This window comes from Schistocerca serialis, chromosome 1, assembly GCF_023864345.2.
Source record: "Schistocerca serialis cubense isolate TAMUIC-IGC-003099 chromosome 1, iqSchSeri2.2, whole genome shotgun sequence".
Lineage (NCBI taxonomy): Eukaryota > Metazoa > Arthropoda > Insecta > Orthoptera > Acrididae > Schistocerca > Schistocerca serialis.
The window spans coordinates 173747841-173849606 of NC_064638.1; the positions used below are offsets into that span (position 1 = coordinate 173747841).

Genomic DNA, 101766 nt, shown 5'->3' on the forward strand with positions numbered 1-101766 from the left:
GAAAAAATGCATCAATTTCTTTGTAATTTTTTAATAACACTAATCAGGTTCAAAAATATTCAAAAAACTTCTAATTAGTTTAGAAAGTATGCTGCATTACCTGATATCAACAAAAAATCTTTAAATCATATAGATTATGAACAGTGCCTAAAAGAAATAGGTGTTGATTTTGACATAATATTGAGCAAGAAAAGCACCCTGTATCCTTAAGGAGCCTGAACACATTCAGTATTGACAATTCTAGTTTGTCAGACCTGCAGTATATTTAAGGGACCTTAAACTATCAATGGCATTTACGAAAACAGTCAACTGATAACGCCATTTTACAAGGTTAAGATGTCAAACACTCAAAATAAAGCGTGTGCAGCAGTTACATTAGCTATAACTTACAAGGAACAGAAAACGACAAAACGTGTCTGAGAACAGTTAGAAAAAAAGATCGGCAGGTCGCGTGTTAATTTACTGACTGAAGTCAGAACCAAGGACCCGAAAGATTTCATAAATTATTTTATGACGAGTCCTGCATCATACGTCAAGTTATTATTTTTTATATGAGATAGAGGCAGTCGCAGGTGACAAGAGATTTCTGGCGACAGGCAGTTCAGTAATATCAGCTAGCACATTAGCAAAAGTCTGTGGGAACCTGTGAAGTAGTTATATCTGCCTGGCAAATACCTGTTCAGCCAATTAACGTAAAACAATTTTTTATGCTTTGTGATAATTTGGTGAAACTGACATGCATTTCGCAGATCTCATGCTAGTCATTGCTGATATATGACATAGTTTTCAAAATGGGAGCGTTTTTCCGAACTGCTGTGTAATACTCCAATCTGTACTATATTTTCAAATTGATCAGGTAGGCAGTGTTATAGAGAACCCTACGCTAACCATCCTAAAGCATTATATACAATGATTATCCTTGCATACGTCTATTAAAATTCCTTAGGGTGAAACTGAATCTGAGGGATGACATACACAACGACATATTCAAAAATTAACAGTGCACACAAAAGTCACTTGGCTGCTTCCTGAAACTCTGTCAGCATCTATACTCGATGTCACACATTCACACAATACTGAGAATATCTTGAGTTCCATCAATACTGATCGTCAGCAATTCTAGTATTGACAATACGTTAATATGCGCTCTCAGACGATGAGTATGTTGGTAGTTTGGTAATATTATTGACTGTGTGAGGGGCCCTTTAATCTTTATTTTCTTCTGTTTATTTTGTTTCACCCTTTTTGGAATAATGAACCAATCGTTTCTTTGCATGTTATTCCTTCTTTGTGTCCAATATTTCTTCATTTTATCTGACCTTCTTCTTATCTCATCTACCGAGATGAGAGCTTTCGTTTTTATTTTAATATTGTCTTGAACATAATTTCTTCGTCTTCAGTTCTAATCTGAGCAGTTCTATAGAGTAATGATTTTTCTGTAATTTTTACTTCATGTAGGTCTTTTTAAGTTTCCATGAACCAGTTAGTTTTCGTTATGCTGTTACAGGAAAAAAATCTTTTAGTTAGTTTATTGGAGCTCATTCTGAGATGCCCATAATTTTTTTTCTTTTTGCATGGGTATCTAGAGCCTTTTAGTTTTTTGAAGAAGGTATCATTCTTGATGTGTACTATTTCATTACCCTGAAATGTTGTTCCTATGATTTTTCTTATTTTTTCTTTCTTTTGGCTCTAATTGTTCTATCTGGACTATGATTATTTTTTTAATATTTATTTAACCATTCATGCATTGACAAATTTCTTTTTTATGGACATTGTCATTACATGTAGACATACCAGTATGCGTTATTTATAATAGAGGTACACAAGACAATGGAAAAAACAGGATATACATAAGAAATTATATATATCTTTCGACTACATAAGGCAGAAAGAACCTGCTTCAACCAAGACAAATGAATTGTAAGACTCCTTCCATAATACACCTTAGCTTTAAATTGTGAGGAGTAAATTACGTACTACAATTTATTGTGTCACTTACAAGCATAGTCCATTCTTTTTGTATGCTTCGTTACTGGTCAACCTGGTTATTTATTTGTAATAATTTTATGCTACATGAATGTTTAAACTGAGTAAAACCCATTTTCAGTAGTTACTCTTTAAGACATGTTTTAAATTTATAGAGTTCCTATATGTTTTTATATATCTTTTTGGCAGTTAATTATATATCTTGACTCATTGGTAAAACATACTGACTTGGGTCTTCGATTTATTCATTCTATCTTTGTATAAGCAATTGCTGTATCTGGTTTGATGATCAAGTATGGAGCCATATGCTGCATATTGCTCAATGTTTTTCTGTGTAAAGCCTCCAGTTTGAAATATATATACAGTCGGAACTCTCAGAATACTAAATTTTTCGACTACTTCAATGTAGTGGGCCCTTTTGTAACTCTTTTTCATTATTCCAATGGCTCATTTTTACAGTTTGAACACACACCCCACAATCTAAGCATTTGGACCCCAGAATATTATGCCACATGTGATGATAGAACATATGTGTGCAGAGTATGTTGTTCTTAGACTTGAGCTATTACACACCATGCTTAATAATCGTAAGGTATGCTGTGCTAATTCCTTTTCCAAGTAGCCTGATATGTTCGTCCTATTTTAATTGTTGATCAACATACATAATTGAAAATTTGGTGCTAGCTCTGGTCACCTTATAAATTTTAAGTTTCGTTATATTACGTTTCTTTATTTGTGTAGCACCCTATTTATTAGTCTTGTTTACATTAAGAGTTACTTTCTTGCTATTTGACCATTTGTGGACCGCCATAAGTGCCTTTTCAGCTTTTGCTTCTAATATTTTTAGCATCCTATCTGTAATTATTATATTACTGTCATCTGTAAATAACATTATTTCTTCTTGAGTGACCCACAGTGGGAAGTCATTAATGTAAGTGAGAAATAGTATTGGGCCTAACACACTCCCTTGAGGTACTACAGTGTTCAAATTTGTTTCACCATATAATTTAAGCCACATGAAATTTTGGGAAGCCTCTACTCACTGCACTCTGTCTACTAGGTAAGACATTTATTTACAACCCTCTTATTCCTAGTGCTTCAAGTTTTCCTAGAAATATTTCATGATCAGCTGTGTCGAATGCTTTACTGAGGTCTTGGAAAATGCCTGTTACTTGGTCTCCTTTATGTAGGACTTATAAAATTATTTTTGTAAATTTAGTAATAGCAGCTCCTATTCCCTTTCCAGACCAGAAACAAAACTGTTCTTACACAGAAGTTAATACTTATTTAAATAATCCACAAGTCTGTTTTTTATAATAGTTTCTATTGTTGTTGTTGTTGTGGTCTTCAGTCCTGAGACTGGTTTGATGCAGCTCTCCATGCTACTCTATCCTGTGCAAGCTTTTTCATCTCCCAGTACCTACTGCAACCTACATCCTTCTGAATCTGCTTAGTGTATTCATCTCTTGGTCTCCCTCTACGATTTTTACCCTCCACGCTGCCCTCCAATACTAAATTGGTGATCCCTTGATGCCTCAGAACATGTCCTACCAACCGATCCCTTCTTCTGGTCAAGTTGTGCCACAAACTTCTCTTCTCCCCAATCCTATTCAATACTTCCTCATTAGTTATGTGATCTACCCATCTAATCTTTAGCATTCTTCTGTAGCACCACATTTCGAAAGCTTCTATTCTCTTCTTATCCAAACTATTTATCGTCCATGTTTCACTTCCATACATGGCTACACTCCATACGAATACTTTCAGAAATGACTTCCTGACACTTAAATCAATACTGGATGTTAACAAATTTCTCTTCTTCAGAAATGCTTTCCTTGCCATTGCCAGCCTACATTTTATATCCTCTCTACTTCGACCATCATCAGTTATTTTGCTCCCCAAATAGCAAAACTCCTTTACTACTTTAAGTGCCTCATTTCCTAATCTAATTCCCTCAGCATCACCCGACTTAATTAGACTACATTCCATTATCCTTGTTTTGCTTTTGTTGATGTTCATCTTATATCCTCCTTTCAAGACACTATTCAAGTTTCTATTATTATTGAAAAATAATACAGTAATGAAACTGGTCGGTAATTCTCTATAGACATGCAATTTATGGGTAAGTTTTCTGCCACATACAATGCTTCTGGGTTGATCACTGTTGTGTAAAGTTTAGTTTTGGACCCCCATGAAAGGGAGATTTATTGTTCTGTGCCTCTTTTGTCGATTGGAAGGCTAGTTCCAATTTGTTTCTTCTGGAACCCATTGCTTCACATTCTGTTATTTTACTGTTTCTATTTTCTGTTCTGGGACTTTTATGTATTTATTAATGTGTTTGTTGATTATCATGATTTTAGTTTTTTCAAAAGAAATGCTAAGACTTATTTTAGCTTTTGTTTCTCTAGTTAAAGGGTTCTTGCTTTCCTTCCTCCACTGTTTCATCAAGGAGGGGCAGATCATGTGCAAAGACAAAGCAGTAGATTTTGAGATTTTTCTTTTTGCAACCAAGTCTTATTCCACTCTTTATATTTTTGTCTCATTCTCTGATTACTTTCTCAAGTGCACAATTAAACAGTTTTGGGGAAATACCATCCACTCGTCTTACTACCGTTTTTATTTCAAATGGTTACAATACCTCACTCATGAATTTAACTTTTGAAAACTGTTCATAATAGTATCTTTTATTATTTAGGTTGTTTGCTTATCCAAAATTAGTTCTTCTGTTATTGAACATATGCTTTCTTTAAATCAATGAAGGAAATTACTTATGACTTTGCCCATGAATTGTCAGGATTTTGAACAACACCTATGCACAATATTTCAGAATATACCGAAATTGCTGCTACTTTTTTTATGACTTCACTGTCCACCACACAGCATGGGAGTACCATATGAACGATAAGGCAGGGGACTACATCATTTCTTGTATTGATGACTGCAGTATGATCATATACAATGGCAGATGTGAAACATTAAACGGAGGACCATGGATGAAGTCAGCTGCAACAGACATAACATTAGCTTCTTTCTGTAAAACCAAATTACAGCATGGTCTGTTCTGCGAGACACCATGGGATCAAATCATCCCCTTATAACTAGTAATGTACATTGCAGGAAAAATAAACAAGCCCATATTTCTTGCAAATCGATCTTGAACATGGAGAAAGTGGATTGGTATAAATATCGCCAAATCTTTGAATTAGCGATAAAATCAATGGAAAAAACGACTCCCACACAGAGCTTATACACAGCTGTGGAACAGCACATACCGTGCAGCAAATGAATCAATCCCAAAAAGACCTTTAACAGCAAAAGCAAGAAAATTGGACAGTCAATGGTGGAATGAAGACTGCACCAAAGCAATAATGAAGACTGCTCCAAAACAATGCGAGACAGAAAGAAAGAATTAGGTGAATATGTTCAGATATTTAACAAGAACGTCTTTTTGAACTACAAATAAGCAACAGATTGAACCAAGAAATGCAGTCAAGATGAGAAGCTGGATTAAAATATAGCAACAGTCTAACCAAGAATACTAACCCATCAGAGATATAGCACAAGGTCAACAGCATTAAAAACATTGCCTCTACATACAGTCATGGATAGAAAAATTCTGTGACCTTATTACTCCACCAAGTGCTCGCAACAAGCAACCATGGAGGTAAAGGGAAACACTAACAGATCAACTTGTACTTACTGGATCGTTCAGTATTGACAAGCTGACACCAATCATCACAGAGAGCCACAACACATCCCTTGGACTGGATCACATCACATATCCCATGATACTAAATATGTCTGGTGATGCCCTAGAACTACTCCAAATATGTAAATAGAATCTGAATGGATCAAGAATTAATCAAAGAATGTAAGACACGGATCGGACCTTATACACAAAAAAATGGCAAGGTCCAAGGTTAGCTACTTCTTACAGACCAATTGCACTATCCTCATGTATTGTTAAACAATAGAAAAACCAATAATATGCGATTGGAATGGTAGTCAGAATCTTCATCGTTAGTAGCTGGCTCTCAATTTGGACTTCATAGAGGAAGAGCTTCTATGGACAACATTTCTATATTAGTCTCTCCAGTGTTATCTGGCTTTGGTGAGAGCAGCTATGCAGCAGCCCTGTTTTAGAATTATGTAAAAGCCTTCAATATAGTTCAGATAAACATCCTGTTAGATAAGTTACTATAATTTCGAGCACAATCTCAGTTTGCAGCAGGAATGTCGACATTAATCAGTGAACGAACTGTATATATCAGAAAGAATAATGGGCTGAAGGGCCCACATACAGTGAGCAGTGGCATACCACAAGGATCGGCACTCAGCCACTATTATGTGCAATGTATACTTATGACATAGAGAGAGTGTTAACCCAATCACTTAGTATTATTTGGTTTGCAAATGACATATGTGGCCGGCCGCGGTGGTCTAGCGGTTCTAGGCGCGCAGTCCAGAACCGCGCGACTGCTACGGTCGCAGGTTCGAATCCTGCCTCGGGCATGGATGTGTGTGATGTCCTTAGGTTAGTTAGGTTTAAGTAGTTCTAAGTTCTAGGGGACTGATGACCTTCAGATGTTAAGTCCCATAGTGCTCAGAGCCATTTGAACCATTTTGACATATGTGTGTTTACTTCCTGTGCAACACTTTAGGAGGCGATAAAAAAATCTTATCTCATAAATAAAGAACTGGAGCCAGTGGTTCTATGGAAATGTTCTGAAGATGGTGCTGCAGAAATCTCTAGTAGTCATGTTCAGTAGGAAGGGAGACATACCAAGACATTGTTTAACACATGTGAATCTACACAATACAGGTGAAGCCACATGAAATTAAATTACATACAGTGACTGTGAGTCCCCCTAATTTGAAGCAAATTTAATAACCGTCATAAACTTTATCTGTGATTAAGGGCGTCGTCTGCTATGTCGACCCCCACATCACCCCCTTCTCTTAACATTGACTTTGACAAACTGCAAATAGCTCATGCTAGCTTTACTTGTTCCCCAAAGATTGTAAACAGCGGTGGATTCTGTGCTACCTGGCAACAACAAAAGTTTTAGTCAAAGTATAGTAAACTTTTTTATTTAGATAAAACTGCAAGACGACTCAAAATATTTTCGTCCAGCCTCAACAGCTTCTTGTTGCCCGCAAACTGAACGTAAATCAGTGAAAAAGAGCAAGTACCTTCTAAGGATTATGGAGCAAACTCAAAAATGCATCTTACTTAGCTAGCAGAAATGGTATTTTTGTTTGTATGAAAATCTGTGAAAGCAGTATGATTATTAAATTACAGACTTCCTGTGCTACTCATTTGTCATTAAGAGTATTAATGACCGAATTGTCGAAGTTCGTTTTTCTGGTCCTGGTTGTACCATTTCATATTTTTCTTTTTTTTGTAAATGTTGCGGAAAATTAAAGAGAGTTAGGATAGCCTTGGCCAAAGGCACCTCCTATCATTTATATCATATGTACATTTCTCTTCGGAGTGATCTGAGCTCATTGTAATTCGAAACAATTTGTCTCATTTGATATTTGCTGGCGGTAGTATAACAGAGCCATTTCTGGTGCATTGTGTGTAATCGATAACGTCTTTGGTGACATGGATTTTCCCCATCCTCTTCCCTCTGGAAAAGACCAATTGTCCTATGTATAAAATGTTGAAAACTCAAATTGTGGTGGGAAATTAAAAGAAATGGCCCAATTTCACTAGTGTATTTCTTATGGAAGTAGACTGTTATCCTAAGTAAGATTCGGCAGGAACTTCAAAGTGGTGAACTATCATGCTCGCTGACTTGGGATATGAGCACCAGCATAATTATGACATCAGAACCCAAGATGGCCGACCTGAAACACAAGATGACAACTGGAACATTCTGGTGCAGCTTTAATATGTTACAATCCAACTCAAACATCTCAGGCTACTTATAACAATGTGGTAACCTGGCATGCTGGCCCAGACCTTAGATAATGGGATAGGATCTGTAATGTCAGAATTCACCTTCCACAACAGTGGCACTACCACATCTGAGACAAAGGATGTTTGTGCATGTCCAGCCCTATGAAAAATTTTCCGAAGCTGCTTTTCACTCAGGGGTGAATGGTCACTGCTTCTTCGAAATCTATGTTTGGTTCTTTCTACTTCATATCTTTATAGAACAGAGGGAGCGGAAAGCCTATAACTCAGAGGTAAATGGCTACTTATAGTGTTCCTGCTTACTGCTTCTCCTAAGTGCAATTTCTCTCCCTTGCACTGGTGACAGTTGTGTGCACACAAGCCTCACGTGCATACTGTTGATTCAGCTACCTCACCTGAAAAAGGAGGATAGCGCTGCACCCACACCCTTTGTCCAGAAATTTTTGATTCTGCATATGGCATGCTGAAAACGACTCTAGGGGGTAGGATAGAAACAATTCATCTTCGTTTAAGCAAACGAATATCCACTTGGGAAGAAGTCCCCTTTCTGCAATCACAAAGCTTATGATCAAAAGGTCTGCCCACGGTGACTAAAAGCCATATCACAGTGTACCACTGTGGATGCCAGAAGATAGGGCTGCAGGAATCGCTGCACTGAGTAACACATGAGGGTCTCAAGATAAAATGATGGGAAAGATGAAAATATTTGCACTTTAACTCAGGTGACAGGAAAAGGACAACAGCAGTGTAAATAAGGGGAATTTTTGTGTTAAGAAGCACAAGAGATACTTGCCCCAACCAAGTCTACTCAATTGGGAATGTGCCAGGTTGGTCACTACTGAGAACATCGAGACAGTTGCTCCAGGAAAGTCTACACAACAGGGAACAGGAGAGAAATGCTGGGATTGAGAACCACAAGGGAGTTGTTCCAGCCAAGCCTACTCAATAGGGAATGAGAGAGTAATGCTGGGACTCAGAAGCACCAGAGAGATCCTCCAGCCATGTCTGTTCAGTAGAGAATGAGAGATGAATGTCTGGACAGCGAATGAGTAACACCAATAATCTGTAACCCACACACACATACATACATACATAATGGATGGAAATTAAGAAGGCATGAAGTAGCAACATTTGAGAATGAAACACACTTATCCTTTTTGACAAAGTGAATCATACCCATCAAACCATGACAAATACGTATGACAGAAAAGTATGATATTTTCTATGAGGGCAATGGTCTGCACCATACTTGTACATCACATTTCAAGACGAAAAAATGAAATGCCGCCACCAACAGAGAGCTGCAGCAACTAATGGTAAATGACTGTAGAACACCCTAGCGACACACCACAGCTTGCTAGTTTCATCTGAAGGAGGGACTATGACTAAAACAACTGGGAAGCGCTGTCAGAAACCTAACAGGGAATGCGCAGTGAAAGTGGCAGCATTCTGTAAATGTACGAGGGCCATTCAGAAAGTAACCTCCGGTTGATTTAAAAAAATACACCAAGTTAAATAAAAATATTTTAATATATACATCTTACAACTACATCTTTGCACTATTTTTCTACATAGTCTCCATAGCGACTGAGGCACTTATCATATCTCTTCACAAGCTTTGAAATTCCTTCTGCATAAAAATCACCCGCTTGTGCCTGGAGCCAGCCTGTGACTGCATCTTTGAGCTCTTTGTCGTCATCAAACCGCTGTGACCCGAGCCATTTCTTCAAATGCATGAAGAGGTGATAATCACTTGGCGCCAGGTCTGGGCTGTAAGGTGGATGGTTGATAACGTCCCACTTGAAGGACTCAAGAAGGGCCGTTGTTCTGCGAGCAGAGTGAGGACGGGCGTTATCGTGCAAAAAACGATACCGGAAGTCAGCATACCACGGCGTTTGTTCTGTATAGCCCGTCGTAACTTTTTTATTGTTTCACAGTACACGTCTTGATTAATGGTCGTACCACGTTCCAGGAATTCAACCAACAACACCCCTTTGGCATCCCAAAACACCGTTGCCATCAGTTTTCTGGCAGAAAAATCTTGCGAGGCTTTTCTTGGTTTGGTAGGCGAATTTGAATGTGCCCACATCTTTGATTGTTCTTTTGCCTCAGGGTTCACGTACTTAATCCAGGTTTCGTCACCGGTCACGATTCTGTTTAACAATGGTTCTCCTTCGTCCTCATAACGTGACAGAAAGTCTAATGCAGAGGCTATTCTTTGAGTTTTGTGGTAGTCGGTAAGAATTTTGGGCACCCATCGTGCACAGAACTTACGGTAACCCAATCTTGCTGTCACTATCTCGTACAAGAGAATCTTAGAAATCTGTGGAAAACCAGTAGACAACTCCGACATTGAGAAACGTCGATTTTCACGAACTTTTGCATCAACTGTCTGAACGAGTTCGTCAGTCACCAATGATGGTCTACCAGTCCTCTCTTCATCATGAACGTTTTCTCGTCCACTTTTAAATAAACGTACCCATTCACGGACAACTCCTTCACTCATAACTCTTGGTCCGTACACGGCACAAAGCTCACAATGAATAGCTGCTGCAGAATATCCTTTGGCTGTAAAAAACCTTATGACAGCACGCACTTCACATTTGGCGGGGTTTTCTATTGCAGCACACATTTCAAACTGCCACAAAAACTAAACTAGCGCAGGTACGACGTTCACTCGACCACGGCTTGATGCCGACTGACCTGTTGAGTGCGTGAACGCACAGATGGCGTCGCTACTCCCCCCACAACCCGCACTGTGACCAATCGGAGGTTACTTTCTGAACCGCCCTCGTATTATGACTAATGCACTTTGGCGTGCTGGCGAGCAAGACCCACAATCAACAATGGTGAGTGGTTGGCGACACTCCGATACCGATGTCTATCACATACTGGTAACTGACAACAGCTAAACGAATTGTGCATATCGGTACACAGTACAACGTCGGTTCTGCGCTACATAAGAAGAGAATGTTCCTGATGGCACACACTCACATTTCGAATTTGTCCCGCCAAATGTAGAATCCATCCTCGAATGCGTGTTATTTTACAATAAGAACTGTAATTCATGAAATCAAAGAACATTTCAACTGCAACTGCAAAAGATTTCCACGATGACAATCGTATGACAGGAAGTGGGACTAGATGTTTCCGTTGATTTCTAAGTCAGACGTCGAAATATCGCAAGCAAAGCGGTACCGTTTCTACAGATGTTAGAAAACATAAGAGATTTACTGCGATTTCTTGAAAAATGGGAATGGCTTTAGAATAGCATATAGGTATACATTACAGCGTCGATTCGGTGTTACACAATGGTGAAATCAACAACTCTTGATAGGTCGAAAGGGATGGAATACATGTTGATGTTATACTGTCTGCAGAAAAGGCACAGGACGTATTCCAATACTGGGCAGCCGACTAGCAGTATAGACCTTTGGTTGTGTACACCAACTCGATGATACCTCAGAGAATACATTTTTCATTTACACTATAACTCCAAACCTGCAGAATGGGTGTATTTCTGACATATGGCAGTACCGACCAGTGATTTATAACGTTGAGGTATTCACATTTCTACCATAGACCCAGGATTTTAAATGTTTCCGTGAATGTAGTCGTTTGACGGAAGGTGGAACTTCTGTTTGACGACAGGCTATATTTTTGAAAGGCTTATATGGCAGACGCATATGTAAAAAATTTCAGGGTCGTTCGAAAACCAGACAAGATCCTAATTTCTTTGTTCGGAATGACTCTGGGAGAATGTAATATTTCGATTCCACTGATTACAAAGCAATTCACAGGTGTGTCTACGTTTATTTCGCGGAGCAACGAAACATTATTGCTAAACTTTCCAGAACCTACGGTTGAGACACCTGAGCATTCAACATCTAATGTAAACACCTCGCTTAAGTACCGTTACTCTGTGTTGAGGGTGACGATGTGATTACAGAGCTCCAAAGACAATGGTCGCAAACTGTAAGACAACGAAGCTACTACATTGTACATCAAATACAGCATCGTTTCAGTCTGACAGAAACCATTTATAAGTTTCCATAGGTGTATGAGGTCAACTATTTAAGAAATTCACATCCGATTACGTTCGGAAGCTATGGTATGTTCACATCATCACCTATAAAGTGATCGTCAGTGATGTTAAACGTATGTGACAAAACAGCCCAATCTTACGAGAGTAATAGTCTGTTCCTTCTTTATCCATGACATTTCGACACGAAAAACAGCCACTCATGTCAGACACCAGATCACAGTGATCCCTGTATTTAACCCTGACCAGAAGCCAGGAACTTTTCGTTCCAACACATAGTTGACAGCATAATCGAATAGCAGTAAATATATACCCGCCATAGATTGAGCCTCTCCATGTTGTAGTTGTAGTCTTCAGTCCAGAGACTGGTTTAATGCAGCTCTTCATGCTACTCTATCCTGTACAAGTTTCTTCATCTCCCAGTACCTACCGCAACCTAAATCCTTCTGAATCTGCTTAGTGTATTCATCTCTTGGTCTCCCTCTACGATTTTTACCCTCCACAGTGCCCTCCGATACTAAATTGGTGATCCCTTTATGCCTCAACACATGTGATCCCTTGATGCCTCAGGACATGTCCTACCAACCGATCCCTTCTTCTAGTCAAGTTGTGCCACAAACTTCTCTTCTCCCCAATCCAATACTTCCTCATTAGTTATGTGATCTACCCACCTAATCTTCAGCATTCTTCTGTAGCACAACATTTCGAAAGCTTCTATTCACTTCTAATCCAAACTATTTATCGTCCATGTTTCACTCCCGTACATGGCCACACTCCATACAAATATTTTCAGAAAAGAGTTCCTGACATTTAAATCTATACTTGATGTTAACAAATTTCTCTTCTTCAGAAACGCTTTCCTTGTCAGAGCTAGTCTACATTTTATATGCTCTCTACTTCGGCCGTCATCATTTATTTTTCTCCCCAGATAACAAAACCCATCCACTACCTCACCTGTTTTAATTCGACTGCATTCCATTATCCTCGTTTTGGTTTTGTTGATGTTCTTCTTATATCCTCCTTTCAACACACTTTCCATTTCATCTAATTTCTTTTCCAGGTCCTTTGCTGTCTCTGAAAGAACTACAATGTCATCAGCAAGCCTTAAAAGTTTTTATTTCTTCTCCATGGATTTTAATTCCTACTCAAATTTTTTCTTTTGTTTCCTTTACTGCTTGCTCCATAAACAGATTGAATATCATTGGGGATACGCTACAACCCTGTCTTTCTCACTTTTCAATCACTGCTTCCCTTTCATGCCCCTGACTCCTATAACTGCCATCTGGTTTCTGCACAAATTGTAAATAGCCTTTCACTCCCTGTATTTTACCTGACACTTTCAGAATTTGAAAGAGAGTAATACAGTCAACGTTGTCAAAAGCTTTCTCCAAGTCTACAAATGCTAGAAATGTAGGTTTGCCTTTTCTTAACATATCTTCTAAGATAAGTCGTAGTGTCAGTATTGCCTCACGTGTTCCAATCTTTCTGTGGAATCCAAACTGATCTTCCCTGAGGTTAGCTTCTACCAGTTTTTCAATTCGTCTGTAAAATATTCGTGTTACTATTTTGCAACCATGACTTATTAAACTGATAGTTTGGCAACTTTCACACTTGTCGATACCTGCATTCTTTGGGATTGTAATTATTATATTCTTCTGAAATCTGAGGATAGTTCACTTGTCCCATACGTCTTGCTCAACAGATAATAGAGTTTTGTCATGGTTGGCTCTCCCAAGGCTATCAGTAGTTCTATTGGAATGTTATCTACTCCCAGGGCTTTTTTTTGACTTAGATCTTTCAGCATTCTGTCGAATCCTTCCCGCAGTATCGTATCTCCCATTTCATCTTCATCTACATCCTTTTCCATATCCATAATATTGTATTCAAGTACATCACCCTTGTATAGACCCTCTATATACTCCTTCCACCTTTCTGCTTTCCCTTCTTTGCTTAGAACTGGGTTTCCATCTGAGCTCTTTATATTCATACAAGTGGTTCTCTTTTCTCCAAAGGTCTCTTTAATTTTCCTGTAGACAGTATCTGTGAGATAAGCCTCTACATCCTTACATTTGTCCTCTAGCCATCCCTGCTTAGGCATTTTGCACTTCCTGTCAATCTCATTCTTGAGACGTTGTATTCCTTTTCACCTGTTTCATTTACTGAATTTTTAAATTTTTTTCTTTCATCAAATATATTCAATATCTCTTACGTTACCTATGGGTTCCCATTAGCTTTCATCTTTTTGCCTACTTGATCATCTGCTGCCTTCACTATTTCATCTCTCAAACCTACCCATTCTTCTTCTACTGCATCTCTTTCCCCTGTTCTTGTCAACCGTTCCCTAATGCTCTCTCTGAAACTCTCTACAGCCTCTGGCTCTTTCAGTTTATCCAGGTCCCATCTCCTTAAATTCCCACCTTTTTGCAGTGTCTTCAGGTTTAGTCTACAATTCATAACCAATAAATTGTGGTCGGAGTCCACATTTGCCCCTGAAAATGTCTTACAATTAAAAACCTGGTTCCTAAATCACTGTCTTGCCATTAAATAATCCACCTGAAATTTTCCAGTGTCTCCAGGCCTCTTTCATGATTCTTAAACAAAGTGTTAGTTACGATTAAGTTAGCCTCTGCACAAAATTCTACCAGGCGGTTCCCTCTTTCATTTCTTAGTCCCAATCCATATTCACCTACTACGTTTCCTTCTCTCCCTTTTCCTACTACCGAATTCCAGTCACCCATGACTATTAAATTTTCGTCTCCCTTCACTATCTGAATAATTTCTTTTATTTCCCCATACATTTCTTCAATCTCTTCATCATCTGCAGAGCTAGTTGGCATATAAACTTGTACTACTGTGGTAGACGCGAGTTTCATGTCTATCTTGGCTACAATAATGCATTCACTATGCTGTTCTCCGTAGTGATCTATATTGTAGAGTACAGTTCACACAGGTTCACCACAATTGGATGCTTCAAGTTGCTTGACAGAGACACATATTCGCTCCCCTATTGCTTCATATGCATATGGAATAGCAGAAGGAGCCAAACCTCTTCTCTCTCTCTGTCTCTCTCTCTCTCTCTCTCTCTCTCTCTCTCTCAATGTAAATGTCGAGAATATCAGGAGGTGCACATTCATCCTCCTGGTGGTGGGCCATGCCCTTCTTATAAATAAACTTCAACACAAAAATAGTCAGCAGTGCCAGATGCTAGACCACAGCACTCCCCGTATTTATGTATTTAACACCAATCTGAAGTAAGCAATGCTAACTTTGCGTTCCAACAAGTCCTTGACAGCACAATTGAAGAGCAGTAAAGATATGTCTGCTGTAGGCAGTCCCTTCATAGCGGTTCATATTGTAGAGTGCACATCACACAGGTTCACCACACACTTAAAGTTACATGACAGAGGACATGTTCATTCCCGAATTTCCCCACATACAGATGGAATAGCAAAGGGGTCAGTAGCACTGATATAAGAAATTATCCACAGTGTATTGTATGCAGGTTTCCACAGTATGCATAGTCGCCTTTCTAACGTTTAAAGTTTAGCAGAAGCAGCATCATGTCTGTAACACCTCAAAAACATACATCTCCCATTTCTGATGAACTCTAAGGGTGTTTGTCAAGGAAAATGTGCTACAATAGCTCGTACAGATCTGTGGGTCGCTGTGGCTCAGCTGGTATAGTACCATACTATCATTTGTAGTAGTAGATGCAATTCAAACACATTTCATCTGTAGCATAGCGACCCACACACTAATTTGAAGGGCGGCAATATAATTTTTTTAATCTAAAACCGATTTTCGCTGTAGACATGTGTTGGTATGATGGGACTTTGATACCGATACAGACGAAATGTTAATATCCTACAATACTCCCTATAAATAGAATATGATCTACTCTCAAGGCTACTACCGCACTTTAGATGATTCCTTACGTAAATTACCAGTGTTTTATATTGTTCATAGGTCATCTAAGATTTCCAGCAGATTTCTACCCACTTATCACCTGTAGCATCCTAGATATGCAATATTCCAACACAGTAAACAACTGAGCAGGGTGACAGTATTTCAGTGATGTCACCCTGCAGGTACCAAATTGCATAGTTCTAAGTTTAGAATTGTTGACAAATCATCACATCATTCACAAGATGTACACGATGGTGGGGCGAATTGTCGTCCATGAAGACGAATGCCTCACTGATATGGTTGCACTATTGGTCAGAGGATGGCATTCGCGTATCATACAGCAGATACGGCGCCTTCCATGACCACCAGTGGGGTACGTCGGCCCCACATAATGCCACCCCAAAACAGCAGGAAACCTCCACCTTGCTTCACTCGCTGGACAGTGTGTCTAAGGCGTTCAGACTGACCAGGTTGCCTCCAAACATGTCTCCGACGTTTGTCTGGTTGAAGGCATATGCGACATTCATTAGTGAAGGGAACGTGATGCCAATCCTGAGCGGTCCATTCGACACATTGCTGGGCCCATCTGTACCGCGCTGGTGTCGTGGTTGCAAAGATGGACCTCGCCATGGATGTTGGGAGTGAAGTTGCACATTATGCAGCCTATTGTGCACAGTTTGAGTTGTAACGCGACGCCCTGTGGCTGCACAAAAAGCATTATTCAACCTGGTGGCGTTGCTGTCAGGGTTCCTCTGAGTCATAATCCGTAGGTAGCGCTCATCCAGTGCAGTAGTAGCCCTTAGGTGGCCTGAGTGAGGCATGTCATCGACAGTTCTTGTCTCTCTGTATCTCATTCATATCCGAACAACATCGCTTTGGTTCACTCCGAGACACCTGGACACTTCCCTTCTTTAGAGCCCTTCCTGGCACAAGCCAACAATGCGGATGCTATCGAACCGTGGTATTGACCGTCTAGGCAAGGTTAACTACAGGCAGCACGAGCCGTGTACCTCTTCCCTGGTGGAATTACTGTAACTGATCGGCTGCCGTACCCCCTCCTCCTAATAGGCGCTGTTCATGCGCGATTGTTTACATATTTCGGCGGGTTTAGTGACACCTCTGAACAGTCAAAGGGACTGTGTCTGTGATACAATATCCACAGTCAACGTCTATGTTCAGGTGTTCTGGGAACCAGGGTGATGTAAAACATTTTTTGATGTGTTTAGTATAGTTTGTCAGTCTAGCACAATGCCGACAGGCCTTATCGTGGAGTAGCATCACTTCACGCAGCCTTCTTGGTCGTTGTTCTTGGATTTTGTCTGTGAGATGTCTCAGTTGTTGACAATAAATGTCAGCAGAGATGGTTACACCTTGGTGGAGCAATTTATAGTACATTACATCACTGCTGTTCCATCAGATGCTTAACATGATCCTTTGTGGATGCACACACATCTTTGTACAAGGAATTGGTGCTTTGTTTGGATTCCTTTCTTTTTGTTATATTAGCACAAAGACACCATTTCTCGTCACCAGTAGCGATACAGGATATGAATGATTGGTGTAGTTCACGAATCAACCGAGCAGATGTAGAAATCCTTGGTTGGTTTCGTTACATTGATGATGTTTCTCTTAGTATATAAAGGCCCCAATGAGTTTTACGGTTTTCTGATGGACCACCTTGACCTCTTAATCACATCAAGTAAGAGTACTTTTGTTTTTTGTATTTACCAGAAACAACCAACCACTGACACTATGCTCCATCGTTCTTCCAGTAAACCCATGAAATATCAAAAGGCTGCCTTTCGTTCGCTTCTCTACCACCTCCATCAGGTTCCTCTAAACCCCCAGACTTTTGACCAGGAGTACCAGGTTAAACAAAGTATTGCACTTGCTAATGGTTACGATATGAATTTTGTTCACAATATTAGGAAGGAAGTATCGAACAAGACAAGTTCTTCCGATAATCACTCCACATTTTCTGTCACTTTATCACTTGTTAGGCAGGATAACAAGAACTACCACCACATTCCCTCTTATGGATTTAAGGGTTCAAGCTTTATTGGCCAATTTTGACTATTTGAATTTTTTTAAGTTTGGAGTCTCAACATCTAACTAGTTGATTACATTATTACAGCTTTTTTAGTGTTAATATTCATGTTTACTCCAACTGCCAGTCCACTTGGAGGCAAACCAATTCGATTAAAGTATACACTGTTTTACTCGTTCAGAAATTAGTAGTTCATCTTAGTAACGTTATTATATTACTACTATCCAGGTTTAATTTTTGCAACAGAGAGGCGAGTCTAATAGTTGGCGTGGTGACCGCAGTTCCGCAGCAGAGCACTAGCGTTGCACTTTTCTTACCTTCTGTGTTCCTCGCCTTAGTTCAGTTTCCATCACTGTCTCAGTAAACAGACAGCAGCCACGGCATACGCTTCGACAACACATGGGACGCTCGTAATTATGTTGTTTGCTGCAGTGCTGGTGACAAATACACATGAGCATGTTTGCTTTTGATGATGCTTCTTTTAATTAGTTGATGTTGGATTTTTTGTCAGTTGAGGAGGTCTGAGAACTTTGTTCAGCCACTGTTTAGCCACGCTAAATGTTACTCTGGTCATTCTGTAACTACTTCCTGTACCATGTGACTTACCATTTATAAGCACCAGAAGATGCGAATTAAAAGCTGCAAAACCGTTTGTGTGGGTCAATAATCGACTTAAATACATACAGCTAGAGCAGACTATTGGAGATTTCATTCAGTTTTATTTTTAATAGTTTTAAGACCTGTATTTAAACACTGTTTACTGGTGAACTGCTAGATTTGGCTTATGGCATACCCCATTTTTCAACCTTCCCCATTTCTTGCAAATGTTGCTCTATTGTGGAATGATCGCAGTTCATCACATTTGCCAATTCTCGAGTTCATTGACGTGGATCACTGTGGATTATGCGTTTAAACGTACTTCACCAAACCTGGAATATCTTCCTGAACGTGCAGAGTCGCTAAAGTCAAAACGATCCTCCTTAAAGCGCGAAAAACATTTTCTCGCCATGCTCTGTCCATTGACATTATCCCCATGCAAGGCATTAGTGCTTCTGGACGCCTCCACTGCTGTCACCCCTCTACTGAACTCAAACATGAGAACATTTCGGTAATGCTCCCATTTCTCCACTTCGCATTCCATATTCTAGCGTTCAAAGCTCCCCTCACTATCTCCGAATGACAAAATGACAGTATATAAACTTCAGTGGCAACAATGAACTACAAATAAAAAATGACATCGATAAACATAAGCATAGAAACCAGAATACCAACATGCATAACAAAAACGCTATGAACTTAAACACCAATCTAATAAATCAACAATATATGGAAGCTGCATCATAAATAAGTACAATAATACATAACATTTTTGATTTATGAGTTATAATATGTTTTATTCCATCATTCACATATATCTTGAGACTCAACAGTTCAGATGTTGGGAAGAGAGCTTTAGTAGTTAATACATTTGCAATGTCAGAGAGACCTTATAGTTCAGCTGCTGCTATATCAGAGAGTTTTAGCACATCTATAGCCTTCAGAATCATATACTGTTCAGATGACAATACACGTGATGCTTTAGGGACAGCAGCCATTACAGATTCCTAAAGTTTAATATTAACTTTATCCCTTACTATAATAAATACATGTTTGTTCTGACATATAGTATCTATGAAACATCTCTCTCATGAAATATGACATTCATCCAGTAAAGATGACAAAATTTTTTACAAGTCTTTGATACATCTATGAATATGAGCTTTCTGTTCCAATGGAACAATATGTGCAGCACAATATGAAAAATCCCAAGAAATTAATATGTAAACTGTCTCATATTCTCTTTCTTCTTCAATCTGCACTTTTTGCTTCTTCTTATTAGACAAAGCAAAATGTGTATTCATAGTTTAAGGCTTCTTACATATACTTCAAAATCCAAGATGACAGCATCTCATTTGGTAGACGACTGATCCTATGTATACCCATCTGATGTATGCCCTGTACCATGTGATAAGACAATTCACAAGCATGTATAGCTGGAACTATATGTATTGAAGAAGTGAAAAACACACAAGATGTTTGTGACAGGGAGATGTCACCCCACCTTAGACCGCACACACCCACAACTGCGTTCGGGTACTCAAGTGTGGTGAATCTGTGCAACTTGCAGTCTGTTATGGATCACTACCAGTGGTAGACATATCTTTACTGCTCTTTAACTGAGTTGTCAAGCATTTGTTAAAACACAAAGATAGCGTTCATGACCTCAGGTTGGTGTTAAATACAGGAAGCGTTGTGGTCTAGTGTCTGGCACTGCTGACTGTTTTTCGTGTTGAATCTTGTTTATAAGAAGGGACTAGCTCGCAATCAGGAGGATGAATGTGCATCTCTTGATATACTTGACATTTACAATGAGGGTGACAGAGAAGAGGTTTGACCCCTTCTGCTATTCCACCTGCATATGGAAAAATGGGGGAGCGAATATGTGTCTCTGTCAAGCAACTTGAAGCATTCAGTTGTGGTGAACCTGTGTGAGCTGTACTCTGCAATACGGATCGCTATGGAAAGGCTCTATCTATGGTGGAGATATCTTAACCGCTCTTCGATTATGCTGTCTCGTATGTGTTGGAACATAAAGTGACTGACTTCTGGGCCGGGGTAAATACAGGGAACTCTGTGGTCTGGTGTCTGACTGGAGTGACTGTTTTCCGTGTAGAAATGTCATGGATAAGAAGGAAACAGACTATTACTCTCGTAAGATGGTGCTGTTTCGTCACACACATGTAACATCGCCGACGATGTTTTATATAGGGGATGTTGTGAACATACCATAATTTCCGAACGTAATCGGATGTGAATTTCTTAAATAGTTGACCTTAGACACCTATGAAAACTTATAAATGGTTTATGTCAGACTGAATCGAAGTTGTAGTCGATGTACAATGTAGTAGCTTCGTTGTCTTACAGTTTGCGACCATTGTGTTTGGATCTCTGTAATCACATCGCCACCCCCAACACAGACTAACGATACTTTAGCGAGGTGTTTATATTAGATGTTGATAGCTCAGGTGTCTCAACTGTAGGTTCTGGAAAGTTTAGCGCTAATGTTTCGCTGTTCCGCGAATTAAACGTACACACGCCTTTGAATTCCTTTGTAATGAGTGGAATCGAAACATTGCATTCTCCCAGAGTCGTTCTGAACAGAGAGATGATATTAGGATCTTGTCTGGTTTTCGAACGACACCGAAATTTTTTACAAATGCATCTGCCATATAAGCCTTTCAAAAATTTACCCTGTCGTCAAACAAGTTCCACCTTTCATCAAACGACTACATTCACGGGAACCTTTATAAATCCTGGGTCTATGGTAGAAATGTGAATCCCTCAATGTGTTAATTCACTGGATGGTCTGCCATATGTCGGAAATACACCCGTTCTGCAGATTCGAAATTATAGTAGAAATGAAAAATGTATTGTGTGAGGTATCACCAAGTCGGTGCACACAACCAAAGGTCTATATCGCTACTTGGCTGGTCAGTTTTTTAATACGTCCTGTGCCTTTTCTGGAAAGAATAACAATAACATATATTCCATTCCTTTCGACCTATATAGAGTCGTTGATTTCATCATTGTGTAACACAGAATTGACGCTGTGATGTATACTGATATTCCCATTTCTCAAGAAATTACAGTAATTATCATGTTTTCTGACTTCTGTAGAAACGATACCGCTTTACTTGCGATATTTCGACGTCTGACCTAGAAATCAACGGAAGCATCTAGTCCCACTTCCTGTCACACGATTGTGATCATCAAAACCTTTTGCAGCTGCAGTTGCAAAGTTCTTTGATTTCGTGAAGTGCAGCTCTTATTGTAAAATAATACGCATTCGAGGATGGATTCTACGTTTGGCATGATTAATTCAAAATGTGTGTGTGCCATCAGGAACATTCTCTTCTTATGTAGCGCAGAACCGACCCTGTAATGTTTACGGATATGTACAATTCGGTTGGCTGTGATCAGCTACCAGTATGTGGTAGACTTGTGTGTCGGAGTGACGCTACCACTCAATGTTGCTCTTTGTGGGTCTTGCTCGCCAGAGTGACAAAGCGCGTGAGTCATAACATATCTACAGAGTGCTGCCACTTTCACTGCGTAGTCCCTATTAGGTATCCGACAGCACTTCCGAGCTGTTGTAGTCACACTCCCTCCTTCAAATGAAACTAACAACCTGTGGTGTGTCGCTAAGCGATTCTACAGTCATCTACCACCAGACAGGGCTGGACGTTGTTGTTGGTGGCAGTTCATGTTTTCATCATGAAATGTGATACATGAGAATTGTGGTTCTTTCCTTTTCTTTTCTCTTCTCTTCTTTTTTTTTTTTACAAACTTGCGCAAAAGTTTGCACCACCAAGAGACCAATGTGCGTCTGTTCATTTTTAATTTACATCCAGTTTGTATGAATGTGTTACAGATTATTGATACTTCACGCTAGCTGTCCCATCATTTGTCTCTTAGTCACTGTTGAGTAGACTTGACTAGTGCTTCTCAGTCCCAGCATTCCTCTCTAATTCCTTACGAAGTAGACTTGGCGATGGCAACTCTCTGGTACTTCTAAATGCTAGCCATCGCAGCACATTCGCTATTGAGTAGACTTGGCTGGAACAACATTGTGGTGCTTCGCAATCCCAGCATTCTTGTTTACCCATTACTGTTACACCCTCACTTATCACTTTAGTGAAAGTATAAGTGTTTTCATCTTCCCCATGATTTTAACTCAGGATGCTTATGCCTTACACAGTGCAATTAATGCTGCAGCCCTGTCTTCCAATGTCAGCAGTGATGCACAGTGACAAGGCTCTTAGTGACCACAGGCAGACTTCTCGATCATAAACTTCACAATCACAGAATGGTCTCTTCTCCTGATCTGGTGTGTATTTGCTTAAACAAAGATTATTCATTACTATTCTGTTCCCTGCAGTTGTTTTAAAGGTGCACACGTTGAGTTAAACTTAGGAGAAGTGATGAGGTGCATCACTATCCTCCACTTTGCGTGAATTACTTAAATCAACAATATGCATATTACATCTCTGAGCATGGAACTGTCATAGGTGCGACTCCAGTATGAGCTAGAGAAATTGTAGTTAGGAGAAGCAGTATGCAGGAATTCTGTAAGTAACCATACACCTATGAGTGAGAGCCTTTCGCTCCCAGTGCGGTGTTAAAGATATAAACTGGAAAGAACCAAACATAGAATTAGGAGAAGCAGTGACAATTCACCTCTGAGTGAATAGTAGCTGTGGAAAACATGTCACTGGACTGGACCTGCACAAACATCCTTTGTCTAAGACATCATAGTGCGGTGAATTCTGTCATCATAGAACCTATCCCAGTAACTCAAGTCTGGGCCAGTATGCCAGAAATCCACAGTGTTATAAATAGGCCGACAGGTCGAGTTGGATTGTGACATCATAGAGCAGCATCAGAATGCCTCAGTCACCATCTTGCATTCCAGGACGACCATCTTGGAGTGAGAGATCATAGTTAGGCTGGTGTTCATAATTCAAGTCAGCCAGCATGACAATGCACCATTTTGAATTTTCAGCCCTAATCCCATAGGAAACATACTACTGCAACTAGACTATTTTTTTAATTTCCCACCAAAATTTTGAATATCCCAGCTAAATTTGAATTCCCACAACTGGGTACATAGGGAAATTGGCCTTTCTCAGAGGAGGAGCGATGAGGAAAACCCATGATGTCACTGATGACGCATTCTGCATCAGAAATGCTGTCCACTTCTATGTTAGATATCGCTGAAGAAATTCCAACGCAAAATTAAACGATTTATGAAACAAAGCAGTTCACTTTCCACACAGACAAACAATACACTGGTTTCTCTCAATGTTTTGGCCACCTTTAATATAGTGGCCAAGTTAATGTTGGTCACCACAAATAGCACTTTAAGTCGTGTGCTAGGCACTCTATGAAATTAAATTTGTTGATGAAGGTGTAGTTTCAGTTTTTAGAAATGACACTGGATAGTAAGCTTACTTAGGTGGTGCACATTAATACCTCAATTGAAAATAGTAATTGAATGCTTAATATTATTAGATCCCTTACTGCAGTATGATAGAGGGCAAATCCTTCAGTGCTATTATTAATGTACCACTCTCTTATTCGAACGAGACTGGTTACGGGTGTATGTTTTATGAATACACAAACAGCAATCTGTTAGAGTATTTAGATAGATTTCAGTACCTGCTTAGGTATGATGAAATCCACACTAACATATGCGCTACTAGTGGAAGCACTAGAAGTGCCCTTTCATATAATAAGGAAGATGCTCATGGTACAATTTGTAGTAGAGAAGCTATCACATTCCGAACATCCAATACACCAAATTATACGATTGTTCCATGCATCCCAGGAAATCAGGGCAAAAAGCCATATGATTTCATTGTGATATATAATGGTTTGACAGGTATGTGCGAGCTATAGCTTCAAACGTAACATGGGCTGCTACCAATATGACCATTTCATCCTCAGAGATCATATTTTATTCCATATGACAGAGGGAGTCTGATTTTGTACAGACAACGACAGTACTGCAAAAACAAATGACGGGAACAGGAAACTGCGTAACATACATATACACAGACGGTTCAAAGACAGCAGAAGAAAACAGCATAAGATGCGCTATATTCAGTGCACAATTGCAGTTAACGCAAAAATGTAAGTTACAAAGAAATCTATATTGCTGAGACCACTGCAGAAATATAGGTGATACATATCATATGTATTGGAAGTACTCATCTTTTGCAATACTTTATAAAAGTCTCAAAAATGATCAGTGAATATCTACTCCAAATTCGGTTTTTGTATTATGAGTGGCTATGAATGCAGAAACAAATCACATTTATGTGAGTGGAAGCCCACTGGGGAATTCCAGGCAATAAAAAAGCATATGAGTCAGCAAAGCTGGCTGCAAGCAACAGGACATCACTAGTCATAAAGCTTCTGTGCACAGAATATAGGTAACTCATTCACAAAAGAGTATTCAACTCCAAGCATGATGTGTAGACACAGAGTTTATGACACAAAGGACATGCTATGTCCAAACACAACCATGAATTCTGAAAAGACCTTGGTTTGAGATCGTTGATGGATCTCAACTAGTGATGTCTGCATTAAGCAGAACAAGACTAAACCATGGGACATTCCCAGAGCACATATACTGACTGCATATAAACCAAACCCCTGCTGTAACTGAGATGATATCACACAGGAAGATACAAAACACATCTTATTACAGTACTCAAAACGTCAGGAAGTATGGAAGAGATTTTTAATACCTCTCATCAACCATAGTACCAGAACCAATGTCAGTTAAGTCTCTGCTTTATACAACCAATATAAAAACCTAAAACATCAAAGGCCAATTCGCATTGGTGTCACAGCACCGTCACATCATGGAACAGTCACATCAGGGTGTATTCACAATGTCCATCATGTCTCATCACATCAGGTCAAGTCAATTCAAGTCACATAATCTCAGCTCACATATCTGTTCTTAACAGTTTTTAATCTACATCAAATAATAAAGAACGAATAACAGAGACATAGAATAACAGCAGATATCAACAACGAAAACCATAATATAGTGAAAGTTCAATGGAATGAAGTGTGGAGGACGAGACCATAGCTGTTTATTGGGCGGAAATGAGCTTGGGGTCATGTGATCAACAGTGGACGATGACATCAGCCATCAAAGCGTTGTTCCCAATAAACCATCATGATGCAGGCATGCAACATGACATGATGTGGTGGCCAATGTGAATGCCACTGTACGCCTCACTAAATTCTAAAATTTGGCTTGTCTCACATTCTGCACTAGTAGACGATTGTCCCCTCACAGTCGCATCTAGAAACGCTCCATAGCACCAGCGCCATGTGGACACCCACTGACTGGAATGTTCCTCCCCCTCCCCCCACTACCACAATCGTAATCTGTATACCGATTCTTCTGCCCAGAACTCCTATCTCCGTGCAAAGCAAGCGTCCTTTGGCATGGTCAGATGATGAATGGTCAATGACACATCCACACAAATGCTCCTCCTTTTGTTGCGAACCAGTGCTATTGTTTATGAACCAGTGCTTCCGTTTGTGAAACAGTGCTTTCTCTTGGACCAGTGCTTTCTACGAGGACCCGTGGACTGCCACAAAATGACTACTCATGGAAAAATTGGGTGAATCGACCTTGTGCATTGCTATGGGCACATAACTTGTGAGTGCCATAGCTTCCCTAACATGACCTATACATCGACTTAAGGCTTTCGCGCCGTTTTCCCTTTACTTTTCCCAAGACGCTTTGGAGAGCCGCTTTCTGATGTACGCCCATAGAGCTTCAGGTGGATTTTGTGCTCATCGATTTCTCTTGCCTCGAGCCAGGGAGTGTGCTCACCGTGGCGGTCACGTGATTTTGATATGTATGTAAGGGGAGCAATGGCGGCAGATGGAACGTGGTGGCTTGGACTACGTCGGTGACCACATGAATGAGCTCAGTGCTGATGGTGTAGAGACAGTCAGTAGTGACGAGGACAGGCAGTAAAGCAGAAGTGAGATGCGTTGCCTGCTGTTTGTTTTTGTACCAGGGTTTGTCGGCTTGCTGGGGAACTTGAGAGAGGTGTTGTGGATTGGCAAGACAGCCAACCCACTATGAGAGGAAGCCGAAAGGCACGCGTTTTAGCTCACGCAGGCTGGCGTGAGGTCTGGAACAGGTCAAGGAAATGAGACTAACAAAAAATGTACGTAGCTGCTGGAATACTTAACTTTAATCCATAATTGGTGAACATCACTCTTGACGGTACATGTTTTACAGCATCAATAGTAACTGGTAATGGCGCCTTGCTAGGTCGTAGCAAATGACGTAGCTGAAGGCTATGCTAACTATCGTCTCGGCAAATGAGAGCGTATTTTGTCAGTGAACCATCGTTAGCAAAGTCGGCTGTACAACTGGGGCGAGTGCTAGGAAGTCTCTCTAGACCTGCCGTGTGGCGGCGTTTGGTCTGCAATCACTGATAGTGGCGACACGCGGGTCCGACGTATACTAACGGACCGCGGCCGATTTAAAGTCTACCACCTAGCAAGTGTGGTGTCTGGCGATGACACCACATTCCTCCCCCGCAAATCGGCGGACGGTTGTGGCATAAGGCTTCCGCCTGCCAGGGGAAGGACCCCATGTTGACGTATGCGACGAGGGGGGGAGCCTAACAACAGGTGAGGCTGTGCCACCCGCACCCTGCCATTCGGAACGAGGGGAGCTAGGAAACGCCTGAAAACCTGCTCCAGGGCGCACGGCAACATGCGGTGTATGCGCCCGTAGAGAGACAGAAGGGGCCGAAGGGTCGTCCTCCATCAGGCCAGGGCACCCAACGGGCGAAGACGACATATGGTCCGGAGCGGGCAAAAGTTCCATGTCGGAGGACAACTGGTCGCTGGAAGCGATCGGCGGCGCGTGACCCAGGGAGGCTCCAGGCGGTTGCAGCGACGCGTCCACTGCGGGTGTCGCTGGCGGGAGATCAGGCGACGGCGGCGGCGGAGCGTCGCCATGGGGCAAAATGGAAGGCAGCGTCGGTAACACCTGGGGCTGAGGCGAGCCAGTAGATGGGTCCCCAGGGCGTTGACTGGACGGCACCGTCGCTGAAAGCAGATGGGGAGCGGCAGATCCCGTGCGACGACAGAGGCGCAGCTGATTGAGATGCCGACGCACCTCACCAGAGGCCCCCAAAACCAGATACATAGCGCGGCCGAGGTAGCGAAGAATGCGCCCTTCGAGCCAACGCCATGAACCTCGATAGTTGCAGTAGTAGACAACGTCGCCTGGGGCAAAAGCTGGTGTCTGCCGCTGCACAGGAACCTGATGCGACGGATGTAGCAAAGACATCAAGGGTCGATGAGGGCGACCGTGAAGCAACTCAGCCGGCGAGCGACCATCGCAGGGCTGAGAACGATACGAGGACAAAAAGAGCAATAACGCGTCCTCCCGAGAATGCGACTCTTTCAACTTCAACATCTGTGACTTGAAAATCCTGACCAAACGTTCAGCGGCACCGTTTGACTGTGGCGAAAACGGCGCGGATGTCAGATGTTGAATACCACTGGTCTTGCAGAATGACTGAAATTCTGCGGACATGAATTGTGGGCCATTGTCGGAAACAATAGTCTGTGGAAGACCTTCAATGCAAAAGATAGCGGATAACGCTTGGATGGTGGCAGATGACGTCGTGGAAGACATCCGGACAACAAATGGAAAATTACTGAATGAATCTACCACAACCAACCATCGAGCATTCCAGAATGGACCAGCAAAATCGACGTGTAAGCGTTGTCAAGGGGAAGTGGCTTTTGGCCATGCAAAGAATTTCCGCGGTGGTGCAGATTGTTGTTTGGCACACGCCATGCAAGAAGAGCACATATGCGTAATCGCGGCATCGATTCCGAACCAAGTACAGTGCTGACGAGCAAGTTGTTTCGTTCTCACTATACCCCAATGTCCTTGGTGAAGAAGCCGTAAGACAGAGGACTGTAACGAACGTGGGACCACGATCCTGGACTCATCATTATCAGAACGCAACAGCAAAACACCACGTCGTACAAAAAGTCTCTCCTTGTGAGCAAGAAATCGGCGAACCAACGGATCCCCGATCCGTGACTTTGACCAGGGCCATTGCGTAGCAACAAAACGCAGAACGGTAGCAAGCACAGGGTCGGCAACTGTGGCTGTAGCTACACGACGAAAATCAGTCGGAAACGATTCGACCATGTCATCGGTTTCCCAATCAATGAACATGCAAGCAAGTTCGGAGGAATCGAATGCTCTATCCTCAGCAACAGGCAAACGGGACAACACATCGGCGTTTCCGTGCTTAGCAGTGGACCGATACAAGATATCGTAGCGGTACTGCGAGAGGAAAATAGACCAGCGAATGAATTTCTGCGCTGTTCGTGGAGGTACTGGCTTGGTCGGATGAAAAAGCGATGTCAAAGGTTTGTGGTCTGTGATGATGGTAAAGTGACGACCATACAAGAAATCACGAAACTTTGTAACACCAAATACGAGAGCCAATGCTTCTTTCTCGATCTGTGAATAATTTCTTTGTGCAAACGAGAGCAATTTGGACGCAAAGGCAATAGGGCGATCGTGCGAACCAACTTTGTGCGCCAGCACAGCACCGATCCCGAAATCCGATGCATCGACCATCAACAAAAGGGGCTTCTGGGGATCGAATGGCGTAAGGCAAGTATTGGAAAGCAACGCCGAATTCAACTGGCGAAAGGCGCGTTCGCATTCCGTCGTCCAGACGAACGGAACACCCTTACGGCGTAAGCGATGAAGCGGAGCTGAAATGGAAGAGGCATGTGTGCACATATCTGTTATAGTAATTTATTTTTCCCAGCACACTCTGTAGCTGCTTAAAATTCTGCGGCGAAGGCAAGTCTTGTATGGCACGGAGGTGCTCTGGACTGGGATGTATGCCTTGGGCATTGAGTACATGTCCCAGATATGGTAAGTCACGAGCAAAAATCACACATTTGTCCTTCCGCAAGCGAAGACCATTTTGTCGCAAGACCTGAAATAATGTTCTGAGATTGGCTAAATGTTCTTCTTCTGTCTTTCCGGAGATCACAATATCGTCCATATAGTTTGCTGCAGTAGGGACCGAAGCACAAACAGTTTGTAGATATTGCTGAAACAATGCAGGGGCGGATGCACACCTGAATGGCAGTCGTTTGAAGTGATACAAACCAAGATGCGTGTTAACCACCAAAACGCGCTGGGATTCTTTGTCCACCGGTATTTGCAAGTACGCATCTGCTAGGTCCAACTTCGAAAAATATTTACCCGGGCACAGTTTGTCAAAATGATCTTCCGGGCGGGGTAAAAGGAAAAGTTGCAGTCACTAGTTGTGGATTCACTGTTGCCTTGAAGTCCACGCAAAGTCTCAATTGTCCGGAAGGTTTTTGCAAAATTACTAAGGGTGATGCCCGGAGAAGCCTGCACACGTTCAATTACACCTTGTGATTCCAAATCGTGTAATGTTTTTGCGACCTCATCACGCAATGTGTGGGGAACATTGCGCGCTCTGAAAAATTTCGTTTGCGCGTTTACTTGCAGTTCCAAATGTGCTTTATAGTTCTTAGCGCAACCGAGGCCCGGTGCAAAAATGTCTGCAAATTCTTCACATAGACGAGAAACACTGTCTGAAGGCACAGTCTGGTTCACTGATAGGACCTGATTTACTATAGACAAGTTAAACAACTGAAATAAATCGAAACCAAACAAGTTCACTGCAGCAGAAGAACAAAGGACGTAAAATGACACAAGTTTTGTTTGTCCCTTGTATGTTGCAAGAAGTCTGCACCGTCCTAACACAGGGATCGCTTGTCCAGAATAACTACTTAACTTAACATTTGCGGCATGCAACGGAGGTGTGCCCAGCAGTTTGTAAGTGTCGTGATTGATTAGTGAAACTGCAGCCCCGGTGTCGAGCTGGAATGGTATCACTTTGCTGTTAATGTCCAAATCCACAAAAAGTTTATTGTCCTGTTGACGACAAGAGTGACTGTCTCGTGCAATGTGAACTGACACTGGTACAGAATTACTTGTGACATGACGGGATTTCCGTCGATGTCGACGCACACTATTTGTGGGACGAACACAGTCACTGTTAGAGAGAGTGGCACTGGGCGGAGTGGAGTGAACTACATGAATTTCCATGGGCGAAGTTTCACGAGCTGGAGTATCCTTGGTTCGATTCCGATTCCAGCGCGACGCAAAGGGCCTGGAATGGTTATGAGTGTCCAATCTGAGCTTTTTCTGGCAAACACTCTGAACATGTCCTGTTTTATTACAGAAAAAGCAAATAGCCTGGCTTGACGGGCAATTCTCACACGAATGTCTAGTAGCACACCGCGGGCATGATTTTAGCACTGCATTTGCTTGCCTGCGCGGAACACGTGGCTGAGAGCCTGGTGGCAGCTGCGCGGACGGGCGCGAGGGCTGTTTACTGATCCGTGCAGCGCGTCCGGCAGGCCGGTTAATGTGACACACAGCTGGTGAAGTTTCAAATAATTCCTGAGCAAAGTCAAGTGTGTCCTGTCGATCCAGTACGTCCATCACTTGTTGAAGGGACGGATTGACTAGTTTCAAAATCTGTTCCTTTATACAAACATCAGAAACGTTCTGTGCAATTGCATCACGTACCATAGTATCTGAATAAGGGAGTCCACATTGACACTCAAAAGCACAATCCCTAGTAAGGCCTTGCAAGGTTGCAACCCACTCCCGATTAGTCTGACCTGCCATACATTTTGTACGAAATAAGGTATACCTTTTCGCAACTACACTCCTGGAAATTGAAATAAGAACACCGTGAATTCATTGTCCCAGGAAGGGGAAACTTTATTGACACATTCCTGGGGTCAGATACATCACATGATCACACTGACAGAACCACAGGCACATAGACACAGGCAACAGAGCATGCACAATGTCGGCACTAGTACAGTGTATATCCACCTTTCGCAGCAATGCAGGCTGCTATTCTCCCATGGAGACGATCGTAGAGATGCTGGATGTAGTCCTGTGGAACGGCTTGCCATGCCATTTCCACCTGGTGCCTCAGTTGGACCAGCGTTCGTGCTGGACGTGCAGACCGCGTGAGACGACGCTTCATCCAGTCCCAAACATGCTCAATGGGGGACGGATTCGGAGATCTTGCTGGCCAGGGTAGTTGACTTACACCTTCTAGAGCACGTTGGGTGGCACAGGATACATGCGGACGTGCATTGTCCTGTTGGAACAGCAAGTTCCCTTGCCGGTCTAGGAATGGTAGAACGATGGGTTCGATGACGGTTTGGATGTACCGTGCACTATTCAGTGTCCCCTCGACGATCACCAGTGGTGTACGGCCAGTGTAGGAGATCGCTCCCCACACCATGATGCCAGGTGTTGGCCCTGTGTGCCTGGGTCGTATGCAGTCCTGATTGTGGCGCTCACCTGCACGGCGCCAAACACGCATACGACCATCATTGGCACCAAGGCAGAAGCGACTCTCATCGCTGAAGACGACACGTCTCCATTCGTCCCTCCATTCACGCCTGTCGCGACACCACTGGAGGCGGGCTGCACGATGTTGGGGCGTGAGCGGAAGACGGCCTAACGGTGTGCGGGACCGTAGCCCAGCTTCATGGAGACGGTTGCGAACGGTCCTTGCCGTTACCCCAGGAGCAACAGTGTCCCTAATTTGCTGGGAAGTGGCGGTGCGGTCCCCTACGGCACTGCGTAGGATTCTACGGTCTTGGCGTGCATCCGTGCGTCGCTGCGGTCCGGTCCCAGGTCGACGGGCACGTGCACCTTCCGCCGACCACTGGCGACAACAGCGATGTACTGTGGAGACCTCACGCCCCACGTGTTGAGCAATTCGGCGGTACGTCCACCCGGCCTCCTGCATGCCCACTATATGCCCTCGCTCAAAGTCCGTCAACTGCACATACGGTTCACGTCCACGCTGTCGCGGCATGCTACCAGTGTTAAAGACTGCGATGGAGCTCCGTATGCCACGGCAAACTGGCTGACACTGACGGCGGCGGTGCACAAATGCTGCGCAGCTAGCGCCATTCGACGGCCAACACCGCGGTACCTGGTGTGTCCGCTGTGCCGTGCGTGTGATCATTGCTTGTACAGCCCTCTCGCAGTGTCCGGAGCAAGTATGGTGGGTCTGACGCACCGGTGTCAATGTGTTCTTTTTTCCATTTCCAGGAGTGTACATTGACTGATTCTTCTAAATATGCATCTAATGCAGACAAAATTTCTTCGTTGGACAGAGTTGCTACGTTGCGTCGGGGAAATAATTTGACTATCACTCGGTACGTGGTCACTCCGACGGAAGATATAAGAAAGGCTGCTGGTCGTTACCTTGAATTCTGTAGGCGGCGAGATGGAATCCAAATTGGCGTGACCACTCCGTCCAGCTTTCCAGTGCAGCATCAAAAGGACGAAAAGTTGGTGCAACTGCGTGTTGTGGCTGCGTGAGCGGTGGAGTGGCGGCTGCCGCATCGTTTTGCATTGCACGTTGACCCTGGACGAGCTGTCCAACGGCATCCAGTAAGGCCTGCGTCTGCTGGTTCTGTAAGCGATAAAATTCGGACAGTACATCTGGAGATTGTGGCGAAGCCATTACACAAGTAAATCAGGGCAATATCGATACGAACGCGGAGTGGCCTCGTCGCCAAATGTTGTGGACTGGCAAGACAGCCAACCCACTATGAGAGGAAGCCGAAAGGCATGCGTTTTAGCTCACGCAGGCTGGCGTGAGGTCTGGAACAGGTCAAGGAAATGAGACTAACAAAAAACGTGCGTAGCTGCTGGAATACTTAACTTTAATCCATAATTGGTGAACATCGCTCTTGACGGTACATGTTTTACAGCATCAATAGTAACTGGTAATGGCGCCTTGCTAGGTCGTAGCAAATGACGTAGCTGAAGGCTATGCTAACTATCGTCTCGGCAAATGAGAGCGTATTTTGTCAGTGAACCATCGCTAGCAAAGTCGGCTGTACAACTGGGGCGAGTGCTAGGAAGTCTCTCTAGACCTGCCGTGTGGCGGCGCTCGGTCTGCAATCACTGATAGTGGCGACACGCGTGTCCGACGTATACTAACGGACCGCGGCCGATTTAAAGTCTACCACCTAGCAAGTGTGGTGTCTGGCGATGACACCACAAGAGGATTCACAGCTTTGCTTTACTTCCAAGTACCTTTAAACAGAAAAATATGTTGAGATGTTCTGTCTATTTATTCTTCACTATATTAATGTTTAAATCTTGAGATAACCTTGTTATCTAAAATTGTCACTATTCAATATGTCACTTTGGAGAGAATAAGGCACTTTGTGGAGCAATTATTTCTAGGCCTGTATTTGTTATTGATCCTTGTGATGAGAAGTTTTGTAGTGTGTTTAACGGCAAAATGTACAGGTTAAGAATTTTTTTTGGCAAGTCACCTAATCATATATTCTTGGTATGTTGTAGACAAGGACTAAATTGCTTCCTGGCGAAGTGGTGTGTGTTGTGGCGAGTGCCATTCCTAATTGTGGACTAGACAGACAAGTCTGCTAGTACTGTAAGAAAGACGGCACTCGGCTTCTGTATTGAGTTTAATGGTTGGTGTGCTTTAGAATTCTGCTTAATCTTACATGTTGCCGATCACGCACACTCTCTTACAGGGTGTTTCAAAAATGACCGGTATATTTGAAACGGCAATAAAAACTAAACGAGCAGCGATAGAAATACATCGTTTGTTGCAATATGCTTGGGACAACAGTACATTTTCAGGCAGACAAACTTTCGAAATTACAGTAGTTACAATTTTCAGCAACAGATGGCGCTGCGGTCTGGGAAACTCTATGGTACGATATTTTCCACATATCCACCATGCGTAGCAATAATATGGCGTAGTCTCTGAATGAAATTACCCGAAACCTTTGACAACGTGTCTGGCGGAATGGCTTCACATGCAGATGAGATGTACTGCTTCAGCTGTTCAATTGTTTCTGGATTCTGGCGGTACACCTGGTCTTTCAAGTGTGCCCACAGAAAGAAGTCACAGGGGTTCATGTCTGGCGAATAGGGAGGCCAATCCACGCCGCCTCCTGTATGTTTCGCATAGCCCAAAGCAATCACACGATCATCGAAATATTCATTCAGGAAATTAAAGACGTCGGCCGTGCGATGTGGCCGGGCACCATCTTGCATAAACCACGAGGTGTTCGCAGTGTCGTCTAAGGCAGTTTGTACCGCCACAAATTCACGAAGAATGTCTAGATAGCGTGATGCAGTAATCGTTTCGGATCTGAAAAATGGGCCAATGATTCCTTTGGAAGAAATGGCGGCCCATACCAGTACTTTTAGAGGATGCAGGGACGATGGGACTGCAACATGGGGCTTTTTGGTTCCCCATATGCGCCAGTTCTGTTTATTGACGAAGCTGTCCAGGTAAAAATAAGCTTCGTCAGTAAACCAAATGCTGCCCACATGCATATCGCCGTCATCAATCCTGTGCACTATATCGTTAGCGAATGTCTCTCATGCAGCAATGGTAGCGGCGCTGAGGGGTTGCCGCGTTTGAATTTTGTATGGATAGAGGTGTAAACTCTGGCGCATGAGACGATACGTGGACGTTGGCGTCATTTGGATCGCAGCTACAACACGGCGAACGGAAACCCGAGGCCGCTGTTGGATCACCTGCTGCACTAGCTGCGCGTTGCCCTCTGTGGTTGCCGTACGCGGTCGCCCTACCTTTCCAGCACATTCATCCGTCACATTCCCAGTCCGTTGAAATTTTTCAAACAGATCCTTTATTGTATCGCTTTTCAGTCCTTTGGTTACATTAAACCTCCGTTGAAAACTTCGTCTTGTTGCAACAACACTGTGTTCCAGGCGGTGGAATTCCAACACCAGAAAAATCCTCTGTTCTAAGGAATAAACCATGTTGTCTAAAGCACACTTGCACGTTGTGAACAGCACACGCTTACAGCAGAAAGACGACGCACAGAATGGCGCACCCACAGACTGCGTTGTCTTCTATATCTTTCACATCACTTGCAGCGCCATCTGTTGTTGAAAATTGTAACTACTGTAATTTCGAAAGTTTGTCCGCCTGAAAATGTACTGTTGTCCCAAGCATATTGCAACAAACGGTGTATTTCTATCGCTGCTCGTTTAGTTTTTATTTCCGTTTCAAATCTACCGGTCATTTTTGAAACACCCTGTACATTGTTATTAAGTAGCTAAGCTAGTGTTCTTGTAACCCCCTTATTTCAATAGTTTGTCTAGGGTGGGCTGCTTAACAGCTCGGAAAATAACGAATGTTTGAGGTGATTAGGTTGCTAATATGAAGTGTCTGTTGAAAATTTTGGTATATTAAACTGTTCCTTAAATTATAGTCTTTGGCTAAGGCTGTGCTGGTTTCAAACGTAAATCCAGTAGTTATTGTTTAGCAACAAACTGGGTGAGCTCGGCCACAGTTGTCAGAGGTTGAAAATTAAGCTTTAATATTTATATTTTGGTGTGCTTGCTCTGTTCAGTATTAAATTTTAAATTTTATTAATCGTTGTTGAGAACCAAATTTAATACTGCAAGAGGCTTAATTCTTACAATTGCATTTTGGTGCACCTCGATCCGTATGCTTGCTGTGTTCAGTATTAAGTTTGTCATACACTTCAGGCACAGGTACAATTGCTGCCTCATCAGTCAAACAGAGACCTGCTCAACTCCTCATATTTGACACCCATGTCACACACCTATTGTTTTCCTGCACTGAGGTGATATTTGCCGGATCTGAAATTACGAGTGACACAACAAAGTTCACTCTTACTATTGCTAATCTCAAAACCGCTGTCATGGCAGAAACTTGCAGCACCAGCCCTACGCAGACAGCTACCATAAATGAAAAGAGTGTCTAATCATGCGACTGGCTCTTTCGAAATGAAGCGCTCTCAGGCACTATTTTCTTTGGAGGAGTCTTCTGACATGACGGTCACCCAGCTCCTGTAGCACTTACATGCCTTAAACAAACCCCGTGCTGGAAAGGCTTTTATACCACATCTGGAATTCTCACTTGCCTGCTGCAATCCATGTGGCTCTTGTTTCCTAAGACCATACAAATATCGACGCCACCCCTGTCATTGCAGACATGGTGTTCAAATCCCTCTACTCCTCGTTGACTGCTGCTGCCCCACCCTTGCTCCAGGCCCTCCCACCAGCTTCCCCGAAGTGCAAACAGCAGTGGTTTCTGGACATTCAATCGTTCATGAAGCACAGCCAGATCTAGTGCGAATCATGGCAAGTTTGAGCAGTGATACGGCAAACCTAATCAACACCCTCGCTGCCTTGCACCCTTCCACTTCCATGCCCGTGCCCCACCTCAGACCTATAGATGTCGCTACGCACATGGCTCACGTGAATATGCCTCAACCCTTCACAACGGCTGCTAGTGTGCATGCTCATGCAGGAGCATTACCCCCTACCAGTCCAATGAGCTGGAAGACTCGTATAGCACCAAGTTCATGTGTTGGGATCGTGAGCGATTTGGCAGTGCACCACCAACTGCAGAGTGCCATGCAGATGGCACCCAAACACAGTGAGCAAATGCTAGTAGATGTGCCTGGTTGCTCAGCAACTTTCTAGGGCTCGTCCGCACCTGAGTGCCATAAACCCATCTTGCCAATCAGCTACCTCATTGACACTAGCTTGGAACTGTCCATCTTCCCATGCAAACTCCTGCCTTGGTCCAGCTCCTCCTCACAGATGTAAACAGCACTGTCCTCACTTCCTACAGCCCCCAATCCTGCTGTGTTAATCTTGGTCTTGGTGAGGAGTTTCTTTGGACTTTCACCATGGCTAATGTTACCAAACCAATCATTGACACAGATTTTATCTCCCATTTCAGTCTTCTCCCTCACATCACACTGCATCAACTGGTTGAGGGTTTGGGTCGTATGTCCTCTTGCACTTCCCATCTCGCCATTACCATTAAACAACTTTCTTACACAGGTCCTTCTGCTGATCTCCTGTCCCAATTGTCACGCCTCACCCACCCCCCTGGCACACCCTGTGAAGTGCACCTCGACATGGTGTACTATATTGCGCCCACTCTGGGCTCACCAATTCACTACCTGCCCGTGCTCTCCCAGTGGACAAGTGCAGGGTCACATGGGCAGAATTCTACACTTCCTTTGCTGCTAGAATCCTGCACCGATCCAAAAGCCCTTGGTCCTCCACATTTCATTTAGCACCCAAGAAGGATGGTATTTGGCACCCTTGCAGTGATTGTCAGCAGCTCAATACAAGAACCTTCCTGACCATTGTCTTGTCCTGCTCTTATGCAGCTATAGTGAAGACATTTTCAGCTCCACCATCTTTAGTAACATAGGCTGCACAGAAGCTTTCACACAGATCCTGTTTGCACCGTAGGACATCAGTAAGACAGCCCTCTTTGAAAGCACCTTCATGACCTTCAGCCTCCATAACGCTGCACAAACCTGGCAACGTTTCCTGTGGTGCACTGGCCTTTTTAGCCTACTCTTATCTACTCCCAGGACATGGCCAAACAATGTGAGCACCTCAACAAGATTTTTGCCCGTTTTTATACAGCAGGGATCATTCTAAACCTACAGTAGCTGAGACTGAATTCTTAGGGAAAATGACTTCCACTTTTGGCTCACGACTCCAGCCCGAGAAATTCTGCATGGTCATCCAATTTCCACATGCAAGAACGTATAAAGAGCTTAGCAGAATCCTAAGCATAGCAAATTTGTTTAGTTGCCTTGTCAATGCAGCCCTCAGGCACATCCCCACCCATCCACCCTCCTTCCTATCGTCAATGACGTGAGTCAGTCTGAGATCGGCGTAGTCCTTCAACAGTGCATTGGGAGCAATAGGCAACCACTGCCCTTCTTTTCAGATAGGTCATCCGAACGCCAGCGTAAGTGGGCTTCATCCAATCAGAAACTGCTCATCGTCTATGAGGCAGTGAAGTATTTCGACCTTTCGGTTAAGGGACACCATTTCACCATCTTCACTGACCACTGCCTTCTTACAACAGTTTTTTCCCAAAGATGCTGCCCAAATTTCAGTAGATGGCTCTACCAATTTGTGCCACAAAGCCAGTAATGGTAACATCATCTCTGACTGCCTGAGCCATTTTGCGCCATCAACTCTCTATTAGATTACAAGGCCTTTGCAGAACTCAGTCCATCAACCACACAGTAGCTCAGTTACGTCAGAACCAGAATTCTGACTTCATCCTCCAGCACCGCCAGGTCCCTTCCAAACACCAGCACATTTGATAAAATATCCTTTCTCATCCTGCACACACTGATGGCTCCAAGGCCTCTGTCTGCACTACCTACCCCACATCCTTCCACAAATTAGCTTTCAATTGCCTGTACAACCCAGCACCCCCAGCATCCACACATCCACTGTCCTACTCCAGGAACGTGTCTTCTAGTCCAGGATGCAATGAAGCTGTTGCAGTTGGACCTGCGCCTGCATCCTGTGCCAGAGAACTGAACTGGACCATCATACTCACGTGCCTGTTGCCGCGTTTTCCACTGTCTAGAACTAGTTCTACCACAGTCATACAGACATCTTTGGCCTCCTACCATCCTTAGATGGCTGCTGCTAGCTTCTCACGATGATAAACTGATTCAAACACTGGGCAGGAGTCGTCCCCCTCCATGATATTTAGTGAAAACAGTTGCCGCAACATTCAACTCCTGGATTTCGCGTATTGTCTGCCCCAGCCCCAAACATCAGACTGCAGGCACCAGTTCACTTTCTGTTTATTCAGAATCCTGTCTGAGACTTGTAGAACCCTCTTTCATTGTACCACCACCTACCAACCTGCAGCAAACAACATGGCTTCCATCATACTTTAAAATATGCCCTTATATGGTAAGACACAAATAGTCTTTTGTGTTTGCAGGTGGCCCACAAAGCCGACTTGGAAGCGTCCACTACCAACCTGGTGTATGGGCAGCACCTAACCCTACCAGGCGACTCTACTGAGCCACAGTCCCCCTCACTTCTACCTGTCTCCTAGCTTACATTCAGCAGCTTCAAGACTGTATGGCCCAGCTCTGACTGACGCCACCACAACGCCATGATGAGTGCAAGACTTTTGTGCACTATAACCTCATGTTGTGTGCTCACTTAATGCTGCCCATCGACACCTGCCAGTCCTCTCTCCACCCACAATACTCGGGTGTTCATCTCATTTTACAACGAAAAGACAAGACATTTACTGCGTGTTTCCATGGCACCCCTTCAGTTGTGTTCATTAACAGGTTAAAGACTGCTTACATACTCTACCTCATCAATACCTGTATGCTGCTGACGGTTGAGGTCTCCCTGCCTACCACCAATGCCACTGATGCCATTGCTGACACTGCTGCTGGGGCCATCAGTAATGGCACTGAAGATTTCACTGCTAACCCCACCCCTGCCAGTGGTGTTGAACCACTGACCAGCACCTGGAACCTAGACACAACCACCACACTCCCTTTTGGTTCTCCTCCTGCTCCTGCTTTTCAACATGTGGAGTCTGACACTGAGCACATGCACCTGATGTCAAACTTGCCCCCTTGCTGCCACCACCAGACAGAGTCTGGTCATATCCTGCCGCCACACTAGCATTTCACTACGGTGTCTGGCAGACAGCATTTAGAGTGGCAGCAACACTCGCCAGTGCATGCACAGTCTGTTGCACACTATGACACATGTGCCAGCCACACAGTGAGGAGGGTACATGCTCCACCTGACCAAGTTCACACCCCCACAATGTGTTTAGTGAGATAGCGCCACATCACAGCTCCTTATGCTGCCCGATGCCTTCTCCATGCCCATCACTCTACCACACAGTGCCTGTTTCTGAGTTGCAGACACAGCCACATCGCACCTCACCAGGTTTGTCTTCAGCCATGTGGTGCAGTGCACCTTCCTGCCAGTTGTCTGTCACACATTATGGACCATCACCCATCACCATGTACAGCACACTGCTTCCTTACTCTACCATTGCTGCTGCACCATCTCAACTGCTGGCAGTGGCCAGCTCCCTTCCCCCCCCCCCCCCCCCCCCACACCGCCACACTATGTGCCAATGTGTCCTAGCAGCTGTCAACACATTGGCTGCCAGGTGCTGTGGATCTCACCCATCACCTGCCCAGGCCACTACTGCTCACCAGCACAGGACCAACACTAATGTTTGACACCCTGGAGATGCATTCAATGTAATTACTCTGATGTCCACCACTCACACAGGGGAAACTTTGTGGCGACTCCCTAAATTCTAAAATTTTGCGAGTCCCACAGTCTACACTAGCACAAGACTCTTCCCTCGCAGTAGCACCTAGATACTCTCCAAAATACATAAGCTGTAGTGGACACCTACTGACTGGAATGTCTTCCCCCCAGCTACCACAATGTGCTTACTGGCGCTTCCTCCAAGAAATCCCATTCACATGCTAGGCAAACATTATTCGGTGTGCATGAGTGATGAATAGCTGATCAGCATCCAAGCAAACGTTCCTCCTTTCATTGTAAACCAGTGCTTCCGTTTGTGAACCAATGTTTTCGTTTTGGATCAGTGCTTTCAAGAAGGAACTGAAGACTGCTGCATGATGACTATTCGAGAACAAATCAGATGAGTTGGCCCTGTGAATTGCTTCAGGTAGATATCTTGCAAGTGCCACAGCTTCCTGAACAGGACCACTCACAATCCATGGTTTATGGCTCGTGTGTTGTTTTTTTTTTCTCTTTAGTTTTCCCAGAACGATTTAGAGAGCGGTGTTCTGATTTTTGGGGGCTGTAAATTCCAAGTGCAGTGACACAGTAAATGCCCTGTACGTTTTATTGCTTTGTACCAGCGCCAAGCGCCCATGTGGACAATCCCGTTTAATTATCATGCACTGTTGTAGTTCGTGACAATGGCGCCTCGCCAGAGTGTTCCCTTTACTTTAATTTGTCATTCCTGAGATCTCTGTCAGAGACAAAACTTTAGTGTCCTGCACCTATGTATATTTCTTCGTATGTGACGATGCCACACAACAGTGTCCCATTTACCGCGGCCTTTGGTAGTGACGAACTTTTAGTATTTACGTTGAGTTTCCTATATTTGCGCAAAACTTAGTGTAGGCTCCCGCCTATGAGCTTTATTTCCTTCGCCTTGATAGCTTTGATGCACGTTGTGCAGTTACATGTTTTCGGCGCTGCCATCGTTACCACACCGCCATTTTAACTGCTTTGTGAAATGTTTTCATTGTCCATGATGTGACGTGTGAATTGGTCTCCATAGTCTAATTCTTCTGTGACGCATACATCAACATTTAAGGACCAATAATAAACTATAATGAGCATCAAAACGTTAATCTATGCCAAAAGAAGTGATTTCTACGTGTACAAAGTATTTATCATTACGCAGCAATGACTGAATCGTGCGTAACCAAAGTCACATGAACAAAATTAATAATTTTTGAAACAAAATAGTGATCTTTGGTTAGCAATGAAATAAACAACGCTGTTTTTCCGATCGCTCTCAAGAATATTGAGAAAGGGTGATTAATTATTAACAGTTAGACTTTAAACAGTGTTGGCTGCAGTGAAAAACTTTTCGACGGGCGGGTAACGACAAATTGTTGCTTGCAGTTACGGCAGCCGCGCTGAGCAGTCGTTTGTGCTTTGTGCGGCGGCCGGCACCGATTCCATCAGGTGTTTTATGGAACTGTTATCAAGGTTTTTTTAGTGTTATCTACTGGATATTTTAACTACAAGTAGTTAGTAACAAGTGTCAAAGCATCGTCGCTGGGAGATTTTTCTCAGTGGCTATTTTTCAAATGGAAACTAATGACGAAATCCCAGTGGATATCGGCGAAGTGTCGGCTATCGCTTTGCATACGAGTCACAACAACGAGACTGTCATGATGCACCCTCCTTCAACAGTGTTAATTAAAAATAAGCATCAACTGGGTACCATCGAAATGGTGCTCTCAAGATCACTGTCCTCAGAATGACTAGATGGAGATGGATCAGCGTTCATAAAGTTCATCAGTCTTGTCGCGGTGTCAGACAAACAACACCCAGTGACTAAAGGCAAGACACCGATAACCGTCAGCCCAACAGGCAGCAGCTCCTGACGCAAATGTTACGAAGAAGGCAAAGGTAAGTGAAAAGTAGTAATGTTGAAGGGGACGTAGATATGGTAGATATTGATAATGTTGCACACACTGTGGAAGTTCCAGGAGCAGACAGTAATTTTAGTGTAAATATAGGAGACAAGAGTTGCAATGAGCAGCCTGCTTCCCAAAAGCCTGTTAGTCGTAAAAACTTGGACATTTTGTGACCACAACGGTACTTCCTACAGGAAATAACACGTTTCCTAGTAACAACAAACATGCTAGTAAAGATAATACATATAAATCAACAGACATGGGTCCCTACATTGTCTTTGTAGAGGGAGAAAGTGGTAATGTAGGAAAGTTACATCTGATGGCTCTTGGAAGAATGTTGTTTACAGAAAGTAATAATTTAAGACATGAAATAGTTAATATTTCAGCTATTTGTAGAAACAGGTATAAAATTGAAACCAAAACAAGGCAGTCTGCAAACAGGCTGCAGTTGATTGATGTTTTTCGGCTGAAGAATATGGAGGCTTATATTCAAAATTTCCTAACAAAGAGAAGGGGAGTTATCTGTGATGTTGAGATTGCATTATCCCACCAAGACGTCCTTGCAGAAATAAAGTCGGAATTTTTAGTAACCAGCGTCCGAAGGTTCCCAAAGAAAGTAATAGAAAATGGAGGTTGAAAGTAATTCCCACACTGAAATGTGTTGTAACATTTTAATCTCAATAACTTCCCCAGTATATATATTTGTACGGTATGCGATGCCCTGTTGAACCATATGTCCAGTCAGTTTTGCAATGTCATAATTGCCTTAGATATTTCCGTTTAACAAACTACTTATTGGCTTCTGTCTCGGGTTCTTTGGCCGACGTTCATCTAATGATTTTTCTGACGTTTCGCCAGCACGAGTGGCTGGCATTGTCAAAGCTTGACCCTCCATTGCCGGTGGTGAACTGGAGCCCAGCTCGCGGCCGCAGACTATATGTACCTGGCGCGCCAACGTCCGAGGGCTTCTCCGCGGTCATTTCCGGTGCGGTTCTCCTCTTGCTACCTGCGACGGTCGTTCGCTGCAGTACGGGAAGCCAGGATGAGTTTACCTTAAGACTTTCCTCTTTCTTGTTCAAACTGTTCGCGTGTTTTTGTATTTCTACAGCTTCTCTGAACATTGCGCGTGTGATAGTGCTTCTCTACAGCCAGAACTTCCGTATCAGCGAATTTTATTATGTGGTCGGTCTCATTCAGTGCCTGCTCTGCCACTGCCGATTTCTCCACCTGCCCCAACCTGCAATGTCGCTTATGCTCTTTGATCCTGGTGTTAATGGATCGTCCAGTCATTCCGACATAAACTTTTCCGCATGTGCACGGTATACGGTATATTCCCGACATTGCAAGTGGGTCTCTTTTCTCCTTCGTCGATCTAAGACACTCTTTGATCTTCCTTGTCGGTTTGAAAATCGTCTTTACGCCATGTTTGCGCAATATACGGCCGATTCTGTACGTCACTCTGGGAATGTATGGCAGAAAGGCCGTACTCGACATTTCTTTTTCTGGTTCCTTACTTCGCCGAGTGTTTGGCTCTGTTACACTTCTAATATAATTTGTGGAGTACCCATTGCTCCTCAGGACAGTTTCCAGGTGTTGTATTTCTCGTTTGAGGTGTTGCGGCTCACATATTCGTCCTGCCCTCGTTACGAGCGTACTGATCATGCCTCTTTTCTGGCTCGGGTGGTGGTTTGACAGTTTGTGCAGGTATCGGTCCGTGTGTGTCGGTTTTCGATACACGCTGTGTCCCAGGTTTTCTCCGTCCCTTGTGACCAGCACATCTAGGGACGGCGAAAACCTGATGTTTCTACAACACGAGAGCTCTCTCCTAGTGACTGGCCTAAAATATGTGAGAAACCAAAAGGTTCGAACATGACGGACAAAAGGTTACAACAGGGACCTAAGCATGCAGTTATGTCGGTTGCAGCTCCCAGGTCTTACAAAAATAAACCATTTACTTGCAGTCCATACAAGCAGGGTTATTCTGATATGTTATACGAGTTTCAGGGTCCACAGAACTCAATACAAAACAATCCATATCCTCCCACTCCTCTGGCTACATCTTATACTGGTCGAGAAACTACTATTAATAGCCTTTGTGCTTTAATAATGCAGATCTTTCTTTCTCTTAAAAATGAAACTGACATACTAATGACGCAGGCTCTTATACATAATGCTGTTGAAGACTTCTACAAATCTGACAATGGCTTTTAAAATACTCCAGTGGAATCTCGGACAGAGAAAGTCTTTATTGGGAGCTTAGCAGCAACCACATACCAGTAGCTTGTATTTGCAAAACTTGGTTTCAGCAACCCAACGAATACAGTTCAAAGGATACACTGTTCTCAGAAACGACAAAGACGATGGTAAAGGAGGAGGAGTAGCCATGTTGATTAGAGAGACGATTAAGTTTGTAAAATTGGACATCACTACTAGGACAATAGAATGCCAGGTAGTTGCTGCTGTAATTTACACTCCTAACGGCGCATTCACCATCGTCACCATTTATAAACCACCTAAGTGTAAAATACAAGATCTTTCACTGGATCAGATTGTAGCCCAGCTTCAAACGCCATTTCTCCTTTGTGCAGACTTCAACGCACACCACTCACTATGGGGTTGTGTAATAGATGACGCAGATGGCAGAGAGTTAGTTACACTTTTTGAAAAGTTAAATTTGATTCTCCTAATGATGATTCTCCTACTACGATACATAACCCAAACAGATGACCGTCGGCTGTCGATTTGACATTGTGCTCTGTTGACTTCAACTGTGTAATGAAGTGGATGGTCAAATGAGACCCTCTTGGCTCAGATGATTTCCCTCTGGAAATCACAATAGAATTATCTACAAATACAGTAGATATTATCTACCCAATCAACAGGTGGAAAATAAAGGATACTGACTGGTCGAAGTATATTGCAACAGTTCAGGCGAAGTTTCAATCTTTTAACAATTTGTTAGCTGCAATAGAGGCCTACCAACAGCTAATTTCAATTACTGAAGACGCTGCAACAATTGCCATTCCAAGAAAAAAGGAAGTCATCGTTTTGAAGCAATGGCCTCCAGCCTGGTGGACACCAGGGTGCTCTAGAGCCATAACACAGCGCAAACTTGCGTACAGTAACTACTGTAAAGAACAAAATATAGAAAACTTCACTGCATATTGGAAAATAGCAGCGAAAGTTCGAAGGCGGTTAACAGACTGTAAAAAGGATAGCTGGCAAAAATTCTGTGAATCTTTAAATAACAATGTTAATATTTGGAAGAAATTTAAAATTTTTCAAAAACAAAAACTCCACTATGCGTCAGCCATTAAGTGATGCTTGGCTTGAAGACTTCGTGAATTTAATCTCACCAGCTTCCACAGATGAGCAGCCATATTGCTCCCCTCCCCCCCCCCCCCCCCCGAGCAATGAGATTACAATCATCCGCTCGTGGCACCGTTTTCGTATGAACAGCTGATGAATGTCATTAAAAAGAGCTTAACTTCCACTCCCAGTAAGGACAATATACACTATCAGATGACAGAAAATCTCCCAGACATAGCACTCTGAAAACTGTTACAAACATTTAACCAAATACGGATGAATGACACGCTAATAGAAGATTGGAGAACTCAAGTAGTGGTAACCATACTGAAACCACATAAGGATGAAGAGCAGGCCAAATCATATAAACCTATTTCTCTTTCTGCCTGTATCGGTAAAACTTTAGAACGTCTGGTAAAAAATCGCTTGGAATGGTGGTTGGAATCAAATCAGACCCTATCATCGAATCAGTATGGATTTAGAAAAGGCAAGGGAACAATAAATAATTTAAATATGTTAACCTCAGAGATCTATGACACAACAACAAGAAAAGAGAATGTAACAGCAATATTCCTGGATATAGTTGGAGCGTATGATAATGTCCTGATACCTGTGTTGCTACGGAAGTTGGAAACTATTGGAATCCCGCCACAACTGATTTATGGAATCAGCACTTTCCTCACTGAAAGACACATATGGGTTTGGTTCCAAAATAAATTTATTGGACCACGTCATCTTACAACAGGTCTTCCGCAAGGAGCTATCCGCAGACCCCTGCTCTTTGCACTATATACTAACGAGCTGGCGACTATTATCCCTTTTCCAGCTAAAATCCTCCAGTATGCAGATGATATTTGTTTGTTTGTGTCGACCAAAGGAATGGATCAGGCTGTGTGTGGGCTATCAAAGTCGATGGGCACATTGGATCAAACATTATGTAGCTGTGGGTTACAGATTTCGGCATAAAAATCGGTACTTGTTCCTTTCACGAACCAAATTATGCCAGGCTACTTGCATAGTATAAGACTTTCTGGTCTAAAATACCAATAAAATCCCAGGCAAGGTTTCTGGGTGTTCTCTTCGATTCCAGAATGAGTTGGATACCTCAAGTTCAAACCGTCGTCAGTAAGTGTGAAAAAGCATTGAACCTTATCAGATCAGTGACAAGAGTATCGTGGGGGGCTCACCCCAACACTCTGCTCACCCTCCACCACAAGTTGATGCGTTCCCATATAGATTACAGATGTACGGTCTATTACACTGCTGCTAACAAGTACCTAACACTACTGGATAAACTGCAGTACAGAAGCTTACGCATCTGCCTTGGAGCTATGCATTCTTCTCCCACCAACGCCCTTCTCCTGGAAGCATTAGAAATGCCTCTACATATTCGCAGAACAATGATGTGAGACCGTTATACACTCCTGGAAATGGAAAAAAGAACACATTGACACCGGTGTGTCAGACCCACCATACTTGCTCCGGACACTGCGAGAGGGCTGTACAAGCAATGATCACACGCACGGCACAGCGGACACACCAGGAACCGCGGTGTTGGCCGTCGAATGGCGCTAGCTGCGCAGCATTTGTGCACCGCCGCCGTCAGTGTCAGCCAGTTTGCCGCGGCATATGGAGCTCCATCGCAGTCTTTAACACTGGTAGCATGCCGCGACAGCGTGGACGTGAACCGTATGTGCAGTTGACGGACTTTGAGCGAGGGCGTATAGTGGGCATGCGGGAGGCCGGGTGGGCGTACCCCCGAATTGCTCAACACGTGGGGCGTGAGGTCTCCACAGTACATCGATGTTGTCGCCAGTGGTCGGCGGAAGGTGCACGTGCCCGTTGACCTGGGACCGGACCGCAGCGACGCACGGATGCACGCCAAGACTGTAGGATCCTACGCAGTGCCATAGGGGACCGCACCGCCACTTCCCAGCAAATTAGGGACACTGTTGCTCCTGGGGTATCGGCGAGGACCATTCGCAACCGTCTCCATGAAGCTGGGCTACGGTCCCGCACACCGTTAGGCCGTCTTCCGCTCACGCCCCAACATCGTGCAGCCCGCCTCCAGTGGTGTCGCGACAGGCGTGAATGGAGGGACGAATGGAGACGTGTCGTCTTCAGCGATGAGAGTCGCTTCTGCCTTGGTGCCAATGATGGTCGTATGCGTGTTTGGCGCCGTGCAAGTGAGCGCCACAATCAGGACTGCATACGACCGAGGCACACAGGGCCAACACCCGGCATCATGGTGTGGGGAGCGATCTCCTACACTGGCCGTACACCACTGGTGATCGTCGAGGGGACACTGAATAGTGCACGGTACATCCAGACCGTCATCGAACCCATCGTTCTACCATTCCTAGACCGGCAAGGGAACTTGCTGTTCCAACAGGACAATGCACGTCCGCATGTATCCCGTGCCACCCAACGTGCTCTAGAAGGTGTAAGTCAACTACCCTGGCCAGCAAGATCTCCGGATCTGTCCCCCATTGAGCATGTTTGGGACTGGATGAAGCGTTGTGTCACGCGGTCTGCACGTCCAGCACGAACGCTGGTCCAACTGAGGCGCCAGGTGGAAATGGCATGGCAAGCCGTTCCACAGGACTACATCCAGCATCTCTACGATCGTCTCCATGGGAGAATAGCAGCCTGCATTGCTGCGAAAGGTGGATATACACTGTACTAGTGCCGACATTGTGCATGCTCTGTTGCCTGTGTCTATGTGCCTGTGGTTCTGTCAGAGTGATCATGTGATGTATCTGACCCCAGGAATGTGTCAATAAAGTTTCCCCTTCCTGGGACAATGAATTCACGGTGTTCTTATTTCAATTTCCAGGAGTGTATCTTACAGCTGTTGGCAGATACTAAACATCCACTGATAAAAAAGTACGAAACGCTCTCTCAAATCGGGAATAACAGAAATGTCAGGAAACAGCAGTTTTATATCTACAAGTGCTTTTATATCTACAAGTGGTACAAGACTGGAAATATCTTCAAAAGAATGTATATCGAAGTGAGGTTCTTCCAATGTTCCTATATGATTATCACAGCTCTTATCACGATATTTATGTAACACACGTCGACTATTCAAGGAAAGGAAAAGGATATGTGCAGTTTTCACCTACATCGCATCTGGCATTAAAGTGGGCAGGATATCTTAAACTATGTACAGATGGCTCAAAAATGGGGACGGAAAATCATACCGGATGTGCTTTCTCCTGTCCAGAATCTGCAGAAGAAAGGAAGTTTCAACTATCAGGTGATGCTTCCATATTTCTTGCTGAAACTTTCGCTATTATAGAGGCAATCAAATATGCAAGATCTCTCAAAATCCCCAAGGCAGTAATAATCACTGACTCTCAAAGCGTTCTGAAATCCATTAGTTACAGGAATTGGCACAAAAGAACTAGTAAATACGCCCTCGACATACTGGATCAACACCACAAAGCTAAGAAGACTGACCAAATTATAGAATTTGTATGGGTCAAATCACATTCCGGAATTATATACTATGACACAGCAGATCAACTAGCGAGAGATGCGATTAACAGTGGAAGACCTATGGATATTAAACTACCATACACAGAATACCTCCTAAAAGTAAAACAACAAGCGATTCTCTCATGGCAGGAAGAATGGAATGAAAGCCAACAAACAAGAGGTAAAAGCTATGAACGTATACAGACATTCATACCAACACAGACATGGTTTGCGAACTTCAAACATTCAAGGAAAATTATGACGTCCACTGTGAGAATGCGTCTCAATCATGGATCTTTCCCTGCCCATTGACATAGAATCGGCGTATCGGAGACTCCCTACTGTCAATGTGAAGAGGAAACAATTGGCGATGTAAATCACATCTTATTTCAGTGTAGACGCTATGAGAAAGGCTGAGTCGACTTTTTAAAGGAGCTCGTAAGACTTGGCCACTGCCAGCCGCTTTGCACGATCCCAATTCTCGGAGACACAACCAGAAGTACATTGCCATATCCCGGTTTCTAGCGAAAGAAGATATGAAACTATAAAATGAATTGAACTTACCTAAAGAACTTAACTAACAAATAAATTTTTAGCAGTCAACTATGTTTTGTAATCTGGTTACAATAATATTGATCTAAAAACATATGAATGTATGCCCTAAACAGTATGTATGACGAAGAAAAAAATGTTACCTTGTTATATGTGTCAGTACATTTATTTGTGATGGCTAAAAAGTTTGTATGCTAGAAGCTAATAAAATAAAATAACAATAAAAAAGAAACAAAATAGTGATCACTGAGTGAAGCCTGGCAAAGATTTTATATAGCTTAACGACTTTACCCATGTTTGGTGCAAGTGCCGGCTGTTTGTAAATATTGACATTGCGTGAGAAGTGGAAAGTCATAATGAGCGAGTCAGAAGGGAAGAAAGAAGAGGCAGAAACAAAGAAAATTATCCATACGTATCCATTAGTAAGGGTGAGTTCATCGTCAACGAGTAATTCATAAACTATTGTAGGCGACATTCCAACTAATATTGTGCTTGAATGCTGTTCTGTAGCACTGCGATATGATTGACGAGATGAGAGGGGAAGCAATGGAACTTTGTGTAACAGCATGTGAGAAGCATGCTGCGAACAACGAAGTATGTAAGATATGTTTGTAAATTATCAACACTGAGTGAGATTTGCATGAACCCTTAGCCTTTGTGACACATCATATCTGTGCTTTGCATTTAATTTATTTTTGTTCGCGAGACATGTTTCACTTTAGTCAGTGGCACGTTTTATATTAGCTGTGTGACGTTCAGACTTTTTCACCAAATGGATCAGCCTAGTCCAGAGGAAACATTTTGTAAGATGGTAGTTTCAGTAACGGTCACTGAATATTAAATTCGATCTGACACGTTTTATTTACATGGGAGCGTTCCTTTTTGTTTGCTGTGACCCGATGAATGGCAAAACGAACTGATGAATAGCAATATACATGTGCAATTTGTCTTGTTGGTTACCTGATTTGTCACTGTACCATTTGTGCAGCCAGTTAACATTTACCTGCATCGGTCGAGCCATCCTGATTTAGGTTCTCCTACATCATTCCAGGCACAAATGAGGGAGATTCCTTCAACAAGGCCACATCTGATTGCCTGTCCTCATAAATACATACTTATATATCCTAAGTATATGCATATTTTGACCTTTTTACTTCCATTATGATGACAATTCCTATATCATTGTGAGATGATCGCTGTGTGAATGAATGGGGTCGACAGAAGCGTCCGATCCCACGCGTCGGCTTTGACCCGTGACATAAGGGTGTTGTCGTGTGTGACGTCATGACGGCGCGGAGTTTGGTTTGAGTGTGGCTGTCTCCAGTTCTATTTTATCTTATTTTATTTACTTTTGTCATCTGTTCGTTCTATCTCGTGAGATTTTTTTTTTTTAATTTAAAAACACTTATTACTTATTTTAATTATGTTTCCTCGAATTTCTGTTTTAGTTTATTATATTTATCTTTCTGATCTGTTCGTTCTATCCCGTGAGATTTTTTTTTTTAAAAAGACAAAAAACACTAATCAGCTACTGAAGCATCTTTATCTTCTATGGGTTGCAGGGGTTACGACCCCTGGGGAGATGGGTGGGTATTCATGCATGGCTGTCTTCACTTACATGTTGTAGCTACGCAAGGCGTCTAAATTTGTTTATATTTAGTTTGCCCCCCACCCAAAACACCCCATTTCCCGCGCTTGTCCCGTTAGTGTCATTAGGCTTCTTGTGGAAAGTGTGTGTGTTTGTTTTTGTTTCCGCCATATTTGCGACGTCATGGGTCAAAGCAGACGGGTGGGATCGGACGCTTCCGTATTTCCAATGAATGAAATCAAATTGATGTCTCCTACGTGTCAGTGTCAGTTGGACTGTCAGCAAGAGCAGCACCGCTAGTTGCTGCTACTAATAAGGCGAGTACACCATTTGCTTGTTACATATTTTTACAAGCTTAAAACAGGAGCGACTGCAGTAATGGAGAGGAACTGTGATTGTTTCGTACAGATGCGAGATGAGTTGGCGACCCTTCACTCACAGCTCCAGGCTGCTTTGGCTTCCGTCACACAGCTTGAGGCTGCTGCCAAGGGGCGTCACTGTGGGGGATCGAACGCCAGGGACGTTGAGCACGCCCCACGTGTCCTCCGATTTGTCCACTGCTGTGGCCACCCCGGGTACTGCCTGCACTGAGATTGACCTCTCACCTGTGGTCGAGTGGGAGATCATTCCAAAGTCTGGCAGGCAGCGAAAAACTTTCCAAGAGGTCGATTGTAGGGCCTCCCCAGTTTGTTTGACAAATAGGTTTCGAGCGTTATCTGTAGCTGACGATGTCTGAGCTGGATGCAGTCATCCACCCTGTTCCAGAGGAAGCTTCTTGGCCTGCAAGGTCTGGGCATTCACAGAGGGTGGGTTTGCTGGTAGTTGAGAGCTCCAATGTTAGGCGAGTAATGGGGTTCCGTAGGAACATGGCTGGCAAGGAGGGGAAGGAAGCCAGTGTACACTCCATGTGCATTCCAGGGGGAGTCATTCCAGATGTGGAAAGGGTGCGTCTGGATGCCATGAAGAGTACAAGGTGCAGTCAGCTGCAGGTTGTGGCTCATATCGGTATCAATGACGTGTGTCGCATTGGATCGGAGCAGATTCTGTCTGGTTTCGGGTGCCTAGCGGAAATGGTAAAGACTGCCAGTCTTGCTTCTGAGATTAAGGTGGAGCTCACCATCTGCAGCATCGTCGATAGAACCGACTGTGGTCCTTTGGTGCAGAGCCGAGTGGAGGGTCTGAATCAGAAGCTCAGGTGGTTCTGTGACCATGTAGGCTGCAGATTCCTTGACTTGTGCCATCGGGTGGTGGGTTTCTGGGTTCCGCTTAATAGGTCAGGAGTCCACTACACACAGGAGATGGCTACATGGGTAGTAGGGGCTGCGTGGAAGGGACTGGGTGGTTTTTTAGGTTAGAGGGTCTCAGGGAACCACAGAAGGGACGTTCGTCTAAAAGTGGGCAGATAAAACACTGTAAGGTAGTTGTAGAAACGATTGGTATTGTAGTTGTAAATTGTCGTAGCCGTGTTGGAAAAGAACCAGAGCTCCAAGCCCTAATAGAAAGCACTGAAGCTCAAATAGTTGTAGGTACAGAGAGCTGGCTAAAGCTGGAAATAAGTTCAGCCGAAATTTTTTCAAACGATCTAACAGTGTTCAGAAAGGATAGATTACAATTGGTGGTGGAGTATTTATTGCTGTCAGAGGTAGTTTGCCTTGTAGCAAAATTGAAGTAGATAGTTTGTGTGAAATAGTATGGGTAGAGGTTATACCTGACAATCGGACTAAACTATTAATTGGATCGTTTCACCAACGAATACAGTGATTAGCGACCACAAGGCAGTTGCTGCTAGGCTGAATATCGTAACACCTACAACCATAAAAAAGAAACACAAAGTATATCTATTTAAAAAATCTGATAAAATGCTCTTAACGCCTTTTTAAGAGACAGTCTTCACTCCTTACAATCTGATCATGTAAGTGTAGAAAAGTTGTGGAATGTTTTCAAAGAGATAGTATGGGCAGCAGTTGAGAGACATATACCACAGAAATTAATAAGTGATGGTATTGATCCCCCATAGTACACAAAATGGGTCAGATCGTTGTTGCCAAATTTAAAAGAACACAAAATCCCCAAGATTGGCAAAATTTTACAGAAGTTTGAAATATATCGCGTACTTCAATGCGAGATACTTTCAATAATTTCCACAACGAAATTCTGTCTCAAAATCTGGCAGAAAACCCAAAGAGATTCTGGTCATACATAAAGCACACCAGTGGCAAGACACAATCAATATCTTCATTGTGTGATAACAACGGTGAAGTCACTTAGGACAGTGCCACTAAAGCATAGTTATTAAACACAGTTTTCCGAAACTCCTTCACCAAAGACGAAGAAGTAAATATTCCTGAATTCCAATCAAGAACAACTGCCAAGATGAGAAACATAGAAGTAGATATCCTCGGAGTAACGAAGCAGCTTAAATCACTTAATAAAGGCAAGGCCTCCGGTCCAGATTGTATACTAGTCAGGCATCCTTTCAGAGTATGCTGATAAAATAGCTCCATATTTAGCAATTATATACAACCACTCACTCACAGAAAGCTCCATGACTAAAGACTGGAAAATTGCTCAAGTCACACCAATACCCAAAAAGGAAAGTAGGAGCAATCTACTGAATTACAGGCCTGCATCACTAACATCAATTTGCAGTAGGGTTTTCTAATGTATACTGTATTCGAACATTATGAAGTAGCTCGAAGAAAACGATTTATTGACACATAGTCAACACGGTTGCAGAAAATATCGTTCTTGTGAAACACAACTAGCTCTTTATACTCATGAAGTAATAAGTGCTGTCGACAGGGAATGTCAAATTGAGTCCATAGTTTTAGATTTCCAGAAGGCTTTTGACACCATTCCTCACAAGCGTATTCTAACCAAGCTGTGTGCCTATGGAGTATCGCCTCAGTTGTGCTACTGGATTTGTGATTTCCTGTCAGAAAGGTCACAGTTCGTAGTAATAGATGGAAAGTCATTGAGTAAAACAGAAGAAATATCCGGCATTCCCCAAGAAAGTGTTACAGGCCCTCTATTATTCCTGATCTATATTAACGACTTAGGAGACAATCTGAGTAGCCGTCTTAGATTGTTTGCAGATGATGCTGTCATTTACCACCTTGTAAAGTCATCAGATCAAAACAACTTGCAAAATGATAAGATATCTGTATGGTGCGAAAATTGGCAATTGACCCTGAATAAGGAAACGTGTGAAGTTATTCACATGAGTACTAAAAGAAATCAGCTAAATTTCGATTGTGCGATAAGTCACACAAATCTGAAGGCTGTAAATTCAACTAAATACTTAGGGATTACAATTACAAATAACCTAAATTGGAATGATCACATAGATAATATTGTGGGTGGAGCAAACCAAAGAGTGCAATTCATTGGCAGAACACTTAGAAGGTGCAACAGGTCTATTAAAGAGACTGCTTAAACCACACTTGTCTACCCTATCAGGTGGGACATGACATCGAAAAAGTACAAAGAAGGGCAGCTGATTTTGTGTTATTGCAAAATAGGGGAGATAGTGTCACAGACATGATACATGAATTGGAGTGGCAATCATAAAAACAAAGGCGTTTTTCGTTGCGACGGGATCTTCTCATGAAACTTCAGTCACCACTTTTCTCCTCTGATTGTGAATACATTTTGTTGGGACCCACCTAAATAGGGAGAAATGATCATCACGATAAAATAAGAGAAATCAGGGCTCGCACAGAAAAATTTAAGTGCTAGTTTTTCCTGCATGCCGTTTGAGGGTGGAACGGTAGAGAGACAGCTTGAAGTTGGTTCATTGAACCTTCTGCCAGGCACTAATTGTGAATAGCAGAGTAATCACGTAGATGTAGATGTATTTAACATTCAGGGCATGTGAACTGACAACAGTCACAATTGTAGTTGTGGATTACAGAAATGGTTGGAAATGGATTGGATTATTTTATTATAAGTCTATTTTTTAAGACCATGTTGGTCTAGCACGCATGGTGGGAGTGTTAGCATGAATGAATTACAGCATGATTCTCTGATATGACAATCCTATAAAGATAAGCATGTACTGGGAATAGTTGAAAAATGTAGGGCAGATATTTTGTTCAGTGTTTTTTAAATGCTGACCTTCGGCAAGACAATGGCAAGCCATATTATCCAGAATGTTTGAACATCTTTCACAATGTGTAAAGCAAAGCAATGTTTTCCTGTGCCCTCCCAGTTCACCAGCAAGACATGTGATAGGTATGTTTACATAATATATAGTCTGTCAGTGATATCCACGATTTGATACATGTTACGGCAATATCAAAAATTCCGATTTCATCCATCTGCTTGGACCCCTGATGCCATCAAGAAGGTGATTACCCCTTTTTCCAGCAAATGCAATGTGGTCAACATAACATCACTAAATACACCCATGAACAAAGATGTAAACAATGCAAAATATTTCACTCCCAAAATAAAATGAAATAAAAGGGACAACTACAGGAAATAGGGCGTTTACAGCTGAAAAAAGCCAAATATACAACAATATGAATAATTTAATCATTCCAAAACAAACGGAACCAATAAATAACACATCTGAAATCCTTGAGAATAAACTGAACACACACACACACACACACACACACACACACACACACACACAAAAAACTGTATCACAAATTTCACTTAACCTGTATTGCTCAAACAAAGGCAGTGACACAAAGACCACACAACTAGCAGAGCTGTTACCAAAACACACTCCACGATATCTATCAGTATAAAACAATACATATGAACTTCAGTTACCAATGCAAACCACAAAATCATAAAAAAGGAACAACTCTAACAGAAATTTTGATACCCATACATCAAAGAAAATTATGAACTTAAAGAAAAACACTACACTTCCTACAACAAGGAGTAGAAATACATAAAAACATGCTTACACCCTTAGTCAGCTGACAAATCTAGGCACACACACGCACACACACACACACACACACACACACACACACACACACACACAAACCAAAAAACCAAGATAACCAGTACTGAAAACACCACTACATACATCCCTGGTTTAAGAAACACAGACTTTGCTCTATTTCATAAATTCTGTGCACTGCTGGCACTTAACGCATTCTGCCAAGAGGCCATATTGCTGGAGAAATTTAGTTGTAGAATCTATATTGTCATGCATAGCAGCAATCAATGAATGACTAGTAAATTTTGTTGTAGGGTCCACACACAGTACCAAACGAAACATCAAAAGAAACCGTTAACAACACAATGAATTAACAATTTCGAAACCAAAAACAACTCAGTACGAATACCTAACAACATTAAAATAACTCACTGTCAAGGCTACATAAACAAGCTCCCAAAACCATCAAACACACGACTAAGTTTAATGTCTTACATCATCACTCACAAACAATTTATAAACATAAACATTTCACATTAGAGTACACCACCATTTACCCCATCATGTGCACTGCAAACAAAATCCATTTCAAAACATGCCGTGCCTCTAAGGCATCACACGACACAGCTCAGATACACCATGGATCAAAACACAGTTACACCATGGATCAAAGCAGACAGGTGGAATCAGACCCTTTGGTTGATCCCAAAGTACTTGTAAACATAAGGAAAGTAACATTGCAGGTAACATGCTTGAGATGCGGCAAGTGACGTGCATTTGCTGCTCAGAGATACGAATTCACTTACTACAGGCTCTGCTGGCTGCATAAAGTATACTGATCTGCATTAGGCATAGCTCATATCAATGCATGCAGGCTAGGAAAAAATCCTACCTTCATAGTCTCGGATGTTATTGAATTTAGCATATGTTAAAATGAAGGACGAAGTAAGGGACACACATTTTTTTGTTTTCTCCAAAAAAATTTCTGCTCCAAGAAACAGCTCTCCAAAGATGACACTGTGCATACCATCTTGAAGTTGCGAATTTTGGAAGAAAATGTAAAATGCTGTATCTCTGGAACAGTTCTAGATTTTTGTTGGGGTTTTTTATTTGTAAGATAATTGCTTTATGAGTACAAAGAAATCCTCCATTTGGACTTATCTGTCAAAGTTCTTTTACTATAGGGTTCTGAACTTTTTTATAATTTATGGATTTTTTTTTCTCCAAAGATGCCAATCCATTTAATTTTGATTTTTTTTCTGTTGATTAGTACCATATAGTTCTACATTCCCTGAAAAGGAGAGCTTCCATTTTTAGGCTGAACAGGTTTTATGTACAACTGAAATTTTTGCCATACATAAAACCTGTTTTATTACCACATTATCACATAACAGGCTCATAAAAATCAAAACCAAGTTTTGGAAGATGAGTAAGAGACTTAGTTTTCAAGCATTTTAAATGGTTCTAAAATGTATGTGATAGGTCAAAAGGCTTAAAGTTTTCAATTTATACAACCTCTGTTTTGTACTGAAATTAGCCAGTCAATGAACTAAAAATGTGTTCCACTGCTTAAGTATCTTCCTTTGATGTAGAATGATGCCTTCTGTTGAACCAATAGGAACTGGAGCACTTACAATCTTCAAAACATTGTGAACAGGAAGTGAGCACTGATGGCATTGTTGCTGTCCTTCGCCTGGAAACCTATATCCAGCAGCTGGTCCATGTGGTAGCATAGAGTTCACTACAATTTCATTTAAATCATAACCGGTGTTTGTAATCTTTGCAATCCACTAATCACAGTCGTACATACACACCACAAACATCCCCCTTCTCAGGTTGTGAATCTGAATATTATCCTGCTGTCTCTGAGGTGTTGGCCGAGTGAATGAAATTTCTTCTTTCTTGCACTTTAAAGTGTGTGTAATATGAGTTTGCCCTTCCTTTGAGTCCAAAAATGTGTCTTACGAATTTCTTTCATAGGACTACTTTGTTTGGATCGTTCTTTTTTCTGCTCATGGAATTGTTTGATTTCCTCTTTGGATGTGTAAGATTTCACGACTCTCGTAAAATCCTCAGCATTCTAAATCGCAGGTGTATTTGGTCTGGAAAGATTATGTTTTGTAGCAAGATGCTTCAGCAGGCCGCTTACACCATCAAAAGGCTCCTTACTGTGACCTGTGGCACTGTACACCCAGTCAGTTGGCACAAGCAACTTACTCGATTCAAAAACCTGGTAATGATTTTTAAAATGACTCGAAACACCATCAGAAATAATGATGATGTTCTCTGCCCCTGTTTGCAGTTTAAGAATTTTGCACGTTGCTAGCAAAGCATGTGCTGAGTCATGTCCTGTGTCATCACTTATAACTGCAACACTTTTGGCCTTGTTTTGAAAATATGTCACTCCTATAAAAATTGAAACCTGGTCATTACTCCAATGATACCCTTGTACTTATTGTGGGGGAATTGCAGACCATTACTCATCAAAATCACAATGAAGCACTAAACATAGTTCTTCAGCCTGTACACACCCTTTCAATTCTGCAATGTGTTGTTGTTACAATTTCTTCAGATGCTGGTGTGTTACTGCTTTCACTGACCATTTACCAAGTTCATCAATGAAACAATCAAAGACAACAGTTTTCTTAATTAGTTTATTTTTCTCCCATGCCACGTATGTAATTTCTGTAGAGTTACCTGATACGTCTTCGAGGCCAAGTGTCTGTAAAGAGAGTCCCTCACTTTCCAGGGCAGTCACCACATTCTTGAAACAAACAAGTGTCTCGCTTTATGTCGTAGACTACTAATGAGTTCTAATGCCCAACCAAGGTGTCATATGTAACATACTCCAGTACGTTCTTCAAAATTACCACACAAAATTCAAAATTCACACATAACGCACATAAAAAGTCATCTCTAGGTGAGTGTGGAACTACCCACTAAGGTTGTAGTGCATAAAATTTTGATCTTCCAATATATGAAGTTGTTTAGTTGCTCTTATAAATTGCAAAAGTTTCTTTAATACTGTGAGTCATGTACCTCATCACTTTCACAACTTTTTGACCTTCAACTGTTAAAGTTCTAGCGTCTTTTTTGTTGGCACTCTAGTGAGAACAGCCCCATTTATCTTCCAGATAAAATGACTGCACTATTTGAACTTGAGCTGCTTCTACAGAATGACCATAATAGGGATCTGGTCTTCCAAAGACTCCTTTTACATGCCTCACATTTCTTGATTTGTCTGCCATGTATTTTGATACTGATGGAGCATGGTTCAAAATTGTTTTCTTTGAAACCGTCTCAAGAATAATAGTTAAAACATGCACCTTTTCACTGTAGGACACACAATATCAAAAACTGAATTGATATTTGTGAAACATTCCTGGCAAGAGGTGCAAGAAGGGTTTGGTTCATTTTCTTCTGAAGATGGAATTTCTACTTTGAAGATTGTGGTCAGTTTTGCTGTAGTGTATTCATCCATAGTTTTAGTAATTTCTCTGTGCTTTCTTGACGCATAGAGCTTATGACTCGACTTCACTGACCACGGTTTCTTAACAGGATTAACACCTACCTCTGTAGTTGACTGGTTCAGGGCATTTAATTCTTCCTCTATTGATGCAAAATCTGCATCATCTGCTCCAAGGGAGGCTTCACCTTGTTCAGATACTATCATCGTTATTATTCTGTCAAAACATTTACAACACAAAAAGTCATCACTGGAAACATCTTCACTTTGAAACATAGTCTTCAGATGAGAACACTTATTCCCAGCCTGAACAAAGTCTGTTTGTTTGTCTTATATATCACTCTTTTATGGATGTGCAAATAGATATGCACACTTCACTCACCTGTGGCCCCAGTCAGAAGACATTTCAAACAGTCCTTTTCACATAACAGACAGCAACTGTGTCAATTGGCAAATTCCTCATGAAAACCCAGCACTCATTGCATGGTCTCAGATTTCTTAGAAGCCTTTTCAGTAAACAAATTGGCACTGAACAACTACAATGCAGAAACCTGCAATGAACAACCACGGCAAAGAAACTGACAAGGAACTACACAAAGAGTAAGAAATACACTCCTGGAAATTGAAATAAGAACATCGTGAATTCATTGTCCCAGGAAGGGGAAACTTTATTGACACATTCCTGGGGTCAGATACATCACATGATCACACTGACAGAACCATAGGCACATAGACACAGGCAACAGAGCACGCACAATGTCGGCACTAGTACAGTGTATATCCACCTTTCGCAGCAATGCAGGCTGCTATTCTCCCATGGAGACGATCGTAGAGATGCTGGATGTAGTCCTGTGGAACGGCTTGCCATGCCATTTCCACCTGGCGCCTCAGTTGAACCGGCGTTCGTGCTGGACGTGCAGACCGCGTGAGACGACGCTTCATCCAGTCCCAAACATGCTCAATGGGGGACAGATCCGGAGATCTTGCTGGCCAGGGTAGTTGACTTACACCTTCTAGAGCACGTTGGGTGGCACGGGATACATGCGGACGTGCATTGTCCTGTTGGAACAGCAAGTTCCCTTGCCGGTCTAGGAATGGTAGAACGATGGGTTCGTTGACGGTTTGGATGTACCGTGCACTATTCAGTGTCCCCTCGACGATCACCAGTGGTGTACGGCCAGTGTAGGAGATCGCTCCCCACACCATGATGCCGGGTGTTGGCCCTGTGTGCCTCGGTCGTATGCAGTCCTGATTGTGGCGCTCACCTGCACGGCGCCAAACACGCATACGACCATCATTGGCACCAAGGCAGAAGCGACTCTCATCGCTGAAGACGACACGTCTCCATTCGTCCCTCCATTCACGCCTGTCGCGACACCACTGGAGGCGGGCTGCACGATGTTGGGGCGTGAGCGGAAGACAGCCTAACGGTGTGCGGGACCGTAGCCCAGCTTCATGGAGACGGTTGTGAATGGTCCTCGCCGATACCCTAGGAGCAACAGTGTCCCTAATTTGCTGGGAAGTGGCGGTGCGGTCCCCTACGGCACTGCGTAGGATCCTACGGTCTTGGCGTGCATCCGTGCGTCGCTGCGGTCCGGTCCCAGGTCGACGGGCACATGCACCTTCCGCCGACCACTGGCGACAACATCGATGTACTGTGGAGACCTCACGCCCCACGTGTCGAGCAATTCGGCGGTACGTCCACCCGGCCTCCCGCATGCCCACTATACGCCCTCGCTCAAAGTCCGTCAACTGCACATACGGTTCACGTCCACGCTGTCGCGGCATGCTACCAGTGTTAAAGACTGCGATGGAGCTCCGTATGCCACGGCAAACTGGCTGACACTGACGGCGGCGGTGCACAAATGCTGCGCAGCTAGCGCCATTCGACGGCCAACACCGCGGTTCCAGGTGTGTCCGCTGTGCCGTGCGTGTGATCATTGCTTGTACAGCCCTCTCGCAGTGTCCGGAGCAAGTATGGTGGGTCTGACACACCGGTGTCAATGTGTTCTTTTTTCCATTTCCAGGAGTGTATCTGCAACAATGAGAGTGAAAAGAAATATCTGCAACAAAGAAAGTGATAAGAAACAACTGCAACAAAGGCAATGGAAATCAACATTGTAACAAAGAAATTAGTAAGAAACAACTTCAGTGAAGACATACATTACCCTTGAAAGTTAAAAAAAGATTTCTTAAAATAAAACCTGCCCAACTTAAAAGTGGAAGCTCTCCTTTGTAGAGAATATAGTACTACATGGTACTAATCAACAGAAAGAAATCTAACTTTTCTGGATTGGCATTTTTGAAATTTTTTTCTGTAAATTATAAAAAAAATTCAAAAGGTGACAGTAAAAAAACTTATATATGTCCAAACGGAGGATACCATTGCAGTCATAAAGCAATTATCTTTCAAATTAAAAAAATCTAACAAAAATATAATATTGTTACAGAGATACACCATAACATCATCAAGCTGGCTGTCTCTTTATGTATGAGGTGTATGAATTATGGCAACCATGATGTCTCTCAGTACACCTGTGAGCATACATAAATAACACATGGAGTATTTGATTATAGCAATAGAATGAATCTAACAAGACAACCACAGGAAGTAGTGTATTTTGAGTGGGCAAAAATTGAATACAATTACACCCTTCCAAGACAAATATTAACCCAAAAATCAAGCACACGAAAATGTCAACAATCAGCACACCCAAAGGAAAAAGACAGTTAAAAATATTGTCATTATAAATTTAATTTGATCTGTATAGCTCAAACAATGATGTGTATAGCTCAAATGAACCCCACAATACCAAGAACCCACACAGAATTCCAAAACACGGTGCCACAAATTTCACTTGACCCATATCGCTCATACAAAGCTTGCAATACCAGGAAACCACACACAATTCAAAGGGGTTGGTACTGCAAATAACATTAGAGCTACATAGCTAAAATGAAGCCGATGATGCTGAGAAACAACACACACAAATCATCAAATTCATTATTCACTTACCTTATCGAGTTAAAATGAAGTCCACAGTATGATAAAACAAAACTCGCTCGTGTAACTAATATAAAAAATGTAATGTAACGAATGATTACAAACCAATATCCAACTCACCTAACATCACCTGAGGTGGGAGTGCCCTGATAGAGGGCCCCCACTAGGAAGGAGCGAGCGGGAGTGCCCTCAGAGAGGGGCCCCACTAGGAAGGAGCAAGCTGTTGGAGACGCCGATAATCATGGGGGATACTTTCCCAATGGTTTCTTCTACTTCTGTAACTTCTTCCCACAAGAGAAAGCTAGATGAGTCTCTGCCACAGGAAATTCTTCCATCAGTGCCAAAGTTCCTAGTTGTTACTCAGTCCGACGACAGTCAAGACTTCTCAACAGTAAACCCTTTTATTATTCAGAAAGGTATTGATGCAATGGCAGTTCCTGTAAAGTCTTGTTCCCAGTTACAAAATGGCACCATGTTGTTAGAAACAAAGAGTGCCCTTCAGGCACAGAAATTGCTTCAAACTACACTGCTACACACCCTCCCTGTCCGGGTGGATGTGCACCATAATTTAAACTCATCAGGTGGGGTGGTTATTACAAGATCACTCAACGAGTTATCAAATGAGGACATTCAAAATTCCCTGTCTGATCAGGGAGTAACAGCTGTACATGAAGTAATGAAGAGGGTTGAAAAGGAATTGGTACCGACCAACACTTTCTTCTTGACGGTTGACAGAGTTCAACTTCCATCGAACATTAAAATGGGATATGAGATAATTTCAGTTCGGCTATACATCCCCAACCCTATGCATTGCTTTCAGTGTCAGAGGTTCAATCCTACCAGCCAGTCGTGTTCCAATATGGCCAAATGTGTTACCTGTGGCAGGGATGCCCACAAGTGTGATTGTCCACCTCCATCCCCTCGTTGCATCAACTGTGTGGGCAACCACACTGCTTCCTCTAGAGATTGCCCTATTTTTAAAGATGAACAAATTATTCAGGAAATCCAAGTGAAGGAAAAAGTGTCTACTTTTGCTGCCCGTAAGTCATTAGCCAGTAGAGAGCCCACTTTGCTCCCAGCGGGTAAATAAAGCACTGTCCTCGCCTCTCCTCGACCTACTATGGAGGTAGCCATGCAGACTTGCAATCTCACCTTTAGCATCATGGTTGTCAGATTGGCCAGCCCAGAGATCGCCTGTTCAGCCTCCGCACTATCGCCCTCTCACTCTAAGGCTCAACCTGCATTGTCTCCTGCTAAATCACTGGCCACAAAATTGGACACCCGGACTTCCAAAAGAGAGCCTACTCGTGATGATTTTTCTGTACCCAGACCTCACAACCATCAACTCTTCCTTCATCTCAACGTCCAGCTTTCAAAAAGGCTTATAAGAAAAACAATTCCTTTCCTTCTCCACCATGGCGTGTCTATTCTACAGTGCCACCAAGCGGTTGCTGCCTTCGACTGTCTTCTGTGTTGGCGAGACGCACTACTGACGGCCGATCAACCAGCCAGTCACTGGCAGCAGGAGCTGCCCCAAAACAACCTATGGATCAGGATCTTCTGTCTCTGGCTGACTGTCATTCCAAGCTGTTGGCCACTAGCGCTCAGCAGTCACTGAGTTGATGGCAACTGTGGTGAGATTTTTCCTTTTTTCGTACACTCTAGCTCAGTTACCCATTGGAATATCCACGGAATTCGCTCCAATCGGTATGAACTGTCAATCCTCATATGATCCTACTCCCCAGTCATCTTCTGTCTTCAGGAAGCAAAACTACATCCCCATGATCATTTGTCTTCCCTCATTTCCAATCAGTCTGGTTTGATGTCCCATCTGTTGCTGGCATTCTGGCACATGGGGGACTTCAGATTCTTGTCCATGATACTATCCATTATCACCCAATCCAATTACACAGTTCCTTCCAAGCTGTTGCTGTATGTCTTTCCCTTTCTGGATTCACCTTGGGATTTCCGCATCCTTGTCTGAGAAGCTTCCTATTGATTGACCTCTTCCACCAAGTGGATCTTGTTTGCCTCAACACTGGAGAACCGACAGTTTTGTCTGTCTCCACATTAACCTACTCTCATTTGGACCTTCCACTCAGTACTGTTCGGCTAGCTCGGTACTTTGAATGGTTCGCTCTTGCTGATCCACACTCTAGTGACCATTTTCCATGTGTCCGATTACAGCCACAACTGCCATCTATGCACCCAAGACACTGGAAGTTTTCCCAAGCCGATTCGACACTTTTATCCTCTCTAGCAACATTTGATGACTGTCAGTTTCCTTGCATCATTGATCAGGTCACTCATGTTACGGAAGTTATTCTTACAGGGATTACAATTACAAATAACCTAAATTGGAACAATCACGTTGATAGTGTTGTGGATAGAGCAAACCAAAGACTGCTATTCATTGACAGAACACTTAAAACATGCAAAAGGTCTACTTAGAGAGACTGCTTACACCATGCATGTCTGCCCTATTCTGGAGTACTGCTATGTGGTGTGGGATCCGCAGCAGGTGGGACTGACAGATGACTTCAAAAAAGTTAGAAGGGCAGCTCGTTTTGTATTATCATGAAGTAGGGGAGGTAGTGCCACAAACATGATACTTGAATTGGAGTGGTAATCATTAAAACCAAGGCGTTTTTTGTTGTGACGGCATCTTCTCACGAAATTTCAATCACCAGTTTTCTCCTCCAATTGCAAAAACATTCTGTTGGCACCCTACTACATAGGGATAAATGGTCATCATGATAAAATAAGAGATATCAGGGCTCGCACAGAAAAATTTAAGTGCTTGTTTTTCCCGCTTGCCGTTCTGGAACCCTCTGCCAGGCACTTTATTGTGAATAGCAGAGTAATCACGTAGATGTAGAGGCTGGTGGCTGGAGTCCTGAAACGCTTTAACAACTGCCCAATGCGGTTTTTGAAAGCATCGTTCCGCAGTTGACCATCCTGTTGGTCTCTTCAATTTTTTTCTCAGGAAACGCCAAATGGTAGTTATATTTTTTGAACTGGAGAGGGCATATGATACCTATTGGAGGACAGGCATCCTCCGCACGCTGTTCTCATGGGGCTTTCGAGGTCACTACCTCTTTTCGTCCACGAAAAGAGGTAGTCCAGAGTGCACATTTAAGATGCGGTAGAACACTACTCTACCCGTACTTTCTCCCAAGAAAACAGGGTGACCCAGGGCTCTGTGCTGAGTGTTGTACTGTTTGCCATTGCCATAAATCCAATTATGGATTGTCACCTTCCTGATGTCTCAGGCTCCTTGTTGGTTGATGATTTTGCCATCTACTACAGCTCTCAATGGACCAGTCTTCTTGAATGACGTCTTCAAGGATGTCTCGATCACCTCCACTCATGGAGCATTGAAACCGGCTTCCAATTTTCTCCCAGTAAGACCATCTGTAAATTTTTGTGTTGTATGGCGTTTTATCCATCTTCCCTACATGTAGGCCCTGTTGACCTTCCATTTGCGGATATTGCCAAATTCTTAGGACTTATGTTTGACAGGAAACTGTGCTGATCTTCCCGTGTTTCATATATTTCGGCTCGCTGTCTGCAGTCTCTCAGCACCCTCTGTATTCTGAGTGGTCCCTCCTCCACCTATATCGTGCCTTATTGTGCTCAAAATTGGACTATGGAAGCATAGTTTACTCGTGTGCACGGCCACCTATTCTTTGGTGTCTAGATTCTGTCCACCACGATGGATTACTTTTGGCATCTCAAGCTTTTAACACTAGCCCCTTGGAGAGCCTTTATGCTGAGACTGCTGAACCTCCACTGTCCATTCAGGGAGCTGCTCTTCTGAGTTGTTACGCTAGTCATCTGTCTTCCATGCCTGCTCATCTGACCCATGCCCTTTTTTTCGATGCCTCCTCGGATGTAGGGTACGCAGGCAGCCCTTCCTCTCTACCACCACCAGGAGTCTGCTTCCGTCAACTGCTGCTTTCACTTTTCCTTCCAATCTCCTAAAACTTTCTTGACAAATGGGGGTACGACACCACCTAGGCTTTGCCCCTGACCTGTCTTCTCTGTGATCATTGTAAGATTCCCAAGGATAGTACCTCCCTATAACTCATCATCAGGCATTTGCTTCTCTGTGTGCACAAATGGAGGATGCCTCATTTATTTACACTGACAGCTCCAAGACCACATTTGGTGTCAGGAGTGCCTATATTATTGACAACGTCCCTATTAGTTTTTGGCTTCCTTACCAGTATTCTGTTTTTACTGCAGAGCTTTACGCTGTTCTCCAGGCTGTCCAATACGGCCATCACCATCAGTGGATACAGCATATTATGTGCTCGGATTCACTCAGCTCTCTTCTCACCGTCCACGCTCTTTATCCCGTCCACCCTCTGATCCACCGGATTCAAGACTGCCATCACATGCTCCACTTTGGGGGCATCTCTGTGGCATTCCTCTGGATCCCAAGACATGTTGGTATATGCGGGAACGAGGCAGCCAATATAGCTGCAAAGGCTGCTGTCTCTCATCCTTGGCCTGCAGTTCGCATGGTTCCCTTTACCGATTTACAGAGCATTTTATGTTGTCGTGTTACTCTTTTTTTATGGCACACACATTGGTGTGCACTTCAGGATAATAAATTACGGGACATAAAACCTCTTCCTCGTGCTTGGACCTCTTCCTCCCGGCCTCGTCGTTGGGATGAGGTACTTTTAATTTGGCTCCAGATTGGGCACTGTCTTTTTAGCCATCGACAACTTTTAAGTGGTGATCCTCCCCCACTTTGTCCTCACTGCTTTCAATCATGGATGGTGAGACACCTTTTACTTCAGTGCCCCCATTTTAATCCGCTATGTGCCTGTTTACAGCTGTTGCCTGATACATCTTCCCTTTTAGCAGATTATACGCACTCATCCGATTGCTTCCTTGAGTTTATAAGTGTTAGTGAGATGATATCAGTCATTTGAAGCTCTTTTCAGGGTAAACAACCCCCCTTCCCTCGCACTTTTCTAAGGTTTACTTCTGTTTTTAGTTTCCCTCCTTGAGTTTTGTTCTCAGTGCTGCTGATTTACATTCCTGTTTTTACCCTTCGCTAAGCCACAGAAAGGGCCCCTATGACCATAGCGGTTGTGCTCCCTAAAACCATAAGTACTTGCCAATCAAAGCCACCTTCACATAAATCTAGGCTGGCCAATCACACACACACACACACACACACACACCAGCACACATACCCACTTGCACACCCAGCTTAAAAAACAAAATAATATCCTTAATACCACCCATACCCAAAACCTCCAAAATACAAATCTCCTCTCTAATACCCTTACTAAACACAATACCAAAACCAAACTATAACTAGCAAAAATAACATTTGTACCTTAAATAACAAAAAGAAAGAAAGAAAGAAAAAAGAAACTCCACACAAAAACCTAAATTACTCCTAACTGTTTCTCCCTCAAAACTACCCAACCTTCCATACCAAACTGACTACACCCTCTCCTCTCCACCAACATCCAAAAATCTGTTCAACTAACAACCTTAGGACTATACATATTCCCTGCAGCCCACAATAAACAATGAAATGGACAAAAATTGTCCAGAAGATTCTTCCACCAAAGGTACTTATCTAAATAGGACTGCAAGGTGGAAGGAGGGCCTCTTCCTCCTCGTTGTTGTTGTGGTCTTCAGTCCTGAGACTGGTTTGATGCAGCTCTCCATGCTACTCTATCCTGTGCAAGCTTATTCATCTCCCGGTACTTACTGCAACCTACATCCTTCTGAATCTGCTTAGTGTATTCATCTCTTGGTCTCCCTCTACGATTTTTACCCTCCACACTGCCCTCCAATGCTAAATTTGTGATCCCCTGAGTTCTGAGGCATCAAGGGATCACCAATTTAGTATTGGAGGGCAGCGTGGAGGGTAAAAATCGTAGAGGGAGACCAAGAGATGAATACACTAAGCAGATTCAGAAGGATGTAGGTTGCAGTAGGTACTGGGAGATGAAAAAGCTTGCACAGGATAGAGTAGCATGGAGAGCTGCATCAAACCAGTCTCAGGACTGAAGACCACAACAACAACAACTGATGCCTCAGAACATGTCCTACCAACCGATATGTTCTTCTAGTCAAGTTGTGCCACAAACTCCACTTCTCCCCAATTCTATTCAATACCTCCTCATTAGTTATGTGATCTACCCATCTAATCTTCAGCATCCTTCTGTAGCATCACATTTCAAAAGCTTCTATTCTATTCTTGTCCAAACTATTTATCGTCCATGTTTCACTTCCATACATCACTACATTCCATACAAATACTTTCAGAAATGACTTCCTAACACTTAAATCAATACTCGATGTTAACAAATTTCTCTTCTTCAGAAACGCTTTCCATGCCATTGCCAGTCTACATTTTATATCTTCTCTACTTTGACCATCATCAGTTATTTTGCTCCCCAAATAGCAAAACTCCTTTACTACTTTAAGTGTCTCATTTCCTAATCTAATTCCCTCAGCATCACCTGATTTGATTAGACTACATTCCATTATCCTCGTTTTGCTTTTGTTGATGTTCATCTTATATCCTCCTTTTAAGACACTGTCCATTCCGTTCAACTGCTCTTCCAAGTCCCTTGCTGTCTCTGACAGAATTACAATGCCATCGGCGAACCTCAAAGTTTTTATTTCTTCCTCATGGAATTTAATGCCTACTCCGAACTTTTCTTTTGTTTCCTTTACTGCTTGCTCAATATACAGATTGAATAACATCGGGGAGAGGCTACAACCCTGTCTCACTCCCTTCCAAACCACTGTTTCCCTTTCATGCCCCTCCACTCTTATAACTGCCATCTGGTTTCTGTACAAATTGTAAATAGCCCTTTGCTCCCTGTATTTTACCCCTGCTACCTTTAGAATTTGAAAGAGTGTATTCCAGTCAACATTGACAAAAGCTTTCTCTAAGTCTACAAATGCTAGAAACGTAGGTTTGCCTTTCCTTAATCTTTCTTCTAAGATAAGGCGTACGGTCAGTATTTCCTCACGTGTTCCAACATTTCTACGGAATCCGAACTGGTCTTCCCTGAGGTCGGCTTCTACCAGTTTTTCCATTCTTCTGTAAAGAATTTGCGTTAGTATTTTGCAGCTGTGACTTATTAAACTAATAGTTCGGTAATTTTCGCATCTGTCAACACCTGCTTTCTTTGGGATTGGAATTATATTCTTCTTGAAGTCTGAGGATATTTCACCTGTCTCATACATCTTGCTCACCAGATGGTAGAGTTTTGTCAGGACTGGCTCTCCGAAGGCCGTCAGTAGTTCTAATGGAATGTTGTCTACTCCCGGGGCCTTGTTTTGACTCAGGTCTTTCAGTGCTCTGTCAAACTCTTCACGCAGTATCGTATCTCCCATTTCATCTTCATCTACATCCTCTTCCATTTCTATAATATTGTCTTCAAGTACATCGCCTTAGTATAGACCCTCTATATACCCCTTCCACCTTTCTGCTTTCCCTTCTTTGCTTAAAACTGGGTTTCCATCTGAGGTCTTGATATTCATACAAGTGGTTCTCTTTTCTCCAAAGGTCTCTTTAATTTTCCTGTAGGCAGTATCTATCTTGCCCCTAGTGAGATAAGCCTCTACATCCTTTCATTTGTCCTCTAGCCATCCCTGCTTAGCCATTTTGCACTTCCTTTCGATCTCATTTTTGAGACTTTGTATTCCTTTTTGCCTGCTTCATTTACTGCATTTTTGTATTTTCTCCTTTCATCAATTAAATTCAATATTTCTTCTGTCACCCAAGGATTTCTACTAGCCCTCGTCTTTTTACCTACTTGATCGTCTGCTGCCTTCTCTACTTCATCTCCCAGAGCTACCCATTCTTCTTCTACTGTATTTCTTTCCCCCATCCCTGTCAATTGTTCCCTTATGCTCTCCCTGAAACTCTGTACAACCTCTGGTTCTTTCAGTTTATCCAGGTCCCATCTCCTTAAATTCCCACCTTTTTGCAGTTTCTTCAGTTTTAATTTACAGTTCATAACCAATTGATTGTGGTCAGAGTCCACGTCTGCCCCTGGAAATGTCTTACAATTTGAAACCTGGTTCCTAAATCTCTCTCTTACCATTATATAATCTATCTGATACCTACTAGTATCTCCAGGATTCTTCCATATATACAACCTTCTTTTGTGATTCTTGAACCAAGTGTTAGCTATGATTAAGTTATGCTCTGTGCAAAATTCTACCAGATGGCTTCCTCTTTCATTTCTTAACCCCAATCCATATTCACCTACTATGTTTCCTTCTCTCCCTTTTCCTACTCTCGAATTCCAGTCACCCATGACTATTAAATTTTCGTCTCCCTTCACTACCTGAATAATTTCTTTTATCTCATCATACATTTCATCAATTTCTTCATCCTCTGCAGAGCTAGTTGGCATATAAACTTGTACTATTGTAGTAGGCATTGGCTTCGTGTCTATCTTAGCCACAATAATGCGTTCACTATGCTGATTGTAGTAGCTTACCCGCACTCCTATTTTTTTTATTCCTTATTAAACCTACTCCTGCATTACCTCGATTTGATTTTGTATTTATAACCCTGTATTCACCTGCCCAAAAGTCTTGTTTCTCCTGCCACCGAACTTCACTGATTCCCACTATATCTAACTCACTGTCATGGATTTAATGGCTCCCCAGTACCCTCTGTTTGTACAATCTTTAAACTCAGTATTATGATGATTAACAGCCCCCACTCCCACTAACCCACATGAGGACCACCTCTCTCCAACTTTATTGTTCCAAACTGTGACTAAAACTTTGGCTAAAATACCCTGGGCCCTGTCAACATCCCCTATTACTGCATAATTCCAAGCAAACTTTCCTGCAAAACAAAAACTGATCTAAAACAGTACACATGCTAATGCCCATCTCATGAGCTCACAACTCAATTGATACCCAGTAGCAAAAATAATACATTGTTAAATAAATCTCACAAATGGCCAACATACAAGTCTTAAACTGGGAACCCTTCCAGATGGACTGCCACATATTATCCTGGTGATAATACGACATGTACTGGTCCCTGGTCAAAGATGCAGCAGCTTTGTTCAACATCATCCACTCACGACACACATCACCTCATGTATTCCACAGTGAGTCCAAACAACTGTAGGAACGTGGTTGTAGACACACATCTTCACCCATAGCCTTGTGCAAGGACACACTCATAAATTTTTTTGTCATGTTCATGACTGATTAAAAAAAGTGATTATTCATTTTCTCGCAGCATATTTCTTGCTTAAACAGTCCATGGATGTACTGCTGGTCCATAGTATCCAACGGGCACAATATTTAGGCGATCAGACATGTCGCCATCATCAGGTGTGCTGATGAACTGAGCTCCTGAGGTCTGGGCGGCCATCTTAAATCCCCTTCCCCTGCGAGGCGTTCTCTCCTTCTCTCCGCGGACCGCGCCTGTGGCCATGAGTCAGCAGTCGGTGAGACACTGGTGTCGGCGTCTGTGGTGGTGTCGGTGTAATTGCCTCGTCCGCTCTGGTCTTCTGTTCATTTTCTTTGCTGAGTTTCTTTTTAATTAGACTCAATGCTGGTTCCCATGCCTTGCTGAGTTTATAGCCACAATCTTGGTTGATGAGTCCATCCCTGGTACAAATTTCGATAGCCTCTCTAACGGCACTGTCCCAGTATTTAGATGTCTGTGCCAAGACCCTGGTATATTAGTACTCCATTTCATGATTTTCAGACAAACATTGTCTGCAACCACCAATTTGTTGGGGTACCTAATTCGAGTGTGCCTCTGATGTTCTCGACAATGATCTTTGATGGTGTGCACTGTCTGTCCAATGTAAGTCTTCCCACAATGACATGGAATCTGGTGTATGCTGGCATTCCGCAAACCGAGATTGTCTTTGACACTTCCCAATAATGCTCATGTTTTATTGGGTGGGCAAAAGACAGTTCCTACTCAATATTTCCTCAATATTTGTCCTATTTTCCCTGGTAGTGCACCCGTATATGGTATATAGGCAGTGGCTCTCTCTTCCTCCGTGACTTCGTCTGTCTCCACACGCTGTGCTGTATAGGTGGGGCGGATTGCGCATCTGATCTGCCATTCCAAGTACCCGTTTTTCCGGAATACAGTTTTGAGGTGTTCCAGCTCATGAGGCATCAGAGATGGAGCGCGGCCTGTGCTCCAGTGTTCGTAGCACCCCATTCCTCTGCGAATGGGTGGTGGCAGCTATCCGCAAGCAAATACTGGTTGGTGTGCGTTTTCTTCCTGTATACCCCGTGGCCCGGGGTGCCATCCGCTCTTCGTGTGACCATAATGTCAAGGAATGGTAATCAGCCTTCTGCTTCGGTCTCCATAGTGAATTTGATGTTCCGATGTATGGAGTTCAGGTGTGTAAGGAAGTCTAGGAGCTTGTCCCTTCCATGGGGCCAGATCACGAACGTGTCATCCAAATAACAGAGAAAAGTAGTAGGTTTCCATTTGGAAGACGCCAAAGCTTCCTCCTCGAAATACTCCATATAGGAATTCGCGACCACAGACGAGAGTGGGCTCCCCATTGTGACTCCTTCTGTTTATTCATAGCATTCTCCATTAAAGAGAAAATACGTGGAGGTCAGAACGTGCCTGAAAAGGTCGGTCATCTTCTCGTCAAATTTCTGTGCAGTAAGCTCATCTGACTCTCAAAGAGGCACCCCTGGTGGATAATGAAACAATGTCAAAACTCACCAGGATATCTGAGTCCTTCAGCTTGAAGTTGTTGAGACATTTTACAAAATCCACAGAATTACAAATGTGATGAGATCATTTACCTACATAAGGGCTTAGTAATTCTGCTCGGTATTTGGCCAGCAAATATGTAAGTGCCCTAATGTTGCTGACAGTTGGGCATAAGGGCACCCTTTCTTTGTGGACTTTAGGGAGTCCATAAAGTCTTGGCGTTACAGATCCTTGAGGTGTCAATTTCTTGGCGACACTCACCGGTAAATCCGTGTTCTTGAGAAGAGCCCTAGTCTTGTTCACCACCTTCTTTGTGGGGTCTGTGTTGATCTTCCTGTAAGATTCATCATTTAGGAGACTCTGCATCTTCTCAATGTAGTCCATATGGGAAAGAACAATCGTAGGATTGCCTTTGTTGGCCAGTAAGAAAACAATCTCAGGGCTCTGTCTCAGGTCTCGAATGGCAGCCCTCCCACTGCTGATAATATTTTACTTGATTGGTTTAGTTCTCATCAGAACACAGCAGGTTTCCCGGCGTACTTCTTCAACTGCTTCAGGTGGTAGTTGCGCAGCAACCTGTTCAACTGCCTTGACAATGTCCGCTATGGCGTGAACCTTGGTGTGGGAGCAAAATTAAGTCCCTTTCTCTTTAATGGAGAATACTATGAACAAACAGAAGGAGTCACAATGGGGAGCCCACTCTTGTCTGTGGTTGTGAATTTCTATATGGAGTACTTTGAGGAGGAAGCTTTGGCATCATCCAAATGGAAACCTACTTGTTTTCTCCATTATGTGGATGACACGTTTGTGATCTGGGCCCCTGGAAGGAACAAGCTCCTAGACTTCCTTACACACCTGAACTCCTCACATCCGAACATCAAATCCGCTATGGAGACCAAAGCAGAAGGAAGATTACCATTCCTTGATGTGATGGTCAAAGGAAGAGAGGATGGCACCCTGAGCCACAGGGTATACAGGAAAAAAATGCACACCGACCTGTATCTGCATGCAGATAGCTGCCACCACCCATTTGCAGAGGAATGGGGTGCTAAAAACACTGGAGCAGAGGGTGAGCACAATCTCTGATGCAAAGAGTCTGCCCTATGGGCTGGAACACCTCAAAACTGTATTCCGGAAAAACGGGTACTTGGAATATTCCACCCCACGTCTACAGTACAGCATGTGGAGACAGATGAAGTCACGGAGGAAGAGATAGCCACTGACTATATATCATATACTGGCGCACTATCAGGGAAAATAGGACAAATATTGAGGAAATACCAAGTAGGAACCATCTTTCGCCCACCCAATAAAACATGAGCATTATTGGGAAGTGTCAAAGACGATCTCGGTTCGCGGAAGGCCGGCGTATACCAGATTCCGTGTCAGTGTGGGTAGACTTACATTGGACAGACAGTGTGCACCATCGATGCCGAGAACATCAGAGGCAAACTCGACTTAGGTTGCCCAACATGTCGGTGGTTGCAGAGCACTGTTTGTCTGAAAATCACGAAATGGACTACCAACATACCAGGATCTTGGCACAGATATCTAAATACCGGGACAGTAGTGTTAGAGAGGCTATCGAAATTCATACTAGGGATGGACCCATCAACCAAGATTGCTGCTGTAACCTCAGCAAGGAATGGGAACCAGCATTGAGCCTAATTAAAAAGGCACTCAGCAAAGAAAATGAATGGGCGACCAGAGCAGACGAGGCAATAACACCGACACCACCACAGACGTCAATGCCAGCATCTAAGCGACTGCTGAAACACGGCGCGGGCGCAGACCGTGGAGAGAACGCCTCACAGGGGAGGGGACTTAAGATGGTCGCCCGCCCTCAGAAGCTCAGTTTGTCAGCGCACCTGATGATAACATGTCTGATCACCAAAATATTGTGCCCGTTGGACAGTATGGACCAGCAGTACAACCATGGACTGTTTGAGAGATATAAGAAAGGTAAATAATATTAATGCTCCAGCCACAAGAAACACACAGTGCTAATAGTTCCAAATGCAAGTACACATCCATTAGCCATAATTTGCAAAATAAAAGTAACTCACTAGCAAACCAGCACAAACTCTCCCAATAACAACCTGACACATGCAACTCACATTAAAAACTCACTAGCATATCTGACAAATAGTTTTGATACATAAACATCTAACAGTAGAGTGTGCCACCAAATACTAGGGATGGACCCATCAATCAAGATTGCTGCTGTAACCTCAGCAAGGAATGGGAACCAGCATTGAGCCTAATTAAAAAGGCACTCAGCTGCAGCAGCAAGTCGTATACTCCTAGCTCACTCATTTGTTACATAGTTTAATTCTTAATTTCTTTGCGTGTTTTTGGTACTTGCATTGTTTAATTCATAAATTTCGGGCGTATTATAGTATTTGAGAGTTGTAGCATCGCGTTTTAGTACCTGAATAGTGTAAATTCGCGTAGTCTCCTTCCGCCGCCGAGCAGTGTCAGCAGTGCGCAAGTAGCAGCATTACTGCATTTACTAGGCAATCTTGTATTTTAATAACCGTTTAAATTTTGTCGATTTGTTTGCGCTCTCTGTAGATTAGTTCAGACGTTCTTTGCAAAACAGTTTTTAGCATGGATAGGGACTGCAACTGCTGTGTTCGGATGCAGGCTGAGTTGGCATCCCTTCGCTCCCAGCTTCAGGCAGTGTTGGCTTCGGTCACACAGCTTGAGGCTGTTGCCAATGGGCATCACTGTGGGGGTCCGGATGGGGGTTTGTCGGGGACGGCCAGCTCGTCCCACGCATCCCCCGATCGGACTACGACTGTGGTTGCCCGAGATACTGCCCGCATTGAGGCTGATCCCTCACCTGTGGTAGAGTGGGAGGTCGTCTCAAGGTGTGGCAGGGGGTGAAAGACATTCCAGAGGGCTGAACGGAAGGCCTCTCCAGTTTGTCTGACGAACCGGTTTCAGGCTCTGTCTCAGGCTGATACTGATCTTCGGCCTGACATGGCTGCTTGCCCTGTTCCAGACGTTGCCCCTCAGTCTGCAAGATCCGGGCGGTCGCAGAGGGTGGGCTTACTGGTAGTTGGGAGCTCCAACGTCAGGCGCGTAATGGGGCCCCTTAGGGAAATGGCAGCAAGAGAGGGAAAGAAAACCAATGTGCACTCCGTGTGCATACCGGGGGGAGTCATTCCAGATGTGGAAAGGGTCCTTCCGGATGCCATGAAGGGTACAGGGTGCACCCATCTGCAGGTGGTCGCTCATGTCGGCACCAATGATGTGTGTCGCTATGGATCGGAGGAAATCATCTCTGGCTTCTGGCAGCTATCTGATTTGGTGAAGACTGCCAGTCTCGCTAGCGGGATGAAAGCAGAGCTCACCATCTGCAGCATCGTCGACAGGACTGACTGCGGACCTTTGGTACAGAGCCGAGTGGAGGGTCTGAATCAGAGGCTGAGACGGTTCTGCAACCGTGTGGGCTGCAGATTGCTCGACGTGCGCCATAGGGTGGTGGGGTTTCGGGTTCCGCTGGATAGGTCAGGAGTCCACTACACGCAACAAGCGGCTACATGGGTAGCAGGGGTTGTGTGGCATGGGCTGGGCGGTTTTTTAGGTTAGATGGCCTTGGGCAAGTACAGAAAGGGCAACAGCCTCAACGGGTGCGGGGCAAAGTCAGGACATGCGGGGACCAAGCAGCAATCGGAATTGTAATTGTCAACTGTCGAAGCTGCGTTGGTAAAGTACCAGAACTTCAAGCGCTGATAGAAAGCACCGAAGCTGAAATCGTTATAGGTACAGAAAGCTGGCTTAAGCCAGAGATAAATTCTGCCGAAATTTTTACAAAGGTACAGACGGTGTTTAGAAAGGATAGATTGCATGCAACCGGTGGTGGAGTGTTCGTCGCTGTTAGTAGTAGTTTATCCTGTAGTGAAGTAGAAGTGGATAGTTCCTGTGAATTATTATGGGTGGAGGCTACACTCAACAACCGAGCTAGGTTAATAATTGGCTCCTTTTACCGACCTCCCGACTCAGCAGCATTAGTGGCAGAACAACTGAGAGAAAATTTGGAATACATTTCACATAAATTTTCTCAGCATGTTATAGTCTTAGGTGGAGATTTCAATTTACCAGATATAGACTGGGACACTCAGATGTTTAGGACAGGTGGTAGGGACAGAGCATCGAGTGACATTATACTGAGTGCACTATCCGAAAATTACCTCGAGCAATTAAACAGAGAACCGACTCGTGGAGATAACATCTTGGACCTACTGATAACAAACAGACCCGAACTTTTCGACTCTTTAAGTGCAGAACAGGGAATCAGTGATCATAAGGCCATTGCAGCATCCCTGAATATGGAAGTTAATAGGAATATAAAAAAAAGGAGGTAGGTTTATCTGTTTAGCAAGAGTAATAGAAGGCAGATTTCAGACTACCTAACAGATCAAAACGAAAATTTCTGTTCCGATACTGACAATGTTGAGTGTTTATGGAAAAAGTTCAAGGCAATCGTAAAATGCGTTTTAGACAGGTACGTGCCGAGTAAAACTGTGAGGGACGGGAAAAACCCACCGTGGTACAACAACAAAGTTAGGAAACTACTGCGAAAGCAGAGAGAGCTTCACTCCAAGTTTAAACGCAGCCAAAACCTCTCAGACAAACAGAAGCTAAACGATGTCAAAGTTAGCGTAAGGAGGGCTATGTGTGAAGCGTTCAGTGAATTTGAAAGTAAAATTCTATGTACCGACTTGACAGAAAATCCTAGGAAGTTCTGGTCTTACGTTAAATCAGTAAGTGGCTCGAAACAGCATATCCAGACACTCCGGGACGATGATGGCATTGAAACAGAGGATGACACGCGTAAAGGTGAAATACTAAACACCTTTTTCCAAAGCTGTTTCACAGAGGAAGACCGCACTGCAATTCCTTCTCTAAATCCTCGCACAAACGAAAAAATGGCTGACATCGAAATAAGTGTCCAAGGAATAGAAAAGCAACTGGAATCACTCAATAGAGGAAAGTCCACTGGACCTGACGGGATACCAATTCGATTCTACACAGAGTACGCGAAAGAACTTGCCCCCCTTCTAACAGCCGTGTACCGCAAGTCTCTAGAGGAACGGAGGGTTCCAAATGATTGGAAAAGAGCACAGGTAGTCCCAGTCTTCAAGAAGGGTCGTCGAGCAGTTGCGCAAAACTATAGACCTATATCTCTGACGTCGATCTGTTGTAGAATTTTAGAACATGTTTTTTGCTCGAGTATCATGTCGTTTCTGGAAACCCAGAATCCACTATCTAGGAATCAACATGGATTCCGGGAACAGCGATCATGTGAGACCCAACTCGCTTTATTTGTTCATGAGACCCAGAAAATATTAGATACAGGCTCCCAGGTAGATGCTATTTTTCTTGACTTCCGGAAGGCGTTCGATGCAGTTCCGCACTGTCGCCTGATAAACAAAGTAAGAGCCTACGGAATATCAGACCAGCTGTGTGGCTGGATTGAAGAGTTTTTAGCAAACAGAACACAGCATGTTGTTATCAATGGAGAGACGTCTACAGACGTTAAAGTAACCTCTGGCGTGCCACAGGGGAAAGTTATGGGACCATTGCTTTTCACAACATATATAAATGACCTAGTAGATAGTGTCGGAAGTTCCATGCGGCTTTTCGCGGATGATGCTGTAGTATACAGAGAAGTTGCAGCATTAGAAAATTGTAGCGAAATGCAGGAAGATCTGCAGTGGATAGGCACTTGGTGCAGGGAGTGGCAACTGTCCCTTAATATAGACAAATATAATGTATTGCGAATACATAGAAAGAAGGATCCTTTATTGTATGATTATATGATAGCGGAACAAACACTGGTAGCAGTTACTTCTCTAAAATATCTGGGAGTATGCGTGCGGAACGATTTGAAGTGGAATGATCATATAAAATTAATTGTTGGTAAGGCGGGTACCAGGTTGAGATTCATTGGGAGAGTGCTTAGAAAATGTAGTCCATCAACAAAGGAGGTGGCTTACAAAACTCTCGTTCGACCTATACTTAAGTATTGCTCATCAGTGTGGGATCCGTACCAGATCGGTTTGACGGAGGAGATAGAGAAGATCCAAAGAAGAGCGGCGCGTTTCGTCACAGGGTTATTTGGTAACTGTGATAGCGTTACGGAGATGTTTAATAAACTCAAGTGGCAGACTCTGCAAGAGAGGCGCTCTGCATCACGGTGTAGATTGCTCGCCAGGTTTCGAGAGGGTGCGTTTCTGGATGAGGTATCGAATATATTGCTTCCCCCTACTTATACCTCCCGAGGAGATCACGAATGTAAAATTAGAGAGATTAGAGCGCGCACGGAGGCTTTCAGACAGTCGTTCTTCCCGCGAACCATACGCGACTGGAACAGGAAAGGGAGGTAATGACAGTGGCACGTAAAATGCCCTCCGCCACACACCTTTGGGTGGCTTGCGGAGTATAAATGTAGATGTAGATGTAGATACTACAACCCACCACATACAGACATGACCTGATTCAAGTACGTTGCACCATCATGACGTAACGCAACACAGTTATGTCACTGGTCAAAGCAAATGGGTGATATGGCAACTTTTGGTTGATTCATTACTGCATTTGGGTGTCAAGATGGCTTGTTTCAAAACACTGTATTATATTTTACTGCTCAAAAGAGAAATTAATGTTTTAAACTGCTAATATTAAACTCATTGTTATTGAACTAGTGTGTGTTGTATCTCTGTTTGTATGTCTGTAAAGTACAATATTCCGTGCGCCATCGACGACCCCCACAATGTACGTAATTTCGTACACGTAGACAAGTTACTCTCGTTGTGGAGAAGCAGCTGCCACCTCAGACGTTTTGCCTGTAAAATTCTTGTAATGTAAGAGAAAGAAAACTTTTATAGGATCTTCTCAAATTGGAACACTGCCTTTCACATTTGGTCATTCGATGATTGTCTGCGAGTGAAATGAGTTCCTTTTAGCAGAGGAAACTTTCTCTACTCTTTTGACCGTGTTGTTGAAGCAGGTTCTACAGCAAACATTGACCACCAATTGTTTGAAGTCCTATACATGCTTGTAGTATGTAATAGTTCATCACAGAATCCTTTGATCAAAATTAAATATGCGCAATTGCTTTTGAAAAGCAACAGACTGTATTATGGCCATTACTAAACTCCACATTCACATCACATATTGCTTGTGAATCGCAAAAAACACAATAACAATGACCGTTTCGTTGCACACACTTCCTTACATGTCCTCTTGTTATCCTGCCTTGTAACGAAGTCCCATCACATTATGATTTTCTTGCGCAGGTGAAACGCACCACCTTGCGATATATATTAACTGTAGACTAATAATAGTAGGAGGGTCGTTGAACCGTCAGCTGATCGATCCACGACCACTGGCTAGCATGGGCCAAGGGATATTACAAGACGTGGTTGATTTCCTACTTTATCCTTGTTCAGCATGAACTTTTCCTTCATTGCTGGTGACATCACTGTGATTAAAAGAAAGAAACCTGCTTCAGGAGCTATTTTGCTTTAGTATTTTGTTGACTTTTTATTAAAATGCTCAGATGAAGAGAGATGTTACTTTTGCATACAAACAAAATTTGTGTGTGATACAGTGTGCAGTGGCGTGGCAATCTTTGTTTTGTTTGTTTTTATTGCTTCTTATAGATGCCTGCATGTTCTGAGCTGATGTTTCTCATATTTTGTTATTTTGCTCTCTTCCTTTTTTAAATATATTTGGGAATATTATGTAATACTGAAATTTATTTTGGAAGTTGTAGTAATTAGCATGGTTCTGAAAGAACAAATTGCTTTTTTGCTCACAAACTATAAAAACACATCTGCATGAATATTTATTTTTGACTTTTCAAAGTTTTTTTTCAGAGTGTTCTTATGCAATTTCTTACAATCTGATTGCAGTGATGAATCTTTTCTTTCCACTCGAGCTTTGAGTCACAGCTTATTGTCTTCTCGACAACAATGTGAGTCTTTATATATTGTTTTTTTATTAGTATATTGTGAGTTATTATTTATTTCATCTTTTGCTTGCGATAATGTAGTTAACATTACTCTCATAGGTAGTTAACCTGAATATTTAAGATTTGTTGAGATAAGTATTCGTGTAGGTTATGCATGAGCACCGATAGTAGTTTTGTTTGTAATGTATATTGGCTGTTCCAGAGTGGTGCTACCTCAGAGAAAGTCTTAGTTCTGTGAACAACCATAGCAAAAATCTGAACTGCTGATCTTGGCTATATATGACACTATACTGTTAAGGAGCAGGATTCATTTTATTAAAGACTCAGTTTGCTGCATCGAATAATTTGCATTTTTGAATGGGGTTACAGAACTTTTTGCCCAAATAATTTGTGATTGTCTCTGTTAGTTTTCTCTTATTTGTGATACTTCAGATACTTGCCTTTTAATGTCAAGAGAGTCCATAGCAAGCATTTTCTGCATGCTTGTTCTTAATTGATTTTCATGAAATAGGTATCGTCAGGGAGAGCATTTGGGGAGAAGAGAAACAGGCCCTGCCCTATTCTGGGAATGCCAAGGAACAAGTGGCATAGGCTCCACATTGTCCATATAATGATGCCAACAAAAGAAAAACAACCTATTTTTTACAGTCTGTACAACACTTATCTCATTCCATAAAGCAGAGGAATATTGTTAAAATTGTTCCTAAAAATATTTATGTCATTATCTACATGATGAATCAAGCATCAGTGTCATAACTACTTTCTTGCAAGGCATATGTTTTGCCTGGCCATTTTAGTATCAGTTCATTGATACATCATGTTCCATATATCTGTTCACAAAAGAGAGTTTTCATGGATGAGGAACAAGTCAAGGTATATATTAACAAGCAGAAGTAACCACTTCTGAATACACTGTGAAGTGTGTTAATAACAACAAATTGTTGCTTGCACTGATCTACACAAACTCATGATTCAAATAATTACTTTGAGATTACTTTGTATGTGTATTTTGTTGTTGTCTTTCCTCCTCTCCCTTGCCTTTTCTCATTGCTCTATAGGGAAGCATCATTATATGGTTTTTGGCAATGCTAGAGACCTGGAGACACTAAAAGATTTCAGATTGATAATATAATGTCAGCACAGAGGTTTTGTATTCAGATTTAAAACTGTAAAACATTTCCAGGGGCAGATGGGGGCTCTGAACACAATTTATTGCTTATGAACTGTTGATTAGAGCTGAATAACCTGCAAAAAGGTAAAAAAATTAATGAGATGGGACCTGGATAAACTTAAAGAACCAGAGGTTGTTTAGAGTTTCAGAGGGAGCATTAGTCAATGACTGACGTAAGCAGGGAAAAGGAGTGCAGTAGAAGCCAAATGGGTAGCTTTGAGAGATGAAATAGTGAAGGCAGCAGAGGATCAGTTAGGTAAAAAGACAAGGCCTAGTAGAAATCCTTCAATAGTAGGAGATGTTAAATTTAACTGACGAAAGGGGAAAATATAAAAATGCAGCAAGTGAAGCAGAAAAAAGTGATAAAGATGTCTAAAAAAGTGAGACTGACAGAAAGTGCAAAATAGCCAATACAGGTAGAAGACAAATGTAAGGATATGATTATAGATGTGTATATAACTAGGGGAAAAATCGATACTACCTATAGGAAAATTAAAGGGGCCTTTGGAGAGAAGAGAAGCAGCTGTATGAATATCAAGAGCTGAGATGGAAGAGTGGTACTAAGCAAAGGAGGGAATGCTGAAAGGCGGACGGAATATATAGATAGGCTGTTTTTTATTTTTATTTATTTATTTATTGTTCTGTGGGACCAAATTAAGGAGAAGTCTCCATGGTCATGGAACGAGTCAATACATGAAATTATAGCACGATAGTAGAAACAAATAAAATGAAATATAAAAAAACATATTCAGGTGACAAGTCGTAAGGTTAAATAAAGAAAATCAACAATGTAACACTGGAATTTGCTTAATTTTTTAGCTCTTCCAGGAGCTCCTCGACAGAATAGAAGGACTGAGTCATGAGGAAACTCTTCAGTTTAGACTTAAAAGAGTTTGGGCTACTGCTAAGAGTTTTGAGTTCTTGCAGTAGCTTATTGAAAATGGATGCAGCAGAATACTGCACTCCTTTCTGCACAAGAGTCGAGGAAGTGCATTCCACATGCCCGTTTTTGAGCAAAAAATACCCTTTTTGAAATTAGAAGAATTACCCCACAAAATAATACCATACGACATATAAGCGTATGAAAATATGTGAAGTAGACTACTTTTAGTGTTGAAGTGTCACTTATTTCAGATACTGTTCTAATGGTAAATAAAGCAGCATTTAGTTTCTGAACAAGATCCTGGAAATGGGCGTTCCACAACAGCTTACTATCTATCCAAACGCCTAGGAACTTGAACTGTTCTGTCTCACTTATAATATGCCCATTCTGTTTGATCAAAATATCAGTTCTTGTTGAATTGTGAGTTAGAAACTGTAAAAACTGAATCTTACTGTGATTTAGCATCAGATTACACTCCTGGAAATGGAAAAAAGAACACATTGACACCGGTGTGTCAGACCCACCATACTTGCTCCGGACACTGCGAGAGGGCTGTACAAGCAATGATCACACGCACGGCACAGCGGACACACCAGGCGTCGAATGGCGCTAGCTGCGCAGCATTTGTGCACCGCCGCCGTCAGTGTCAGCCAGTTTGCCGTGGCATACGGAGCTCCATCGCAGTCTTTAACACTGGTAGCATGCCGCGATAGCGTGGACGTGAACCGTATGTGCAGTTGACGGACTTTGAGCGAGGGCGTATAGTGGGCATGCGGGAGGCCGGGTGGACGTACCGCCGAATTGCTCAACACGTGGGGCGTGAGGTCTCCACAGTACATCAACGTTGTCGCCAGTGGTCGGCGGAAGGTGCACGTGCCCGTCGACCAGGGACCGGACCGCAGCGACGCACGGATGCACGCCAAGACCGTAGGATCCTACGCAGTGCCGTAGGGGACCGCACCGCCACTTCCCAGCAAATTAGGGACACTGTTGCTCCTGGGGTATCGGCGAGGACCATTCGCAACCGTCTCCATGAAGCTGGGCTACGGTCCCGCACACCGTTAGGCCGTCTTCCGCTCACGCCCCAACATCGTGCAGCCCGCCTCCAGTGGTGTCGTGACAGGCGTGAATGGAGGGACGAATGGAGACGTGTCGTCTTCAGCGATGAGAGTCGCTTCTGCCTTGGTGCCAATGATGGTCGTATGCGTGTTTGGCGCCGTGCAGGTGAGCGCAACAATCAGGACTGCATACGACCGAGGCACACAGGGCCAACACCCGGCATCATGGTGTGGGGAGCGATCTCCTACACTGGCCGTACACCACTGGTGATCGTCGAGGGGACACTGAATAGTGCACGGTACATCCAAACCGTCATCGAACCCATCGTTCTACCATTCTTAGACCGGCAAGGGAACTTGCTGTTCCAACAGGACAATGCACGTCTGCATGTATCCCGTGCCACCCAACGTGCTCTAGATGGTGTAAGTCAACTACCCTGGCCAGCAAGATCTCCGGATCTGTCCCCCATTGAGCATGTTTGGGACTGGATGAAGCGTCGTCTCACGCGGTCTGCACGTCCAGCACGAACGCTGGTCCAACTGAGGCGCCAGATGGAAATGGCATGGCAAGCCGTTCCACAGGACTACATCCAGCATCTCTACGACCGTCTCCATGGGAGAATAGCAGCCTGCATTGCTGCGAAAGGTGGATATACACTGTACTAGTGCCGACATTGTGCATGCTCTGTTGCCTGTGTCTATGTGCCTGTGGTTCTGTCAGTGTGATCATGTGATGTATCTGACCCCAGGAATGTGTCAATAAATTGTCCCCTTCCTGGGACAATGAATTCACGGTGTTCTTATTTCAATTTCCAGGAGTGTATTTTCTACAAGCCACGAACTTATTTCATGTACTACATTATTTGATACTGTTTCAATATTATACGCAAGATCCTTCACTACGAAGCTAGTGTCATCAGCAAACAGAAATATTTTTGAATCACCTGTAATACTAGAAGGCATATCATTTATATAAATAAGAAACAGCAGTGGCCCCAGCACCGACCCTTGGGGAACGCCCCACTTAACAGCGCCCCATTGGGACTGAACATCACTACCACTCTCAATATTGCGGAGAATTACCTTCTGCTTTCTGTTCTTAAAGTAAGAGGTGAACCAGTTGTAAGCTACTCCCCTTACTCCATAATGGTCCAACTTCTGCAGTAATATTTTGTGGTCAACACAGTCAAAAGCCTTTGTTAAATCAAAGAAAACACCTAGCATTCCCAACCTTTTATTTAATCCGTCCAAAACCTCACAGAGAAAAGAGAATATAGCATTTTCAGTTTTTAAACCATTTCTAAAACCAAACTGAACATTTGACAGCAAATTATGTGAATTTAAATGCTCCAGTAACGTTGTATATACAACCTTCTCAATAACTTTAGCAAACACCGATGGCATAGAAATAGGTCTAAAATTGTCAACATTATCCCTGTCTCCTTTTTTATAAAGTGGCTTCACTACCGAGTACTTTAATCGGTCAGGAAACTGACCACTCCTAAAGGAAAAGTTACAGATATGACTAAGTACTGGACTAACATACATAGAACTATATTTCAGTATTCTGCTAGGTACCCCGTCATATCCACGAGAGTTCTTGGTCTTTAGTGATTTAATTATTAACTCAATCTCCCTCTTGTCAGAATCATGGAGGAGCATTTCAGGTAACAGTCTCGGAACACTTTTTTCTAAGAGCGCTATATGATTCCCTGTTGGGACTAGGTTTCTATTTAGTTCACCTGCTATATTCAGAAAGTGATTATTAAATACTGTACATGTATGCGACTTATCAGTAACACGGACATTCCCAGTACACACTGATTCTATATCCTCAACCTGTCTTTGCAGACCAGCCACTTCCTGTACGACTGACCATATGGTTTTAATTTTACCCTGAGACTTAGCTATTCTATCTGCATACCACATATTTTTTGCCTTCCTAATAACATTTTTAAGCACCTTACAATACTGTTTGTAATGGGCTGCTGCATTTAGATTTTGACTGTTTCTAACGTTTTGATATAATTGCCACTTTGTTCTACAAGATATTCTTATTCCTTTAGTCAGCCACCCAGGCTGCCTGTTTGTGCTAGTACCCTGTTTTGAACGTTCTAACGGAAAGCAGCTTTCAAAGAGCACGAGAAAAGTCTTGAGAAAGCAGTATATTTAACATCTACTGTATCAGCGCTATAAACATCTTGCCACTCTTGTTCCTTGATAAGTTTTACAAAGGTCTCTACATCAACTGGATCAGCTTTCCTAAACAGCTGATGACTATATTTTAACACGTGTTGCAGCACAAAAATCTTTTACAGTTAAAATCTCTGCATCGCGATCTGAAAGGCCATTCACCTTTTTGCTAACAGAATGCCCTTCCAGTAATGAGGAATGAACAAAAATGTTGTCTATGGTTGTTCTACTGTTCCCTTGCACTCTCGTTGGAAAGAATATGGTTTGCATAAGATTGTATGAATTAAGGAGGTCTACCAGCATCCTTTTCCTTGCACAATCACTTATACAATTAATATTGAAGTCACCACATACACTCCTGGAAATTGAAATAAGAACACCGTGAATTCATTGTCCCAGGAAGCGGAAACTTTATTGACACATTCCTGGGGTCAGATACATCACATGATCACACTGACAGAACCACAGGCACATAGACACAGGCAACAGAGCATGCACAATGTCGGCACTAGTACAGTGTATATCCACCTTTCGCAGCAATGCAGGCTGCTATTCTCCCATGGAGACGATCATAGAGATGCTGGATGTAGTCCTGTGGAACGGTTTGCCATGCCATTTCCACCTGGCGCCTCAGTTGGACCAGCGTTCGTGCTGGACGTGCAGACCGCGTGAGACGACGCTTCATCCAGTCCCAAACATGCTCAATGGGGGACAGATCCGGAGATCTTGCTGGCCAGAGTAGTTGACTTACACCTTCTAGAGCACGTTGGGTGGCACGGGATACATGCGGACGTGCATTGTCCTGTTGGAACAGCAAGTTCCCTTGCCGGTCTAGGAATGGTAGAACGATGGGTTCGATGACGGTTTGGATGTACCGTGCACTATTCAGTGTCCCCTCGACGATCACCAGTGGTGTACGGCCAGTGTAGGAGATCGCTCCCCACACCATGATGCCGGGTGTTGGCCCTGTGTGCCTCGGTCGTATGCAGTCCTGATTGTGGCGCTCACCTGCACGGCGCCAAACACGCATACGACCATCATTGGCACCAAGGCAGAAGCGACTCTCATCGCTGAAGACGACACGTCTCCATTCGTCCCTTCATTCACGCCTGTCGCGACACCACTGGAGGCGGGCTGCACGATGTTGGGGCGTGAGCGGAAGACGGCCTAACGGTGTGCGGGACCGTAGCCCAGCTTCATGGAGACGGTTGCGAATGGTCCTCGCCGATACCCCAGGAGCAACAGTGTCCTTAATTTGCTGGGAAGTGGTGGTGCGGTCCCCTACGGCACTGCGTAGGATCCTACGGTCTTGGCGTGCATCCGTGCGTCGCTGCGGTCCGGTCCCAGGTCGACGGGCACGTGCACCTTCCGCCGACCACTGGTGACAACATCGATGTACTGTGGAGACCTCACGCCCCACGTGTTGAGCAATTCGGCGGTACGTCCACCCAGCCTCCCGCATGCCCACTATACGCCCTCGCTCAAAGTCCGTCAACTGCACATACGGTTCACGTCCACGCTGTCGCGGCATGCTACCAGTGTTAAAGACAGCGATGGAGCTCCGTATGCCACGGCAAACTGGCTGACACTGACGGCGACGGTGCACAAATGCTGTGCAGCTAGCGCCATTCGACGGCCAACACCGCGGTTCCTGGTGTGTCCGCTGTGCCGTGCGTGTGATCATTGCTTGTACAGCCCTCTCGCAGTGTCCGGAGCAAGTATGGTGGGTCTGACACACCGGTGTCAATGTGTTCTTTTTTCCATTTCCAGGAGTGTATATCTAACTTTTTGTACTTTCTATAAAGTGAACCAAGAACCTCCTCTAGCTTTATCAAAAATGTTGTGAAATCGGAGTCTGGGAATCTATAAATAACAACAGTTAGAAGTTTAGCTCCATTAAATTTAACCACACCTGCACAACATTCAAACACCTTTTCAGTGCAGTACTTTGATACATCAATTGACTCAAATGGGATGCCAGGAAGTGTACAAAGGAAGTGAGCTTGAAGGTAGTATTATAGAAAGGGAAGAGAACCTAGATGAAGATGAGATGGGAGATATGATACTGAGAGAAGAATTTGACAGAATACTGAAAGACCTACGTCAAAACAAGGCCCTGGGAGTAAGCGACATTTCATCAGAACTACTGATGGCCTTGGGAGAGCCAACCATGACAGAAGTCTTCCATCTGGTGAGCAAGATGTATGAGACAGACGAAATACCCTCAGACTTCAAGAAGAATGTAATAATTCTGATTCCAAAGATAGCAGATGCTGAAAGGCATGAATATTACCAATACCAGTTTAATAAGTCACCCTTGCAAAATGAGAGCACAAATTATTTACAAGAATGAAAAAACTGGTAGAAGGCAACCTTGAGGAAAATAAGTTTGGATTACAGGGAAATGTAGAAACACATGAGGCAATGTAGATCCTATGACTTCTCATGGAAGATTGGTTTAGGAAAGGCAAACCTGTGTTTATTGCATTTGACAGTGTTGACTGGAATATTCTCTTTGAAATTCTGATGGTAGGAGGGATGAAATACAGGGAGTGAGAGGCCATTTACAACTTCTGCAAGCCTGATGGATGTATAGTAGTTGAGAGGCATGAAAGGGAAAAGTGGTTGAGGACGGGTTGAGAGAGGGTTGTGGATTATCCCCAATGTTATTCAATCTGTGCAATGAGCAAACAGTACAGGAAACCAAAGACATATATGGAGAAGAGATTAAAGTTCAGGGAGAAGAGAGAAATACTTTCAGGTTTACCGATGATTTAATTCTGTCAGACAGCAAAGCACTAGGAAGAGCAGCTGACCATAATGGACAGTGTATTGAGACGATGTGAGATGAACATCAGCAGAAACAAGGCAAGGGTAATGGAATGTAATAAATTAAATCAGGTGATGTTGAGGAAATTAGATGAGGAAACAAGACTATTAAAGTGTTATATGAGTTTTGCTATTTGGGGAGTAAAGTAAGTGATGGTGGCCAAAGCAGAGAGGATGTAAAATGTAGACTGGTAATGGAAAGAGAAGCATTTTTGAAGTGTAGGATTTTTTAACATTGAATATAGGTTTAAATGTTAGGTAGTGTTTTTTGGAATATGTATGTAAATCTGGAAGTGAAGTGTGGACAGTAAACAGTCTGAACAGACAGACAATAGAAGCTTTTGAAATGTGGTGGTACAGAAGAATGCTGAACATTATATGGATAGGTAATGAACTGATGAGGAGGAATTGAATAGTGTTGGGGAGAAAAGAAATTTGTGTCACAACTAGACTAAAAGAAAGGTTTATTTGATGGGCCACATTCTGAGACATCAAGGGATCACCAATTTACTATTGGTGAGTAGTGTGGGGGGTAAAAGTCATAGAGGGAGACCAAGAGATGAATGCAGGTAAGCTGATTCAAAAGGATGTAGGTTGCAGTAGTAATTTGGAGATGAAGAAGTTTGTGCAGAATAGAGTAGCATGGAGAGCTGTATCAAACCAGTCTTTGGGCGGAAGACCAGAACAACAACAACAACAACAACAACAACAACAACAAAGTGACAGTTGGTTCCCAGATATCCTTCCTGACGCTACTACTCTATACCTGGGACAGAGTTTATGTACGCCATCTGTATGCATTTAAAGGAAATCTCAGATTCAAGTGTATGATGTTTCCTAAATATTTGCATAGCATGTATTTGACCTTGGTATTTATTTAATTTGATATGAGAAGCCACGTAAAAAGCACATACAGGCTGGCTGATTCACCAAGTTGTTAATCTGCAAGGTGGATTCAAACCACAGCACGCACAAATCCCAGAAGCAGACACTAATACACGTGGCTATATGGGCACATTTTACTCTATGCGCGCGTGCACGTGTGTATTTGTTTTAGGAGGAAAAAAAAAAAAAAACTTACTTTGAGAAAAGCCACTGCTCCACCTCGTATACTACCCCGTTGCTGTTTTCATCTAATAAATTAAACAAAGCATGTATGTAACCTCACACAGCTCACAATTAGCCATCATACCCTGGCAAAATCAGGATAAATCTAAAACAGATATTAGGGTTATGCAGTGACCAAGTATTCAGATAGCATGAAGAAGGAATGGGTAATGAGGTGACCACAGAAGGAATGGGTAATGAGGTATTCTTTTACTTTGTTGTTAAATATTTGGGGATTGTCGATTTCCTGCTTAATGTCCACTGAAAACCTGTTGCAGACTTTTTCCCCAGAATATAAAATCCATTCTGAATCCTTGAGAGGAATGCATAGTTCTATGTAAATTATTTCTACTTCTAGTATTGTGGTTTTGAATAGCAGATTCACCCTAATTTCATACTTGTCATTAGCCTCAAATACCAGTGTGGGGTGTGGGCTATGTGTTAGCATAGTTGCCTGTAGTGGAGCGTGCCAAATTTTTGATTATCACATTTATCCAATATTTACATTGCATACTGCTGTACAATAAATACTTTCTCAAATTAGCTGGAATGCCACAGGTAATTATGTCATAGGGCAGAACTGAGTGAAAGTATGCTAGCATTCCTTTGTGCAGGTCAATACAGTAGAGAGATTTCTAAGTACAAAGCAGTCAGAACTGAGCCTTATGGTTAACTTATCCACATGCTGGTATCACTGCAGTTTATTATCCATCTGGGCGCTGACAAACTTTATAATGAAGCCTCATCCCATTGATGCCTACTTCTGATACATGTAAGTCATTTTTATTTGTTTGGAATTCCATAATATGAGGGCTTTTTTAATTAAAGGAAAATTCAATCAAGAAAATTAATAAACTACATCATACAGGTGCTGGCCAGTACTTACTTCAGAAGGCACAATGTTTAGTACGATCAGTAGACACATATAAAAGTAAAATTGACATGCTGCCTATCTTGTGGAACTTTCAGTTCCTTCCTCTGGGAGGGGAGAGGGCTAGGTTCAGGAAAGTTCAAAAGTAAGGTGAGGTCAGTCAGACACCAAGTTGAGAGACAAATGGTTCAAATGGCTCTGAGCACTATGGGACTCAACTTCTGAGGCCATTAGTCCCCTAGAACTTAGAACTAGTTAAACCTAACTAACCTAAGGACATTACACACATCCATGCCTGAGGCAGGGTTCGCACCTGCAACCGTAGTGTTCTCGTGGTTCCAGACTGCAGCACCTAGAACCGCACGGCCACTTCGGCCGGCGATGAGAGACACTCTTGCACAATGAAGATGAGCTTATAGACATATATGAAGGTGGAAGTTGTAGCAAAATCATAACTTTTGCAACAGTTAGTTCCTTTCTTGGTGAAAATAAGGAGACCTCTAGACTAATTTCACTGCCTTCAACTTAATTTTTGCCTACACGTCCTTTCTATGGATGAGTCTCTTCTGATACTGGCACACAAGTGACCTGGCCTTCCTTTATACCTTTCCAACCTATCCCTCTCTCCTCTTGGAGGAAGACTTCTTATGTCCCTCCAGCCAATCACCATGTGAGCTTCTCTCTGCCAACCGGAAAGGTCCAAGAAGTCAAACAAAGGCAAACAGTCTTCTCCATCTCCGACTCGAAGATACTCTTTGATGGTGCACTGTGTGATACCCTCACCTTGGCGACATCTGTGTAGGTGGTGTGCACCACCATCCGTTTTTCTGCCCTGGACTCCACAGGCCGACAGCATGAGAAAGCTGACGCTTCTGTAGACCTCGTGAAGCAGTAACCTCCTGCCTCTGTGCCCTGTAACAGCAAGTCTTTGAAGGCTGGCACTTTGCATCTGCGAGTCTTTGAAGGCTGGCACTCTTCAACTGCTGAGGTGACACCCCTTCATTTGTTCCTCATTATGACTCTCCTCGAATGGAACATTCACAGTCTTCGATCCAACAAAGAGGATTTACAGCTGCTCTTAGAATTGCAGCATCCACTTGTTCTCTGCCTTCAGGAAACAAAATGGGATCCTCATGACCACTCTGAGCTCTCGCAATTCTTTCTGGTCTGTTTTGATCTTTCTCCCCTCGAGGATGCCATTCCATCTCATGGGGAAGTCATGCTGCTCATATGGGATGATGATCATAATCAACCCATCTCCCTGACTATCCCCCTTCAAGCTGTTAAAGTTCGCCTTTTCCTTCCTCACTTGACCTTTTCCCTTTCTACCGCTTACATCCCTCCATCATTCGATGTTACCAGGGAAGACTTCCTCCAACTTATTTTGCAGCTACCTCACCCCTTTCTGCTGCTCAGTGACTTAAATCTGCACCATTCCCTTTGGGTTCTCCTAGACCCTGTCCGAAGGTGCCCTCTTGGCTGATCTTCTCAATCAACTTAACCTCTTCTGTCTTAACAGAGGAACACCCACATTCCTTTCAGACTCCACAAGCACCTGTTCCCATTTGGACCAATCCTTCTGCACTGCCCAGTTTGACCATTGTCTTGAGTGACCTGTTCTCTGACACATACTTGAGCGACTATTTCCCATGTGCTATCCGTTTGCTGACTCCTACCCCACCTCTGTGCACACCCAAATGGCAGCTTACTAAGGCTGACTAGACGCTTTACCCCACCCTGGCGACCTTCGACACACAACATTTCCCCAATTGTAATGACAAGACAGAATATCTTACAAACACTATTCTTATACTAACAAAGAGATAAAGGGGCTGGCCAGTACTTACTTCAGCTCAGTACAGCCGATAGATACACAAAACAGAACAGAAAATTTATGTTCCTAGCTTTCGGAACTTTGTTCCTTCATCAGGGAGGAGAGAGGGGAAAGAAAGGGAAGAAGGGAAAGTGGATTCAGTTACTCACAACCCAGGTTATGAAGCAACAAGCAAAGGAAAACAGGGAGGGTAGCAAGGATGGAGGCCTCCATCCTTGCTACCCTCCCTGTTTTCCTTTGCTTGTTGCTTCATAACCTGGGTTGTGAGTAACTGAATGCCCATATCCATAAATATCTTCAGGAAAATGATTGGATGGCTCATGCAAAAAGACCATGGGTTATATCTTAACCCTTCCTTTTTCAGCTGAGCTAGTGCCCCACCTCCTCAATGATCTTTACGCTGGTGAGATATTAAACTTCAACTATGTTTTGCCCTTCAAGTGTAATATAAGTGTTATTCTTTCTTACCAGCAGAGTAAATCTTACTGAACTCTTTCAGCATAGCTGTGATTGTGTTTAAAGGTGTAGTAAGGCTAGCTGAGATACATTTCAGTTAGGCCAATAGTCATTCTGCTTCTGAAGAGACAGTCATACCATTCATCAATCTTTTTGATCCCATTTTGTAAATGTTTTAAGAGTATTGCCAACATGTTTTTCTTGTAATTGTTTAGATTTGAGCTGCAGAACATGACATTGTAACCAAGCAATTGCATAACTCAGTTTTATTCTAGTTTGTGTTCATCGGAGCAGTGTGAAATAAATTTTTAGAAAATAGCTTATGCTTTGATGCATTTCCAGTATAATGTGTGTTCACTTTTGTGCTATCTTTTGATAAAACTAATTAACTCATAATTAGTGGAGTTGTCTCTGTTTTCCATTTTGCATAACATGTATTGTTTTTGTTTAACACATTCTGAGAACTCTTTTATCATTGACTATAGATGGCTGCTCGCATGATTAAGGAGGCAATGGATAAAAAGTTTGGACCATCCTGGCATGCTGTTGTTGGTGAAGGCTATGGCTTTGAAATATCTTATGAGTGCAAGAATCTTTTGTACATGTTTTTTGGTGGTAATGTTGGTGTCTGCGTTTGGAAATGCTCTTGAATCTCCATAATATACATGTACTTGACTGACTGGTGGTGGTGGTGGTGGTGGTGGTGGTGGTGGTGTAGCCCTTGATTTATCAATTGTGCATGAATAAAAGTTTCCGGCTTTCAGCTTGTGGAGAGATGAAGCGCTTACCATTAAGCAAAACAGAGTAATTACAAAGTGGATTTTGCTAATAACAGGCGATGAGTGCCAAAAGAATAGTCCCAAAACAGAAATATTTGTCAGTAGCACAAATGGAAAAATATACTGAACCCCCACTTTTGGGTATGGTAGCAAGAATTTTAGAATGAAATGTAAGAAGGGGAAAAGTAAAGCAAAAATTAAAATGTGGCATTTTGTTAGAAACAGTTACACTGAACGACTTGTTATTTCTACACAGATTAATTTATTCTCATGCCACATTTTTACTTTGTCTTTCTCCATTACTTTTCCTTTATAAGCACGTACTGATCTCCTGTCTGGATTGTTGCTGATATTTGTACCAGACTGCTTTGAGAGAAGAAATAGTTTGGTGTGTGCATGGTATTAAAGAATATCTTTGTGATATCCTCTTTTTTAAGACAATACAAAGACATCTATCTTACAACAGGCTTTTCCCTCCATTACTGTTGCAACTTGTCTATTAACTATAGTTTCTATCTTGTTGAAAACTATTGCAGGTTTAATGCATTTAGCACACACTGTACAGAATGAATATATCTGCACTCTATTATTATATATTATTATTATTATTATTATTATTATATTAACAATGGAAATGAGTTACTTGTGCATTATTAACAGCATTTGTTAACAGTACAAATATTACTCTTTTGGTACAGCCATTTCATTTTGTTCGCTATGTTGCTTATAGGAGGCTGGTATCAGTGCATAATCTATGAATATATTTTGGTAAACAGCATATTTTATTTTACATTTATTTGTAATTATTCTTAATATTTACCTATCAGTTATGTTATTGTTGAGGTAATTGTATGGTAAGGATATGTAAGTATATTTTACATTATGTAACTACCTGATACATTTTGTATAAATAATTAGTTGCCTGTTGTGGTGAAATTTTCTAATGAAGCTCCTCCTGAAAAAGGTGGGGAGGGGAGAAAGCACAGGAATGCAACATTGCCTAAAGACATAAGTTTATATGTAAGTGGTAGACATCACAAGGAAAATACAACCACAAAGTATAATGTACTGCAAAGGTAACGAAAGCATTGAATCTGCAAGGTAGTGATTTTATGTTCAATGAAGAAGGAGGAAGCATTAATAAATTAGTTTTTAAAAAGCAGATTTGTTGCTGCAGTGCACAAATTAGTAGCTCATTATGTCTTTAATGTTGTTTTTAATGATAATGGAACTTACTGGTTGGAACAGTTAGAAAAAGAGCCAGAGCTTAAATGCTTATGTTACATAATCTCATTATTAATACTTTCTGAAGCCACAAAATCTTTTATTGAGATAACAAGGCTGGTATTGAGAAAGTAAGTTAATATGAAGTAAACCTTAATCATGCAGAGATAGCATTGATTCAATGAAAAGAATATAATTTCCTCAAGGGTCTGAGTTAGCCTGTTACTTAAATGTTCCATGTACTTTGGAGATGCATGAGCATGAGCTATAAAATTATATCAAGGGATTTAATGTTATCAACAAACAAAGAAAAGTTTCAGCGACTGACGTGTACTGACTGTTCTGGACATTGTCAACTTCAGCTGATGGTGCTGTTCTGAAGATGGCCTAAGACTAGGCCAAAACTGCTCATTTTAAATAAAATAACCATCACGATTTAAACTTTTTTTTTCAACTATTTTATAAACAAAATTTGTATCTGTTTGAGATTCAGAGTGCAAAAGCCCTAGAAAGTGGTTCTTGTGACATGTAAGATGTTTTCTTATCTCACTGATATATTGCCATATTTCGTAAGTGCATTTTCATGTTTGCAGTTAGAAAGATAAATCTTGATACAAAGAGCAGCAGTCAAACATCTTAGTGTGGTGTAGCTATGAAATAATGTTTGAAGAAGTTGGTTTGGCAATAATTGAATTGACTTTGTTATTGTATGTAATGATAATTAGTTAATATGCTCATTATCAAAGCTGATTTTCATTACAATTTCCTGTTAACATTATGACCTTCGTTCCTTCTCTTGTATGTCTACTACTATAATTGTGTTCTGTGTAAAGCTGCACATTTTGTACATGTTTATGTGCATATTTTTATAAGATTTTGAAAGAATTGAATCAATTAGACATTGATTTGTTAACATCAAGAAAGAGTGTAAAATGACTGTCAACCATATAAGTGAAAGACTCTTAAGTTTTTCTATGCATATGTGAACACAGGAATATGTGTGTACTCTCCTCTCCTCTACCCCACATCTCTTGCATACAGACTTGTATACTCCAGTGTTGAAGGCCATGCAAGAGTAATGTACATCACTAAATATTGACTTCTAGGTGGAAAAATGGAACAGAGTATATTAATATAAAGCAACTTTTGGGATGCAAATGGTTAGGAGAAAAAATTGATGATCTTACAAGAAAGTGTCAGTGGAAGTCTCAGTGTTTTGGATAGGTAATGCTTCCCTTCAATTGCTGTTCATTCCAGAAATCCAACAGGATCTCCAGTCCCTTCTTAGATTCTTAGGCCCACCCCAGAACCTCTCCCCTGAGTCTATTTGTCTCTGCACCCCTGCCGCTCTCTGCACTCCTATCATCTACATGCTTCCTGAAGTCCATAAACCAACCACCCAGGATGCCCTGTTGTGGCTAGTTACTGTGTCCCACTGAGAGAATCTCTGTTCACTTGGACCAGCACCTTCACCCTTTGCCCATAACGTAACATCATGATATGGACAGAGGGAGAGGACATGCTCTTTACATTCCTCCCAGAACCTCAACACCTTCTTCCCCATTTGCTTCATCTGGTCCTCAGTCGAACAGAGTCCACCTGCCTTAGTGTTGACTTCCACGTCAAGGATGGCTACATTGTCAGTGCCTCTGTCCATAGCAAACCTACAAACCACCAGCAGTACCTCCTCTTCGGCAGCTGCACCAATTCCATACAAGAAGTCCCTTCACAGGCTAGACACCCATGGCCATTGCATCTGTAGTGATGGGCAGTCCCTCTCGAAATATAACAAATAAACGTAACAAAATTACCCTCCCACTGTTGTAATGAAACAGATGTCCCATGTCTTATCTCTCCAAGTCACCTCTCGCATTCCCACTGTCCTGCCACAAAGGAGCACTCCTCCCGTGACTCAGGGCCACCAAGGACTGGAGCAACTGATCATATTCTCCACCAGGGTTTCAGCTCTGAATTGAGGAACATCCTACCCACTATTTTCCCATCCCTACTACACTGGTATTCTGCAGCCCACCAAATTTAGTAGGCAATATCGTTGCCCATCCCTACTCCACCCCAGCTTCCAACCCCTTGCCTTATGGCCTGTATCCCTGTAATAGATCTACCTGCACGGCCTGTCCCATACATCCTCCCACCAGTAGCTACTCCAGTCTGCATCTCTTATTCCATCAGAGGTAGGGCCACCTGTGAAAGCAGTCGTGATCGTCAAACTAAGCTGCAACCACTATGCTGCTTTCTACGTGGGCATGACAAACAACAAGGTGTCTGCGTGTAGGAGTGTCAACTGACAAACTGTGGCCAAGAGACAGCTGTAACTCAAGCACCACATACTACACAGCCTTCTGTTGTACCAACACACCCACCAATCTTTTTTCCCCTCCTCTACTTGTCCCCTTCTCTCCTTTTTTCCGCATCCAGCAGCATGACACACTCTCTACTACATCCCTGCACACTTCCACAAGTAGCATTAAACTTCTCTCACCCATAACCTCCTATCCCTCCACTTCCTCACCCTCGCCTCCTCCATACCCCACCACCCTCATGACATGAGGCACTGCTACAGTCCGCACACCGGCCTCAATGGCCAGAAACAGTGACTGGGTGTCTGATTTGTGCTTGTGAGAATGTTTGTTTTCTCATGCAGAAGAAGGCATTTTGGCTGAAAGCCGGAATGTATGGCAGTCTTTTCATTGTACCTGTCTGTGACTCAGTGTCTCTTCTGTAGGGTGAGTAGCAATGTATTCTTTTCATAATATTTTCAGCATTTCACTTGTCTGGTACATCTTGTGTGCTATGTAGTGTACCATGGCTGTTCTCCCAGGGATATCAATGAATTGGGGGGAATGTTGTGTACTTCTGATCCTTTTCCCTTAGGTTTACTTGGGTCTCATAATGATCTGTCACATTCTTCTTGCAGTATTACATCTGTCAATTTATCTTTATCTACTTCCTCTTGCCTTTCCGTAATACAATCTTCAATTTTCTGTCCTTTGTATAGCCCTCCTTTATTTGTTTGCCGGGAGAACTCTTGACATTCACACAGCTGCTTTTCTCTAAACGTTTCTTCATTTTTTTATTTTTTTATTTATTTATTTTTTTTAATAGGCCGAACCTATCTTTCCCAGAATCATGCATGCCTCAACATATCTGCAATTCTTATCTACCTTTCCTCCTGCTTTGCCATGTTGCACTTTGTCAATCTCCTTTTGTGTACATTGGCATTCAGTATCCTCTGCTTCACTTGTGATGTTGTTATTATAGAGTCTATTTCCACTAATTAAATTCAGTTTCTTATGTAATAACCAGTGATTATTGTGTGGCCTTGCTTCATTCTGTTGTTCCTCCTCTGCTGCCTTCACTACACCGTGACTCAAAACTACCAGTTTGTCTTCTGCTGTGTTAACAGTTGCATAATGCTGTATTTGAAACATCAACAGCATCTGCTTGTTAAACTTATCTAGGTCCCCTCTCCTTAATTTCGCATATTTCTGCAGTTTTTTTCCAATTTATTCTGCTTTTCATAATAAATAAATTATAGTCAGAGTACACATCTGCCCCTGGAAGTATTTTTCAGTTTAATATCTGGTTTCACAAACTCCGTCTTGCCATTCCCTGTATATCTAACTTCAACCAGTCCATTTCTCTTTTACTCTCTCTAACCTTACCCAATTAAGATATCTTAAAATTCAGCACTCCAAACTGTAGAGCACAAGATTTGTTTGTTCTTCCTGATAAGAATTTCCTCCTAAGTAGTCTTACCTGTATATCCAAATGGAGAACCATTTTACTTCTATAATATTTTACTCAAGAGGATTCCATCATTAAGCCATACGCTAGATCAGCATGTCTCAGGAAATGCAACAGCTGTGGTTTCCTCTTGCTTTCAGCCAACTGCAATATCAGCATAGCAAGACTATGTTGGCTAACGTTATGATGCCAGACCCATCACTCATCCAGAATGTTGTCCCTGCAATTACTGAAAAGGCTTATGGCATTCTTCAGGAACACCATGTTTACCTGGCCTCTCCACAGATATTCCTCTGATGGGTTAGCACCTATGGTACAGTATTGCTGAGTAATGGAGTACGTACATAATAAGGCAATAGAGTCATGCAAATACAGACTTCAACAGGTTAATATCTATCTTTCGTATTATTGTGTGGAAACAACTGAGACATCACATTGCAGAGCTAATAAAATTTGTAATATTTCACATTCCATGAGATTAAATATCTTGTTTCTTTTGTCTATAACTAAGTTATAACTAAGTTCTGAAGAGCTTTCTCTAATTGCCAATAATTTTGATAGCTTTATTTTTGTTTGACCTCTTTTACTTTATTTTTGTGTTACATTTTAATCATTATGCTGGACCTCTGCCCCGGTGGCATAGCCTTTGTATGATAAAGCAAACTTCATATTGTGATTTGTTTTGGACCTAGGGGAGAGAGAGAGAGAGAGAGAGAGAGAGAGAGAGAGAGAGAGAGAGAGAGAGAGAGAGAGAGAGAGAGAGAGGGGGGGGGGGGGGGGGGGTAATTGGGATCAAGATATTTGATATTTAATTTCTGTTGAAAAGATAGTGATATTGTAAAATAAAATGCATAAAACTTTCAAAATACCTTATGTTTATTCTTCGTATATAATATGGATAATTGTGTTTAAATTGTAAATCTGTCCTTAAAGTCATTGATGTGTACAGATTCGTATAAAATGTTATTTTCAGAGACTTTAAAATTTACAGCTATTTTCATGTTTGCTAGTCAGAAGAATATTAGAAATTATGTATGAAGAAGACAGCAAAAGACAACAATATTATTTTTGAGATTGCTATGCAGTGTACAGGTAATTGTATTTATTGTACTAAAGACAATGGAAATAAAGCATTACCTAATTTTGCTTTTATTATATTTCTTAATTTTCACTTATCTGTCCCGAAATTACATGGAAACATTGTTGTTGTTTATGTGTTGGAACGCAAAAAAAAGCCTAATGAAAGCAAGATTTACCGTATTTACTCGAATCTAAGCCGCACTTTTTTACCGGCTTTTGTAATCCAAAAAACCGCCTGCGGCTTAGAATCGAGTGCAAAGTAACCGGAAGTTCTATAAAATGTTGATAGGTGCCGCCACAATTAACTTCTGCCGTCGAATATATGTAGCACTACAGAGGCAAGCTTTGCAGGCACAAAGATAAATACTGGCGCCAAAACCTCTGCGTCAGTAAATAAATTAAGGTGGAAGACGAGATTTTTTTCTCCGCCCCGAGTTTCGACCACTGCACTTTCATACATTATCCAACGAAGTAAATACAAATTTCGTATTGTTCATCTTCGAATGTAGCAGCCTTTCAATGTACTACGAAAATCCGACTGGCAAGACTGTTTGGGATGTTTGTCAATATGGCCAACTCTACGTTCGAAATTTTTTCCCACTTGTGACAAGAGATGGTTGCTAATACGAACTTTTATGAATTGTGAATCACATGCAGTAGTCTCTTCACCATCAGAATAATACGAATATAAACATTTTGCCACGTATTCTTTCGTGTTTGCTGCTATCTCATTTAAATCCTGTCTGCCTATAAGTTCAATTCTTTTATCTTGGCGGCTCGCACATGCCCGCCTAGACGCGGGAGATTGCTGCGTTGCCAGTTG

General features: G+C 42.7%; 1 protein-coding gene across 6 annotated transcripts; it reads left to right on the plus strand.

The window, feature by feature from the left end:
- The first annotated feature begins 50319 nt into the window (after positions 1 to 50319).
- On the plus strand, positions 50320 to 100628 carry LOC126465048 (dynein axonemal light chain 4-like). Of its 6 annotated transcripts, none has more exons than XR_007585970.1 (4): positions 50402 to 50456; positions 50539 to 50622; positions 81635 to 81696; positions 100004 to 100628. XR_007585970.1 is itself a non-coding variant. In XM_050096278.1 (3 exons), exons 1-3 carry the CDS (start codon positions 50385 to 50387, stop codon positions 94743 to 94745), a joined length of 321 nt encoding a protein of 106 aa, XP_049952235.1. In that variant the 5' UTR covers positions 50320 to 50384; the 3' UTR covers positions 94746 to 95381. The 6 variants fall into 6 exon arrangements, 1 of the variants encoding a protein (XP_049952235.1); XR_007585971.1 differs by lacking the exon at positions 100004 to 100628 and adding an exon at positions 81896 to 82370; XR_007585969.1 differs by lacking the exon at positions 50539 to 50622 and having other exon boundaries at positions 50320 to 50456.
- The last annotated feature ends 1138 nt before the right edge of the window (positions 100629 to 101766 follow it).

Coding starts and splice junctions, on each gene's coding strand:
- LOC126465048 (XM_050096278.1), top strand. CDS start 50,385: ATGAGCGAGTCAGAAGGGAAGAAAGAAGAGGCAGAAACAAAGAAAATT. Junction 50,457..50,538: donor ATACGTATCCATTAGTAAGG/GTGAGTTCATCG, acceptor GCTGTTCTGTAG/CACTGCGATATGATTGACGA. Junction 50,623..94,580: donor AGCATGCTGCGAACAACGAA/GTATGTAAGATA, acceptor CATTGACTATAG/ATGGCTGCTCGCATGATTAA.